The sequence below is a fragment of the Cervus elaphus genome, chromosome 23 (assembly GCF_910594005.1).
Source record: "Cervus elaphus chromosome 23, mCerEla1.1, whole genome shotgun sequence".
Taxonomy (NCBI): domain Eukaryota; kingdom Metazoa; phylum Chordata; class Mammalia; order Artiodactyla; family Cervidae; genus Cervus; species Cervus elaphus.
Window position 1 is genome coordinate 42,359,317 of NC_057837.1, and position 143,702 is coordinate 42,503,018.

Consider the following 143,702-nt stretch of genomic DNA (forward strand, 5'->3'; position numbering starts at 1 on the left):
TCCGAATGAGTTCCTTTGTTCCAGAAAGGAACATTCTTTTCTTGAAAAATGAGTGATAAACTGGGAATCACAAAGATGAAATTGCTTACCTTTGTGGGTTTTCCCCTCCAGTTCCACATCCTGCAAAATTACAGAAGTGATTATTTTTGCCACAGAATTTGCTGTTTTTTTTTTTTTTTTGCAGGAAAAAAGCACAGGCAGCAAAATATATATATATGTATATATATATTCTTGAGCCAAAAATGAGTTTGTAGGCCTTTTAGAAAATGCCAGAAACCATGCTAATAATTAGTGATGCATTTGAGTGCTTAGTTCTCTACCAGCAATGTTTTCGAAGACCCCAACCTCTCAGCTTCTCATTATGTTAGATCAGTACATACAGTTCTTTTGTTCTGCAAGGAAAACACAGTCTTCTTTCATCTGAGTGAAGACGGTGCAGTGTCCACTTTGGTGCATGGATCGAAGTGGATTTATGAAGCCCCATTTTGAGGCTAGTGTTTCTGAACACATTGATGTAAATTCTGGCCTCCCAGTCCATCCCAATAGTGAGGTTTTATAAAGATCAGCTTTTCCTAATTATTTTTCTGTCCAACCATCCTGGAACCAATCCTATTTCCAACTTTCAGCCAGAATACATTTTCTGAAAGATACCGATTATGCTGATACTGTCCTCTGTCATGGTAACAGATGTGGGTTATGGATCATTAACTGGGTCATGGAAATGAGTCCCTAGATGAAGAAGGCACCTGCTGAGGCAGGTCAGGGGGAGCACAGAGGACCAGCCCCACTGGCCACGAAGATGTGATGGGCTGGGTCATCACCTGACACCACGTATCCAGGAGAATGTGAGGCCAGATCTGAGCTCAAGTCAAGTGACAGTCCAGGAAGAAGAACTAAACTGTCAAAATCAGGAGACAGAATGGGTGAGGGTGGGAGACTCTTAGTGGAAAGGGCCCACGATATCTGCCTGGAGAAGAGGCAGGCCCTTGAATTTGACCTCTTTCCCAGTCAGTCTCTCTGCCGGGTGCATATGGGCTGTTTCCTGGGAAAGGTGTAGAATCGACCCCTGCCAGACAGTGTCACCAGGCCTGCCCCTTCATGTCCCCCCATGAGTCCCGTGTGTGTCCGGTGGTCCTAGACTCACAGGGTCATCTCTCCAGGCTCTGGCTTTAAAGTCTGGAGCTGAGTGGAGCAGAAGCCCACAGGCTCACACTCTGATAGGAGAAATGAAGGCTGTCCTGGGAAGAGAGACTGAGACATACGCTAGCGCGAGTCCTGAGCAGCAAGGCCCATGGAGCCAGGGGCCGGCAGAGGGACCTGGGGGATCTGACAGGTGTCGGCCTCACTCAGACTCTGTCCCCTGAAACGAAGAGGCACTTGGATGAAAGAAAACATCAATCGCCCTCTCATGTGGCATCTGAAGGCCTTCCAGCAGCAGCATGCTTTGTGCTGAGAATCTAGATTTTGCCATTCCCCTCGACTTCCTTGAGAAAAGTCCCCAGCAGCCCTGGCAGTCTTGCCAACTGCCGTTAAGAACAATAACCCACCGTCCCTGCCCAGGGGACAGTCGGCGCACTCTGTACATGGCCAGGCAGCAGATACAACAACCACAATCATTAGATGCAAGGAAACCAGGCTCCCTGCCTGAGGACAGGCGGCAGCAGTGGCAGACACTTACTCCCAGGTTCGCTGAGCCCCTCACCATGGTAAACTGTCAGCCCACCCTGAGACACACCCTGGGTGAAGGTTGGCTGTTCACAGAGCCAGAAACAAACCAGACCTGAGCCCCCTCTTCACTCCCTGGCCATGAGACCACCATGCCCATCACTCAGCCTCTTCCTCTCCTGGAGTCAGTCCTGCCACCCCCACCAAGCTCAGATCAGGATTCAGCAGCAGCTGATTGAAAAAATGGCCTGGACGCCTCCCATCCCACGCATCCAATCTCCAGTGGGACCTCAAGGCCCCACCATCAAAGGCTTGAGGCCATCTCTCACCTCTCGACCTTAGGCCATGTGATGACTTTGGTCAGGGAGACCTCACTATACAACGTGAGCTTGGAAGGCCGTGTGCACTGGGCCCGAGGTGCTGGGCACCGCCAGCCTGGACCCATCACCCCAGTCTGCAGTCACCACCCCCAGACACATGAGGAAGGCCTGGCGGGCAGCAGATCACGGATGTCTATGGGAGACCAGGCGACACCATGGGAGCCAGAGGCGCCCAGCAGTTCAGCCGGCACCGCCACCCTCAGATATGTGAGCAAACGGAGGGTTGCCGTTTTCAACCACAAGGTTTGGGCTGGTTTGTTTGCAGCAGTGGGTAACTGATCCACTGGACCACAGAGGTGGGTCACAATGTGTTAGCTTCCTGCCCTCCTTGATTCATTTCCAAATGATACAAGGAAATGGCGTGGATAGATGGATCAATGCAGAGTTCCCTCAAACCTTCAATTTGTAATTTAAAAAAATCTGTGAAGCACAATAAAGCTAAGCCCAATTTTTAAAAAGTGATGCAAGGGATCCAGAGGCCAGACCACAGATCTGAAAGTTGGACCTGGATTTCACACCCCACTCAGGCCGCCTGAGGACCAGAGTAAGCACCAGGAACTCCATCGACTCCCATATTCTGGAGTTCTGGTGCATCTTTTTCTGTTTTAAATTCCCACTTTAACGTTGCCTCAAAATTTTGTCTAGGTTCAGAATCTCTCTCCCTTTACTTCTGATACCAAATTCACCTTTTTCCTAGAGCCTTGCCTATCATTCCTACAATACTTTGGGCACCTGATATGAAAAACCAGCCCACTGGAAAACACAATGGTACTAGGAAAAGATGGAAGGCAAAAGCAGAAGAGGACGGCAGAGGATGAGATGGTTAGATAGCAGCACCGACTCAATGGACACGAATTTGAGCAAACTCTGGGAGATAGTGGAGAACAGGGGAGCCTAGTGTGCTGCAATCCAAGGAGTTGCAAAGAATCAGACATGACTTAGCAACTGAACACCTGACTGGTCATCCTTCTGTCCTTCTGAGTCCACAAGATTCTCCTGGGACAAGACATTTTCAATTCCTGGATGTCATCTATCAAGACAATTTATGTAATAACAGATTGGAGGGCTGGAACAAGATGAATGACACTGCCTTAAAATTGGGCATACCTGCTCTATTGCTCTATCCTTAGTATTACAATCGGCACATAACAAGGCTGAGCACGTCACACGTTTGATCTAAAGGTGGTTTAAAAGGAGCCTGCTGAGTTGCAGGCACCATGCAGGGCACTTTGGAAGCTCTGCCCGGGGTCTGGATGCTTTCAGTTCAAGACGTGCTGAGGAGTATCTCCTATCAGTAGACCTCCAGTCCGTGCATCCTTTCATCCTCCCGCCTGCCTCTGGGCACTAACAGCTTCTCCTGAAAGTCGTGCAGAGTCTGACTGCCGGCTGGTGCCTGAGCGACAGTTCACAGCACAGGAAATGGCCCCCCGACCTCTCTTAGCTCTGCAAGTTCTGTAATCTCTCCTAAGAGATAAGCCTTGTTGAGGTTATTTGACACCCAGGAGATCTGGTGACTTCTGCTGTGTCCCACTGCTCCCTACGTGGCAGTCCCTCTTGTCTTCCTATCTCAACACTCATCATGGCACTAACAGAGATGACGACATTCTGAGCAACACCTCGGGATCCAGGCTCAAGAGAAGCTACCCTGTAGGTGCAGCTGCCTACCATTCCAGACCAGCCAGGTGCACACCTGGCCCCTGGTGCCTTCCCCAAGCGGCCACATCTGCCCGGAGCAGGAGACACCTGTCTCGTCATCTGAGATTCCTGGCCCTGGCAGGTTTTTCATGCAGTTAATGCTGACACCCAATGGAAATGCAGACAGTAAAAGATGTCTGTACACGTGTAGGGGTGGGGTCTAGAAAAGAATATACTTCTGGAATCCTTGAAGCTATGTGAGTGGCGTGGGAGAAGTGAACAATAATAATAACTCACCACATCATGAACTTTCCCCTTTTCCTTCAAATTACCCTCTTTCCTCAGAGACATCTAATTTTACCTACACCACCCCCATCTAGTGCAGTCAATCACTATTTGTTCAGGACCTGGGATGCGCTGGGACCAAGAGCCTTATGAAAATAAAACATAGTGACTGAAGGGGCCCACCGTATTCACCCCACAATAGAAGACCATCAGACTGTTTAAATGCTAAACTGAGTAAAGTGTGTTCTGAAAACGAAGCCTTGGAAAATGCTAGGAAATGCACCACACTGACCCCACGTACCCACTCTCCACACGTCACCTGGAAGAGCTTGGGGACTGAGTTCCAAAGCACCAGCCTGGAATGTTCCAAAGTAACAAGGACACGACACACAGGCAGACCACAGAACTCCACACGGGAGGCCACTGAGAAGAGACTCCCTTCCCTGCTCTCTGCACCCCTCACTTCTGGAGGGAGGACCACGCAGGCAGTCAGCACAGCCAGGGGTCACGTGTTACACCACACTCACGAGGTGCCTGCCTGCTCTATCCAGAAAAGTCCAGTAGAAAAGGCATGTCGTGCCCTAGAGGCACGGGCAGGTGCAGCTGCGCCCCCATGCTGGTGTTCTCTGGAGCAGAAAACAAAACAGGCCCCCAAAGCCAAGGCAAAGCCTGGACAAGTACAAGTGCAATGAGAGGTGAGAACCCGAGTCAGCTGTACTTCGGTGGCTGCAAAACTCCCAGGCGATAAACAGGAGTCATGCTTGTCCACCTCCAATGAGTCTAATAGTATCTGCTCAACCCAGCTGTTCAGATGACAGAATGTTCTAGTCAGGAAAAGATCCAGGGTCAGTGGCAAGTTCACTAGGGTAAGATGGCATCTTCCTCCCATCCGAGCAGTTCTTCTAATCAGGAGGAGTGGACCCTGCCCTTTCCAGAGAGTTCCAGACCACACCCCTTGCAGGGACCTGGAGGAAGAAACCTGGCTGCACTTTGCCACCCGGCAAAGATGGAGAGGGGGTGGCTTTCGGGTGGATAAAGACAGAGCACAGATGGAGCCGGGTCTGCTGACCCATGCCCCACCCCCGTACCCACTAGGAGCCTTCTCTCTGGGCTGCCAGGGACCCAACAGGAGCCAGTCCCTCAAAGGGAACGCGGGGGGAGAGACCTATGTTCTGGCCCAACCTCCCATCCCAGCCCTCCAGAAACTCCACCCTAGGCTCCTGGCAGAGGAAGAGATGCCTTCTTGGGGGCAAAGGGTTGGTGACCAGGCAGGGACAGACAGTGCACCATGGCGGGTCTCCTGGACGAAACAGACCATGACCACCAGCGCGAGGCCAGTGCCTGCCCGCCTGGCACCGCTGTGCCTGGGACAGAAGTGGGTTCACAGATTCTTTCCCTAAATCACTCTTTCTGGTATTTCTTTCTTCTTCTTTCCCTGTGAAATCCCAGCTGAAAACACCACTTCCCCCGCCTCCCCCAACCTTGGAAATGCAGACTATCTTGGGAGGTGCCCTCCCTCGCTCCCTCCCCACTACCCACTCTCCTCATCAGGATTATGCCCACCCACCCCCATCTCCTTTTTCACCCGCCCTAGTTTCCCCTCAATCCCCAATGCCCAGGCAGACGCTGGGTTGGACCCGAGTCTCAGCCCCGCGCAGGGTTTCGCGGGGGCGGGGGGGGGGGGGGGCCTGGCTGGTCAGGACTCGGGCAGATCAGGCCTGTAAAGGGGTCCTTAGGAACCTCAGAAAGAACGAACCAGAGCCTGGGGAGGCCTTTAGGACCGAGGGGAGCCATCGCTCCTCCCAGCCGGGAGGCAAATCGGCCCCACTAGTTTCCAGGGGCCTCCCCCTTCCCCCCCAGCCTCCGTCACCCACATTCCCAGACACTGGCCCGGGCCACCTGCCAGAAGCGATCCCCCACGGGGCCCGGCCGCCCGGGGCAAAGTTGGCGGAGCCTTCACACGGAGACGTTCCCTCCTTCCTCCTCTTCCTCCCTGCCGCCCCCCGCGCCCGTGGCCGCCGCCTCAGGCACGCGTGTCTCCAGGCTCTGCAGCCGAGCCAAGCGGCGCGCCCCGGACGCCCCTCGCCCACCCGCCCGCCGGGCGCGCGCTGCGGGAGTCTCCCCGCATCCTCTTCTCGCAAGGACCGAGGGCCGGGCTCCGCCCCGCCGCCGCCGCCGCCCGCTAGCTCAAGCCGCCCGGGCCGCCGCCGCTGCCCCGCGCCCCGGCGCTCCAGGACGCGCGGGGCAGCCGGGGGCGCGGGCGGCGAGCGCAGGGCCGAGAGGCGCGGAGCGGACGGAGGGGAGGGCCGGGCGGCGGGGGAGGGAGCGGGGAGCAGAGGCGGGCGCAGGATCCCCGGCGCCCCGCGCGCTCGCTCGCTGTCTCCGGAGACGCGCGGGCCGCCGCCGAGCACACTAGCGGGTCACCTTGCCCACCTCGGTAAGTCCCGACCGCCCCGGCCGCGCGGGCAGCGGAGGGGTCGGCGGGAGCGGGGCGGGGGCCGCGGGCGGGCGGGCGGCGGGGAGGCGGGGAGGCGGCCCCAGCGCGGGAGGGAGTCCTGGCTCCGCCTCGGAGCGCGCAGACCGGCGGCGGCGCGGCGCCGGGGTGAGTCCGGGCGGTCCGGGCGGCGGGACCGGGGAGGCGCGGGGTCGCCAGGCGCCCAGGAGAATCGGAGCAAGCGAGGAAGATGAGGAGGAAGGGGCCGGGCGCCGGCAGTCCGGGCTGCAGTCTGGCGCCTCGCCACCCCAGGCGCCCCGGCGGCGCCGAGGGGCCGCTGTGCAAAGTCGGAGGGAGCTGCTGAGATCGAGACCCGGGAGCGAGGTGGAGCAGGGCTTCCCGGGCGGAGGAGGCGCGCGGCAGGCACTGGCTCTACGGGTCCGGGAGACCCCTTCGAGTGACTCATAGGAGACAGACGGGGGCTGGTGAGCGAGGCCGCGGCAGAGGTGGGGACCGAGGTTCATCTGGGACCGGGAAGGGAAGCGGGCTTCGCTTCACCAAGCGGAGGGAAAAAGGAAGGCGAGGGTGAGAGCGCGCTGGGGCCCGGGACGGAGACCGGGACTCCGGGAGCCCCTCGCGGCCGCTACAGCCCGCAGCCCCGGGAACCGCCAGCCACCTCGCGGAGAGGGCAGAGAGTGGATGCGTTTGGGGGTTCAAGTTGTGGTCACGATTTTCCTTGGTGCGATTTCTGTCTCTTCGTGCGCGCTCTCGGAGGTGAGGAGCGAGGGAATTGGGTTACAGGGAAAACTGGGCACTTTTCCTAGGAAAGGGGCTTTGATGGCGATGCGTTTGCAGCGGTTCCAGTGTAGTGGGCGCTTCGACTCCTGCTTTGGGAAGGCTGCCAGTGGGGTCGCTCGGCTTTTCTGAAGGACTAGAGGAAGGGGTCCTCTGGTCGCCTTCGTTCCCTGGGGTGGTCCCCGTGCACGCAGAGCCTTAGGCGCCTGTCACCCAGACTTCAGGTGCGCACAGCCCTTCTGCGGCGTCAGATGCGCTGGCGCCCGCCAGGCTCCTGGCCGGACTCCTGTCTGCGCCTTCTCGGCCGCGTCCTGGGTTCAGGTTCGGTGCGGCAGACTCTGGCCGAGGGTTTGGCCGATTTAGGGGCCGGGAGTAGGTGGCTCCGTGCTTTAGTTAGAACCAGTCTCAGGCGGTGGGGTGAGCCCCCGGGTCTGTGGATCTTGTTGACCCCCCTCCTACTGGCCAGTGTGTTTGGTCAGAGCCCAAAGGGAGCGGCTGCTGCGCTGCGCAGACCTGCAGCCCGTGGGGTGAGCCGCCGGTAACAAAACCGGGAGCCGGCCAACTTTTCCTTGCTGAGGAGAGATCGCTGGGCAGTCAGAGTTGGTGCTGGGATGTGGTCTTCTGAGGGGCTTTGGCTCGCTAAATGCTCCGGGCAACCAGAGTGCAAAGCCTGCCCGGCGGTGGTCTGATGTCCATTCTGGCTAGGACAGGAAGTGGCTGGAGCAGGTTTGGGATGAATTATTGCATGCTGTGTGCCTGGCGGTGGGGTGGAATGTCTTTCTGGAGATCAGACCACAGGTGCTGGCCTGTGAGCCGTTTGAGGGCGAGTCCTCACCTCTCTCCCTCCCTCTCTCTCTCCAACACCCCGGGGTCCCTCTGCGCCCAGCAGAGGTTAGTCTGTTACTCATCCGCTGCCCTCTCCCACCCTGCCCCCACCTACTGCATGAAAATGGAATCGTGGTCATCAAGAAGACCTTGTCAAATACAGAAAACACTGGGGAAATCTATGTCTGAAGTTTTTTATGATGGAGAACATCAGTGGTTCACAGAGGGGCAGTGCCCCTCCTCCAACCCTGTTGCCTTCCCTCCTGTTTATGACTCTCCTGCGAGTTGGAGGCCATGTCTGAGAAAGGGTTTGGAAATCCATTCGCAGCTCCCCTCACTGCTCAACGCGGCCCCATGAATCTCCAGTCGATGACGTTTCATTTCATTTTCACGTAACCAGAGGCAGAAACAACTTCTTCGAATGATTCTATGAGAAATAGGTGATGTTAAAATAGAAACAAAGATGTCCCCATGTCCATTTTGGGGTAGAAAAGAAACCTGCTAACCTCCTGGAGGCCCAAAGAGGGGAATTGAAGGAGGAAAGAGAAAAATTCAGACGCTGAGAAAAGAGACATGGAGAACAATTCCATCTGGCTTGTGCCAGTGGCCGTGCAAGGGGTAAACAGATCCCAGTAAAACGGGATAAGCAAAAGAATATGTTTTCGTTAAAAAAAAAACAAACTTGAATCATTAAGCAATTTCCCCCACATTAGAAGTGCTGCACTGACTTGGCCTGAGATCCTCATTAGCTCTAATGCATATTTTCTCAGGAGTTATTACTATTGTAATAGAATAAAATGCTATTTCTTATGTAAGTTTTCTATGGGAGACACTAGTCGGTGCTATTCTGAGGTTCATGAGAGTGCTGACGTTTCATCTCTCAATTAGAGAGCATGTGCTGGTCACCTGGCCACATCTGGAAACTGCTCGCTCGGATGGGTTCCAAATGTGGGGTCTGTGAACTGGAGAGGGTCACCTGGGGCCAGCCTCCAGAGACCGCGGGAGGGAGCCCCCACACCTGCACGCCCTTCACACTCCCTACGCCTCTGCTGGCTTTAGAGAAAAGCTGCTCCTAAAAATTGCCAATAATGCGCTTGGAGGACTGGGCGGGCTTTCGGACACCTTGATAAGGTGGGCTTTTGAACAGGATCCTCAGCCAACCTGCTGTGATGTGAATAACCAGCCCCTAGGCCAGCACCTTTATGTCCTCTGCCCCTAGCAGACAAAACCAGCATGACCCCCAGCGCCTCCCATTGGCCTTTTCAGGACCCACGCACAATGGGGATCCTCACAGCCACATGGGCTGATTGAAGCACTGCGACCTGTAGTCACAGCAACATCCTCGGACTGGGCAGGCAAAGGTGCAAAGATTGAAGGATGGGGTGTTGGTTTGTAAGCATCAGCACAGCCTTGAGCTAATGAGAAGCAGAAATGCCTGGTCCTTCAGTGGGAAGTCACATGAGGCTGTTTGGGGGGAAAAGGCACTAATCAGGGTCGACATTGGGGCCACAGCTTTGACCCAACATCACTATGCTGGAGGCCTTGTGCCAACACGTCAAAAATAATAAAAATAAAACATGAAAGATATTCAAATATTAAATATTCCAAACATTGACCCAGTTCCTGCTTATGTCACCAGAATTGGAATAACGCAGGTAGCACCCAGTGGTTTAAACAAATGTGATTTTTCTACATTCTCTGTGCAAGATATTAGGACATTTCACATTTTTTTTCAGAGAGCTTATGTTTTAAACAGGAACAGCTGTAACTCTTTCAGGCACTGGACTACAGTTCAGGTCAGACAGCCTGAGGACTTGGGCTGGGAGGGAGGAGGAAGGGGAAGTGGGAGGGGAAGAGGAAGGAGGGAGGAGGAGGAAGGGGAAGGAGGAGGGGGAAAAAGCTGGAGGAGGTGTGGGTCTCCCCCAGGACACCTTCTGGAATTTCTGTGCTGAAACAGGCTCTGCTGCTTGTCCATTGGATGAGCTGAGCTCCCTTAACTTTCCTGAGATTCTGTTTCTTTCCCTCTGTGTTCTTCCCTGGGTCTTGAAAACAAAATATTAATGGTTGCCACCATTTTTAAATGGGAATGACTCTGGTTTAGGAGTAACTTTGGTTAGAGTGTTTGGTTGTCTCTCTGGGTGAAGTTTGCATCCCCATGGTTCTCAGGACACAGTTTGAGCCCTGGCCTATCCTTGCTCCCTCATCCTCCAAATTCTTGTTGGCAGGAGTTAGGATAAGGTTGGGGAGGGGGCCACCGATCCACAGACATGTCCTCAAGTAGGAACTGCCTGAGCACTGTCAACATTGCCGCGTGTGGGTTCAGAGGACGCACATGGAAAAGGCTCATGAAGGATACCTCTAACACAAATGCATTTAGACTCACATCAACTTAGAAAAGTTACCTTAGAAAAGTGAAGCTTGTTCTCTAGATGAAACATTTTAAAGCAGATCATCAACCAACCATAAAGCATTGCTTATCATACACGATGATTTAGTTACAAATGTTTTGGTCAAAAGTCCAAGTCATCTTCAACGATGTTATGACAGATAACCTGTTAGATTGCATGAAATGAAGTAAAATCAAATACTAAAGGAAAACAAAAACAAATAAGCCTTGGGACCCAAGAGAACTGTTAGAACTAAGACTAACACAACCAGGAAACAATATGTGTGCATAGAAAATAATAAACAGAAAAGCTGCTTCTGAAAGACCAGCCCAGGGGACAACTCTGCACATTGGCTTGCTTAAAAAGAACTTACCACCCAGTTCAAGTTACATTATCCCAGAGAGGTAGGAGTTTTGCTCTTGGGGGTCAAGTCAGTGTTCAATGTAAAACATTCTGAGTTTCTAGCTCCCAAGGGCATCTTGTGTTCATCACAGTCATTTTTAAACATTGGTCCTAACAATGCTACAGTGACATTTTGGGGCTGTGACTCTGAGGGAGAAAACGTGGGTGTTAACTGATTGCAATCTGAGTCTTTCATCAAGGGCCTGCTTAGCTTAAATTCACATTTTTGAAACATATTACTTCTCAAACATTTGGCCTGATTGAGTAATTACTTTTCAAACCTGCCTTCTATTCCTTCCTTAATCTTTTTTGTTGGGAGACATCAGTGCCCAAAACTAAACCAAAAAGCAAACAAACATTTCAGACAATTAGAGCCACAAAGGTTTTATTCCATTTCCTCAGTTTTAAACCAAAGATACTCCTGAAAGAGAAAAATACCTTACCTCAAATATATTGAGGCTTCAGCCCTGCTCAGGAAAGCAGAGAAACAAACACATGACATAAACTTAACCTTCCTGCCCTGGTACAACATGTGGTTTTTATGTGACCCTCATGATTCTGGCCTTCTCACCTTGGTGTCATGGGCTCTCAACTCTGCAATGTTTGAAATAAAAGCGTTTGCTTTTGAGGATTCCAGTGTGATTAAGTCCTAGGTCAGGGCTGGGAAGGGCTTCCCAGGTGACGCTAGTGATAAAGACCCCACCTGCCAATGCAAAAAACGTAAGAGATACAGGTTTGATCCCTGGATTGGGAAGATCCCCTGGAAGAGGCCATGGCAACCCACTCCAGTGTTCTTGCCTGGAGAATCCCATGGGCAGAGGAGCCTGGAGGGCTACAGTCTAGGGTCTGAGAGTCAGACATGACTGAAGTGACTTAGCATACATGCATGCAGGGTTGGGAAACCCAGCGCTAAGGGCTGGACTTAAGCTCCCTTTAGCATCAGAAGGGCCCCACAGATGTCCAAGTCATGCCACCAAAGATTGCTACCCGTTCTCTTGTTGGCAATGTCTCAGGTTGCCTTTATTTTTTTTTCCCCAATTATTTTTATTAGTTGGAGGCTAATTACTTTACAATATTGTAGTGGTTTTTGCCATACATTGACATGAATCAGCCATGGATTTACATGTGTTCCCCATCCTGAACCCCCCTCCCACCTCCCTCCCCATCACATCCCTCTGGGTCATCCCAGTGCACCAGCCCCGAGCACTTGTCTCATGCATCCAATCAGGTTGCCTTTAAATAAAATATTCACAGGGACTTGCCTAGTGCTCCAGTGGTTAAGATTCTGTGCTCCCAGTGTCAGGAGCACAGGTTCAATCCCTGGTTAGGAAACTAACATCCCACTTGGCAAGTGATATGGCCAAAATAAATGTTCCCCAAAAAAGAGTGGGGCAGAAATTTTTTAAAGATGTAATAGTAAAGGTAAAGTCTTTGCATTTCTGTAGCCAATCTTAGTATCTGAAATTTCAGCCCCGACCCCTTCCCTCAGGTTTCCTTTACAAGGAACATTTCAGTGCCAGTTGGGGTGAGGCTGTTGTGTCCTGCAGGTCAGCAGGAAAGGTGAGCTGAGGTGGGTCAACAGTGTGCTTTGGGTCTGAGACACCATCTGAGGCTGGCCCGTGCCCACGGCTCAGTCATTGGTAGACTCAAGAGCCAGGCATCTGCTCCAGACTGTGCCCAGTGTGTGCGCAGACAGTGGAGAAGATCCTGCATTGGGCAAGCCCACCCCTCCCAGCCCAGCCTGGAAAGGCCTTCCAAGACCCCTGGGCTGCAAACAATCCCGTCCCATCTTCTCTCCCCCACTCTCTTCCTCTCCCCTCATGTCCTCCCTGCAAGCAGCTGCAAAACACAGGCTCCAAGCGGACGAATTAGCACGCTCACTGCCCACAGCTTTTCTTTTCTACACTGAACCCAGAGACACAGCACGCCTGGCTCAGCTCTCGGCACAGGGCCATACCCCCAATGCCATCACTAAGGGATTCCTGTTAAACGCCACTTTTAACTAAAGGGACGTCATCTCTTTTGTTCTAAGTCCATTCTCTGCCTTTCACCCTTGATAGTCTGTCGGCTGTGGATGGAAGGTCCCACCCAACACGTGGGCACCCTCTTCCTTGCCCCCTTTGCTCAGAATGAGATCTCAGGGCTCTTGCTGGCATCAGCCCTAACGTCCCCTGGACTCAGCACAACACACCTGCCCAGCGGCTCAGAACACGAGGACCACCAATGTGACCGCGTCCCAGACCCTGTCGTCCCCCTTTGACCCCAGTGTTCTTGGCAGGATTGTTGATCTGAGTGTTCGGGGTATAGGGTCCTTAGCTGTGAACAGGGCCACTGAGTTTATTTGAAGCCATCACAATCTGTTCTGAAGCCATGGAGGAAAATGGGCTGTGGCCAAATAATGCGCTGGACTCCAGCGGTGATTTTCCAAGTCCCTTTCTGGGAAGAACACGTACTTCAGGTTCTTGGGTGGTAGACATGAGTTCCTTCCTGGATTCTCTTTGTCTCTGCTTGTATGTAGGACAAACCCACCCCCCAGGGTGAGTGGCTCCAGTGCAGCTGTGACCGCTTGGCTGTGCCCACTGCCCACGGGTGTTTGATCCTGGTCCAAAGTAGAGAGGTTTTCATGTGTTCACATCCCCGGCCCCCACGCTCCATCCACCAGGAGAGTGGATGCTTTGGACACACCACCGTCCCCCCTTCCTGTTCCCTTCTTTGGCCCTTGACTTAGAAGCTCCTTGGTGGGTGCAGCTCGGGGGGCTCTGAACTCGTCCTGCCCGGAGCTCTGTGGACAGACAGCAAGACAGTGGCAGCCAACCTCCCAGATATGTGAGCAAAGGGCTTCCCAGTGACCTTGGTGAGGGTGGGCTCCGGAGCTATGGCCAGTCTAGAGCCACCCACACAGCGCTCCAGCTGCCCCAGGCTCCTGGGCTCCTGCCTGGATGTCCAGTCGCTTTCAGACAGTCATCGCCTAGTCCAGTTTAGAAGTGCAGCCCCATCACACTGTGGACTGGAGAACGCTGCCCACTGGGAGTGCACCCCGTCCGTCTGCCATCAGCTCTTCTGTTCCATTCAGGCCTTGGAACACCTTGGGGGGGTTGCTGGGGGAAGAGGGGAAGGGGGCAAACAGCTGTCTTTTCACTGGAGCTGTGGTCATCCCCTCTCTGCTGTCGGGGAGGCACCACTGATCTGTCCCCAGGACCTTCCCAGGGCACATCTCCCTCCCCCAGGCTCATGGGTCTCTGCTCCATCTGTAGAATGGGAACACCATCTGTAGAGTGGTCTCCACTCTTATAGCCACCCCAGCCTCAGGATCCGTGCTCCTGGCTTGTCCAGCTGGCCCCCAGGATAAAGTGTGTGACCTCCAGGGAACATGAACCCAGCCAGACCTGTGGACGTCTCTCCATCTTCAGATTGAGGGCCTGGGAGCCTGTGGACACGTGTGGGGACTGAAGGCAGTGTGGGCCTGACATAGGGCTGCTCCAGGAGGGGCTGAGCTTGAGAGGAGAGCAGCGATCGGGGTGCCCTGGGGCCTTCTGAACTGTGAACCCTGATCCACAGTGAGTCCCACAGCCCTGCCCTCCTGGCTGCAGTGGATCCAAGACGCAGAGGAGCTGGCAGCCCTTCAGTGGAAATAAGAGCTACCGGGGGAGGGAGGAGGGAGGCGGGGCCCAGGGAGGCCAAGAGCCAGCCGGAAGGGCCCCTCCTCCACTTCCGGTGGCAAAGGCTTGTTGGGGGGAGGAGCTGGAACCACCACCGCAGGGAGTCAGCCCTTGGCTTCCCTCCCCGGTTGGCAGCCCTGCTCTCTGTCTTTTCCCGGGTGGAGCTGCTGTGCCCACCTGAGCTATGGTGGACTGGTTGCACCAAGGGGGCCCCATGGCCCAGTTGCCGAGTGAAGTAAATTGAGTTCACGCGCTTGGAGGAGAAGCATCAGCGCGCGTCTGAAGCGCCAGACGGAAGCTTTCACAGCACAGCAGCTTCTTCGGGGCTTCTTCAGGGAAACCCACCCACAGAAGCTTCTCCTGTTTGTCCCATGTTGTATCTCCCTCCCAGGCCAGGAAGAGAGGGTGACCATGGGAAGTGTGTGTATCACGCGGTTTTATCTAGATCGCCCGTCTCGCACTTGGTGGGGTGAACCCCAGGGGGTTCCCGGCCCGCTCTGTGGCCCTCCAGTTGCCAGAGGTAGGGCCCAGTGCATGAACCCTTCAGGGGTCTGTTCCTTTGCTGTTTGTCTCAAGGTCACGTTTGCCCACCCCCACACTCAGGTTTCTTGGTGCTGCACTTAGTATAAAGCGCAGGACAATTGCCCGTCCTGTGTCATCTTGGACTGACAGACACAGACAATTCCATTTTGTGATAAAAGCCAAGTGGGACAAACATCACTGGGTCATCTGTCCTTCTGTGCTGGGTGGTGGTTGCCTGGGAGGAAAGTGTCCATGCGGGTGAGCAAACAGTGACCAGGAGTGAGGGGAAAGCCAGCTGTGGAGTGGTCAGGGGGTGTGTGCCCACAGACATTCAGGAGAACCGGTGTGCTCTGTACAACACACGACAGTCAGAGGGGAAACTGCGTCCTCTATTGCTGCAGGCTCCAGATGGCGCGGAGAATGTCTAAAGACATTAAAACAGGGCGGGAGGTCACCTGGCAAGACCTGCTTTCTGCTCTGGCACAAGGCTTTTCCCAGAAGTTAGAAATGTCCTTAGACACCGCCCAGAAAGGCTGGTCTTCCTAGAATTTGTATTCAGAGCTTCAGATGTTTCAACAATGCATTTCAGTGAGATGGGACTCTGCTTATTGCTTCCCTTTCTCCTTAAGACCAAGTTGGTCCCTTTCTCGGAGAATGAAACCAAGATGAGCTCAGTTGTTTCTCGGGGGCACAGATCAGAGGGCCATCGACTCTGCTGGAGTTCAGGTCAGCCTTAGAGGACATCTTGGGAACACAGTCCTGATCCACTCCTCTCTTTCCTCTGAATTCTTCTTCCCTACCTTGACCTCCTTAGATTCCCCGACCAGGTCCCCTGGACCAGGACAGGTGAGCCTGGCAGGAGCCCACTGTTCGTACCCTCCTCATACTCTGAGCAGCTGAACTGTCCTGGAAACATCACACATCTTAATTTCAAACTATACTACAAAGCTATAGTAATCAAAGCAGTATTTATTGACATAAAAACAGACACATAGATTGATGGGACAGAAGAGAGAGCCCAGAAATAAGCACATGTGTATATATATGATCAATCAATGTATGACAGAGGAGACAAGAAAATGCAACGGGGAAAAGACAGCCTTTTCAGTAAATGGTGTTGGGAAAACTAAATAGTCACATGCAAAAAATGAAACTGGACCACTATTTTACACCACACACAAAAAGTAACTCAGAATGGGTTGAAGATTTGAATGTAAAACCTGAAACCATAAAACTCCTAGAAGAAAATGTAGGTGCTAAGCTCCATGACGTCACTCTTAGTGATGGTTTTTTTGGATTTGACACTAAAAGCAGAGGCAACAAAAGCAAAAATAAGCAAGTGGGACTCCACCAAAGTTAAAAACTTCTGCACAGCAAAGCAAACCATTCATTGACAATGAAAAGGCAACTGACCTACTGATTGGGGAAAATATTTGCAAATTATGTATCGATAATGGGTCTGTATCTGAAATAGATAAATACTCTACAATTCAATAGCAAATAATAATAATAACCTTATTTAAAATGGGCAGAGAATCTGAGTAAAGATTTTTCCAAAGAAGACCTATAAACAAGCAAGTACCTGAAAAGGTGCTCTACTCACCAGTCATCAAAGAAATGCAAAAGCTGATAGAGATTTGCCAAGATAATGCACTGGTCATAGCAAACACCCTTTTCCAACAACACAAGAGAAGACTTTACACATGTACATCACCAGATGGTGAATACTGAGATCAGATTGATTATATTATTTGCAGCCAAAGATGGAGAAGCACTATACAGTCAGCAAAAACAAGACTGGGAGCTGACTGTGACTCAGATCATGAATTCTTTATTGCCAAATTCAGACTTAAATTGAAGAAAGTAGGGAAAACCACTAGATCATTCAGGTATGACCTAAATCAAATCCCTTACAATTATATGGTGGAAGTGACAAATAGATTCAAGGGATTAGATCTGATAGACAGAGTGCCTGAAGAACTATGGATGGAGGTTCGTGACATTGTACAGGAGGCAGTGATCAAGACTATCCCCAAGAAAAAGAAATGCAAAAAAGCAAAATGGTTGTCTGAGGAGGCCTTACAAATAGCTGTGAAAAGAAGAGAAGTGAAAAGCAGAGGGGAAAAGGAAAGATATACCCATTTGAATGCAGAGTTCCAAAGAATAGCAAGGAGAGATAAGAAAGCCTTCCTCAGTGATCAATGCAAAGGAATAGAGGAAAACAATAGAATGGGAAAGACTAGAGATCTCTTCAAGAAAATTAGAGATACCAAGTGAACATTTCATGCAAAGATGGGCTCAATAAAGGACAGAAATGGTAGGGACATAACAGAAGCAGAAGATATTAAGAAGAGGTGGCAAGAATACATAGAACTATACAAAAAAGATCTTCACAACCCAGATAATCACTATGGTGTGATCACTCACCTAGAGCCAGGCATCCTGGAATGTGAAGTCAAGTGGGCCTTAAGAATCATCACTACAAACAAAGCTAGTGGAGGTGGTGGAATTCCAGTTGAAATATTTCAAATGCTAAAAGATGATGCTGTGAAAGTGCTGCACTCAGTATGCCAGCAAATTTGGAAAACTCAGCAGTGGCCACAGGACTCCCAAAGAAAGGCAGTGCCAAAGGGTGCTCAGACTGCTGCACAATTGTACTCATCTCACATGCTAGTAAAGTAAAGTAATGCTCAAAATTCTCCAAGCCAGACTTCAAGAGTACATGAACCTTCCAGATCTTCAAGCTGGATTTAGAAAAGGCAGAGGAACCGGAGATCAAATTGCCAACGTCCATTGGATCACTGAAAAAGCAAGAGGGTTCCAGAAAACCTTTTTTGCTTTATTAACTATGCAAAAGCCTTTGACTGTGTGAAATACAACAAACTGTGGAAAATTCTTCAAGAGATGGGAATGCCAGACCACGTGACCTGCCTCTCGAGAAATCTGTATGCAGGTCAGGAAGCAACAGCTAGAACTGGACATGGAACAACAGACTGGTTCCAAATAGGAAAAGGAGTATGTCAAGGCTGCATTTTTTCACCCTGCTTACTTAACTTATATGCAGAGTACATCATGAAAAACATTGGGCTGGAGGAAGCACAAGCTGGAATCAAGATTGCCAGGAGAAATATCAATAACCTCAGATAACACCACCCTTATGGCAGAAAGTGAAGAACTAAAGAGCCTCTTGATGCAAGTGAAAGAGGAGAGTGAAAAAGTTGACTTAAAGCTCAACATTCAGAAAACTAAGATCATGGCATCCAGTCCCATCACTTCATGGCAAATAGATGGGAAAACAGTGGAAACAATGGCTGACTTTATTTTGGAGGGCTCCAAAATCACAGCAGGTGGTGACTGCGGCCATGAAATTAAAAGATGCTTGCTCCTTGGAAGGAAAATTATGACCAACCTAGACAGCATATTAAAAAGCAGAGACTTACTTTGCCAACAAAGGTCCATCTAGTCAAAGCTATGGTTTTTCCAGTAGTCATGCATAGATGTGAGAGTTGGACTATAAAGAAAGCTGAGTGCTGAAGAATTGATGCTTTTGAACTGTGGTGTTGGAGGAGACTCTTGAGGGTCCCTTGGACTGCAAGGAGATCCAACCAGTCCATCCTAAAGGAAATCAGTCCTGAATATTCGTCAGAAGGACTGATGCTGAAGCTGAAACTCCAATACTTTGGCCACCTGATTCGAAGAACTGACTCATTTGAAAAGACCCTGATGCTGGGAAAGTTTGAAGACAGGAGGAGAATCGGACAACAGAGGATGAGATTGTTGAATGGCATCACCGACTCTATGGACATGAGTTTGAGTAAGCTCTGGGAGTTGGTGATGGAGAGAGAGGCCTGGCTTGCTGCAGTCCATGGGGTCACAAAGAGTCGGACACGACTGAGTGACTGAACTGACTGACTGATGAAGCATCACCTCACACCTATCAGAATGGCTCTTATCAAAAAGACAGCAAATCAGTTGTTGAAGATGTGGAGAAAAGGGAACTGGTGCACTGATGGTGGAAATGTAAATTGGTACAGTTGCTATGGAAAACAGAATGGAGATTCCTAAAAACATAAAAATAGAACTACCATACAATCCAGCAATTTCACTTCTGGGTTTATCCAGAGAAAATGAACACAGTAGCTCAAAAAGATATATGCACCTCTGTATTCATTACAGCATTATCTACCATAGCCAAGATATGGGAGCAATTGACAGATGGATAAAGAAGATGTGATATATGTATAGCTATAGACACATATATAGCTATAAATATATACACACATATATACAATGAAATATTACTTAGCTATAAAAAGAAGGAAATCCTGCAGCAACTTGGATGGAACTTGAGGGCACTATGCTAAGTGAAATAAGACAGAGAAAGATAAATACCATAGGATCTCACTTGTACATGGAATCTGAAAAAAAACAGAAACAAAAATGAACAAACTCCAAACTCATAGATACAGTACAGACTGGTGGTTGCCACAGGCAGGCAGTGGTGGAGGGGTGGAGAAAATGGGTGAAGGGGGTCAAAAGTTACAAATTCCAGTTATAAGAATAATGTTATGGGATGTAATGTACAGCCTGGTGACTGTGGTTAACAGTACTGCATTGTATATTTGCAAGTTACTAAGAGAGTAGATCTTAAAAGTTCTCATCACAAGAGAAACGTGGCAAGTATGCCTGTGATGGATGTCAGTTAGACCTATTGCGATCATTTCACAATATATGCAAATGTTGATCATATGCTGCTCACTTGAAAGTGACATAATGTTATATGTCAATTATGCTTCAGTAAAACAAAGACACAACTGTGGCAAGGGTTGCTTGGCTGCTTCTTGTGCTCAGGAGAACCCATCTCTGGGCACGAGTGGGGGTGGGTACCAGACGACGCAGAAGCCCAGAGGGTGCGGGTGAGGCCACCTGACTCTACTGCTGCCTTCACAGCTGTAAAATGAAGAAGATGCTTCCCCACTTCCTTCCTGGAATTACTGTGAAAATGCAAATAAAGGATGAAGTGGAGAGAGAACTTAGGTAGGGAACTGGGGAGGTTTGGAACTGAGGAGGTTCGATCCTAAAAGAAAAAAAAAATTTTTTGAGTAATTCTAGAGATCTGTTTGACAACAATGAGAATACCCTTAGCACTACTGAACCGTACACTTGAAAGTAGTCCAGATAGTAAATTTTATGTTGTATATTTTTACCACAATAAAAAAAAGACCTATATTAATTGGAGCTCTAAGGTTCTAATTACTAGCAAATAATTGATGTGGACTCTTCTAATATAGCCTCAGGAGTAACTCCTGCCACATCTCATCAATTATGTGTGAGTCACAAGTCACATTGTTTCTCAAAAGTATCTTCTAGAATGTGATGCTATCTTAGGCCCATAGTCAGAAACTGGGGCAAAGGTTAATAGCACCAATTTTGCACATTATGTGGGTGCATTCGTTATTATGTGATTGCATTCTTGGTCTTGGGAATTTTGTTCAATTCCATCATTCTCCAGAGATAAAAGGGAACAGGTGAGAAAAACAGAAGTTTCATGTCCCTTACAAGCCTAACAGCTTCTCCAAATTTATGCAGAAATCAGTGGCAGTGGCAACGCTGATTTGGATCCAACCTTTTGCCTTTACATGTCTTATTTTCTCCTTTTCCTTATTTGTGTGCAAAATAAAAAGACCTGTTTAAAGAATTGTGTGAGTTCATAGGTTAGAAATGAAGCGGAAACAATAACAGAGAACCAGGGGCATGGGAGCTGAACTATAGGGGTTATTTTTCTGATGTGATATAAGTGAGGTGGGAGGTTGTGACTTGGCAACTTGGTGGGGTAAGGGCTACGTCTTTCCCACTTCTTGGTTCCCAGGTGGCTGCTTCAGCTCCAGACATCACGTCTGAGATCAAGGCAAGAGGTGGGAGAGGTGGACACAGCCCCTCCAGAAGACATTTGCCCACAGCTGTCTTGGGCATGAAGCTGTGTGTGTGACTTCTCTCGGTTATAAGAAAGCCTGGGATAAGGAGGAGGGTTTAACTTTTCCAGCCTCCAGGTGAAGGTGGGCAAAGGTGATATCCTGTGGTGGGTTCTCCACCCAGCCAGTGACTGTCATCCACCTGTCAACAAGAAGAATGCCAAGGGGTATTATGGGATGCAGTGGGATGGGAAGACCAGACCGCGTGTACACTAAGTTCCCTACACGTGAACAAGCTCCATTCCAAGAGTGCATTTGTAAGTCCAATTTCTTCATAAGTTCAACAAACATAGCTTAAGTACCCAACTAACACAATCAGCTGTGCAGTCCTGTACTGTAATAGTTTATGGTGCTTTTCACACAAATAATACATAAAAAAACATTAAATCATGTTAAATCTTATAGTACAGTACCTTGAAAAGTACATCATGCTTTCATGCTTGCTTTCAGACATCCTGGACTTGAAATAAAGATATCGTATTACTGTACTCTGTACAGTAACATACAGTAAAACACACAAAAGCCCAACCACCTCTAGAGGTGGTTGTCACGCACGTGACAATGTACACCAGACAACGTGAAGTAACGTATGTGATTGGACGTACAAATACACATTTGCTTCTTTGAAAGGGAGCAATCTGAAGGTTCATATGTAGGAGACTTACTGTATGTGTGAACACAAGGGACCACAGTGGTTTGCTGGTGACAAATTGCGTGTAGTGTGCAGGGGAGGGATGGCAGGCAGGTGGAGACAAGGGAGATGACAAACCCTGGGCTTGAGCCCAGCAGACAGGACCAAGGCTGAGCAGAGCTGGCTCAGCTCAGTGACCACACGCATCTCCTGGGGGCTGGTAAATGCAGGCTCTGGGGCAGCAGATCGGGGCACGGGACGCCGCGTCCCCACCAGGCACCGAGCTGATGCTGCTGCCTCCCTCTGAGTGGCCCTGTTCCAGGTGGTTCTGAGAGTTGGTGGCACAGTGGATTCACCAGGGGATGCTGAAAACTGTTTTATCCACTAATAATGGACAGAATACAAATTGAGTTCAATAATGTTAAAGGAGTAGCTAAGTCAGCTTTTCTTACCGGAAACACCTGTTAAAGCCACACTCGCCAAACTCTAATGCACACAAAACCCTCAGGGATTTGCAGACAGCCGAGCCGGGCTCAGCAAGTCTGGGTCAGAGCTGGAGATCTGTGTTGCTAGCAAGTGCCCTCTGCTGCTGCTGCTGCTGCTGGTCCCAGGTCACAGTTTGGGCAGGCAGATGAAGGGCTGAGCGGGTGGGAGAGGGTGGGGGCACAGAAGAGGCGGACCATATCCGCTGTGCCTGGTGTGAGCTGAAGAAGGGTCCCAGCTGCGTAGCAGGAGAGGCCAGCGTGCTGATGACCCTTACATGTGGGCTTATTCACCATATGTAAACTTACACGGGGCTTCCCCGGTGGCTCCGTGGTAAAGAATCTGCCTGCCAAGGTAGGAGACGTGGGTTCGATCCTTGGGTCAAAGAAGAAAATGATAACCCACTCTAGTAGTCTTGCCTGGAAAACCCCATGGACAGAGGAGCCTGGTGGGCTACAGTCCATGGGGTCGCAAAAGAATCAGACAAAACTGAACAACTCAACAACAACAACAAACTTGCACAGCCTGGATTTAGGCTTGAGAAGTAACATATATTTAAAATTTATCTTATGTAATTTTTTTTTAAACCAAATGCTAAAGTTGGCAATTGCTGTGCCTCTGGGTTGACCAGGATGAGTATTGCAGGTCGAATGGCTATGGCCCAAGCCCAGGGGGGCTGTCCATACCATCCTACAGTCTCTAACGTCTGTGCTCCGCTTTCTCCATTTCCAAACCAGAGACCCGTGCTGTTAGTGCTAAGAACATGACAGAATATCTCACAAAGGCTCCAGAGCACTCCTTGGCTGGCAGTGGGGCTAAATAAACAGAGAACTGCAAATGTGTAGACACCCACAGTGTGTATGTGTTCATGTGTGCATAATGCACATGAGTGAATCATGCATGTCTCCTTCCTTCCATAATATCTTGACCCGTGGGAGGTACAGTAGCTTGTTTGCAGACATGGGTTACAGCAGGGGTCCCCACCCCCAGTCCTCAGCCTGTTAGGAACTGGGCTGCCCAGCAGAAGGTGAGGGGCTGGCAAGCAAGCAAAGCTTCCCCTATGCCTCCCCATCCCGCGCCCCCCACGTTGCTCCCCATTGCCTGCTTTACTGCCTGAACCATTCCCCTTTCCTGGTTTATAGAAAAACTGTCTTCCACAAAACAGATCCCTGGAGCCAAAATGTTGGAGACCACTGGGCTACCAATTCCTCTCCTCTCCCCACACCCCTCCTTTGCACAGTGACACCTGTCCCTCCCATTGAGAGGAGGAGTCTCTTTCTCCACTCTAGGGTGGGGCCTGCCAGCCTGCCTGAATTTGACCCACACTGTCATGTGGGAGAATGATGTACTAGTTCTGAGAAGCCCTGGCTTCTTCTGCACTCACCCTTCTGGACCTCGCCTGACTGGTGAAGGAGCCCTGGCCAGCTCGAGGTCCAGCCCACGGCCACCAGGAGCCACCAGTTGCCTATGGCTCATTCATGTTGATGTTTGGCAACAAAATTCTGTAAAGCAGCTATCCTTCAATTGAAAGAAAAAGTAATGTTTGGACTTACCAAACAAGGTCTTGTGAACTTCTAGCATGGCCTTTTGTTTCGTGCTGCCATCCTTAATTCATTCTTCCATATCGTTAAACAGACTAGTCAAGTTTTTGCCAAAAACATCTTGAGCTTCTGCATTATGCTGATCAACTGCCTTCTTATGATCCAGTTTAGAATGGAGACCAAATAAACCTTTTGTAGTTTCTTCAACTGTTTTAAGCCACTATATATGATTTTTAAAAATAAGTGTGGATAAGATGGATATGACCAAAGCAATCTAATGAAAATATCTGTGCTTCATTAAAGACTTCTGCAAAGAACTAGTAAATTTTATATATAGTATCAGAAGAAAGCCGGTCCCAGTGGAGTCCCAGCGATCACAGCCTCTTGAGTGACTCCAGGAGAGACCAGCCAAAAACCAAGGAGACCAGCTTAGCCCACCTGGTCACCCAGAGGACTGTGAGCAAATAGAACAGCTGCAAATAGAACAGTTAGCATTTTAACCTGCTAACTTTTGGGGTGTTTGTTACACAGCGAATAATGACTGACACCTGTGGCTAGAAAAACATGGGCTGGAAATATATCTGCATAAAAATATGTGTTTGAACTGCATTCAATACTGCAGCCCTGTTTTTTGTTTTTTAAATTTTGGCCAAGTTGCACAACTTGCAGGATCCTGGTTCCCCGACCAGGAATTGAACCCAGGCCATGGCAGTGAAAAAGCTGAGTCCTAACACTGGACTACCAGGAAACTCCCAATACTGCAGCCCTTGAGCGAATGTCAGATGGGAGTTTAGCATGCCACTCGCTACCCTGCAGAGAGGAAAGGTGGGAAGTGACACAGCCTGCACCCCTGCAGAGGACCTGCCCCAACGTGAGCTGCTGCCTCCTCAGGGCACTGGACCTAGCATCCCGGGCAGACATCACTCCTTCTTCACCCACACAAAGTGCTCAAAACTGCCGTGTGGACTGACCTCCCTGTCAGTGACCTAATTGTGGCTCCACTGCCCCAGGGTGGCTTGAGAACAGGTAGACCAGATGGATGAGCACTAGAGCGAGGTGATGATAATCATCCAGACTCCAGACTGTCCCCTGGGCTCCAGAACCAGCTGAGGAGGGAACCAGCGTCCTCCGTGCTGTGACCCGAGGACGTGGGTGCAGGGAGCCCACCCTGTGGGCACACTGGCTCTGCCTAGCCTAGAGAGCGGCATCCCCCGGGTTGGCCTTCGCTGAGGGCTCTGCATCCTGGCCCCTCATGCCTTACCGATGAGCTGAGATGTTCTGCAGAACAAGAGTTGAATATGGAGACACCCTCTCTGCCGGGATCCTCAGCTAGAAGCACGGCTCCGGGTTGGCCAGGACTGCGCCAGGGCTCTGCTGGCTCTGGGACAAAAGGGGGTGACATGTAAAAAGTCTCCTGTGTTGACATTGTTTCTCTGGCGATGACTCAGCCCTGTCCATGGTCTTGGCAAGTCTGAGCTGCCTGTGGAGGCCGAGATTCCTGCTGGTGCCCTGACCTAGAACTGGATGTCCAGCTTCTCCTAGAAGACAATAGGGTTGGCAGACAAAGGTCACATTCCTTCCCTGTTCCTTTATACACACACAGACTTGCATATGCACACACTGACCTATTCATACACGTGTAGACACACACATAACGTACCAACATAAACATGGGTACATTCACTTGCAGAAACACACACAGTCACATCCTGAACAGTAAACTCCACCATGTAAACATCACTGCTGGACAGAGCTGTTTGGGCGGGGGGCGGGCCAGAGGACAGTTCTGGGGACACAGAGATGCCTCACGGGGCTACTCAATTCCTCATCAGGCAGCGCTCTCTCCAGGGCACCAGAGCCCCTGGCTCGTCCGGCTGGCAGATCTGAACGTGGCCCCCAGGGGTGGATGCCTGCAAACAACAGCAGAGGGGTGGTGGGAGAGGGGGGCAGTGGGAGCCTGAGAGCACATGTCAGGCAAGGATGTGGGCGGATCTGGGGCCCAGGTTTTTAGGTAAACGGATTCTCTGCGTTCTCCCCCCATGATGAGCAGTGGCAGGCAGAGTCTGCAAGGGGGGCTCTTCTGTTGCGCTTGGACCTCCTGGTGGCTGGTCTGTGTTCGCATGGGTTTGGGGTTGGGGCGGAGGGAAGAGTACAGTTCCCAGAGGAGTTTATGTAAGGCTTGTCTTTGCAGCTTCTTGATTTTTATAGAGAGTTATTGCACCTAAAATAGCAGTCATGCTTTGCCTGTGAGCTCCTGGGATGGGGCTTGCTTGGGGTGTTTGGAAACTGGAGAGAGGCTGAGCTGGAGGGGTGGTGATGGGGAGGCGGGGGTGCGCAGGGACTGTGCTGGGGGCTCTGCAGTCCGTTTGCCTGGGGCTGAGCCCTGGCTTATCCCGTGCCCCTTGCAAAGGTATTCAACCTCTCTGTGCCTTGGTCTTCCTATGCATGAAGAGGAGGCCCCAGTTGCCCCGGCTAGGGTTGTTACGTGAGCTGAGATGAGGCAACGCTCAGTGATGTCACCTGAAGCCAGGGCCAGTTTGAGGGGGCATGCACTGCCTCGTATGAGGCCTTGACCAAGAGTGGGGTTTGCGTGGGGGGCCAGGCCATGCTGGGAACCTGGGCAGCCAGGGCCCAGGTGGGCACAGAGGAAGGCGTGGCAGATGCCAAGTCAGCAGCCACTCCGGACACTCTGTAAACTTGAAACGTCCATGTGGGCCAAGCCAGGGAGGAGGCGAATCCCAAGGGATCCTGACCACCTTCCAGGCCTGGTAAGGGGTGCCCAGTCCGGATGGCCCTGGACTTCCTCAGAGCCTGATTGCCATGCAGGTGAGGGTGGCTGTTGAGAGCAAGTGCCAGGAGAGGGCTTTCCAGGTGGCACTAGTGGTAAAGAATCCTCCTGTCAATACAGGAGACAGACCTGGGTTCGATCCCTGGGTCGGGAAGATCCCCTGGAGAAGGGCACAGCAACTCACGCCAGCATTCTCGCCTGGAGAATCCCATGGACAGAGGAGCCTGGCAGGCTATAGTCCATAGGGTCGCAAAAAGTTGGACAGGACTAAAGCAACTTAGCACACACACATGCCAGGAGAGGGCAGGTGAAGTCCTGTGTAACACGAGGCTATGGAAGCATAGTCCTCACAAAAGTTAGGGAAACCCTGTCTATTTTGTAAATATCATTCTCTTTCTAGTTGCTATGAAATCGGTTTTGTTGGAAGAATTAATTACACCAGCAAACCTGACCACACAATCTTCCTTGCTCAGAGAGTCTATACATTCATAATTATCTGTAAACCTTGTTAAAGGTTAAATGAACTCACTTCCTAGGTCGAGTTCCCCTTGGAGCAAGAAGCCCACATGTGTACACACTTCTTGAAGATTGGTTCCTGATTTTAGTGTATTTATTTTAGCTGTATTTTCCTCCAACTCCAAACTATCCTTGAAGTGAAATGAAAGTCGCTCAGTTGTGTCCGACTCTTTGCAACTCCATGGGCTGTACAGTCCATGGAATTCTCCAGGCCAGAATTCTGGAGTGGGTAGCCGTTCCTTCTCCAGGGGATCTTCCCCCAGGGGATCTTCCCAACCCAGGGATCGAACCCAGGTCTCCTGCATTGCAGGCTGATTCTTTACCAGCTGAGCCACATCTCCTGTATTAATATAAGTTCTGGAGGTGTTCAGATGGCGTTTCTCTAGAGTCTCCATGTGGAGCTGTGATTGGTCTGACTTCCTCAGGTCCTCAGACCAAGGACCCAGAGCTGGCGCTATTTCCTGGTCGCTGCTGAGTCTGGGATCGTGGACAGGGTGAAGCCAGAGCCTGGTAGCAGAGGCGAATTGCTCACTCACAACCAGACCAGGTCAGAGCAGGCTGAATGTGACCAGTGCCCTCCTTCAGGCCCAGCAGTGGCTGGTCTGGTGGTGAATCATGAAGAAGCAGATTCAAGCAAATTCTCGGGTGTGAGTGATCATGGACATGAAGCAGGCACCTGGAGCAGTGTGGGCTGGAAGCTTCCAAAAAGACCCCTTCTCCATCCTGTGGACTACTGAGTGTTTTTATGAGCCAGGCTCTGGTGTGAGCGACCAGAGAGTGAGGCTGGCGTCAGTTACTGGGACATGCATTCCTGGGCGGCGTGGGGATGGGTAGGCAGTGTAGACTGTGGAAGAAGTCTGCAGGTTCACATGACAGGTAGACAGGCCACTGTTGTTCAGTCTCAAAGTCATGTCTGACCCTTTGCGACCCCATGTACTACAGCACGCCGGGCTTCCCTGTCCTTCACTATCTCCCAGAGTTTGCTCAATCTCATGTCCATTGAGTCAGTGATGCCATCCAACCATCTTGTCCTCTGTTGCCCTCTTCTCCTCCTGTCCTCAATCTTTGCCAGCATCAGGGTCTTTTCCAGTGAGTCAGCTCTTCACATCATATGGCCAAAGTATTAGGGCTTCAGCTTCAGGATCAGTTTTTCCAATGAGTATTCAAGGTTGATTGCCTTTAGGATAGACTGCTTTGATCTCCTTGCAGTCCAAGAGACTCTCAAGAGTCTTCTCCAGCACCACAAACAGTCCATTGGAATGGTATCTATGTGGTGGCCATGGATGGTATCTATAAGAAAATGACTCTGGAGCTGAGACCCTAAGGACAAGAAGGATCTGGCCAAGACCAGACGTGTGTTGAGGGTGTGGGCACAGCAGCTGAGACCGAGCAGACCTCACAGAGCTAGCCTCACTGATGGAGAGGTGGGATCACGTGGCATCTCCAGGCGGAGGGGCCGGAGCCAGGCTGTGTTCTGAGTCCATCAAGACCCTCAGGGGTGGTTGGAGCAGAAGAGAGAGTCTCTGGTTCCTGAGTGGTCCAACTCTGACCATGAAGGAGAAGCAGGTGGGTGGGGCAGGGCCAAGGATGCCCTGTTGGGATTGGACTGCCAGTGTCACAGCAGGAAGAGGCAAGTGGAGGATGGCTCAGGTCTGGGACCACGTGGCTGAGACTTGGATGCCCTCGAGGCAAGGCTCCTATCCTGTTTGCTCACTACCCAGTGTCCAGGGCCCAAAATTCATCTGAATCCCAGAGGGCGTTCTGTGCTGCGCGGAGGTGGGGGAGTAATGCGGGGAGAGTGGACTGATCCCATGAAGTACCAGGGGGTGTACCCAGCTGGCTGCCAGCTCAGAGGGGACATGGTGCCTGCCAGTGTGGACACCCACCAGCACCACCAGGCTCAGTGGAGAGTACTGAGCCTGAGGACTGGCTGAGCCTACCCAGGGGAGAGGGAAGAAAGGAAAGATGAAGGAAGGAGCTAAAGTTCACCTGGCTTGTAGAGTCTGAATCCTGGAGACCCAGGATCAGCTCAGGAAACAGAAATCAGGAGCCGCAGACTCCTCAGGCTCGGCCCTTCGAGATCTAAGGCCACAGGGGCCCAGGCTGGGGGCTCAATCACCCCCTTCATTTACTGAGTGTGGGGCCAGGGAGGCTGGAGGGGAACAGAGGCTTCTCCAAGAAGGTGAGGGAATTGTGCGTGTGAGTGTGGTTTGTGATGGTGCATCAGAGGGTCACGCTGTGGGTTTGGGGTGTGAGGTGATCAGACAGTGAGAGACCTCGGGTCCCTGGGCTGGAGTTCAGTGCTGGGGGCGATGGTGGAGGCTTGATGCTCTGGGGGAAGAATGCGGAGAGGGGAGGGAACCCCTTGAGAAGCCAGGGAGCTGGGTGAACCCTGAAACCACAGAACAGTGATGTAAGGGGTGGTTGGTGGAGGGTGTGACGTCGCCCACTTGTGAGTGGCTCCTGAAGGTGGGATGAGGGAGCAGGCAGGGCAGGGGCTGCCAGGACCGGCCACCGGGAGGACCCAGGGCTCCCGTCTGGTCACCGTTCCCTCTGCTGTGCAGAAGCCCGGAGTGATTGCCCAGCGGAGCGCCTGCATGCAGGGGAGGGGACCCTGAGGAGGCACCTCAGGGTTCTGGCTCTCAGGACGCCCCTGGGGTGGGAGGCACTTGGGAGCCCTCCTCCCCCTCCAAGGTGGACCCCCATATGCCCTCTCTCCCACGGGTGGGTGTGAGGTCCCTCCCAGCACCCAGAATGTCTGTGTAGGTGTCCCTGCTAGGAACGGTTTACACTGCTCAATTCAAGGTCCCAGAAATGCCAGTTCTCATTTATTACATAGCATCAGTCAGTTAGAAAGAATTTCTATTTGTTGGAACAGTCACTCTCGTACCTGCTATGATTGTGGTCATTGACACTGTACTTATTACACTTACCCTGAGTAAGGTAAGGCACGGATCTTGCCTGGCAAAGAACACGTGTATCCAAGTTCCACTAAGATGGAATGTGCCAGCTCAACTCTATGACCTGAGGCCAGGGAGAGCAGGTCTCTCTAAGCCGCTTCAGGTGACAGGCCTGCCCTCCGTGGGCAGGAAGCATCTTTCACACCCACCTGCCTGCTGCCCCACCTTGCTGGAGGTCAGCTACATGACCACCCTTTGGGGGGTACCCTCCCCACCGCTGCCTTCTAGGGAGATACAAGCACTCATCCTTTGTTGCCCTCACCCCACTTATGTCTTGAGCTTAATCCAGTTTATAATCTGAGCCCATGTCATTCCATTCCCCTGGTTACCTGGTTTACAAAGGCTGATGGCAGGGAGGCTGGGGTGTCACCTGGATTGGGACCGGAAGGCAGCTTGGGTGAGACTCACCTCATTGACAATCCCAGCCTCTGACAGTGTTGGTTAGGTTGGAATAAACACAGTGAAGAACTTTCCTTTATAACAAACCAGTGGGGTTTTACTCAGACCTAAGGTCAAATCCTAAAACTTGGCCTTTACTTTCTTCAGACATAAAATGGGAGTGATTCCCATTTTAACCCCAAACTTTTGAGGGCATTGAACAAGATCACCTGGGGGGAGTATGCGAACCCCTAGACTAAGAGTAGCTGCCCGATAGGTGGGACTGTTACTGTTTTGTGTTCGGTAACCATCAGTTTGCCCTACGTTGCAGGAGCAGCAGGAGAGAAACCCTATGTCTTGCATTTCTGTGTGCATTTTCGTGTCAGTCTGTCACTTTCCGCCCAAAACCCGGCTTCATGCTGACAGGGTTGCCCGGAATCTGCTGGCTGACCTGCGGGCCCTTCCGACCATGCAGTTTGCAGTCCATGAACACACAGTCTCTGTCTTTACTTATTTCTGTAATTGCTTTAATGGTGTCTCGATAGTTTTGGGTACACATTTCAGCTTCTTTTGTTAAATGTATTTTATGCTTGATTCTCAAAGCATGGCGTTGTGTGTGATGGCGTGAGGGTAGGCTTCCAACAAACCTGGGTGTAAGCTCTGCCTCTGTTCCTGACCAGCAGCTTGAGGCAGCTTCTCTCTCGTCTGCTTCCTCCTCCATAAAGTGAGAGTCAGGTCCATTAATAGTGGGGTCGGCAAGGTGATCACCCAGGGTAATGAACGTGAGAGTGCTCAGCACCGAGCAAGTAAATTCTAGCTGTACCCTTCCTTTACTGAGTCTGCAGTAATAATTATGGCTTTTTTCCTACATATGGCATCTTGCCCCCATGCACTAAATTAAAAGCCCCAACAGAGTCGAAGAAAAAAATATCTGCTTTTGTACTTTAGATATTTTTAAATATTCTTTCACTTTTTTCTTTTGAGTGATATAATTTTTATCTTTTTCTAAGGTTCTCTTTTTCTTTATCTCCCACTCCTGAAAAATCCCTTTGAGGGTTTTTTTTTTTTAAACCCTTGATCCAGCTTTTATGGGCTGATTAAAGAGTTTTCTCTCTTCCAAGTAGCACGAATACAATTTCCTCTGTTTACTACCTCCTTGCTGGCTCATGTGTTCTCAGAAGCGTGGAATTTTTACAGGATGTAAAATCCAGGGCAGCACTCGTGTCCAGGCCCCGCAGGGCATTGTGTTTCCCACAGGGCTTCACCGTCTGGCTCCGTGAGGCGCTCGGTTAAGCATGGCTTTAAAGATGCTGACACAGATCAGCATGTCTATCTAACATCAGCGCTGCCCCGGGAGAAGCACAGGACAGAGGATGTGGGATCTGTGCTTGGAAGCTGCTGCTGGGGGAGATCCATTTCCCACAAAGCAGAATAAGCCACACCCTGGCTCTGCCACGCACAGTGGGAACCTGTGCTCAGGACCCCAGGGAGGCCCACGGGAGCGTTTTTTAATTAGTGGGGAAAATTAAAACGGAAGCAGATGGTTTACCAACTCTACCATACAAACACTAAAAACACGGGGAAAAAACGAGATTTCCTCAAGCTAGCAAGCATCTGGAATAATTTGGAGTGGCTTTTAGGAAAAGAAATATGTCTAGGTCTCCTGATCTAGGTACTGAGGGTATTTGCGTATTTCATATATTTAAGTATGTTATTCATTTTATACTTTAAATAGTAGTATCTATGCTTTGCTTTGGATATAGTTTTATACATAATATACTAAAACTCTTGAAAATTCCTACTTAATGGTGGTACAGGCTGAGTGTTTGTATCCCTCCCGAAATTCATGTTCAAAGCCTCAACTTCAGATGTGATAGTATTTGTGGGTGGGGCCTTGGAGAGATGATCCGGGAGGGATAAGGTCTTCCCCGGTGGGTCAGCGGGTAAAGAATCCACCTGCAATGCAGGAGACGCAGGAGACATGGGTTTGATCCCTCACGATGGAATTGTGTGTGCGTACTAAGTTGCTTCAGTAGGGTCCAACTCTGCAACCGTATGGACTGTAGTCTGCCAGGCTCCTCTGTCCATGGGATTCTCCAGGCAAGAATACTGGAATAGATTACCATTACCCTCCTCCAGGGGAATCTTCCAGACCCAGGGATCGAACCCAGGTCTTTTATGTCTCCTGCACTGGCAGGCAGGTTCTTTACCAGTAATGCCACCTGGGAAGCCCTCATGATGAGGTTAGTGGCCTTAAAAGAAGAAGAGGAGGCAGGTCTCACACTCTGTAGTACAGGCACCCAGGAAAGGACATGGGGAGAAAGAAACCATGGCAGACAAGGAAGAGACCCTCGCTGGAAACCCACCACGCTGGCCCCTTGATCTCGGCTTCCAGCCTCCAGAACTGTGTGAGGATGCGTGTCAATCATGTAGGCCGCCCTGCCTCTGGTGCTTTGATGGCAGTTCAGCTGACTTTGTACCGCCCTTGGCACCAGCCCCAGTGACAGCTAAGATGTCATCCAGCCTTCATGTTTGTTCCAGGCCCCAAACAAGTCTTTGCACAGCCCAGCTGGGTCCGTGTCTGTGTCCAGCTGCCTTCCTGACATAATAGCTGCATGGAGAAGAGGATGAAGACAGGCTCTGAGGCCACATGGGCCTCACAGGATGTCCAGGACAGATAGGCTGTGAGGAGCTTGCCCACTTCATCCCCCTGTTATCACCCACCACACTTCAGCTGTACCCATGGAGATAAAGAAGACAACCACTCGAAGTCTCATCCTGGAGTCTCGTGTGCAGGTGCCTTTGAACCTTCCACTCTGGTAGTCCAGGCTCCTTAGAGCAAACACCTGCCACTTCCTAGCTGTCCAGCAATAGAAGCCCTCAGACTGCGGGTTCACAGGGCCAGGGAGCAAGGGCTGGAAGTGACCCTTGACCAGTGGTGGACGAGGGTCAGCGTCCAGAGGCCCCTCAGGTGGCATGGGGTCCAGCCGCCAGCAGCGGGAACAGTTTAACAATGCACACCTTCTTGCCCTCTACCTGCTCCCCTCTACCTGCTCCACATTTCTGGAACCTCCTGCCTGATAAACCCTTTACACGCCAGTCCCTGCCTGCCTGGCAGACTTGGGCATCACTGTGGATGTGGAGTTATAGCCCTACTAAGATGGTGGTACTGCCAAGATTACGCTTCTCCGCTGCTCGGGAGGTGAGCTCTGTCCCGGGCCAGTGAGGGCAGGGCTGGTCTGTCACTGGGAGGCAGTGAGTCTTGGGAAGTGACCTTGCTTGTGCACGATGCTGTTGCTCTGATTCACAGCCTCTCAGGATGAATCATCTCCCAGGCACAGATGAGAGTGGATCTGGAGGAGACAGAACCTCTCCAGATCCCCACAAAGGAGCCTTCTCCTGCAGAGCCAACATGACTGTGAAACAACCATTCCCTGGCCTCTGCAGGCATTTTAGTGACTTTTAAGGGAAAGCATCAATCCATGGATGGCCCAGCCAGAATCCCTTAAGAACACATAGCTTGCGTTTCCAGATCAACACTGCATCCCTACCTGCAGGACCATTTGTCCTCTGGTTAGGAAGGCATGAGGCCTGCCAGGCTGCCCTCAACCATCCAAGGTGACAAAAACCAAAGGTCATAGAAGAAAGAAGAGCGTGCCAGCAACCATGTTACAAAGCGTCAGCAGACACCTGCTTCCGGCGTGTCTGGAAAGCACCTCAGAGAGTTTTATCTGTATCTGTGTTTATTTTGCTTTCCATTCTGACTAGTTAAGGTTGTCTCTGGATATTAACTCTGACAGATCCACTCCACGCTCATTCAGAAGTCATGGCATTGAGCATGACACACTTGTGCTCCAAGTTTTGAGGTTATCCTGGATGTGTGAACCATTCTTTGCCCCAGATTTGTAGCCGGGGTCTCAGAAGCTCTGTGGCCTTGAAGCAAACCTGGTCAGCGAATCACCCTCATCCCTCCCCTGAGTTGCTCTTCCCTGTGGACCATGGAGTGGGGCTGGCTTCCCTGCTGCTGATGACCAGGAATCCCCCAGATGGGTCATGCATGTTATCAATCACCTGGGCATGACAAAGATGCTTGGCAGTTAACAAGACTGGTTAACCAACCATCCAGCTAATCCATAGGTGATACTAATGGGTAAAGAGAAAAGATTAGGGGAAAAAATGAGACAGAGCCAGGACAGAGGTCAACCCCCCACATCCTATCATGGTGTCCAGAGTGACCGGGAGCTCACAGCCACAGTGCAAAGGAGGGAGACACTGTGAGCAGCATGACTCACGGTGTCCAAGTGGTAAAAATAGCCCAGGCTCATGCGAGGCTCATCTATTTCTGCTCCTGCAATGAGAGGCAAAGTTGTCCTGGAAGCAACATCACGCTGCGATGCACAGCATCTCTCAAACACACCTGGGTGCCTCCCCACCCTGCTCCCAGGCCCCCTGCCCTACTCCACCCTGCCCACGGCTCCCAGCCTCATCACTCAAGTCTGCCTCCCACCCTCAGGTAGAGTGTGGGCTTCATAAGGATGGGACTTCCTCACTTGGGCCCCCATGTGGCCTTCAGCACCAAGGACAGCGTCCGCCCATGCATGGGTGCTCGCAGGTGTTACTAACTGGATTGAAGAACTCCCCTTCCATCAGGTCTGACCTCGCAAAGAAGACCCCAGGCTCTATCCGGAGTGCTGTTCCCACAAACCCAAGAAGCCCTAAGCAGGACGGTCAACTAACCGTGGTTCCTCATAAGAGCCCTGGCCTAAAGGGGCTGCTTAGGCATAACTAGAGAGAAGAGTCTGGGTCTCCCGAAGGCACAATGTGGGCTGAAATACAAAGGCCAGAAACAAAGGAAAGAAAACCCACTAAGAAGAGAAAGGGATAAAACACTGCGGGGACCTCCCTAGTGGTCCAGTGGCTAAGACTCTGAGGGGGCCTGGGTTCAATCCCTGGTCAGGAAACCAGATCCCATAAGCCACAACTAAAGAACTCAAGTGCCTCAATGAACATCGAAGATCCCAGATCCCACATACCACAGCTAAGACTCGGCACAGCCAAATAAATAAATATTTTTATAATAAATAAATAAAATCTACCTTTTGGGGAAATTAAAAAAAAAAAACAGACTAAGGAAGGGGGAAGGAGGTTAAGAGGTGACTCAATATTAACAGTGGAGAAATGGAAAGTTAGAATTAGGGATGATATTTAACCATCAGATAACTTAAAGTTCCAAGAAGAAAAAAAAGTCAATGAGTTAAAAAAATATTGAAAATAGATGTGAAAACAAGCAAATATAAAACATACAGGTCACAAAACTAAGAGGAAAACCAAAAGTTAAAGATTAAAATTTTAAATAAAAACAAAAAATAAATGAGCACACAAATGCTAAAGCAAGAATAAAAAGTGAAAGCTAAATAGATACAGTTCTTCAAAACAATAAATTTTTTTTTAAAGGACATGATTTTTCCAGCTCCCAACCCCACCTCCCTGCACCCTGGAATGATTGTGAGAATTGAAGGGAAAAGAAAGTAGAGGTAGAAATAAGGAACCTACAGATTAACTAAAGAGTACTACTACCAGGCCAATAAGAAATAAAAACACAATTGCCAGGACGCCAGGTCCTACAATAGAATGCATTCATTGTGATTTAAGAAAGTAACACAGCATAAAAAGACCATAAATAAAATATATGAAGGACAGCACAGCCTTGAGGAGTAAATCTCTCTCTGGAGTGAATATCAGTTTACTGTATGATGTCACCGGGTCCCTGTAATTTTTGCAGAAACCCCTGGCACAGACACCAGTCACTCAATTTATGACCCACTGGGCTGCAGGCATGTTGTACTCAATCCCAGAGGGATTCAGGGATTTAGCAAGTACATGCACGTGCACACACAGACACGCACAACTTCAATTTGTTGTCATTTTAAAGTAAATCTGGGCCTCTGGATTCTTGTGAACGGTTTATTCTTTTTTTCCCCCCTCAACTTATTTAGAAGGTATACTTTTTATTCACATTGCTAGATGTGATTCTTAAAATTTTATATGTACTCCTTAATTCATTAGTGCTACCATCATCCTGCTCCTTAATGATGTAAGGATCTTAGAATTCTCCTCCCATCTTGCGTGATTGTTCAGGATTTCTGGTCCCTCTCATTCCTCTCAGAATCTGCCATTACTGCCGCATGGTTGTAGTCATCTTCTGGAGTCAATGCTTATTAATGATTGACCACATTTCTCCCTTCCTTACATTTACATTTCATTTCTTGATTCTGTGATCAGTTTTCTTTGGCTGGAGGACATGCTGCAGTAGCCCTTTCAGTAAGGGTCTGTTGTTGGTTCTCAGTGTTTGGCCAAATGCAGTATGTTTTCATTTGTGAAGACTAGTTTAGGTATTGAATTCTAGGTCCAGTGTGTTTTCTCACTTTCTCTGACATCTTGTTGATTTTTTTTTTTTTTATCATTTCTATGACTGTTGTTGAGACATCTCCTCTTGGTTTGCCTTTTTCTTGGGGACAGTCTATATATTTTCCTCTGGTTAGGATCATCTTTCTGTGTAGTTTTTCTCTAAGATGTATAGGTGTGGAATCACCTGCATTATATGCTTCTTTCACTAGTTCTGTGAAAGTGAAAGTCACTCAGTCGTGTCCGACCCTTGCGACCCCATGGACTGTACCCTGCCAGGCTCCTCTTATCCATGGGATTCTCCAGGCAGGAACACTGGAGTGGGTTGCCATTTCCTTCTCCATCACTAGTTCTGAGAAAATCTCAAATCTCTTTAGACATTGCCTCTTCCTTTCTCAATATTCCCTCCTCCTGGAATCCCAATCTCTCCCTGCAGCATTTCTATCAGTTGATTAAAGGACATTCTCATTTCATCTTCCTGCCTTCTCCTTGTGCCTCCCGTTTTCCACCATATGCTGACTGCAGGCAGTGTCAGTACTGCCATGTTCCTGGTCTTTAATTCTCTCATCAGATACATTCAATTTGCTCATTAACTCATCTGTCCTGTTTTAAATTCAGTGCATATTTTTACTTTAGGAAATTCCAATTTGCCTCGTCTCTTTTGAAAGTGTGCTTCCCCCTTCATGATTTATTAATGCTTCCTCCTTGCATGCCTTGAACATCTTGAAAGAGATTTACCGAATCACTTCTTACTGTCCCAAAGTTCTTGGAAGGCAGCTCTGTCCAGAGACACAGGTACATGTTGGGTGGTTTCTTGGTAAATTGTAAATGTTTGTACTGTGATCCTTCTCTGTGGAACTCTGAAAATTCTAGCTGAGGATTTCCTGATGGGAAGGTGTGTCTGGCAGGTGCCTCAGGGATCCCTGACCTGAGACCATGTTGTTGTTTTTTTTAATGTAAATCTCTCAACTTGAGAGGTTTCCTGACCACGTGCATATTAACATTTCAGACCTCAGTTCTACATGACATGGAATTTCCTGCAGAAAACATGCCCCAGTCGCAGGCCCAGAGGATCACCCCCATTGTCCCCTTCCCTGTGCCAATGAACAGTGATTCTAGGCGGCACTTGCACTGGACGTGTCATCCTTTGAGAGTCCCATCTTTATGTGGGGCGTCCGTTCCTACTTCTCCTGGAGGGACCACTACAACCCAAGCCTTGCTTACCAAGACCGACCTCTCCACAGGGAGGCAGCAGCCCCAGCTCGGGTGTCTGGTTCTGTATCTCATGTCTGTCTTTAACATCTCTGCCCTGGAACGTTCCCCTTGCTCTCTCGTGTGCTAGCTCTGCCTTTGGCAGCGTCTGCTGCTACGCAACGTGGTCAGAGGCTCTGTCACAGGAGGTCACACGTCACATGCATGGTCTGTCTCAAAGCAGATTTCTCCCAAGAAAAACAGTGATGTGGTGACACCAGGACTGAAATAGGCAGAAACGGGGTGGGGCAAGTGCCCTGGGTTCAGCCTCTGATTTATCACTCAGAATATTATCCTGGTCCCCGTGCTAGCGTCTGTGGTCCAGCCTCTTGTGGTGCCTGTTTTTCTAACTTTGAGGCTCACTATGTCCGGGTCCACCAGCTAAGGCCAGAAGGAACACAGCCTGGGATCAAATGAAATTGGCCGTATTCAGCCACGGCCACGAGTCAAGGGGGCTGCATAGACTGGTGGGGGCGCGCTCAGAGGAGGAGGCTCCTGAGGACTGGGGTCGGTGCTCAGTGATTCTCAGGAGCAACTGGGGAGGGGGCAGCGATGGATGTGACTTTGCAGAGAAACCCAGACTGTAATCTGTGTCCAGGCAGCCGGGCTGGGTGGTGGGAGAGGGCATCACTCGGAAGCAAAGCTTGAGGCAGGTTTTGGGGGTTTTTTAGATTACATTATTATATTTTTATTTAAGTATAATTGCAATGTTTTGTTAGTTTCAGCTGTACAGTGAAGTGAATCAGCTGTGTGTATACATATATCACCTCCCTCTGAACCTCCCCCCCAACTCCACCCTCCATCCCACCCCCCTAGGTCATCACAGAGCACAGAGCCGGGCTCCCTGTGCTATATAGCAGCTTCCCACGAGCTATCCGTCTTACACATGGTAGTGTATATTTGTCGATGTTTTTAAAATTTATTTAATTGGAGGATAATTACAATATTGTGATGGTTTTTGCCATACATCAACGTGAGTCAGCCATAGGCATACTGTGTCCCTTCCTTTCTGAACTAACCCCCACACCTCCCTCCTCACCCCATCCCTCCAGGTTGTCAGAAGAGCATCAGCTCAGTGTTCCCTGCATCATACATCAAACTCCCACGCTGTGTTTTACATATGATAATGTATATGTTTCAATGTTGTGTCTGCAGTGGATTTCTCATGCAGAAACAAGAATTTTTGTAGGACTTCTCCCTGTCCTAGTGGAAACATTGTTACCACCAACAGGGCTGGTTTTTCCTTTTCGGGCTTCCTGGGATTTAGCTAGCCTTTCAGGGAAATGTTTTCCATAAAGAGAAACTCCTTGTTCTGAAGGAAAGCCCGGCTCTTCTGAAGTTCCCGGCCCTGCCTGTGTCCCTGCCTCTCGTTTTTGCTGCGTTCTGTGTGTGACCCCACTGGGAGCTCTGCGTCTTCACTCCGTATAGTCCCAGCCACCGAACTTTGAAGAATTCCCCTGGGAAATGCCAGTTCTGGTCTGCTGAAAGCTAATGAGATTGACGACGCAGCAGGTGACCTGTGATGAGGATGTCCCCACCCCAGCCTCCTAAGATCTTCACCTTCTGTCATTGGTCCAGACCGGCCCAGCCGGTTCCCAAACTCCAGTTGTGCTTGCCAGGTCTGTGAAGATGCCAGACTGGCAGAGAGACTGAAAATACATGGCAGGGGAAAACCTGAGACATCGCCTGGGAAGGCTGGGCTGAAAAGTGGCTTGCTGTCTCTTAGGCAGCCTCTGGTAGGTGCACTTCAGCTACAGATGAGCTGGTCAGTGCTTCCCCCATGAAGTCCGAGGCAGCATGAATGTTTACTGTGTCCATTAACTAAAAGGCGGGCCAGGGACACAGCGTGAGATGGCGCTTCCGTTTCTGAATCTTTGTAATAAAGTGTGTTTCTGAGTTGAAGAAGCCCTTCCTTATGAGGAAAATGTGAGAGAATATCACTTTTAGTTTTCATGCTCTTAGTGTACTTTAGCAAATCTGAGGTTTAGGAAAACCTCGTACAGGAAAAAGCAAACCTCGTCTGTTTTCGTGGGTCCCTGAGATCGTGTGCTGTCCTATAGGTGTCTTTTAGTAGCTGGTTTACGATGTGAAGGAGGAGCTGGCCGTGTTCTCCTTCTGGATTTATTTCTGAGAACCTGGGAAGGTAAGAAGCATGTCATTGTTGCAGCCTTCTTTTTACCCTTTTCCATGAAATGAATCCTAGCAACAGCCAATCCACAGCCCACTTCAGTGTGTGTCTTTTCTGTGGATACGGATGGGCTGCTATGCTGCTGCTTTGATCCTTTGGTAATTTTATTCCTCGTGAAACTCTGGTCTGCTGGGTGCCCGGTCGAGTTCTTTCTCCGTCTGTCTCTCTCCCTTGCGTGCATGCTCTTACACACACACACACACACACACACACACACACCAACACACCCCTGCCACCCCTCTAAGCACAAGATGTAATTCCTGCAGGTGAAGCCCATTTATTAACCGGCCAATGTGAAAGGATTTTCTGGGAAGATGTTGCAGTCTGAGGTTCTCTTTAATATTTTATTTCTCCAGTTCTACCATGCACAGTCTTCACACTTTAATGTTTTTCTGAAATTCTGAAATAGGGATGCATTTTACAATCAATGGCTACTGAGACCTGCTGAGTTATGACAGGGATCTTCCCTGAGCATGTCTTTATGTATGTGGGCAAATTTAAGTGAATATTGACCTCATGAAATAACAATAAAGTAATTTAGGGTTTAAAATATATGTACTTCATATAATTATATATTTTTAAAATAATATTTTGTATGTATTATATATACATTTTAAAATAAATGCAATAATAGTACTAAATTGGGAGGTCATAATCAGAATTAACATGTTCTAGGGTTCTTGTACTTTCCAGAAAATGATAAAAGAGATAATTTAAACTCAAATAACTTTAAATAAACCATATCTTATTGGTTAGGACGCCAAAGTCACTGCTTCCTGTTTTGAAGAAAGCAATTTTTTAAAGTTTTTTTTTAAATATTCATTTATTTATTTGGGTGCATCGGATCTTCGTTGTAGCACACGGATTCTCTAGTTATGGCCCTCAGGCTCAGCAGTGGGAGGCGAGCGAGACCACGGGCTTCAGTAGTTGTGGCTCGTGGACTCTGCAGTAGCCAGGCTCAGTAGTTGCAGGATAGGGGCTCTCTAGTTGTGGTGCACAGGCTTAGCTGCTCCACAGCTCACGGGATCTTAGTTCCCTGACCGGGGATTGAACCCACGTGCCCCATACTACAAGGACTATTGGGTGACCTAACCACTGGATGACCAGGGAAGTCCCAAAAGTCATTTTTTTTAATATGGTAAAATGCACATTACTTAAGATTTACCATTTTGACCATTTTTAAATATGCAGCTTTGTACTGTTAAGTATTTTCACATTGTTGTGCAATCATCACCTCATCCATCTCCAGAACTTTCTCATCATCCCAAATTGAACTTACATCTATTAAATAATCATTCCTCATCCTTCTCCCCTAGCCCTTGGTAACCACCATCCTACTTTCTGTCTCAATGAGTTTGACCAAGGTATCTCATAGAAGTGGAATCATATGGTGTTTGTCCTCTGGTGTCTGGCTTATTTCACTGGGCATGATGTTCTGAGGTCTCCTCCGTGTTGCTAGAATCTCCTTCCTTTTGAAGGCTGAATAATATTCCGCTGTATGAACATAAAACATTTTGCTGATCCTTCATCTATTGATGGGCGCGTGGGTTGCTTCCTCTTTGTGCCTGTTGTGAATAATGCTGTTATGAACACAGTGTACAAATACCTCCTAGAGACCCTGCTCTCAGTTCTTTTGGGTAAATCCCCCAAGTGGAACTGCTGGATCATCTGCTAGTTCTAGGTTTAATTTTTGAGGAACCACCAAACTGTTTTCCACAGTGGCTGCACCATTGTACACTGCCAGCACCCATGTACAAGGGTTCCAATTCCTCCAAGATAAGTGACTTGGAAATTATCTTTGTGGTTGTTTTGACTCGGATAACAAAGGCACGGCAAGATATTAACTAGTAGACAAAGATAGCGGTGAAAAATTCAGATCTTTCACCTTGAGTCCTAACATATCAGCCATATCCCCAACCTGCTCTCCAGAGGCCCCCTGTCCCTCTCGACAGCCAGCACCACACCTGGACTGCTGGGTGCTTCTGGGTTTTTCTTACTCTGTTGGCTTTATATTCTGTCCAGTAAACCTCTTGTTTTGAAAGGGGAGAGTTTCACTTACTTAAGGCTAGAATGTAGATCACTAACATTACTGCCCATCTCCTTCCCCCAAGCTTTCTGGTGTGTAATTTTGAGTCCTTCCATCCATCACTATTGTATCTATAAAGGGACTGAATTAAACCCCCATCTCCCATCTTCCTACCAGGCAAGAGGAGGCTGTGGGCAGCACACTTGCCCACTCTTCCTCCCTCATACCATGTGCCTTCCCATGAGCTCAACTGTGTCCTGACTTTACACCAGAATGAATGTGTCTCGCTTAATGGCTGTGAGTCAGACCCTGAAATCAGGCTTCCTGGATGTGATTCTGGCTCTGCTCATAGGTGACGGCATGAAGCAAGGTACTCATCCTCTTGGCCCTTGTCAGTGGAATGAAGATAATGGTAATACCTACTTCAAAGGGGTTATTTTGAAAATTAAACAGAATAATTCTTATAAATACTTTAGCACAGTGCCTGGTGTTTAGGAAATGCCCAGCATTTCTTGGCCAAAATGATGATGGTGATAATGCTGATGACAACTTTGTCAGGACTGGTAACCTTTAAAATCTGTTTTTTAGTTATGTAGATTCCAAATGTTGAATTATAAAAGTTATCATCATAATTCTTTAAACATCGTTGGCTGTAAACCCAAGTGGTCATGATAAAATACTATTTCCTCTACACTAGTTGCCAGTATCAGACCTTAGTACTAGGAGAAGAAATATTCTTAGTGTCCAGGTCAAACAGGATTTGCCTTTTTATATTCCATAGCTGCCCCAAATAATGGGAAGTTTAGGGGGAGTGGATTTTTGTATTTAGACTCACAGAACTCTTGCAGTTTTTCTGGTTGTGCATTTCTCCTGGAGTTTCTGAATGACCTTCTTTTAACATTGAGGGAAGAAACCTGTGCCTTCTTCCAGCATCGCTGATGCCTTCCAGGGTCGTGTTTGTTCTCTTTCCTGTTGTTCACGGAAACAACACAACGAGCACAACTTGCCTTTGTGAAGCCCACAGATGTTCATTATAAACTGGACAGAATGCTGCAGGACAGCTGCTAGACAGGGATTTCTTTTTATCATTTCTGGATATTCACTGTTTCTTTTATCTCTGATTACCCACTTCTTTGGTTTTCCACTGTCATTTTTTTTTTTCTGGACTAAATTTGTGAGCTACTTATTTAGAGAGGGTGTGAGTGAGATAAATTTTCTGAGTGCTGAAAATATTTACTGTTGTTGTTTGGCTTCCTTGTTATTTTTGCTCACACTTGAGTGATCACTTGTGAGGTGCATAACTCAAAATTTGTCTCCCAACTTTGAAGGCACGACCCCACTGTTCAACGTGTTCTGTCTTAATGGAAAGTCAGATGTCAGCTTGTGTGCCTGTCCCCCCGGCCGCCACTCACCTCCTCTCAGATTCCAGGTTGGGGCCACCTCGTCCCTTCCAGTACTTTCCTTCCTTGGGAAAGAAAAGGACATTTTGCTGTGGCTTTTCATCCTTTCAGTATTTGCTACTATTTTCTCTTCTAGTAAGGCCTTTCTTTTTTAAATTAAATTTTTATTGGAGTATAGTTAGTTTACAATGTTGTGTTAGTTTCTGCTGCATAGCAAAATTAATCCATTGTACATACACATATATCCTTTTTTAGATTCTGTTCCCATGTAGGTCATTAGAGAGTATGGACTAGAGTTCCCTGTGCTATAGCAACAGGTCCATATTAGTTATCTATTCTATATAAGTGTGTGCATATGTAATCTCAATTTCCCAGTTTATCCCTGCCTAGATCTTTCTCATTCTTTCAGTAGTATTTTAATGAGGTTTTCAAGACACAGAAGACAATCAACATGCCAAATCCTCCTCCCGGAGTCAGAAGCCCGGCTCCATCATAGCCTGTCATCCGGGCCACCAGAGGCTTCTTTTCTAAAGAACAGACTGGCTTTGCTGGTTCCCAGTGTCAAGTCTCCGCTTTCCATTTCACTGTTTTTGCTCTTATCTTTATTACTACCTGTCACATGTATCTTTTCCCTTCATTATTATTATTTTGGCTAATTTACCAATTTGGATGTTGGTTCATTTATGTTCTAACCTTTATGGTCCTCATATGTGCATGTAAAGCTGTTTTGTCTAAGTACATCTTCACCTGCACCCCTAGGTTTTGGTATGTAGTTTGCTTTAATACGTAGGTTTTTCAACAGGATTCAGTTCTAAATAATTTCATTCTTTGGTCCAATGGTTATTAAGAAAGTGTTTGTTTTTTTCTTCACTTCTAACTGAGAGTGACTTTTGCTAAATGTGTTGACTTTTTTTTTTTTTTTTTTTTTTTGGCTGCACTTCATGGCTTGCAGGATCTTAGTTCCCTGACCCGGGCCCTGAGCAGTAAAAACACAGAGTCCTAACCACTGGACCACCGTGCATGCTTGTCCAATTCTTTGCAACCCCCATGGACTGTAGCCCACCAGGCTCCTCTGTCGATGGAATTTTCCAGGCAAGAATACTTGAGTGGGTTGCCATTTCCTCCTCCAGGGTAATCTTCCCGACCTAGAGATCAAACCCGCATCTCCTGTGTCTCCTGCATTAGCAGGTGGATTCTTTACCACCAGGCCATCTGGGAAGTTTCCTAAACGTATTGACTTCTGTATCAACCGTACTGTGGTTCCGAAACACAGTCTGTAAGATACAAAATGATGTGAGATGTGTTGGTGCTTCATGGCTTAGTACTTGATCCACTTATGGAAGGGAGAGAGGACATGAATGGAGAAAGAGAATGAAGGAAAGATTAGGAGAAAGAGAAGAAGACAGCATACAAGTGCCTGGAAGAATCTATTCTATAATTGTTGGATGCAGAATTTTATATGTGCTCATTGCTTAAAATTGCTACTGTTGCTTTTTGAATATTCCACATCTTTCTTATTTTTGGTCTGTTTATTTCTTAACATGGTTTAGAGAGTGTTTTGAAGTTTCTTGTTCTGCTGGTGAAGATATTCCATTATCCCTGTAATTCTACCAGTTTTGCTTTGAGACCATGATATGAATTGATTGTGTGCCGGTAAGTCGAGCATTGAGCCGGTTGGATTAAACCCCTTACTATGTAGCATCTATGTTACTAGGTGGTAGCTTTTTTACTCCTTGATGTCTACTTTGTTTTATTTATCTTTTTAAAGATTTTTTTGGACAGTGGACCATTTTTGAAGACTTTATTGAATTTGCTACAGTATTGCTTCTGTTTTATATTTTGGTCTTTTGGCCTTGAGCCATGTGAGATCTTGGTTCCCTGACTAGGGATAAACCTGTATCCTCTGCATTGGAAGGCGAAATCTTAGCCACTGGACCACCAGGGAAGCCCCTTCTACTTTGTTTTAGATTCATTAAGCTGTTCCAGGTTTATTTTCTGCCTAGGATTTTTCTTATATACATATTTTCCATCCTTCTGTTTTCAGCGCTTCCACTTCCTTATGCTTTAGGTATGTCTCATAAATAACATATGTCAGGATACTGTTTTAAACCCAGAGTGAAAATTAATTTTAACTAGCAATTTCAACTAATTAATGTCTATTACGAGTGCTAATCTATTTTCACTTGTTACCTCAATTTTTATTTTTATTTTTGTCCTGCTCTATTTTTTTTTCAGTCTTACCCCCTTTTTCTCTCTCCTAATTTGAAATGTGTATAGTATTTTTATTCATTTTGTAGTTATCCTTGAAATTTACCCAGGCGTATTTAACCTAAGCCTAAAACTGAATAATTTAGCACATTTCTGGAACATTGAAAAGATGTTAGTATCACCCACCTCCTGATTTACATACTATTGTTTTCCAGTGTTTAACTTTTTTTTTTTGTTTAACTTTTTTAAATGAACCTCACAGTTTAGGGGCAGGGGTCATATAGCCTCATTATTTGTTTGGATTCATGAACAAGGTGTTGGCTTCTCTGTTCACCAGTTCTTGCCCCCTAAGCTGCCCACCAGCATTGTTTCTCTTCCTCCTTTAGAACTGGTTTTGGCTCAAGTCTCTTCATTTCTTAATCTACCTTATCTCACTTTGTTCTTGAAAGACAACTTTCCTGTGTTCAGAGTTGGCAACTCGAGACATGGATGGACCTAGAGACCATCATACAGAGTGGAGTAAGTCAGAGAGAAAAGCAAATACTGTACATTGATGCATATATGTGGAATATGAAAAATAAACTGGGGTAGACAATCTTGTTTACAAAGCAGAAACAGAGACACAGATGTGGAGAACACAGGTGTGGACACCAAGGGGGAGACAGAGGTGGGTGGATTGGGAGGCTGGGGTTGACCTGTATGTACTATTGATACTGTGTGTAACATAACCAATGAGAACTTCCTGTACAGAACTGGGGACTCTACTCAGCTCTCTGTGGTGATCTAAACAGGATGAAAATCCAAAAAAGAGGGAATCTATGTCCACAGATAAACAATTCACTTTGCCATGCAGTAGAAACTAAGATAACACTGTAAAGTAACCTTACTCCAATAAAATTTTTTTAAAGACCCACAAAAAAATAAAGTCGGCAGCTACTTTCTCTTGACACATTGTCATTCTGATGTTTGTTGCTGAGTAAATTATCTGCCTTTTTCCTCTGATTACTTATAAGGTCTCCTTGAAGTTTACATTCATCAGCTTGACTACAGCATGTCCGTGAGGCATTCCTGTGTTTATCTCTCCTTTCTTTCTGGAACTCTTACTAGAAATGGGTTGAACCTTCTTATTCTGTACTCCACACTCTTAACCACCCTTTTATATTTTCTGTCTCTTTTTCTTTTAATAGTGCAGTCTGGATATTTTCCTCAAAAGTATCTTCTAGTTTTTTTTTTTTTTTTTCTTCAGCTGTGTCTATTTTGCTATTTTTAATTCTGTTGAGTTTTTCTAACAACTGAAATGTTTTCACTTTTTAAAATTCAAACTTTTTATTTTTTCTATTTATTTCTAATAGTCTCTTGTTACTTGCTCATCTTTAAATATTTCTATTTCTTTCATAAATATTTCACAAATTATTTCTATCATTTAACTCTGTTAACTTCTATAAATATTTCCATAAATATTTTATTAACAATTGTTCTATATTCCTACTATCTAATATCTGAAGTTCTTGATTGTCCAAACCTATTTTTTTCTATTGATTCTCACTCACAGGAGCATGAAATCTTTGTGTGAGAGGAACCTTAATTGTCAGCTTATTGTGTGGTCTTATTTTTTTAATATTTATATTTTCTGGCTGAGTCAGGTCTTAGTTGTGGCATGCAGGATTTTTGCTGCATCATGCAGGTTCTTCTGGTGCCAGGTGAGGACTTAGTTGCCCCATGAAATCTGGAATCTTAGTTCCCTGACCAGGAATCAAACTTGTGTCCCCTGCACTGCAAGGCAGATTCTTAACCACTGGACCACCAGAGAAGTCCCTGTTTGATACTTTGTTGTTGTTGTCTAGTCACTAAGTCCTGTCCGACTCTTTGCAACCCCATGGACTGCAGCAGGCCAGGCCTCCCTATCCTTCACCATCTCCCTGAGTTTACTCAAACTCATGTGCATTGAGTCAGTGATGCCATCCAACCATCTCATCCTCTGTTGCCCCCTTATCCTCTTGCCCTCAATCTTTCCCAGCATCAGGGTCTTTTCCAGTCCGTTGGCTCTTCACATCAGGTGGTCAAAGTATTCGAGCCTGAGCTTCAGCACCAGTCCTTCCAATGAATATTCGGGTTGATTTCCTTGAGAATTGCCTGGTTTAATCTCCTTGCTGTCCAAGGGACTCTCAAGAGTCTTCTCCAGCACCACAGTTCGAAAGCATCAATTCTTCGACGCTCAACCTTCCTTATAGTCCAACTCTCTTATATACCTAAATTAGGAGAGCTTTCCATCCCAGAGCTTTGATTCTATTTCTGCCTGGAACCAGGGGTCATCACTTACTTGACACTATGTCAGAATTTATAGAACAGTGAGTCTCAAAGTGTGGTCCATGGATCTGCATATCCACGTCCCACTGGATAAGAAACTGCTGGGGGCCTGGGAATCTATGCTTGGTGATGCTAGTCCTTACACTGAGGCCACTTCCATCGAGCCTCAGCTGAGAATTAGGGGTCGGGTATCAACTTCACCATCTTATGTCTCTACCAAAGCTGTGTAACTCACTGTCACTATTATGGTTGGCATCCTACATCAGTGCAACTCTGCCCCTCCCAGTAGTTCTTCATGGAAAGGCAGTGGTCTTTGGTGATTTTCCTCCACAACCAGCATGTCTCCAGGTGTGTCCTAATCCTGGGTCTTGTTTTGCAGTAAGAGAAACCCTTGGAGCATGTTGTCAACTTTAAAGTCAGAAGGGATGGTCTATCTGTTGAGATTTTAATTTCACAAATATTTTTTTTACTTTTAAAGTTCTAAGTCCTTCATTTCTAAACACAGTAAGCATGTTTATCCTGTACCTGTATCTGACATGTGTGGCCCCAGTTCTGCAGTGTTTGCTCACCTCTGCTAAAAGTGAAAGTGAAAGTCACTCAGTCATGTCTGACACTTTGCAACGCCATGGACTATACAGTCCATGGAATTCTCCAGGCAAGAATACTGGAGTGGGTAGCCATCCCCTTCTCCAGGGGATCTTCCCAACTCAGGGATCAAACCCAGGTCTCCTGCACTGCAGGCGGATTCTTTACCAGCTGAGCCACCCACCCCTAATGACTAGGGCTTGTTTCCTCAAGTGCTTAATTCCAGACTTGAGTTCCACAGCATGATCTGTGAACATTTTCTGAGATCTGTCTTTAGCACATTCTTCCAGAGGGGATTTTCATTTGCTCCTGCCAAGAATCGGAGCAGAGGTGAGTGGGATTTCCCAGCCCTGGACACTCCAAACTGAGTGTTCAAGGCACACGAAGGGTGAGGGCTTGGGATTCAAGTGCAGGCTTGTGGCTGCAGGTTCTCTGAGTTGAAGTTGCCCCAAGCTACAGGTCACTCGCAAGATCTAAGGAACAAGAATATTTACTTGCAAGACTGCTGTCTCTATCACTCACTGGTGAGGAGGAAGATTCTTGCTTGAGTCTGTGTCCTCATTCACAGCCCTCTCGAGGAATTCTTTGACCATACAGGTGGCCTCCATACCTCTGAACCACAGAGTTGTGTAGGGAGTGGGGTGTCATTGCTATTGATGGTGACGGTAGTGTCCACATCATCTTGTGCTGTTGGTGGTAGTGATGTTAGTGGTAGTGGTGGTGGTGGTATGGGAGGGGTTATGGTCAGGAATCAGTCAGCTTTTCCTTTGAAGAGCAGATAAAAGCTATTTTAGGCTTTGCAGATCATATGGCTTCTTATTACAGGTGTTTAACTGCTCTTTTAGTGCAGAACAGTTAGAAGCATATGTGAATGAACGGATATGGATGGGGTTCAATAAAACTGTATTTATGGTTGGTGGGAATGCAAACTAGTACAGCCGCTATGGAAAACAGTGTGGAGATTTCTTAAAAAACTGGAAATAGAACTGCCATATGACCCAGCAATCCCACTTCTGGGCATACACACTGAGGAAACCAGATCTGAAAGAGACACATGCACCCCAATGTTCATAGCAGCACTGTTTATAATAGCCAGGACATGGAAGCAACCTAGATGCCCATCAGCAGATGAATGGATAAGGAAGCTGTGGTACATATACACCATGGAATATTACTCAGCCATTAAAAAGAATTCATTTGAACCAGTCCTAATGAGATGGATGAAGCTGGAGCCCCTTATACAGAGTGAAGTAAGCCAGAAAGATAAAGAACATTACAGCATACTAACACATATATATGGAATTTAGAAAGGTGATAACGATAACCCTATATGCAAAACAGAAAAAGAGACACAGAAATACAGAACAGACTTTTGAACTCTGTGGGAGAATGTGAGGGTGGGATATTTCAAAAGAACAGCATGTATACTATCTATGGTGAAACAGATCACCAGCCCAGGTGGGATGCATGAGACAAGTGCTCCGGCCTGGTGCACTGGGAAGACCCAGAGGAATCGGGTGGAGAGGGAGGTGGGAGGGGGGATCGGGATTGGGAATACATGTAAATCCATGGCTGATTCATATCAGTGTATGACAAAACCCACTGGAAAAAAAAAATTCAAAAAGAAAAAAAAAAAAAAACTGTATTTATGGATACTAACAGGCTTCCCTGATGACTCAGGTGGTAAAGAATCTGCCTGCAGTGCAGGATATCTGGGTTCAATCCCTGGGTCAGGAAGATCCCCTGGAGAAGGAAATGGCTACCCACTCTAGAATTCTTGCCTGGAGAATCCCATGGACAGAGGAGTTTCTAATTTCTCAGTTTTCACGTATCATGGAATATACTTCTTATCTTCAGTCATTTAAAGATGTAAAAAAATCTTTCTTGCTTGTGGGTTGAATTTGTCTGATGGGGTATAGTTTGCCAATTCCTGGTGATGGTAGTGGTGGTGGTAATGTGATGATGATGGTGAAAATGGTGATGATAGAGGTGATGGTGGTGGTGGTGGTAATGATGGTAATGATGGTGGAGATGGTGGTAGTGGTGGAGATGGTGGTGATGATGGAGCTGGTGATGATGGTGGAGATGGTGGTGATGGTGATGATGGTGGAGATTGTGATGATGGTGGAGATGGTGGTGATGGTGGAGATGGTGATGATGGTGGAGATGGTGGTGATGGTGGAGATGGTGGTGATGATGGAGCTGGTGATGATGGTGGAGATGGTGGTGATGGTGGAGATGGTGATGATGGTGGAGATGGTGGTGATGGTGGAGATGGTGGTGATGATGGAGCTGGTGATGATGGTGGAGATGGTGGTGATGGTGATGGTGGAGATGGTGGTGATGGTGGAGATGGTGGTGATGATGGAGCTGGTGATGATAGTGGTGATGGTGATGGTGGAGGTGATGGTGGTGATGGTGGAGATGATAATGATGGTAGTAATGGTGATGGTGGAGATGATGGTGATTAAAAGCTAGAGGTGGTGAAGGTAGACATGGAGGTACTATTGGAAAGGAAGACTCTTCCCACAACATCTTCCTTAAGACTGAGATAGAGACCCACAGAGCTAAAGGAAGTTAGCACAACTTTCACAGACAGCAGAGTCCTTGATACACAGGTTTACACACTTCTGATATCACACCCTTGCCTCTCCACAGTCTTGAATCAGGCTCAGATTCCTGTGCTTTTCCCAGAGGTGCTGTGACAGAGCCTGGCTCCCCACAGGAGTCTGAATCAGCTGTGTGATCAGGAAGTCCCCAACCACCCGAAGTGATGAGTTGGGTGATGCAGCATTTTGCAATTGTAATGTGCCATTTAAACGTTAAATAACAATAACCGATCTGGTTCTAATGCTTCATTAACTTTCTCCACTGCCAGATCACAGGCTTTTGTGTGTGTTTATGCTAAAGGCAGATTTTAATTGTTTTAATGAGGATTTGCAAGCAGATCTCTTCTCTCGACACTTGGGCACTGGTGAGAATGCATCTATTATTTGCTTAGCAGGAGGGAAGTATTACTGTTGACACAAGAGGCGTCTGACAGTGTTGGGGTTTAGGGAAGACCCCGTACCTGGTGCCCTCCTAACGCTTTGCTGATTGAGCCGTGTGAGGGCAGATTGTGTGAGGAGCAATCCAGGCCTGTCATAGGGCCCAAGCATCGTGCGAAACGAATCTGCTAATTAGTTTTGTTTTCCCCATCGACTGCCTAGTTAGTTTGCTCTGTTCTCCTTTGATTCAAAGATGCTGCTCTAAAGGTAGTTTTACGTGTTAAATGTGACTCTTGCTGCACAAAATCTGGCACAGATAAGGGTGTTAATCAGCTGCAGAGGCACAGACATCAAGTACTACTCTACAAAATTCCTTGCTCCCCCAATAGACACACATTAACAGTGCAGATGCTCCTGTCTTCCAGGGGATGCGGAGTGAGTGAAAGGAGGTGGGGAGATAGATTTTTTTTCAAAATCTAGAATTGTTTACAGGCTCAGAGAAAAAGACAACTCATAGGAAGAAGGTTTAGTTCTTCACTTGCATTTACTTCATTGCTCATACCTCTGGAAATTATTACACTTACTACTCTGGTTCTCAAAACTTCCTTTAGATTTTTTTTTTTCTGAGTTACTTCCTCAGAGCAACACTTTTATGAAGTATTGGAAACAAGGTTAAGACAAACATAACCTGGAATATGTAATCCCAGTTTCTCCACGGAGAGGTTCATGTATAATTCTGCCATATTCATAATTAAGGGTCCTGGTGGTGCGCGTGTGTGGTGGGGCCAGATTCAGACAGAGCTCAGCATCGCTCAGACCCTTTTTCTGGTGAGGGAGATGGAGGCTTGGGCCGCAGTCCTGGCCGCCTTGTTTGAAGCCCCTGCTGCTCTGGGGTGGGAGCTTTCTGTCCAATGAGGAGGCAGGCTCAGCCCGAGGTGCGCCCTCCGTCAGCAGGTCACATGGCCTGTCTGCTCATGGGCTTTCTTTGGTCCAGCTGAGGTGGGGGAGACCCCGCCTCTGCTCTCCACACTTCTAGGGCATCTGTCACTCCATGTTCTGGGGCCAGACGTGAAATGCCTTTCCCACACACACTCCAGAGGCGCAGCTGAGAGTTCATTTTGCTTTGTTCTGTTTTGAAGACATTTCCATTCTGACTTGGTTTCCCTTGTGGTTCAAACGGTAAAGAATCTGCCTGCAGTGCTTGCAGCCCAGGTTCGATCCCTGGGTCAGGAAGATCCGCTGGAGGAGGAAATGGCAACCCACTCATGTATTCCTGCCTGGAAAACCCCATGGACAGAGGAACCTGGCGGGCTACAGTCCATGGGGCCACAAAGAGTCAGATGCGACTGAGCGACTAATGCAGTCATCTCCATTCTGACTGCGCATTTGCCAGAAAAAGAAAGCTCTATTGTACTAACAACTCAACAGAAGAGGTGCAGTCGTAATTAATCCAGTATTACATAGGATCTCAAGGAGAACAACCACCCCCTCCAACAAAATGCCGTGCAGCCACACAACGGATGACCCCCCCGGCCGTGGAAGGAACGAAACACTGCCACGGACACACCAGTGCACCCTGAACACATGATGCTCAGTGAGAGAAGCCCGTCACAGACATCACATGCATGATTCTTTTTATGTGAAGCACCCAGAATAATCAAACCCATACATGTAGCAGGCAGACTGGCAGCTGCCAGCAGCTGGGGGAGAGAGCAGTGCTTGCTGTGTAACAAGTGATGGAAATATTCTGGAAATGGATGGGGGGAAGACTGCACATCTCTGTGAGTATGCTACAGGCCTGGGAACTGTGCACTTTAAAAGTCAGGTGGGGCCTTCCCTGGTGGTCCAGTGGTTAGGAATCCGCCTTGCGATGCAGCGGGTGCAGGTTCGATCTCTGGTCGGGGAGCTGAGATTCCACGAGCTGCGGAGCAACTAAGCCCATGTGCCACAACTACTGAGTCCGCGCTCCGGAGCCTGTGTGCCACAACTCAAGTCCGTGCACTGTGACGGAAGAGCCCACACGACACTGCCAAGATCCCTTGTGCTGCAACTAAGACCTTGTGCAGCCGAATAAATCAATTAATATTTTAAAACTAGTTTTAAAAATAAAAAAAAGTCAGGTGAACATTATGATGTTGGCACATGTGTGCTGGATCGTGTCCAACTCTCTGCAACCCCATGGGCTCCTCTGTCCATGGGATTTTCTGGGCAAAAATACTGGGGCAGGTTGCCATTTCCTCCTCCAGGGGATCTTCCTAACCCAGGGATCTTCCCGACCCAGGAATTGAACCTGTGTCTCTAGATTATATCCCAATAATGTTGTTATTTTTTTTTTAATGAATGAAGTTACCAACTAAAATGAGAGAACAACAGAACTGGGATCTCCCTGAAACAGCATGCACCCCTCAGCTGTGAGGGCTGACGGTGGGGTCCACAGTCTGACAAGCTTCCCCAATTTTCTGGGTGATGCGTGGGTGTCACTCCAGCTGAGCAAGGAGATGGTACAGCTTGGAGTCAGACATACCTGGTTCAAATCCCACCTGTTTCTCTTCCTTGCTGGAGCATCTTTTCTCTTTTTCTTTGCTTTTTAACACACTGGGTTTGTCATCACTTTCCTGCCAAGAAGCAATCATCTTCCAATTTCATGGCTGCAGTCACCATCCAACAGTGATTTTAGAGCCCAAGAAGAGGAAACCTGTCACTGCTTCCACCTTTTCCCCTCCTATTTGCCATGATGTGATGGGACCAGATGCCATGATCTTAAGTTTTTTTAATATTTAATTTTAGGTCAGTCTCTTCCTTCACCCTCATCAAGAGGTTCTTTAGTTCTCTTTGCTTTCTGCCATTAGAGTGGTATTATCCACATATCTGAGGTTGTTGATATTCCTCCCAGCAATTCACTAGAGAGCATTCCCTAAAAAGTGCAAAATAGCCCTTGTGTTGTTCATTCGGATCTGAGTCAGTAGCTCTAGGAGGTCAAGACTCCACCTTCCTGACTGAATCTCAGGGGGTGCTGATGCTGCAGGCTCTCAGCTGACTCTGGGTGGTGGAGACATAAGCTGTGCCTGCCTCCAAATGCCACGATTTCAACTGATTTCGGGATTGGTACACGGCAAGGAGATCCCTAAGTAGGGTTAGTCCAGTCTTGTAACCCCTGAGACTGTTACTTTTGACAGACATTCACTGAACACTGGCTGTATACCAGAGCAAGAACAGGGAGGGAACTGTGGTCCTTTTGTCTCAGGCTCTGGGCAGGGCAGGGCTGAGGAGGTGGTGATGTTGAGTAGCTGTCACATTGGCAGAGAAGGATACACCAGGAGCTATAAGAGGAACCGGAGCCCATTGGCCGGGAACACACCAGAAAAGGGAGGGTCACACTGGCTACGCTGGAACAAGGGACTCCATCCAAGAAGAGGAATTTAAACAAATGCAACCACATATCATTTGTAAGATACTCACTGCAGATCCTGGCAGAAGGAGCTGAGTCTGAGAAGCCGATCTGAGCTTCAAGGTTTTTCTGGTCTTGGTGGCACATCCAGCCCTGCACGATGGGCCCGTCAGCTTCTCTGTGGAAGGGTGAAGATCAGAGAGGCTGGATGTTTGGACCAGAAACACCTGGAGGAGCTGGGAGGGTGACCAGGTGTGGAGGTGACGCTCACACATAGGACGTGCTTCGCAGGGGCTCAGAATTCCTGGTTTTAGCTCTTGGTTGTTACTGGGCCCCGGGGCTGAGGGCTCAGAGGCCCAGCAGCAGAGCCGGCACTGTGTTCGGACTTCTCAAACGTGTCACGGTGTCAAGTGGTGACACGCACGCCTCTCAGTGCATACCATGCCCTCGACCAGTCATCTGTCGACGTGATTAAACTGCTATTTTCCCATTAATCGCAAGGGTGTCTTCTTTCTCTCCTCCTCTGCTCGGTGTGAAATTGTAGATTCCTGTGCGTGTGCGTGCTCAGTCGCTTCAGTTGTATCCAACTCCTTGTGACCCTGTGGACTGTAGCCCCCCAGGCTCCTCTATCCATGGGATTCTCCAGGCAAGAATACTGGAGTGGGTTGCCATTCCCTTCTCCAGGGGATCTTCCTGACCCAGGGATTGAACCCGAGTCTCTTATGTTTCCTGCATTGGCAGGCGGGTTCTTTACCACTAGTGCCACCTTAGATTCCTGTAGCTACCCCCAAACAAAGCAGTTATAATGTAAGACAATTCTTAAATCTCCCAGAAAACCAGAACAGCAAAAGCCTCAAGATGGAATGGTACTGCATAATAGTTATTAACTTGCAAAGAGGAAAAGCTGTCTCCCCAAAATCGTAACCTTTGGTGTCTTCTTCTTAACATCTGAAACTCTAGAACAGAACGTGATCTAGAGGGAAATAGTTTAGAAGAATTCTTAATTGTATTCCAGATACACAGGTGTTTCTCTAAGCCGAGCACCACTGAGACAGGGAAATTTTCAGTCCACTTCCTGTGACCCTGCTGAAGGCCAGTGTGAGTGTCAGAATAATTCTAACATGTGTGTAGAACATACTAAAATGTGCATGTAAGATTTCCTTAGCTGGGGAGCTTAGTCCATGTACAGCGCTAACATGTAGGTCTTCTTATCACTTACCTTCTAAATCTGTGTGGGGCATTTTTGGTTTTGGTTTTTATCCTACAAAAGCATTTTATGGTAAGTTATATGCAAAAGCAACTTAGTTCTTAAGGAAAAATAAAAGATAAAATAGATCAATATTTAAGATATACTAGACAAAACATCTGAAGATATAAAGATAAAAATACATTACTCAAAAATCTTGAATTTATTAGAATATAGAGCTTTTAAATCCCTCTAGTCAAAATTTCATTCACAAGAGGTTGTAGTTTGGTTGCTTGTTGAAAATCTATTTGAAAAGATCAAAAGCTAAAATAATTCTTTATTCCTTTGTTCCATTAGTACTAAGTCACAAGATCTTTGTAAGTCAGCCCTCTCTTCCTTGGTGCGAGTTTTTCTGCTGGGATGAGGAGCCTGGGAGAGTTGAATGAATGGCCCCACTTGTCCCGTGGTCAAGCCTGGTGTGGGTGGGCTTGCTTGTGGGTTTCAGGAGTCAGCTGAAATCCTGGGGTTCTCTGGGGCGACAGTGGTCCTAATTCCTGCACAGCCTCCTTCATTGGGAAGCAGAGTCTGTCCAAAGATGTACAGGGTCTATCTCTGCCTCCCTCTGGCCACTGCCCCCACCGAACCTGTCTAAACCATGAGGGTAAGTGGGTTCAGATCAGTGACCGTTCACCCCAGCGACCAGGACACCCTGGGACAATCAGGGTCTGACTGATGAGCTTTTCAGGTGTGATTTCCTTGTCTCATGTCCGTTTCTTCCTCCTCCAGGAGAAATGGGCCCCGTGAGGCGGGCGTGACCCTCGAGTCCAGCCCGCCAGCCCGACGACCAGCCGGGAGGACAGCACCATGGCTGGAGTCGTGGAGCAGAAGAGCGGGCTGGTGCACGGCAAGCTGGGCGAGGCTGGCAAGAGGAACGGCCTCATCAACACCAGGAGCCTGGTGGCCGAGAGCCGGGATGGCCTGGTGTCCGTGTACCCTGCTCCCCAGTACCAGAGCTGCCGGGTGGTGGGCAGCGTGGCGCCAGCTGGCCCAGACGGCACCAGGAACGAGCCGCTCCAACAGCTGCTGGACCCCAGCACGCTCCAGCAGTCGATGGAGTCCCGCTACCGGCCCAACCTCATCCTCTACTCGGAGAGCGTGCTGCGCCCCTGGGGGGACGGCGTGGCGGCCGACTGCTGTGAGACCACCTTCATCGAGGATCGCTCGCCCACCAAGGAGAGCCTGGAGTACCCCGATGGCAAGTTCATCGACCTCTCGCCCGAAGACATCAAGATCCACACGCTATCCTACGACGTGGAGGAGGAGGAAGAGTTCCAGGAGCTGGAGGTCAGAGCGTGTGTTTGTCACGGGCTGTCGGGAGTGGGATGTGGGGCTCTGGGGGGACGAGAGCCAGGCCGGTGCAAGTCAGGACATGAAGCCAGTGAGCGAAAGTGCAAGTAAACCGCAGCCTCCTGGGCACCCTTCACTCAGAATCTGTGTGAGAGATACAGGGATGGAGAAGGAGGTGAGGACTGGGACCTAGGGCTTCAGCGGGGATTCTGCTTAGGGGACACAAGGTCGAGGCCATCAGGATGGCACTAAGACGTGTTTAAGGGCTGACCGTGCTGGCAGCTCAAGGGGCTGGGGGTCTCTGCTGACCGCCCGGCCACAGGGGAGAGTGCTGTACTGTGCTAAGTGGCTTCAGCTGTGTGCGATTCTATGGATGGTAGCCCACCAGGTTCCTCTGTCCAAGGGATTCTCCGGGAAAGAATACTGGAGTGGGTTGCCATGCCCTCATCCAGGGACTCTTCCTGGCCCAGGGAACAGTGGCCACTGGCCAAAGCCCCCAGGGGAAGGAGGTTCCGCACGAGCCTGGAAGTGCACACTTTGGGACAAGTTGGGATGTTTTGGTTGCCACATGTGGTTTCTTAATTTGACATTCTGGAGTGTTTACTAAGGATTGTTGGAGCAGCTGAAACCTAAAACCGGCTGGAAGAAATAGTTGAAATTGATAGCATAAGGGGCAGACAAGCTGAATTATTGTAGAGTCCCGTCTTCCGCAGGGCAGGCATGGGCGTGGGATCACACTCTTAAAAACATGCGTGTTGGCCATGCTGTGCCGCACAGCTGCCCCCATGGCGGGGTGAGAGCAATGCCACAGGTTTCTGAGCCCAGGAGACCAGCACCCAGGCTGGGAGGCAGTCGTTTCATGGCTGTGGGGATGGCTGGAAGAAGGCTGCTCCACTGGGCTTGCCGGGTTCCCCTACTGGCCTGAGCCTGAGAATGCGGGCTGGCCACTAGCCCCGGAGACAGGCCCACACACCTGTCATCACATGGCGGCCACATGAGTCCAGCAAGCCAGAGCTCTCCAAGCCTGTGCGTGGAACACACGTTACATCTGACCGTCCCAAGCAAGTCATGTGGCCAAGACCAAAGTCGGTGTGCAAGGGGCTGCTCAGGGTGACGGGACAGGAACATATCAACCGGGGGCCAGGATGGCAGCAGCCCCCAGAGAGCAAGGGTGCAGACCGCTCAGCATCACTGTTTAATCGTCGAACTGAATGGAATGAGAACAGTCGTGCTCCTATTGTGAATGAAACAAAAAACAGCCCACACTGACCTGAGGCTCTTCCTAGGAAGCAGCTCTACTTCAGACAAGAGAGAAAACATGGTTTTGCATCCTTGGGGAATGCCATAGCATCAGTGGGTCTACAGCAGAGCAATTCTGTTTCCAGGAAATCACAGTTTGCAGAGAGCTTTGCCCAGGTAGGAGCAGGGTCTGTCACAGGAGCTTCCCCTCTGCCCTCATCTCCTGCCTGATCGGGCTCGCCCTGCACTTGCAGCAGAGCGGTCCTAGTGCAGATAGGTCTGCTCCCCGGGCACGCATCTGCAGGAGCTCGTGTGGTTGCGTCCTCTGGGGTCTGGGGTCGGCGGTGTTAGCAAGCAGATGTGCAGCTCATTGAAAGCATCTCACGGAGGGGCCTTGGCCACAGCATCTGCCCTGCACTGTCTCACAGCAGAGAGTAGTCCTGGGGGGCTCTGGAGGTGCATAAGGATGGAGGGTGGCCAAGCAGGCCACCTCGGGAGCCCTGGGCATTCTCCAGGTGTGTGATCACCAGGCTGGGGCCCTGCAGCCCTGGGGCCTCCTCCTGGTTCCCGGACACAACAGCTAAACCTCATCTCCAGGACCCCAACTGCTGGAAATCACATTTCCTTGTCACACAGACAAATTTAAACGGAGAGATGCAGGCACACCTAATAAAGCAGTTCTGCAAAATGTCAAATTCGGGTTTAAAGCTGTGAAAAGAAGTGGCTGCAGGTCAGGACTGGAGGGCCTCGCTGCGTGTTGAAAGGCTGATTGCCACCCCTTTGTGACAAAGCCAAGTCTGCACATCCGTCAGAGAGCCCATGGAATGTCATCACTGGGAACCAGTGACGCAGGAGGAAAGGGGAAGGAGATGCATCCTTTGGGAGCATCTTCCCTCCCTCCTCTCACCATCCCGTCTGACCCCAGCAGCCACACCAGGTAGCAGGCTCTGTCCCTGACACTGCACATGAGAGGCAGAAGCTTGCAGGGCTCCCAGGTGCCTCTGCTGGCTCCAGACGCCTGCGTGGTCCCCAAACAGCTGTCTCGGATACAGCTGCCTCCTCACGTCTGAGCCCTCAGCTGGACCTCCCTCCCTTGAAAAACCAGAAGTCCCGGAAACCTGTCGGGAGAGATAGGATTTCACACTACAGGTAGCACCTGCAGAGGCTTCTTCACACACAGAAGAGCTGGGAGAACGCGCAAACACTGGACGAGAACCCCAAAGCGAGAATGAGACAGAACAACAAAAATAGAAGAGGGGACCCAGAGGAAACAGAAATCACTCAGAAAAAAAGCAGGCAGTGTTTTGAACACAATCTCACGTCCTGTGAGGCTGGGAGAGGCTAATCTGGAGTGGGATGAGGAAGCAGGATGTGGTTCGGTTGGTTTGCCTGGCTGTCCCAGGCTGGACCCTCACACGCAGTGATGACAGAGGTGGTGAGTGGGGCTCCTTCCTTCACTCCTGGTTCAGGGGCAGTGCTCAGACCCTCAAATGAATGACCAAGCTCTTTAGGCTCTTTATCAGGTGTAGAAAGTGGCCTTTGTCAAGATGTGGTTGAACAGTTTTTTAATATAAAAAACAGGTGTTTAACTTTGCCAAATGTCCATTTAGATCATCATATGTGTTGGGGGGTTGTCTTTATCCTATTGATATGACCTATTACATTAATTGACTTTCACATGTTGAACTATCCTTTCATATACTAAGCTATCCTTTATATTTGGGGATAAATTGGCCATGGTGTTTGCGCCTCTTTAAATATTGCTGGATTCAACGTGCTAACAACTTGGTAAGGATTTTTATTTCCGTGTCCATGAGGACCCTTGGTCTTTGACAACTGCAGCTTTCTTTTCTTGTGTCTTTCTCTGGTTTTGATGTCAGGGTGACACTGGCCACAAAGGATGAGTTGGGAAGTGTTCCTTCTTCTTCTGTCTGAAAGATGCTGCCCTGCGCTGGGACTTTTTCTTCTCAGATTGTCATTCATATTCACAGTGAAGCCACCTCGGCCCAGGCTCTTCTTTGTGGGAAGATTTTTTTTTTTTTACTACTGATCAGACCTGATTTCCTTATGATTTGAAAGAAAATCTTTAGGTTTTTCTTTCATCTTGACTCAGCTTTAGTAATTTGTGCCACTCCAGGGATTTTTTTCCCCCTTTTATCTTAGTTACCTAACTTGTCACCGTAAGGTTGTCCGGAATAGTCCACTTAAATCTTCCTACTTTCTGCGCAATTGGTGATGTCTCCTCTTTTTCCTGCCTACTTTGGTGATTTTCCATTTTTTCCTTGCTCAGCCTAGCCAAAGGTTTATAAATTCTGATGATCTTTTCATATATCTCTCATCTGGTTCCATTGGTTTGTCCTTCATTTCAGTTTTCCATTTCAGTGATTTTCACTCAGATGTTTATGATATTTTCCTCTCTGTTTCCTATAGTCTAAATTTGCTCTTCTTTATCTAGTTTCTTTAGGCTGGAGCTTAGTTATCGCTTTGAGATTTTTCTTCCTGTATGATATATGTCTTTAAAGCTGTAACTTTCAAACACTATTTCAACTGCCTCCTATAAACTGTGATATGTTGTGTTTTCATTTCCTGTTCAGTTCAAACTGGGATGTGAGGAGAGCTTCCCAGGCACCGCGGTCCTCTCCTTTCCAGGAGCTCCTTGTTAAATTCCTGGGTCACCCAGCTATCTGCCACTTGGCCCAAACAGACTAGAGCCATAAGGTGGGAGAACTGAAAGCTTGGGAAAGGAGCTTCCACCCTATGCTCCCTAGTCCACTCAGCTCCATCTAGCAGCAGAGAATCTGGTCTCCAAGAGGAGCCCCTCCCTAGCAGAAATACTTCATGGCCAAGCTGGTGGTGGGTCTGGATGAGCTCAGGGCAAGAACAACCAGACTCACACTATTCTTTGTTTTTTTTTTTTTTATACTCCATGATTTTGTTTATAATATTCTTTTTTTAATTAATTAATTAATTTTATTTGGAGGCTAATTACTTTACAATATTGTAGTGGTTTTGCCATACATTGACATGAATCAGCCGTGGATGTACATGTGTCCCCCATCCCGAACCCCCCTCCCACCTCCCTCCCCATCCCATCCCTCAGGGTTGTCCCAGTGCCGGCTTTGAGTGCCCAGTTTCATGTATCGAACTTGGACTGGTCATCTATTTCACATATGATAATAAACATGTTTCAATGCTATTCTCTCAAATCATCCCACCTTCGCCTCCTCCCACAGAGTCCATGTTCTTTATATCTGTGTCTCTTTTGCTGTCTCACATACATATACAGACTCACACTACTCTGACTCAGGATTCAGCAGTGGTTGTAAGCAAAACCCCTCCATTTATCACTGACCCGGGGTCATTGCTGAGCCCTCCGAGAAGGCTGTTTTGAAAATTCTCTTCAGTCATTTCTCAGGGACAGGATTTGCCTGCCTCCTGGCTCTGTCATACCAGAAGTCTTACAGGATATTATCTGAAGTGCTGTGCGTGTTTTCCAGCAGGCACTAGATGTGGACAAAGAATATGCCCACAGATGGCTTTTACTTAGGTTAAGAATCTTAATCAAATTAATTATCTTTAAATAATCTGACATATATCCACTTAAAGCATTAGGGAATTTAATTACTCATTTTCCTCCCTTGAGACAGTATGTTCCGTTCAGTTCAGTCGCTCAGTTGTGTCCGACTCTTTGCGACCCCATGGACCGCAGCACGCCACGCCTCCCTGTCCATCACCAACTCCTAGAGTTTACCCAAACTCATGTCCACTGAGTCGGTGATGCCATCCAGCCATCTCATGCTGTCATCCCCTTCTCCTCCCGCCTTCAGTCTTTCCATAAATAAAAAAATATATTTAGACATCCCAGTTTCTTATGGTTGTAAGTGCGGATCATTCACCCTTAGATGAATGATCTGAAAATCACTCAAAATGATCAGAAGATCTGTCTTAACTCTCCTTGTAGTCACATCTGATCTAGTGCTATCCAAACTCCTCTTTCTGTAAACAGGCCTATGTGAATAACTTCCTATCTGGAAATTAAATTTACCTTTATGGAATAAATATTTTGAGGGCATCCTACATACTGACAATCTCCAAAGACAAATTCAAAAATATCATGTGCAATGTAAGCATGATCGGAATAGTAGTGTGCCATTTACTGTTTTCATTTTCTGTGTCAAGGGGAACTCTCATTTAAATGTGGGACTCACAGCATGTTTCTTAAAAAGTAAAAATCAATATCTTTATATTCTCATCTTACATTTGCCAGTAAAAGGCACTGGAGTGTGTAATTATAGCCGTTTGATGAGGGGAGAATCTCTGAGATAATAAATCCATCTGTCATAAGAACACAAGAGGATCGTTCATCATGTTCCTCTGAAATACTTTACGATAAGCAGAAGGATTGGGGCATCAGATTGAATTTGTATGCCAAGGAAATAAAACCTTTTTACTTTTTCAAGCTCACACTGATCAGATCTCTCATCCGTGGCTTCTGAGCCCCTGCTCAGAATCACAGTTGGGAGAAAACTGTTTATCTGTTTTGACAAAGGAAGAATCTTTCATCATTATAAGACTACAGTTACTCTGGGACTTCCCTGGTGGTCCAGTGACTAAGGCTTCACACTCACAATGCAGGGGCCCGGGTTTCATCCCTGGTCAGGGAATTAGATCCCACATGCCGCATCGAAGTTCAAAGATCCCACTTGCTGCAACTACGACCTAGATCAGCCAAATGAATTTTTTTAAAAAGACTACAGCTATTCTAAGATTTCCAGGAGTAATATCAACAACTTCAGATATGCAGATGATACCACTCTAATGGCAGAAAGTGAAGAACTAAAGAACCTCTTGATGAAGGTGAAAGAAGGGAGTGAAAAACTGGTTTAAAACTCAACATTAAAAAAACTAAGATAATGGCATCCAGTCCCATCACTTCCTGGCAAATAGAAGGGGAAAAAGTAGAAGCAGAGACAGATTTTATTTTCTTGGGCTCCAAAATCACTGTGGATGGTGACTGCAGCCATGAAATTAAAAGACACTAGCTCATTGGAAGGAAAGCTATAACAAACTTAGCATGTTAAAAAGCAAAGACATCACTTTGCTGACAAAGGTCCGTATAGTCAAAGCTACAGTTTTTCCAGTTGTCACTTATGAATATGAGAGTTGGGTGACAAAGAAGGCTGAGCACCAAAAAATTGATGCTTTCTAATTGTGGTGTTTGAGAAGACTCCTGAGGATCCCTTGGACAGCCAGAAGATCAAACCAGTCAATCCTAAAGGAAATCAACCCTGAATATTCATTGGAAGGACTGATGCTGAAGGTGAAGCTCCAAAACTTTGACTACCTTATGCAAAGATCCAGCTTATTGGAAAAGACCCTGATGCTGGGAAAGATTGAAGGCAGGCGGAGAAGAGGGTGACAGAGGATGAGATGGTTAGATGGCATCACCGATTCAATGAACATGCATTTGAGCAAATCCCGGGTGATGGTGAAGACAGGGAAGCCTGGCGTGCTGAAGTCCATGGGGTCGCAAAGAGTCAGACACGACTTAGAGACTGAACAATAATCCTAATGAAATCAGCTCTCATAAGATTACAGATAGCTGTGAGTCAAACACTAACACAGTAAATGTGATTTGAATGACAGTGAAAGGAGAGTCCGTGACTTTGGTGAATCTCTTTCATACTCAGCTTGAACAAACACCAGTAAAATTTGATTCTAAACCACCTTGGAGTTTAATAAAATTTCTCCAAGCTTAACCAAAGGTCCACCTATTTTAAGCAATCTTCATGTAACAAAACCCAGTACCAAGGGCATCCTTTGGGGTCCCTGAGAGACAGATTTGCTCAATGCTTCACGAAACGTCTCTCCTCAATGCGTGCCCCTAACGCCCATGTTCAGTGACCACCATGCAAGCAGAAAACACTCGTCACGGCCTGGAGCCCTAGGGAGGCCATTTAACCTTGGCCCATGTTGACAAAAACCTCATCTCCCACTTACTACAGTATAATGTTATCAGAAGAGGAAAGTGATCATAAGCATCCAAGTGTGTTAGAAGAAGCGCATCCTTTGAATTTAAAGTTTTGGTGATGACAACATGCCCCAACCTTTTTTGGCTGGATTGCGAGGCATGCAGAACTTCCCAGATGAGGGATCAAATCCATGCCTCCTGCAGTGTAAGCTCAGAGTGTTAACCCCCGGACCACCAGGGAAGTCTGACAATGCCCTTTTTAAGGGAATCTTGGGAAGCATCACCCCTATATCATGGTCTGTTCAGCTTTTTGTCCATTGTGCTTCTGGGAAACAATGGGAGAATAACCACAGAAATCAAGCATGAGCCCAGCTTCATGATTGCCAATATTTTCCTTTTTTTTTTTCCTTTGGCAAGCCATTTCACAGCATTTCCTAAAAAGATAAGGAAAAGTTCACAGGGCTGACATGCAGATGGTTGTTCACAGACATACTGTGAATCCTGAGATGCAAAAAGAAACCAACGCAGGGGAAATAGTGCAGGTGGCTGACCCTCGTGTGCTGGAGTTATGCTAGATTTCTGTAACAAGAGGCATTTGGCCAGTGCAAGGATCATCAGATCATTCTGACTATTAGCAGGTGAGAGAGACTCCATCCTTATGGACAAAGAGCCCGCGTGTTGTCCTTGTGGTCCTGGGCATTGGGTCCGTGGTGCTCATACTCACCAGGAGGAAACAGACACAGAGAAGGCAAGAGAGAAGCCTCACTGTGCAAAGTGCTGAGGGTTCCTGACCGGTTGGTCTCCAGGGAGGGTGCTGTCCCCATTCGGAATTGGGATGGTCCCACCTTGGCTGTCCTGGATGTCAGCTGAGGGCCCCCAAAGGAAGAATCTTTTCTCCTTGATAATGAAAACCACACCACATATCACACCCCTGTCACCAGAGAAATGTGAAACTGAGATAGGAAAACAATCTCTGTTAAAAAACAAATCCACACAGCAAGAGGTGCGCGCTGTTGACGGCAGTGTTTGTAGGAAAACACAGGAAAATGTCCCCTTTGCATGGTTCACCCGAGGTGCCCATAAATATTCACCTGATACCTGTCAGCAAAACATCCGCCAGCCTGCAGTGGTGCCGAGCGGACGGGTCATCAGAAACCTCAAGCCTGGAAAAGTGAGAACCACCAGGGGGCCTGGGGGATGGCCATGTCCTCCTCAAACAGGTAGAACCTGAGAAGTCGGAGGACACTCCTCAGAGTGGAGAGAAGTATATTTAGAAACAGAACACGTTGCTTGGAACCGTAACCTTACCTCTGCCCACAGAGGTCTACACCGTGACATACGGATTCAAGAAGGATTTAGCAGAGAAAGCAGTGGTGTTTTGGGGAGGCTTGGTGGAGGAGGGTCCGGGTTGTGAAGGGGCAGCAGCTGTAACTTGAGGTCAGATCCCAGAGGACGGTGGTCTTACCAGCACACCATCCAGTGCTCTGCTGGCCCAGGCTGGGTGAAGTCTGCACATGTTTCAGTATGGCATTGGGTGGATTTTCCTCTTGTGTTTCTTCTAGGAAATGGGAGGAAGATCTAGCTTTTGATAGGTTAGCCAATTCCTGAGTCTCCTCTTCTAATCTTTTTGCTTTTATCCCTTTTGAAATGTCAGTAAGCAGCAGATCACCCAAACAGAGTTAAATAAAGTGCAGACACGTGAGGGTCCTGTGAACAGTCCCCTCCCCCGTCACCTCACTTCTCATTCATTCCCCCCACCCCCAGACTCCTGATCCCCTCGACTTCGCAGCCCCCAATATGGCTTTGCAGCCTCTCCTGCACCCAGAATGTTCTCTCCTCCCCATCGCTGAGCTAGTTTCTCGTCAGCATCCAGGTCACAGTGTTCGTGCCCCTGCTGACAAAGTCTCTGTGTTTGGCTTGTTTATTTCCTGTCACACTGGACACCGCCAAGCCATCTTAGGTTGAGTTGCCCAGAAGCGGTCAGTGATGTGAGGACTGACGAGCACCTGATTTGCTGGGAAATGCCCCCTGGAGACCAGCTGGTCAGCAGGGGGAGCAAGATGGGAGGCATCCAGGAGGGACAGGCTTCAAAGCACAGAGGTGCTGGGCCTGGCCGTGGGACCGGGGGTGTGAGTGATGTCCCCATGGACACCGTGGATGGAGGGGCCATGGGTGAGTCGAGTATAGCCTCCGAGGTGAGGACCAGAGGCAGAGTTCCTGGATACATCCCCAATTCAGCGCTGAGTGGGCGCCTGATGACCCATCATGCTGATCGGTCTATCAGTGAATAAACGACTCTGTCCGAGGGCCCTCCAGGTCAGTGTCATCCTTTTTTATAATCAAAATGCAGCCAGACTCTCCCTGTGTGAGCACCCAGGCTCCTGGAGCATTTATGCTTCTGGTGAGCATTTATGTGACCTGGACTTTGTTTAATGGGATGCTTTAAAAAGTCTCCAACATCAAGTCCATGGGGCAGACATGGGAACAGCGCTCCACAGGGCTTCCGGTGGCCCCAGGGCCTCCTGGCAGCAGTCGGCTTGGTGCTGAGACACAAGAGCAAACTGTTTCCAGCAAACCACAAAAACAGAGATTCCAAACAAGGAATAAGGAGAAAGCAGAACATGAAGACTGTTATTGGCATTTCATTAGAGAAGAGAGAAATCCCAAGGTCGTTCTAGCTAATAGACCTTCCCCGTGACTGCGGAGGAAAGAGGAGAGGGTAGGGGGTCCCACCAACCCCACTCAGCCCCCTGCCCATCCTTAGAGTGTCCATGGGATTGAGTAAGATCGAAGCTCCCAGGGACAGCCATGAGATCCCTCTGGAGGGGACGGAGTCAGAGGTGCTTCATGTGGACAAGCTCGGCAGGGCCACTGGGCCGCTGTCCCCTGCGAAAGATTGTGCATCTTGAAACAAGATGAAGAGCCTCGTGGAGGCTGAAGAACCCAGGAGAACTGAGGACAGAGAACAGAATGAGTGACGGTGGGCTTGTCATGGTTGCTGCATATTTGCTGAAGTAGACGTTGGTCCAGAGATAGTTATCAGGGCAGACAACTTGCAACATTCCTGACATGCAACGGTGGAGAGATGCCCCCAAGACAGAATCCCCGTGACTCCCCATCCAAACAGCTCTCTTGAGCCCAGCGGCCTCTGTATAGGTAGGTCCCGGCTCTCCAGGGTGGGGCCCGGATATCTGCATTTCTGACAGCTTCCAGCGAGGCCAATGCTGCTGCCCCTGGACCACACTGTGAACAGGGCGGGCAGAGAGTGTCACTGCTCAGTGGCCTAGGCAGCTTCTAAGCCACTTCACAGAGAAGCTACAAGAAGGTTTCTCTCGCTAAAGAGGGGCTGCCCCCAGTGCCCCCTTGGGATGCCTGAGGACCCCTCTCTCCTTCTAAGGAGGGCCCTTAACCCATCGACATAGCTCACCCCTTGAGCCCTGCCCAAGGACCCCGCTCTTCCCAGTAAGGCATCGCTTGACCCTCCTCATCATCCTGGTCGATCTGGATCCTTCCTGAGATGAGGTGAGAAGTAGATCACCCAGAGGTGATCTGCGCAGTGTGGGGCAGACTGGAGCTCCTGTCCCTCCTTCTAGAACCTTCCTCCCCGAGGCCCGCCGGTACTGCCAGGCCTTTGGCGTCCGGGTGGCACTGGCCTCACTCGCTGCCTCTGCCCAGGCACCTCCTCCCCAGGCTCTTTCCACAAGTCCTCACTGCCTCACACTTAGCCTCAGCGGGTAGTGAGGATGGCTAAGGATCCTTTCCATGTGTCTTCTAGAAACGTAGCAGCGAACTGGTGCAGCCTCACGGAGGAGGCAGGTGAGCTCCTCGCCGGGCGGATGCCAGCGGCTTGGGCAGGGTCCTGGCATCGGGCAGTCTCCACTGGAGGCCAGTGTGCTCCTAAGGGGCTCACGGCTCTGTCCTCTGTTCCAGCTGGAACTGCCCACCCCCCTCCCTGTAACTGCCCACCCCCCATCTGCTGTCCTTAGCATGGGCTGGGGGTCAGGTGTGAGAATGTCAGACTTCTGGCAGACAGGAAAATGTCAGACAGGAGGCTGACCTCTGATCCACCAGTTCTGAGTTCCTTCCCATAACACCCGGGGTCCACCTGGTGGGTAGGACATCTGCGTTTGGGAGGCAAAAGCTAAGGGAAGGATGCCAGGGACTCGGAGGAGAGTGTGGAAGGAGCCAGCTGCCACATCAAAGAGAGAACAGATGCCTCCCCAGATAGGAGATACAAATGGCAAATAAGCACGCAGAGATGTCCACATCACCACCTCGGGAAAAGTGCAAACTAAAGCCAGCACAGGCGAGTGCCGTGAGGATGCAGAAGCCAGACGGCCTCCCCGGAAGACAGTTGATCGTTTTCCTGTAAAGTTAAACACCGTGCAACCCAGCAACCTCATTCCTGGTATTCCATAGACATGAAGTCTATGTTCAAGCAGAAACCTGCACGAGTGCATCACAGCCTTTTTTAGTAAAAATCAAAAACTGAAAATAAAAAGCCTTTGGTAGACAAACAGACGAACACACAGCAGCACTTCCTTATCATAGAAAATTACTCGGGAATAAAATGGAGTGAACTGCTGACACTCCCAGCAGCCTGGGTGACCTTTGGGGCCTGGTGCCGAGGGGACTGGTCAGGGGTCTTGCCCTAGGCAGAGGCTGTGTCCTAGTTTAGGCTCTGGGCCACGCTTATGTAAGAGGTGCGGTCACGGGTGTGGGGCTGCATTCTATCTTTGCAGTCCCTACAGGAACTCTGTTCTAGTTTCAACACTTTTATGTGAGTCTAAAATTGTTTCAAAGGGGGTGTGTGTGTATGTCTGTTTGTGTGTGTATGCATATATACACCTCTGTGACCTAGACTTAGTTGAAGAGTTTTTAGATGCGACCTCACACACAGACACAGTGAGTAAAATAATTTATTCATATACATACATACACATATTGTACGAGGCCATCTTCAATGAATTTTAATACTCTGTAACCTTCAAACTAACTAAAATACAATTTAAATACATGCATTCCTTTCAATAAAATGGAATATTTCAGAACAGTAAAGAAACTTGGGAAATGAGTGACTGATTTTTTTTATTTTATTTTTTAATTGAAGGATAGTGGCTTTACAGAATTTTGTTGGTTTTTGCGAAACATCAACATGAGTCAGCCATTGTTGTTGTTCAGTTGTTCAGTCGTGTCCAACTCTAAGACCCCATGGACTGCAGCCCACCAGGCTTCCCCTTCCTTCACCATCTCCCAGAGTGTGCTCAAACTCACGTCCATTGATTCGATGATGCCATCCAACCATCTCATCCTCTGTCATTCCCTTCTCCTCCTGCCTTCTGTCTTTCCCAGCAAGAGGCTCTGGGGAAGCATACAGATGTCCCCTCCCTCTTGAACCTCTAGTAACTGATGACTTTGAACAGCCCAGCCAGTGCCTTGATATACGGTCATAGGTTTACTGTGATGGGATCTTGCATAGAGGCATCCCTTGGTTTAGAAAATGCTCTCATTTTACAAACTAGGGAGCCCACCTGTGCCACAGGCGCATGCAGACATGTGGGGCGGTGGCCACGCTCAGTGGCAAGGGGTTGAGGGACACCAGGTAGGCAGACCCTGGGGTCCCTGTTCCTAGAGAGATGGCTTTCTTGTTGCTGCAGAGGTGGGGCATGGAGCTCTGAGGACCTCGACCTGCATAGGGGCTGGTGTCCTTGGCCAGTCCCTGATGCTACAGGAGGAGAAAGGAGGCATCGAACAGGCAGGAGGGCCACAGTCAGCCTGCTCCAGAGCACGACAACCATGCCCCCCGCTACAGCCAGAGAGGCTTCTGGAGCCTGGCCAGGTGGGGGGCCCAGGAGGAAGGGGGCAGCTGGGCTCTCAGAGGAAGACCCTGTTGTTCTCACTGGCCCCTCCCAAGGCACAAGTAACTCTTGCACTTCCTTGGGGGGCAGATCCTCTGTGGTGGGTGGGCAGATGGGTGAGGATGGCTGGATGGATGCTGTGTCCCCATAGCTCGTTCCCAGGAGGTGAATGCTTCACCAGGGCCCCCGCTCCCCACCCACCCTCCTCACCTCTCAGCTGAGGACAACATCATCCTCGCGGGCCCAGGTAAGCTGTCCGCCACCAGGTTCCCCTGCGAGCCCTTTGTCACTGGCCCCGGGGGTGGACATGCAGCCACCCATCAGCTCGGTGACCCAGCTTTGTTCCAGGAGCCGCCTTGGGCTCCTCACATCTCCGAACTCCTGAGAGAGCAGGTGTGTGACACCGACACTACTAAATGGCTTCTCTGCAGAAACACGAAAAGGACAAACTTGATGAAATGCCAAATCGCAGTGTAAAATGAATTATTCATGTGTCATAAAAAGAGTGAATTCGATATTTTTCCATTTCCCCCCCCATAACTTTCACAGTGTTCCATTAAAGCGTAATGAAAAAAGAGGGAAAAGTGAATGCAATGCTTAATCCCCAGAAGAAAGAATTCAATTTAAAGTATAATTTTTTTTCCTTCTAAAATGGTACGTGTGAGAGAATTTTTGACTTTTTATTTCCGAAATAATTTCAGACAGAAGAATTGCAAGAGTGGTACGAAGAATCCCTATATGCTTGTCACCCGGTTTCCTTTGGTCTTAACCATTTACTGTTGGGTGCGTTACCGTTCTCTCAATGTGCATATATTTTCCTGAGCTCTTTGCAAGAAAGTGTCAGACAAGATGTCCTTTTATCCCTAAACGGGCCAGGTGTGTTTTCTAAAAACAAGTGCAATTATAAAAGTCAGGAAATTAAAATCATTCCAGTACTATCATCTCATCTATAGACCTTATGTACATTTTTCCAGTTCTTTCAATATTGTCCTTATAGCAAAAGGGAAAAAAATCAGACCCAGTTCAGGACCCAATCTTGCATTTTCTTGCTCTTCTCTTTTTGTTGTTTAGTTGCTAAGTCGTGTCTGACTCTGCAATGCCATGGACTGGCTCCTCTGTCCATGGGATTCTCCAGGCAAGAATACTGGAGTGGGTTGCCATTCCCTTCTCCAGGGCATCTTCCCAACCCAGGGATCCAACCCACATCTCCTCCTTGGCAGGCGGGTTCTTTACCACTGAACCACCAGGGAAGCCCTGAGGCTGTTCTCTGATCATAGTCTTCTATAATCTGGAACCTTTCTTCTGCCATCACCTTCATGTTCTTGACATGTTTTTAGAGTCCAGGTCGATTGTTTCAGGGGAGTCCTCCTTCTGGGTCATCTGGTGATTCCTGCTGGTTGGATTCAGGTAATGGTGCTGTGGGAAGGGCCCCCACAAGGAGACACCTGCCTCCACATATCCTGTCACCAGCGTGGCATGTCTGTGGGACACCTGACAAGCGGTGATTCTATCCCCTTTTGCAAGTGGCATCTGCCAGGTGCCTCCCAGCCAAGCAGCATTTCTCTGGAATTAATAAGCATCTTGCGGGGAAGTGCTGTGTGAGAATGGAGCGTCCCCCTTAGCACTAGTTGTTCACTTACTGGTTTTAAAACTCTTTACAAGCTCCTAACCTCATGGCTCCTTCCGTATTCATTAGCTGGGCATTCATCCATGGGGTAGAGTTTTCCCTTCCCCCATATTTATTTTTTACACATTTATTGCTTCAGACGGGCTGGACCATTGATTGTTACTCTGTGGGTTCCTGTCCATCCTTACAGTATTCACGGTGTGTTTATGCTCACTTTGTTACAGATTAGACAGGCGCCCCTTCTGGTTAGCTCTGTGTCCTTTTGACACAATTCGTCATCTCTTACCCGTTTTATCATCATTTCCTGTGCAGCGATCTGTCCCAGGTCTGTTTTGGATTTGGCAGCCCTGACCCTGAAATTGGTCGTTTCTTCAAAGATCCCTGGTTCCACATATTGGAGAACCATGTTTAGAAACCAATGTCTAGGCACTGGGTCTGCTCATCACCTGGGAGTGGGTGTGTTGTCCCAGCCCCTCTCCGCAGACTGAGCTGGAAGAAACATGTAGCACATACGTACATAAACACATCTGTGTAACCGTGTGTGTACACAGTCCGTGTGTACATGGACATACTTATTTTTTTAATCTAGTTATAGATAGATGGAAACCAACATCCTCAGCCTAATCCAGTCTGCTCACATCACTGCTCACATCAGTATCAGCGGCTTTTTTCAGCGGCTCTTTATCCCATGGGGTGGACACCTCACCATTTATGTAACCACTGTCCTTTGAATGAGCGTTTAGGTCATTCCCAATATTTTGCAATTACATACAAGGCTGCAATGAATAACCCTGAGCATGTGTATTTTTCTATTATCAGAGGTGAATCTTCAGGATAACCTAGAAGTGAGATTATTGGGCCAAAATTCAGCACGTATTTAATTGTGCTGCACATTGACAGTTCTGCTTCCTAAGGTGGCACCAATTTGCATCTAACCAGCCTGTATCCCCACAGCCTAACAGACAGGATGGCTGGTTTAGGTAGAACACGGTATCTTCTTGAGATTTTGCTTCTCCTTTCTTCAAGTGAGGATGGACATCATTCCGCTTGGATGAGACGAGACCATCAGAGCGCCCAAGCCAAGAATTTCAGATGCTGACCCTGTACTCATGTGACTCTGAGAGTCAAGTCCTAGCTCAAACCATTCCCAACCCACGGTGCCAAAGCTACCTTGGACTTTCCACCTGCAAAGAGTAGGGAACCCAGTGGGTAACGTGTTATATTCCTCTGACAGGTGTAACATAAAGGGGAAGAAGATCTAAAGGAATAACCATTGCTTTATACAATTATATGAAGCTCTTAGGTGCAGAAAGTCAGACACAAAGAAAATCACACTGGAAGGGAAGCTATGACAAACCTAGACAGCATATTGTTTTTTACTTACAAAAGTTATATTTACACATCTAGTAGGTAAAGCAAGTTACACCCATTTCAAAATGTGTATTTAAACACACATCTGAGTACCTTTCAAAAGGCAAGAAGTTTTTAAGAGAACTTCAGTTTAATAAAGCTAAATGGGGAGAATTTAAGGTTGCATTTGACATAGTATTTAAACAAAACTAAAGTGCTAAAACTCAGTATTTAGACAAAGAATGCAATTCACTAGTCACTAGGCAAAGAAAATGGCCCATAGCAGATGGCACACAGAATGTCCTCCAAAGAGATAGCACTTTGCCGACAAAGTCATAGCTATGGTTTTTCCAGTAGTCATGTATAGATGTGAGAGTTGAATCATAAAGAAGGCTGAGCACTGAAGAATTGATGCTTTTGAACTGTGGGGCTGGAGAAGACTCTTGAGAGTCCCTTGGACTGCAAGGAGATCAAACCAGTCAATCCTAAAGGAAATTAGTCCTGAATATATATTGGAAGGACTGATGCTGAAGCTGAAACTCCAATCCTTTGGCCACCTGATGTGAAGAACTGACTCATTGGAAAAGACACTGATGCTGGGAAAGATTGAAGGCAGGAGAAAGGGGACAACAGAGGATGAGATGGTTGGATGGCATCACTGACTCAATGGACATGAGTTTGAGCACACACCAGGAGATGGTGAAGGACAGAGAAATCTAGCGTGCTGCAGTCCATGGGGTCACAAAGAGTCAGACACGACTGAGTGACTGGATAACAACAATAGTAGACAATGGGGCAGTGGTGCCATGATGGTCAGTGTAGACATGGGCACCGCAGGCGGTCTTAACCCTCCATGGCCTGGTGGGTCAGACCTGCATCTCAAGGAGCTCCAATGCTGTGCTGAGTTCTGATCTATTCCACTGCCTGCTCCTTGGGCCCCCAATGCAGTGTCTCCAAGTGGACCATATCCCACATGCTCCATGTGAGGATGAAGGACGGGGGAGCCCCTGTCAGCACGTCTTCTCCTTTATAAGTTTCATTGCCAATAACCTTGCTTCTTGTAGGAAAAACTAGAAATGCAAAAAGAAAGAAAACATCACTGATGTGCCCCCTCATCTGGAAGCAGCTTAAAATTTCCGACATTTTGGAGGAAATATGACTTGTTCCACGCTCTACCTCTTTCTTTCCCTGGGTTACTATAAGCATCTTTCCACGGCAGTGAATAAGCACCTACATCACCATTTTCCATGACTGTGTAGAAGTCCACATAGAGTCCTCCGTGATTTTGATTATTTTGAAGCAGTGCTCTTGGGAGCACCATGCAGTCTTCACAGGAATTCCCGATTCCCAGTGTCTCCTGGCCTCTGCCTCCAAACCCAGGCCATGCAGAGATGCTCCCCCCAGCAGAGATGCTGCACCCCCAGCAGAGATGCTGCCCCCCAGCAGAGATGCTTCCCCCTAGCAGAGTTACTTCCCCCCAGCAGAGAAATCCAGGGAATGAGGGGGCAGTGGGGGCCCAGGGAGCTAGTGTGGGGGTGAGGCCTTGAGAGAGATGAGTGACAAGGGGTGCATCCCCCTGCACCCTTGCACCCTCGTGGCCATGCTCACAGGGTTAATACGTGTCCAACTGGGCTCTGTGATTATCCTATGAAATCTTCCCAAGGAAGAAACCTCAGGGGCGGAGAACCAGCTCTCTGCATGGAGGTCACGGCTGAAGGCAGACTGCCTGGCCACAGGGAGGGGGTCCAGACCTGCTCTGCCCACTTAAAGCATCTGTTCCTCCAACCACATGGACGGTGAATGCCTTTGGATGCTTGCCTCCTGCCTTGCAGATATTCTAATCTAATGACCCATGAAGAGGATTTTCAGAAACAGTTGCTGTGTGTGGCTCGTGCCTTGGTGGTGGCAGTTGTGTCTTTTCTCTTCTTGTTTTGTTGGCGTCCCTAGCACCCCCCAAGACCCCTGCCCCCGTCTGATGGCACAATGTCCAGGACCAATTGTATATACAGCACTGCTGTTGATGGGAGGGAGAATGTACCGAGAGCTGGGCTGCTCTTGTCTGCCCTGTAATTTATCTGAATTTTTAAAAATCAATCTTAATCAAAATTGACTTGTTGTTTTGATGCCATGTAGCCACAACTTTGTAGTTTACAGAAGTTGCCCCCTTATACTCTAAATAACACTCTGTGAAGATTTTGAGGGGTGACCCTTTACATGGTTGTGTCATCAGAAGCTGTTTCCAGAGAGGGGGTCAAGGCCCAGGCATCTCTGTGGGGTTTGTGGTCACAGCTCGCACTTCAGTGCTCTTTGATTGGAGGACTTCCCACTGAGGCCTCTGGCCGCCGACCTCCCCTTCACCACCGTGAAACTGAGCAGTCAAGAAGTGGTCATCAGAATCCCAGGTCGGAAGGGTGTGGAGAAGACACCCCAGCTTCAGACAAGAAGCCACTGAGGCCAGTAGGGTTGGCAGATGACCAGACACTGGTGTTCAGACAGTGGGGAGCACAGAGGTCCAGGGTGAACTGGCCAGCTGGCCAGTTCTGTGGTTTGAGGACATTGTAGCCTCCCAGAGGCCAGGGTGTCTTTTGCCAAATAAAAATAACAGGAAAAATAGCCACAGCTGCTATTTCCAGAGGGGCTGTGAGAATCCAGCCAGCCCACATATTTAAACTCTTTGTAAACTAAAGCAAAACCAAAACCTCCACTGAAGCCCAAAGCCTGAACAAGTACCCACAGTCAGAGCTGTCACACAGGCGCCAGGATTCCCACCTGCATAGACTGACCTGTCACGTGACGCATATCCTGTCTGCATCTGGCCTTCGGCTCCATCCTCTGTGTCTCTCCCAGGCCCTCAGGTCCTGCCCTGACTGTGGGGTCCCTTCCCCAGACCCCGTGCAGAGGGCCACTGAGGGCAGCGAGGGCAGCCCAGGGCTAAGGTTCCTGGAGACCCTACCTGGCCTCCCCATCCCGGATCGAGGGTTCTGGCCTCCCTGCAGGGGGGCACATGTGCACCTGCCCACAGCCCGCAGTCCCAGACCCCGCCATGTGAGACGCCTCCCTGGGGCTGCTGGTTCCACCTCTGCAGGAGTGAGGATGGGTGCCCCGCCTTCCCTTTATTCTTTGGGAGGCGATGCTACAGAGGAAAGACAGGAGCTCTGCAAACCTGGCCCAGTGGAGGGGAAAGGGAGGGGTGCTGGGGACCCGAGGAGGGTGTGTGTGTGTGTGCATCTGGATGTGTGTTTGGGTGTGTTTGTGTATGTATGCGTGTGTCTGTGTGTATCCGTGTGTGTCTGTAACTGTGTGTATGTGTTCATGTGTGTGTGTGCATGTATCTGTGTGTGTGTTTGCATGTGCATGTGTCTGTGTCTATATGTGTCTGTGTGTGTCTGTGTGTGTTTATGTGTGTGTGTCTGTGTGTCTCTGTGTGTTCAGATGTGCATGTGTGCATGTGTCTGTGTGTATCTGTGTCTGTATGTTCGTGTGTTTTTATGTGTAACTGTGTGTGTGCATGTGTCTATGTGTATCTGTGTCTGTGTCTACATGTGTGTGTAACTGTGTGTGTGTGTCTCTGTGTGTTTGGATGTGTGTTTGTGTGTGTGCATGTGTCTGTGTGTGTCTGTGTATGTTTGTGTGTCTGTGTGTGTAACTGTGTATCTGTGTGTGTCTCTTTGTGTTTGGATGTGTATTTGTGTGTGCATGTGTCTGTGTGTATCTGTATGTGTCTGTGTGTGTGTCTGTGTGTGTGTGTCTCTGTGTGTAACTGTGTGCATGTGTTTGTGTGTGTTTGGATGTGTGTTTGTGTGTGTGCATGTGTCTGTGTATGTCTGTGTGTATGTGTGTCTGTGTGTGTAACTGTGTCTGTGTGTGTGTAACTGTGTGTTTGTGTGTGTGTGCATGTGTCTGTGTGTATGTTTGTGTGTCTGTGTGTGTAACTGTGTGCATGTGTTTGTGTGTGTTTGGATGTGTGTTTGTGTGTGTTTGTGTCTGTGTATATCTATGTGTCTATGTGTGTGTCTGTGTGTCTGTGTATGTGTTGGTGTGTGCCCATGTGTCTGTGTGTGTCTCTTTGTGTTTGGATGTGTATTTGTGTGTGCGTGTGCTTGTGTGTGTTTGGCTGTGTGTGTATATCTGTGTGTCTATGTGTGTGTCTGTGTGTCTGTGTATGTGTTTGTGTGTGTGCTTGTGTCTGTGTATATCTGTGTGTCTATGTGTGTGTTTGTGTGTCTGTGTGTGTGTCTGTGTGTCTGTGCATGTGTTTTTGTGTGTTTGGCTGTGTGTTTGTGTGTATGCTTGTGCCTATGTATCTCTGTGTGTCTATGTGTGTGTCTGTGTGTCTGTGTATGTGTTGGTGTGTGCCCATGTGTCTGTGTGTGTCTCTTTGTGTTTGGATGTATATTTGTGTGTGTGTGTTTTTGTGTGTGTTTGGCCGTGTGTTTGTGTGTGTGCTTGTGTCTGTGTATATCTGTGTGTCTGTGTGTGTGTTTGTGTGTCTGTGTGTGTGTCTGTGTGTCTGTGCATGTGTTTGTATGTGCCCATGTGTCTGTGTGTATCTGTATGTGTCTGTGTGTGTGTCTGTGTGTGTGTTGGTGTGTGCCCATGTGTCTGGATGCGTGGAGGGCAGCTGGGTCCTGTGTGGACAGAGTGTCACCCGCTCCCACCCTGGGGGCCCAGGAGAAGGTCACTCCTTGCCATCGGGGTGAGCCCCTCCCCGTGTGCCTGTTTTCTCCCCCAGACAAGACACAAACAGGCCAGCAGGAAGCTTCCTACACAGGCGCAGCGGAGGCTCCAATTTGCAGTTTTATGTGCGTTTGATTAACCAAAACAGGAGGGACACCAGGGCTTAAGACCAGGCCCACGACGTCCTTATTTAGGTCACAGTCTAAGGAAAGAAGGGATTCAAGGCAGAGTCCGGGCCCCAACACCAGCCCTGCCTCGACCTGAAACCAGGTTGACATCTTAGAACGAGGAGTGGACTCCACACGCCGCCTGTGTCCTCCCCCCGGCCCCGTTCTCCATCGGACACCCCGCTGTCCGCACCCATCCCAGAGGTCCACTGGGCTGTGGGTTTAATCTCCCTGGAACAGCCCAGAGCCCATCCTTGGGGTCTTTCTCTTCCTATGGGGGACGGCACTTGCCAGGCAGGCTTGCAGGGCCTGACCCCCGCGTCAGTGATGGTGGGAGACCCCTGCTGACCCTTGTCCTCCCATCCGTCTCTCCCGGCAGAGTGACTACTCCAGCGACACGGAGAGCGAGGACAACTTCCTCGTGATGCCCCCGCGGGACCACCTGGGCCTCAGCGTCTTCTCCATGCTCTGCTGCTTCTGGCCGCTGGGCATCGCCGCCTTCTACCTGTCCCACGAGGTAAGGCCTCCCGTCGGCCACACGCACGCGGCCGGCACGCCCAGGCTGGCGAGGACAGGGTGGGAGTGCTGCGGGGGGAAACCTGGTCTCAGGGGCCCAGCCGTACCCCAGCAGACCCAGGCGCATCCTCAGAGGGCGGTCGTGGGGAAAGCGGCAGGTTGGGAGCCGGGCCTCCGAACTGACACTCGTGGGGCACCAGCAGGACAGACCGTGTGTTGGGAGAGTCCGCGGGGGGTGCTGGAACAGAGGCAAAGTGGGTTCTATTTTCTTTGTAAAAGGCTCCCACATAAAATAGGGTCCCATGACATGGCGCCTGTGCCCTCATCACAAACAGCCTGTCTTGGCCAGTAACTGGGCCCTCTGTCCAGTGGCAAGGCTCTAAGAAAGTCAGTTCCTGGCCCTTTTTCATGGCAAACCTCCTCCTTTGCCTTCATGGAGCCCAGGTTTTAAATACTTCCTCTGTGTTCCTGTCACTCAGAAATTACCTATGTTCCCATTCTTATTAATCAAAGGAAGACGTGTACTTGTCAATTAGAGACGGAGTTTCAGCCTCACCCGTTATCCCCACCAGATGGACGGAAAGGCAGCCCCTTCTGTTGCTCCAGAGCCCACAGCATCCTCCGGGCCCCTGGGGCTCCCTCTCCAGTGTCCGGGACCCTGGGGCCATCCGGCCAGGCCTTGTGCTGGAAACGTTCCTTCCTCTTGCTTTGAGAAGGACCCTGGCCTCTCACTGCTTCTTGCCATTGTCTGTCCCGATTCAGTGTGTTGGGTGAGAGTCCCCATGTGTGCTCCTGTGTCCCCTGCCCCCCTTTCCTGATCCTACAAGGAGTGAGGAGGGAGGGGAGAATCCACTAGTGGCCCTCGAGGGCAGCCCCTCTTTGCAAGAAAACCAAGAGTCCCCAGAGGCCCTTCCAGGAGGGTGTGGTGTGGCCGCTTCTCTGAGATCTTGGTCCCAGAGGATGGACGGGTGTGAGGAGGGGTGATGGAACCGTCCTACTTGGCCAGAGTTGTGCCCAGTGGTTATTCCACATCCAGCTTTGGCCTGGAGGGTCTGTCTGAGCGTCTCTTTGGTGAGTTGGTTCTACACACGCCAGAGGCCCCTATTCTGGGGTGCACAAACCCAGGTTGTAGAACTAGACTCTGGGCCACCAGGGGCCTGGGGGTGGTGGGTGGAGAGAGGCTGGGAGCTCCTGGACACAAGCAGTGGCCATGGGTGCTGCGTGCGCCCAGGATTGGGATACACAGTGGGACCTGGTCAAAGGCACGTGGGTAGATGGGGCCCCCAGAAGACCTCAGGCTCAGAGCCTACCGCTCAGTGTCAATAGCACCCTGACCCTGTGTTCCTGCAATGCAAACAGTTAAGAGGGTTCCACCAGGTGAAGGAAGGTCCAGGAGGGTGGAGCCAAGGGAAGCCGGCTGTCCGGGAGCCCGGGTGTGACCTCAGCGCCCCCTGCATCCAGTCCTGACACATCCAGAGTTGAAGGCGGGCGGCCCACCCCCAGCCTCCTATTCTGGCCTGCTGACTCACGCCATCCCCCGCAGAGGGTGCCCTCCACACTAGAGCTGTGTTTTAATTGCCAAATTGTAGAACAGGACCAATATTTTCACTCTGCAAGTGGACATTGGTGTCACCTGCCAGCAGGGGCTGAGTGAGCCCCGGGTAAGCAGAGGTGGGGCCCAGGACAGGTCGCCTACAGACCAGGTTGTTCCTGATCTCAGCTTCTCCCTGACCCTGGGGGAGGCCCATCTCTGGAGCAGGGCAAGGCAGGCATAGCATCTTTGTCTGAAAGATGATAAATACAGCAAAAATCCAGCCACAATTGAGGAGACTGGCATTAGATCCTCCTTCTCGGAGAGTAATGTTATCCTTCACACCTTAAGAACCTCCTAGACTTGGGCCTGACCAGTCAGGATGTTTAATACCTTCAATGGAAAGGATTCTGATCATTTATTAACAGCAAATGAAACGTCATCTCCATGGAAGCTGCTGCCCACATTCTTAGAGTGAAGAGCAAGTGTTTAAAGGCCTGTGGGATTGCCTTCACTCTTGGAATAAGAGGAGGGGTTCTGAGGTCCCCTGCTTTCAGCCCCTCTTCTCTTTGTGCTGTGAGCGTAGATTGCCCCTTGAGGAACATGGGTCCATGGGAGCTTATGGCTGAGACCCGGGCATTGCAGGCCTGGGAGGCAGGCAGCCCCAGGCACCCAGTGCTCCAGCCCAGCTCTGAGGCCCCCGGGCCTTCTGTCCCTGCCTCTAAAGCCTGACTGCAGACACTGGAAATAGGAATTGTCAGCACACACCTGGATCCCCAGGTGAAGGGACAGCTGCATGGAGACGTGGGGTCTTTTCTCCAACAGATTTTATGATTCGAAAAAGGCCTTAAGTAGCAGTAACAGCAGTCAAAGTATCAGTGAGGTGGGCAGCGTCTTTACCTGCCGGGTCCTGGTCCAGGTTAAACACCCTACACCTGCCTTCTGAGGCAGTCCTGGCCAACAGCGTCGACAGCCTCAGAGGGGTTAGAAAGTCGTGTTGTCTGGCCCCACCGACCTGCTCCATCAGAGCCACCAGGGTGGGGCGTGGAGCCTGCATTTGAACAAGCCCTCCCTTTCTCCTGATGCTGCTATAGTCTGAGCTGTTGCACATGCATGTTCTCTTGGGAAGTCCGTGACAGGGCATTGCCCTCACATTGCTTGGTAGCTATGGTATCAGGGAGGGTGATGGTGTCCCAAGGCCAGACCTGACTGGCAGTGAGCCTGGCCCAGAACCACCCCCAGAAGAGGCAGCGAATTGGAACTGACAGTGTGGAGGACTCAGCGTGGAGGCCCAAGTGTAGTATTTGTCCACGACTTCATTTACTCCAATGCTCATCATTTGATCCAGCCCCCAGTGCAGGCATGGTGTATGTACCAAAGAGAGAAGAGAGTGTTTTGTGTAGTTTTGGTGGGTCCACCAAGGAACCGACGCTCTGAGTGATGATGAGGGTGGAGAAGAACCCAAATTTGCTGAGCGATGCTAGGACCTAGTTGATGTGCTCACTTTATCTTATTTCATCTTTGCAATGAGTCTGAAAGCTGGGAATTTATTATCCCCATTTTATAGATGAAAAGACTGAAGTTTCAAGGGATTAAATAATTTCTTGAAATCAGAGATGTAGCAAGTATGGTACATGATGCATATATCAATGTTTCTAACCCTCAAAATCAAATTTCCTGCAATATAACTTTTTTAAGACTTTTTTTATTTTATTTTTTGGCCATGAGGCGTGCGGGTTAACAGCCAGGGATGAAACCCACACCCCTGAAGTAGAAGCGCAGAGTCTTAACCACTGGACCATCAGGGAAGTCCCTTCCTTCCCCTCCTGCAGTATAACTTTGACTTTTTTTTTTTTTTATTAGTTGGAGGCTAATTACTTCACAACATTTCAGTGAGTTTTGTCATACATTGATATGAATCAGCCATAGATTTACACGTATTCCCCATCCCGATCCCCCTCCCACCTCCCTCTCTACCCAATTCCTCTGGGTCTTCCCAGTGCACCAGGCCCGAGCACTTGTCTCATGCATCCCACCTGGGCTGGTGATCTGTTTCACCATAGATAGTATACATGCTGTTCTTTTGAAATATCCCACCCTCACATTCTCCCACAGAGTTCAAAAGTCTGTTCTGTATTTCTGTGTCTCTTTTTCTGTTTTGCATATAGGGTTATCGTTACCATCTTTCTAAATTCCATATATATGTGTTAGTATGCTGTAATGTTCTTTCTCTTTCTGGCTTACTTCACTCTGTATAAGGGGCTCCAGTTTCATCCATCTCATTAGGACTGGTTCAAATGAATTCTTTTTAACGGCTGAGTAATATTCCATGGTGTATATGTACCACAGCTTCCTTATCCATTCATCTGCTGATGGGCATCTAGGTTGCTTCTGTGTCCTGGCTATTATAAACAGTGCTGCGATGAACATTGGGGTGCACGTGTCTCTTTCAGATCTGGTTTCCTCAGTGTGTATGCCCAGAAGTGGGATTGCTGGGTCATATGGCAGTTCTATTTCCAGTTTTTTAAGGAATCTCCACACTGTTTTCCACTGCTATCCAAAAGTCTACAAGCAATAAATGCTGGAGAGGGTGTGGAGAAAAGGGAACCCTCTTACACTGTTGGTGGGAATGCAAACTAGTACAGCCGCTATGGATAACTTTGACTTTTATCTGCAAACAAAAAATAGAAGCACAGTTCTCATGTCTAAATCCACTCTCCCCACTTGCTTGGAGTGTGTTACAGTGAGGAAAAGAACCCTGCTAGAAGGGACTGGGCATTTACCTAGGCGCCTTCACCTGCATGGCAGGTTCAAGCTTGAGACTGGAGCTAGAAGACCCTTCCGTCCCCCCACCGCCCAGAGGCCCTGAGTCTGGAGCCAAGGGAAGCCTGAGGGCTCCATGCGCTGTGTCTGCCTCAGGCATCGTCTACATTTGAGCATCTATCATGTCCTGATTTCATTTCATTTCACAAAATGTTTCTTTCCTTTATTAACTGCACTATTATAACAATAATTAAATGAGAAAAGGGAATTAAGAGCCAGATTATGAATTTTATGAATAGCATCAGTGCTTAAAAGTATTATTTAATATTTCATAGAGAATCTGTAGCTGTCTTCTGCCGAAGACTTGTCGCGTCAGCAGAAGCAGAAATCTGTATTCTCTCTTCCCTTAATTACTTATACAGAGAATGTGTTCCTCTTACAACAGGAATGTTTTTAATTAGCAAACTGAAGGCTTGACTGAGGAACTTAGATGATCTGTCACTTGAGTTCCCATTCCTTCCGGCACCAACTGGAACTCACCCTGGCTCTTTGGGCGAGTGGTCAAGTGCACTGGGACATACAGACCAAAGCCCATCAGAGCCTCGTTCAGACTCAGAAAAGTGGCACCGCCATGTGAATAATGGGTGGAAAGCCCCAGGCCCAGCCCTTCGAGGGGCTCACTGAGTCCTAGCAGCATGTGTGTCTGATGCAAACATCTGCACACCCATTTTCTGTTTGGTCGTTTCCTAAAGATGAACCACGTGGCTTATAAACGTGGCGTCTCCTGAGAGTTTCCAGACACAACCAGGAGGAGTTGCCATGATGAAGATCAAGTCAAGCCACCAAATACTCTGGGCACGCGCCCTACTCAGGGCTGTGGGAGCCAACACGAACCCCCCACCTCGGGCCCCCTGGAGGCAGTGCCATCCTCTGAGCTGCCCACCAAGGAGGGGCTTCCATCGGTCATAGACCGAGGGCTCCCCACTGGAGGAAGCCACAGAGACAGAGGTGATTTGAGGGCCCAGGGAGGGCAGGGCAGGGCCCAAGAGCCCTGAACGCACACTGCAGTCGGTCTGTTAACTGAGGGTTTTAAACCAGAGGATAAGGATGGGAAATAAAACAGGCATCAGAGGGCACCACCCAGAAGCAAAACGCTCTGGAACAGTCAACTCAGAGCAGAAAATCTGTTCACAAGAAAGCGAGCAGATGCATGCATCAGGCACGGCGGGGCCTCCGTGGGTTTCTGCTTTGCTCCCTGGAGGTCGCTGGAGACGGAGGGAGACCGGGCCCTTCACCTCCCTCCGCCCCCGCGTCAGCCAGGAGCTTGGTTCCAGCAGAGTCTTGACTGGCAGATGCCGCAGGCGTTTTGAGGAGCTGTCACCTGTCCATCTCTAGCCATTCATCTCACCGGAGGGACCGGCATTTCCATGCTCTCCCAGCTAAACCCTGTCACAAACAAGGACAGGTTTCTGAAATACTCTTGTTTGTTCAAAGCTGTGTGCTTGGAACAGGTGCATCACATAAAACTGGACCCTTATGTCCTCCCTACACTGAGTGCTGTGGCTTATAATCATCCACAGGTCTGGAGGTAATGTTTTATGTATGTCACCACGTCCCTTTTTTTGTCATCAAGTTCGTTATTCCCAAATGCCTTCTGATTTATAGGAAGTTGGGTACTGCCGGTGACTGCATTGGTAAATTCTAGCAGACTCGGAATTAGCACAAGACCCGGTTTCATATATGAGAGTTCCAGGTCCTCTAACAGAGCTACCATCTGGTTCAGCAAGACAACAAAGTATTGGTAACTAAATACTAAAGCCATGAACCCTCTGGAGTCACAGAGAAGGACCTGGCAGGACCCCCTTCCAGTCTCAGCAGGTGTGGAGAAGCAGGAGTGACCAGACCACCTGGAAAGGAAGGAGGCAGAAGGGGTGGGAAGGATTTGGACAGACCAACCTCTTCCCCCCAACCATCAAAGTTATGGTAAAGAAACTACTGGGGCTGCAAGAGTCCCACCAGGCCCAGGAATGGTGTTGACTTTGCAGAAGTGGAGTGAAAACATGATGAGAAAGATAGCCTAATATATCAGATGGATCAATTTAACCTGTATCTCCTCCTCCACCCCTCCCCCTCTCCCTCCCCTTCCACCCCTCCCCCTCCCCCCTCCACCCCTTTCTCTCTCTTCCTCTCTCCCTCCCTCTCTTCCTCCTTCCTGCCCGAGCTCTTCTCCTCCATCTCTGTCTCTGTATGTATATTTAATATGCTGATTGTAGCTTCTGAGAGCTGTTTTGCAACTTCTGGATCTAAACAATTCTTTATAAATATTAATGATCCGGTGCAGCCAAGACAAACCAGATTTCTGATCTATTTTTCTTCCTTCGGGATGCATGCTGGAGTTGAGTCACTGATCTCAGCTTGTTTTGGTGGATAAATGAACAAACGCATCATGTCTGTTCTGTTCCCTGGAGTAGGTTAGATGAATTTTTTTTTTCAGTTATAGGATATGTATTGTCTCAGTAATTAGTGTCCTGATTTTGTGCTTATTTGTTCGGAGCAGAGAACCCCGTGTTTTGATTGTCCAAGGGCAAAGCCCATGCAGTGCCCGGCAATCTGGAGTGAAAATCACAGCAGGTGTTACATTCTTCCCCTCTGGCCTCATGCTCACCTCCGATTACATTGGCGAATGCGTGATCTTTTTGCTCTGGGACCATGTGTCGAAAGCTCTGAGGACATAGCCTCTAAAAGCAGGGCAGGTCTTTTCTTTCGCCTCTCTTCGGAGGTTGAGGCTCTGCAAGGGTCCTGTGACAACTTGATAATAAACAAACCAAATAACTGTAGTCTCAGGAGCTCTAGCCTCTGTGCAGTGGCCCGTGACCTCCATGGCCTGGCTTGTGAAGGCTGAGTCCAGCCTGGCCACATTCAGCCAAGAAGGCCCTGATCTGTGACAGACACCAGTCTCAGCACAGGCGTCTCTGGGCCCAGCCACAGGGGCGGCCAGGCCACTGAGCCGTCTCACTGTCCATAGCACAAACAGGCTGGACAGTACTTCCTGTGTCTGGACTCATGATACAGTGACGTCAGCAGGACATAGAAATCTGGGGGCCGTTGTGATGACTCACTGCTCAGTGAAGTCCGCCGAGTGTACTCTAGTGGGAATCAGGGCCATTGTTGGTACATCTCTGACGCTGTGATGTTGGCATTAGTGGAACTTAGCCTTTTGCAACCCCTCACTGGGCTGCCTCACCCAGGAGGCCAGCTGTACCTGGACGTTAACGGTCCTGATGACGTTACACGGGTACCTCGGGCCTAGGAATTGGTGCAGCAAGAGGACGGGACCTCGGCCCCTGACTCAGGGTGGGGGTGGGGGGTGCTGCTCTCAGCAGGGCTCCTCTTTTCTTGCTTCCTTGATGAGCTTTGGCATTTCCTGGTGCTTGAGAGTTGCATGAATCCCAGACAGAGAGCTTTAGAGGATGCTGAATTTAGAGCTGGAAAATTACCTTGAGCACAGCATGTACTGTGACCTGCAGAGCATGTGTGGAGCGCTCCTCATTCTTATTTTTCCTTCTCTCCTTTTAGACGGGGGATTCTTCATCCTTAACCTTTAATTTTATTTAAATTACAAATAAATAGGAAGGAGTCCTTGAAACACAGCTGCAGCTTGTGTTTACATGGGTCTAAGCTTTTTGCCTCACAGTCATATCCATGCACATACAAGGGCGGGGTCGAAAAAGCCCTTTGTGCCCAGCCCAAGCTGGTCGGGGAGAGCCGTGGGGGCGGCTGCCTTAAGAGTAAAGCAAAGATAAAAAAGCAGTGAGTTCTTAGGTGATGTGCTGCAGATGGCTTAGGGAATGCAAGATGCAGCAAGATGCATAAGTGGAGAGTGTCCTTTAGAACTGGCCCTGCTCTGGGGGCAGAGAAATGCAGGTGGTGGATGTGGCCCTGGGCCCCTCCCATCCCTGCTCTGGCACAGCTAGGGTTCTCCAGGAATCTTCACAGTCTGGGGACACTTTGACCCACCTCAGTCCCAGGTGGATAGTATCAAAGCCCAAGCAACTGCCCTCTCCATCCAAATTGAGTGAGGTGTTCAAAGCCAGCCTGAACCCCAAAGCTTCCCCACTACCCACATTCTGTCCTCACCCCACCCCCTCCTGCCACTCCCTCCAAGACCTCCGCCCCATCCCAGGCCTGCACTGCCCACCACCACCAGACTGGGTCTCTGGTGGTCCCCTTTTGGTCACTAAGAGCCTCAGAACCTTCCAGGCTGTCCAGGATGGGTTTACGGGCACACAGAGCCGTAAGAACAGGGACTTCCCTGGTGGTCCAGTGGCTAAGACTCTGCGCTCCCAATGCAGGCGACCTGGGTTCCATCCCTGGTTCGATCCCACACGACACAGCTAAGACCCAGTGCAGTGAAACAAATAAAAATAAATAGATAAATATTTTAAAAGGGAAGAGAGTACTGAGAACAGACTGGCAGTACTTTGTGGTCATCTCAGGAATCTAAGCACAGTGAAGCCGTGTTAAGTCCATCCTGAGACCCTGCCCCTGGAGCTCAGTTCTAAAATGAGTCTCTGCCTTCCTGAGATGACTGCATCATCTTGCCTGGTCCTTAGAGGTGTATGAATTGCCTTGCATTCCTCTGGAAATGACAGGCAGCCTTTCAAAACCACAGTGGAGCTTGTAAGCGATGAATTTTCATCCAGCGCCCTCCGTGTCCATGTAAGGCTTCCTGGGCCTCGCCCGTCTGGGGTGCTGGGAGCGCATTTGTGCCCATCACGTCACACAGGAGGTGCATGCTGATCCAACTCAGAGAATACACCTGATTGCTCTGGCCCTTCAGCTGGTTTTCAGATAACTGGCAGGTATCTCACAAGGACTGCTCACTGTGAAAGTCAGTTTATTATACATGAATTTCAGATCAGGAGAGGGGGTGCCAGAGTTCAGCTGACCCGCTGGAGTCTGAAGGAGGCTCGAGCCCCGAGGGCACGTGGCTTCTCTTCCCAAAGCTGTCCTGGGGCTTCCCTGGGGAAGCGGGCGCCCCGGGTGCAGGGAAGTGCCGTCGCAGCCTGGCCTCCCAGAGGCGTGTGTGTCCATCTGCAGCAGCAGGTGCAGGAGCTGGCGGCTTGGTCCCATGGTCCGAGGGCTGTCTCTGCCCCAGGTCGGCTCCCGTCACCAGTCCAGGAGGCGAGTCTGGAATCTGCTCCCGGGCCCAGACCTGGAGGTGCTCAGGGCGCTCTGGATGCAGCGGAGAGTGTTTTCTTTCCTCTGTGGACAGACGCAGCATTGGCCCATGGTCAAGGCTGCAAACAGCACACAGATGCCCAGGCCTCCCCACCCGCCTCCCGCCCACTGCATTCACTGGGCTCTGACTCCTCACACCCTCCGGGTACCAGCCTCATCCTCACCACTCCCCACTTAGCCCCTTCGCCCGACTCCTGATCTCATGGCCCCTTTTCTGAGGCCTCCCAGCTCAGGACCCTGTTTCCAGCACCTCTCCTCCCAGGGCCCCGTGTGCAGATGGGCCCAGGCTGGTCCCCAGCTCACAGGCCTCAGTGACTCCACAGCCCGCAGAACAGCCAGTGACCCCCACCTGGAGCCCAGAGCCCCTTGGGCCCAGACTCAGGTGTCTGCTCCCCAGGACCCCACAACCCACCCCCATAGCATCACCAGGCACCAGCACCTCCCAGGAGGAGGCCCCAGCACCTCCCAGGAGGCCTCTCTTGGCCCGGAGGACCCCTCAGTGTTCAGAGCTCTGAGCAGGCACGCTGTGACCCCAGTACACAAGGGGGACCATCAGGGAAACATGCTGGGCATTTCTGGCTGTTTTGCTCTGTGGCTCCCACCTCGTTGGTGTGGGGACCAGCTCTGAATGCAAGATTCACAGGGAGTCAGGCCAGACCTGCACTTTGTCAGCATCCGAAGAAATACAGTCCAAGAAGAGATGACTGTAACTCCGGAGTTCTGGACTATAACCAGATGTACCCATGGATCCCCCTGCTTTGTCCGAGTCTGTCGCATCTGTGCTGACAGCTGCATGATCACTTGATATCAGTAACAAGGAAATACTGCCCCGTGGATATTATATCTGTTTATCTTCAAGCTGATAAGCACCTGATTGGTTAAATGCAGACAAATTCCACTTGCCTCCATTCTTGGCATAAGAGCCTTTCATGAGAAAGGCCAGTTCTTTCTGAAATTTCCCTGTTATATCATCCCCCTGAGACCAGGGAGACCCAGAGTGTCTGGGTTCATTTCCCGAGAAATGAACAGCAGACAGGAGCTGTCTGGCTCCAGCCAAGAGACTGGGGAGGGCTGCCTTTACTCAGGAGAGAGGACTTAGCCCTTTGGTGCCAGGACAGGATCGGGTGCGCCCTAAACACCCCACCCATCTAATCAGGAAGACTTCAACCCCCACCGGAGCCCACCTGCTGCCCTTGTCTCTCAGCAGAGAAATGGGACATCCCAGGCACAAGGCGGGTGCCCCACAAGCCATAAAACTGAAGAATTGCCTGGGCAGCAGGATGTAAAAGTGCTCTCGGCACAACCTTTATGAACCTGCAAGACGATTAACTTTATTTCCCAGGAACTTAACAGAGTTCAAAAGCCAGGGGAAGGCTTCAAGCAGAATCGGGCTTAGCTATATTTCTAAATTTATCTAAACTCAGAACTCTTCCCCCTTAGCTCCCAGCATAGAATTATAATGATTGTCTGTCATCAGACATCGTGGCTGAAGGTTTTCAGCTCACGGTGGGCTGTGGATGGATGGGGGGCTGCCTCTCTGTCCAGTCAGCTGCATCTCCAGGGTGTGGTATTTGTGGTCTGTGGCCTGAACAGGAGTCTCGTAAACACACTCCAATTGTCTGCCTGGTTGGTGTGAAGACAGAAACAAGGGAGCAAGTCCAGGAACAAGGGGCCTGAAAGAGAGACCTCTTCCCCAAGTCGCCCACTCTCCTTGGCTGAAATGAGTTCCTGAGCTGAGAGGATGCCCTGATGGGGACAGTGAGTTCACTGGGAAACAGCTGGGAAACGGGGTGAGAAGGGGCCCCTGGCCTTCAGAAAACAGTCAGGCTTCCTCAGTCCTTCTTGAAGGCGGTCTGTGAACAGATAAGACAAACACATAGTTCAGGTCCTCGCTGACAAGCTGTTGTCAAAGAGGAGTCCTGCTTCACCCATTTAAATGCTTGCAATAAAGTTATTTATTACAGGCAGATGAGTGTAGCCCAACAGGCATGTCGGGGAAAGAAATGAACAGAAGGTAACAATACCTTAGGAGAAAAATCCTAGAAAGCATGGATGCTCAGACATTTCCACTGCAGCAGTGAAGTGGCTTCTCTGAAGTCGTAGAAGTCAGTGGCTTATTTTTTTAAAGAGTTCTTTCAGTGGCCTCTTTATTGAATTCTTAATGACATTAGTACCTTAAGTAGGTGACGCAGTGTCCTTGTGATATTTTAACATCTGTTTAATCAGATGCTCTGTCCATCATGCTTCCCCACAGTCATGCGATGCTCCTTTAAACACCGACACCCTAACACCGAGGGACGTAGCCCGAGGGGGACACTCCCGAGGAGGCCGAGCACCAGGACCCCCCGGACCCCCCTGAGCCTGCTTGTCCTGTTCACAGACCCGCGGATCGAGGTCCTCCCCTTCAGGGCCTCCCCTCACAGGCGGCTTTGCTGGGGACACAGCACGCTGTCACCCCCACACACCACCCCTGAGGTAGCACCCACTTTCACCCCCACCTCCTCCTTGCCTCAGAGTCCTGGATGTCCTCTTTCAGCTCGGGCAGTGTGGACAGCTGGGTGGTCTTCCCCTCCCCACCCTCCTCCTCTAGCGGAGGGATGTGCGCGTGTGTGTACACGCTATGTCGCTTCAGTCGTGTCTGACCCTTTGTGACCCCATGGACTGTAGCCCTCCAGGCTCCTCTGTCCGTGGGGTTTTTCAAGCAGGAATACTCGAGTGAGTTGCCGTGCCCTCCTCCAGGAGATCTTCCTGACCCAAGAATCGAACCCACGTCCCTGTCGTCTCCTGCATTGAATGGCAGCTTCTTTACCAGCAGTGTCATCTGGCGGGGGCAGGGTTTGGGGGCTGGCAGGTCTTAGATCCCACCAGGGCAGGCAGCAGGCCAGCGGGGGCATCCATGGGCTTGGGTGGGAAATGAATTCATTGTGATGTTCACCAACTTCCAACTGAAAGTTAGCTTTTCTCCCCATTGTGAAAATGGCCCCCAGCCCCAGGGGAGCCAGAGGGATGGTCCTGGTGGAGCCCTGAAGGGGCTCCCAGAGGGGCCAGAAAAGTGGTCCTGCAGCATGGCTGCGGGTCAGAACTGGGACGACAGTACCGAGAGCTCAGCCTGAATGTCCTTTTCTTGCCAGGGTCACTTCTGGCCCACATAGTATGCTCCTTCCAGCCTGTTATTCTGCCAGCCCACAAAGCCCCGAGGAGAGAAAGACATCATCCCATTATCTTCATATTTCACTATCATCTTTGAAGCTGGCAAAAGAAGCTCTGTATGAAAATGTCCCTTCCCGCCGTGCGTAATGCTAATGTCTTCCACATAATAAAGCTAATGGAATATGTTACATGCTGGAAATAGCTCCAGTGACCTTTCTTCTTTGTGGAAGATGCTCTTACTTCTTTTCATCTCACTCCTTCCCCTCCTAATTTGCTTTCCCCGCCCCCTATCCGCCCCCCTACCGACCCCGCCTTTGCATGTCAGCTTTCAGGAGCCTCTTCCAGAAACAACAGCAAAGAGAGTCAGCAAATGACATGGAGGAAACACTCCTTTCCTCCAGTTACTTACGGCCTCTGCAAAGTCCCAGATTCTTCCAGGAGGAGGAACAGACCTTGGGGTGTAGTTGGGGGTGCAGGTCACACCTGAGCCCTGGGGCCCTTGTTTGAAACCCCTGTAACTTAGAACTGCCAGAGGGTCTAGAGGGAGGCTGTGGTCTTGGGTTTATCACTTTTTCCAGCTTTATTGAGGTATAACTGACAAAACTACATATTTAAGGTGTATAATATATCACTTACACTGCAAAAGTGAAAAAGTATGTGTTTAGAGCAGGCATCTGACTTGTTGGAACCCCCAGCTTCCTGGTGGCTGGGAAGGACCTGGACTGGTCGGCCCCCTCTGAGCCGGCACCCCGGGCCCCCCAGGTTCCACGGTCCCTTGTCAGGGTTCAGGCTGTCTGCTTGGTGCAGCTGTCCTTAAGTGAACGGAAGGTGACAGGTCCCTGCATGCACGCCATTCATCGGTGTCCTTTCCTCCTCGGCTTCTAGGAGGTCATGAGAGGAGAAAGACAGAGGTCAGCCAGATTGTACCTGACCGAAAGGTGGGACCCAGCAAAAGAAATTGTCTGGAAGGGGTGGGCAACAGGGAAGAGCAAAATTCAGACTAGTCTGCTATTTCTGATTCCCCAGCCAGAAAGGCACTTTCCTCCAAAAGATGTTGCTTGTTTCTTACAATGGAGAAGAGGATGGCAAGACTATTGAAAAAGACTACTTCCAAAAGGGGCAGACACACCAACGAAAGGAAAAACAGAGGGACTTCTCTGGTGGTCCAGTGGTTAAGACTCTGCCTTCCAGTACAGGGGTTGCAGGTCTGATCCCTGGTTGGGGAGCTAAGATCCCACATGTCTTGGGGCCGAAAAACCAAAACAAAAACCAGAAGCAATATTGAAACAAATTCAATAAAGACTTAAAAAGAAATAAAGTGGAAAAAAAAATTTATTTTTAAAAAAAGGAGGAACCGAGAGAAAGTCTGTGGGCCCAAGACAGCTCTCCCCTCCCTGCTCCATCTGCCTTTCCTGTGCTCGTGTCCACCGACAGTCTCCTAGGAACTGGCCTTTACGTGGCATAAATGGGGCCATACATGCGCACACACACACATGCAATTAAGGACCTTACCCATACATTGTGCTTGCAAGCTTTGTAAAGTCAGAGAGATATCACATTGTCACTATGTGATAGTCTAACCCCTGTTGTCGTTGTATTGTTGTTTAGCCGTGTTCAGCTCTTATGCAACCCCATGGACTGTAACCCGTGTCTCCTGCATTGGCAGGGAGATTCTTTACCACCAACCCACCAGGGAAGCCCCAGTCTAGCCCTTACTGGCTAACTTTTCTTATTTCATGAGCTTATCAGACTACAAACCTCCAGAGATAAAAGGACCATCTCCAGGGTAGTGACCAGAACACGCCTGACGCCGAATCCCTGCAGTGTGACCCAGCTGCACTTTCTTGTCTAAACTCACAGAGGGTGCAGTTTCCAGCGCTGGGGCAGAGGAGAAATGACCCTGAGCCTTCTTCAGGGATTCAGACCCTGCAGGGGACACAGAACACTGGCAAGTTCTGCCCATGAGGAAGCTGAGGCCCCCATGTCTAAGTGGACTCATTGGACATGCACCAAGAAATACGAGGTACAAACCCAGGCCTCTCCAGAGAAATGCCCTGAGACTTCTACAGAAGGGGAGAGTCCTGCTGCCTCAGGCAGGCTGGTATGGTTTCCTCAAACGCTCACAGCCTCCATGCCTCCTGCCTGGTTCTGCGGTGAAAGTGTTTGACACACCATACCTACCTCTGGTTTTCTGAGAAGCCTCTGCCTTTTATTTTGGGTGCCGATCCAGTCATTTCTGCAAAGCCAACCACCCTGCGCCTTGTGGCATAAGACGACTTTTACACCGTGCTTATGGCTGGGATCCAGGACGCACTGTGGGGAAGGCCTGTCTCTGCTCATCGTGTCTGGGGTCACTCAAGGCCGGGACCTCTGTGGCTTCATCACACCCACGTCTGGGCACTGATGTTAGCTGTTGGCTGGGACTTCACATCTGTCCACAGGAGCACCCAGTACACGGCCTTTCCATATATTCCTCCATGTGGACTGATTTGACCTCCCTCACGGCGTGGCAGCTGGGCGCCCAGAGCGAGTGTCCCACAATACCAGGACAGAGCACACCTTGGTAAGACCCAGCCTCCGAAGCCATGCCGCATTACCGCCACCAGACGCTGCCGGCCGAGGCCTTGGTAATGGTCCACCCAGACTCATGGGAGGGAATATAAGAGTCAAAGCTCCAGAAGACTGTGAGGAAGGGAAAACATTGCGGCTACCATCCTGGGGAAAGTACAGCCTGTCATAGCTGCATTGACGGGGATGAAGGAAAATTAGATATATAACATTGATACTCTTAGGAAAGAAACAGCTTTCTTTCCTGAATACTATATTCAGAAAGAATACATCAAATTAGCAAACCCTCTGAAACCTAAAATGCCTTCTAGTTTATGAGGTCATGGCATTCTTATAGTAAAAAGTAAAGGGTATTTTTGCTCCAAAGCAATTAAACTTATCAAATGCAACTTGGCATGCGTGACACTGATGATAAACACATTGCCTAGTGAAGACAGAAGGGCTGAGAATCTTGTGAATTTTCAATTAGCAAGCAGCACTATGGTGGTAAGGCTAAGTGACAGTATTAAATATGCTAAGTGATTTCTTCTGGCTGTGCTGGGTCTTCACTGCTGCTTGCAGCGAGCAGGGGCTACTCTCGAGTTGTGGGGCATGGGCTTCTCGGGGTGGTGGCTTCTCTTGTGTGAAGCACGGTCTCTAGAAGGTGCAGGCTCAGTAGTTGTGATACAAGGGCTTAATTGCTCGGTGGCACATGAAATCTTCCCAGCCCAGGTGTTGAACTCACGTCCCCTGCATTGCCAGGTGGATTTTTAACCACTGGACCACCAGGGAAGTCCCTACATGATTTTTAAAATAAGTTAACATATTTCTTCAGATATCTACAGCCTTCCAGTATGTGTGTGTAGGGAAAGAAATAGAAACTGTCTCAACAAAAGACACTCATCTTAAAGCGTTTATTTATCTTCAACATGCATCTCATTTGTGATTCTAAAAGCAGAGTACTGGGAAAGCTTGTCACATTTACTTTTGCACTTAAGTAAAGAATTTATTGCATCATAAGTGCTTGTGCTTCAAAGGTTTGAGCTTGGCTGGGCATACCGGTAACACTGATTTGGTTCCCTTGTGCTGTTAAGTGGCCGTTTACAAGATGTATCCTCTCAGATTTACTCAAACACTGCATTTCTAAGTCAGCATCCTGCTTATTCATATTTTGAAATAACTCTTTTGTGATTTGGCTTCATTTCCCTTTGTTGGTGAGTCTGCTGGAATCTCATTGCTTCCTTTGTAGTCATAGCTGATGCCAGGTGGTCTCTGGCAGGCTTTTGATGTGGGAAGCGATCCTACTCTAGAGGAGGGACAGAAAGATCATGGAATTCATCCCACTTTGTGGAGTACACCCCTGACCAACTGCATGCTCCAGTTACAAGACTTAGTGGGTCAGAGGGCTTTCCCTCCCCCACACCTTTCCATTTTGTGGATATAAGCTTCCAGTATGATAACCATGGATGTGAGCAGGGGACATGAGACACATACTCTGTTTGAGGATCAGGACATAGGGAAGTCCCAAAGCCAAGAGGAAAGACAAAAATAAGGACATTAGGGTTTCCCTGGTTGTCCAGTAGCTAAGACACTGAGCTGCCAATGCAGGGGGCCTGGGTTTCATCCCTGTTAGGGAAACTAGATCTCCCATGCCACAACTAAGACCCGATACGGTCAAACAAGTTAATCAGAAAATAAATAAAAAATTTTAATATGGACATTAGAAGACTGTGAAGTTTTTGGTACAAGAAACTTTTGAGCTACAACAAACATCAAACACGCTCCACATCTGGCCAGATTAACATAACCACTCACACAAAAGACCTGTTAGCTTTAATATCTGCTTCCCTATAAAGATGTCTTTCAAAAAAATATCACAAGGCATACTGGGTGTCCAGAAAAGTCTGAAGAGACAAAGCAATCATTAGAATCAAACTTGATTATGGCTCAGATGTTGAAATTATCAGAGCATTTGCAATAACTATATCCAATATGTTAAAGGGTTTAAAAGAAAAGGTAGACAACATGCATGAATATCTGGGTAATGTCAGCAGAGAGATAAAAACTAAAAGAAGTGCTAGAAGTAAAAACCAATAACAGAAATGAAGATATTTTGTTGGTAGACTTGACGCAGTTGAGAAAAGAATCAGTGAATTTGAAGATGGGCCAAAAGAAATTACCCAAGCTGAAACATGAAGTGAAAAAAGAACACAACATCCAAGAACTGTGGGCTGTGAGACCACAGGAGATGGTGTAACATGTGTAATTGGAATACCAAAAGAAGAGGAAATAATACCAAGAGTTTTCCAATGTTAGTGACAGATAGCAAATCACCGTTCCAAGAAGCAGAGAGAGAGCATCAAGCAGAATTAAACAAACAAAAAACAACAACAAAACCTACATGTATTATATTTAAAGTGTAAGAAATTGAAAACAATGGGAAATTTTTGAAGATGCCCAAAAAGGAGAATAAAACACCTTACCTACCAAGAAACAAGGATTAAAAATTGTGGCCAAAGGTCTTCCCTAATGGTTAAGACTCCACAGTCCCAGTGCAGGGGGCCCAAGTTCAATCCTTGCTCAGGGAACTAGATCCCATAGCCCGCAACTAAGAGTTCTCATGCTGCAACTAAAAATCCCGCATGCTGCAATGAAAATTGAAGATCCTGCCTGCCACAGCTAAGACCTGGCACAGCCATATAAATAAATAAGTATAAATTGAAAAAAATAAAATCTCTCCTTTAAAAAAAATAAATTGTGGCTGACTTCTCTTCAGAATTCACATAACTAAGAATATGAACTCAATCTTGCAAGTGTTCAGAGAGTAAAACAAATAAACAAAAACCTGCCAACCTGGGTGTATATCCAGGGAGAATAGCCTTCAGAAGTCAAGGATAAATAAAATTGATTTTGAATAAACAACAGGGGGAATTCACCGCCAGCAGACCTGAGGTCTAGAAAAATATTCAAGTTGTTCAGGCATCAGGAAAACAATATGGGTCAGAAAACCAGATCTACATTGATTTAAAAAAGAACAGCAGAAAGTGAATAAATAAAAGTGAGATATAATTTTTCTTTCTCTTTTTCTTAATTTATCTAGAAGATTGCTGCCTGTTTAAAGCAAGAATGGGGGGAGGGGGGGAAATGCAGTAATAGTGACCATGCTCTGGCAATTAGGAAACATGTAAAAGTTGAAAAGTGACAAAGGTTTTGAAGGAGTGACTGGAATGATTTTGGGAATATTCCATCATAAGGTACTGGCACTATACTTGAGACAACATGGTGCTGTTTTTCAAATAGTAAGCTTAGCAGCTGAGATATAAATTTTAAAAGGATGTATAAATGATAAGGCAATAAAGGAGGTAAATGGAATCACAAAATGCTCAGTTAAAACCAGACAGGAATGAAAAAAGAAGTAAAGCAAAGGAAGAATATACAAAGATGGTAAATATTAATTCAATTATATCACGCGCATGTGTGTGTGTGTGTGTATGCTACATCACTTCAGTCATATCCAACTCTTTACAACGCCATGGACTGTAGCCCACCAGGCTCTTCTGTCCATGGGATTCTCCAGGCAAGAATACTGGACTGGCAGCCATGCCCTCCTCCAGGGGAACTTCCCAACCCAGGGACCAAACCCGCGTCACCTGCGGCTCTTGCATTGAGGCAGATTCTTTACCGCTGAGCCACTGGGGAAGTCCTCAATTATATTAATATCATTTATATGTTAAATGATTTGTCTGGTCTAAACACACCAGTTAAAACACAGAGATTGTCAGACTGGTTTTTAAAAAATGAGATCCAATGATATGCTGTCTACTTGTAAACTATATGCGGTCTACATTTAAAAAACTTGTATATAAAGCCCAGACAGATTGAAAGTAAATATTAAAAGCAATGATATGGGAAAAGGTATATACAATGCTAAAACAAATCAAGATAAATCTGGAGTATCTTATGTTAATGCTATACAAATTTGACCTTAGAACAAGGCAGATTATCAAGGATAAACAGGTTATGTTGCATAATGATAAAGAGATTGATTCTCCAAGAAGAAATAACTGTTGTAAACTAAAGTGAATGCACTAACCACAGAGTTGAGATATGAGGCAAAACTACAGAACTGAGAGAAGAAACAGACACAATTATGGTTGGAGACTTCAGTCCCCTCTGTCAGTACTTGCTAGATCAAGTAGACAGAAAATCAGTTAAGATATAGACAGCCTGAACAGTTCTGTCAGTCAGCCAACACCACCAAATCCATATGCTTCTGAAGAGCATATGGGGTGTTCACCAAGTTAAGCTGTGTTCTGGACCAAGAAACAGTCCTTAAAAATTGTTAAATATATGTTAACACATACATGTGGAGTCTAGAAAAATAATACAGATGATCTTATTTGCAAAGCAGAAGTAGAGACACAGATGTAGAGAACAAATGTGTGGGTTCCAAGGGGGAAAGGAGGGGAGGAGTGGGAGGAATTGGGAGATTGGAATTGACACATATACTCTACTATGCATAAAACATAAAACTAATGAGAACCTCCTGTATAGCACAGGGAACTCTTCTCAGTGCTCTGTGGTGACCTAAATGGGGAGGAAATCCAGAAAAGAGAGGTTATATGTATACATATAGTTGATTCACTTTTCTGTACAGTAGAAACTAACATAAAATTGTAAAGCAACTATACTCTGATAAAAATTTATTTCTTAAAAAACCTTAAAGAAAAAAATATAAAGTTCATTCTAGACCACACAGGAATTAAAATAGAAGTCAATAACAGAAAGATAGCTGGGATTTTCTGAATACTTGGCACTTTAAAAATACGCTTCTCAATAACTCGTGGGTCAAAGATATCTCATGAAAAATTTAAAGATATTCTGAACTAAGTGAAAATAAAACATTAAAATTTGTGGGATGTAGTTAAAACAGTACGTAGAGGGAAATTTGTAGCATTAAATGCATATATTAAAAAAAGAGAAAGATCTAAAATCTGTAACCTAAGGGGCCACCTTAAGAAGTTACAGAAACAAGAGTAAATTAAAACAAACAGAATGAAGGAAATAGCTACAATTAGAGGAGAAATCAATTAACACTGAAAATGGGAAAAAAGAGAAAATCAACAAAATCAAAAGCCAGTTCTTTGAAAGAAATCAAAAAGGGAAAAAAATCAATGCAATTTGAAAAGGTCAGTAAAATTCATAAACTGCTAGCCAGGCTAACCAATAGAGAAAGAACAAAATTACCTGTACCAGGAAAGAAAGGGTCATCACTACTGATGCCCTGGACTTTAAGAGAAGAAAAAGAGATTTCAACAGATTGAAGAGTTCTGTGCCCATGAATTCAATAACCCAGATGAAATGGACCAATTCCTTGAAAGCAAGGACACTTGACTCCCCTTGAATTGCCATCTCTCTGTGCAAACAGTGGTTCTCTCCTTGGCTGTATATTGGAATCACCTGGAACCTTGACTAGCTCTCAGTGTCTAGGCCCCATCTTAGGCATTTTTATGTAATTGGGATGGGGTCTACATGCGGCCAGGACACTCAGGTGTCTCCATATCCTGAAGTCCTTTGAGGAAGATGGTGTTTCCCTGCTCTTACAAAGTCTTTCTCTTGGTCGGTCTTCCAACAGCTAAAAAGTGTGACATCTCCCCGATCCCAGTGCCTGGAGCTGACACTGGTTTTCATTTTCACCCTTAGAAATGGGAAAACTTTCAATTCTCAACAGCAAGATACTTTGCTACCAAAGTGGAAGGGACCTTTGTGAGCTTGTGTTTGATATCCAGGTGAAGGAATCTTAAGGAATGGGCCCTCAGGACTCCAGATCTTCCCCAGGAGCGGGACCCGCAGTCGACAGTGTACATGCTTGCGGAGGATAAAGTGCTCACATCACTGGGCACGGAGTTCCTCCAGGCTGAGAGCAGAGGTGGAAAAAAAAAAAAAACGGAAAAACAGCACTCTCCGCTGTGGTGTATCTTTAGATCTTTTATTCATGTCCTGGGTGTACAATGTGGATATTAAGCCATTTTCGATCATTTGTACTTAACTCACTCGGGTGAGAGGGGAGAGGTCCCCACTGGGAACCAGGGAACTGAGGGAAGGCGGTGGATGTGGGCGAATCATGGACACAGCTTCCCTGTTCCAGCTCCCGAGCCATCCTTAGCTGCTCAGCCCCCTTCTGATGGAAAAATCCCTTGGGGAAAAAGGAGAGGAATTCGCCCCAGCTGCCAGGGCTTGTGGGAAGCTTTTGGGGGTGGCCAGGGCTCTTCTGAAGCAAACGCAGGCTGTGAACCTAGAGTCCAGGTGGGTTGGAGCATCTTCCTTGTGGAGCCCCACATGGCCCTTCTTCCCGGCCCGTGTGTTGATAGGGGCCATGAGTGGGGGTCAACCCCCTTGTTCTGAGGCTTCAGGACTAGTTTGGAGCACCACCTACTCCTAGAACCACTCCTAGCGCCACTTGCTTCTAGACCCCCCGAGCTGTGGCATCTCCTGACCAGAACACAGGTGGTTCTGAAGCAATCAACTGCAGTGATTTTACTACTAGACACACTGGATTCAAGGGAAAAGCCATAAAGAGCAACAAAGAATAAGACTCCACAGAGAGAGAGGACAGCAAGATGGAGCAGTGAGCAAGGTCTGGAAGAGTAACGACTGAGGCTCCTGATGAGTGGGGAGAAGGTTTACTGGGGAACGTCACAGTCACCCCCATGTCATCCACGGGGTGAGGCTGAGAATTAAAGGCTGGCCTGGGAGCCTCTGTCTGTGAAGTCAAGGAAGGCTGGAAACCCAGGAAGAGATGTAGTGTGCAATGGACTCAGGCTTTCTGTCATGTCCGACTCTGCAACCCCGTGGACTGTGTAGCCTTCCAGACTCCTCTGTCCATGGGATTCTCCAGGCAAGAATACTGGAATGGGTTGCCATTTCCTCCTCCAGGGGATCTTCCCAACCCAGGGATTGAACTCAAGTCTCCTGCTTTGGCAGGTAGATTCCTAACCACTAAGCCACGTGGGAAGCCCTTGAGATGTAGTGTGGGTAGCTTCAGACTGACATTTGGAGTTACCAGAGAAGAGCAGCAGGACATTGCCCTTTCCTTCGGATGTTTGGAGGAAAGAAGGCAGCAAACAGAAGTGCCTCCAGGAGGAAGCAGGTCTCCTGCAGCTGAGTGAGGATGAGGGTGTGGGAGAGATGCCCGGGCTTCCAGAGACAGGGGCTCTCGACCATCTCCCTCCTTCTGAAATGAATCCATGAGAAGCCATGGCATTTTGGAAGTCCCTGGAGTGTACACCAGGGCTCTTGTGAAGTTTTTTATTTTCTTCTTGGTTGGTAAAGTGGCTATCGGCATCCACAGCTCAGAACAATCTTTCCCATCGTTTCCAGTGGTTCTTCGTATTTCTGCTCTGGTCCTTGTCCCCCCAGGAAATCAGGAGCGAGGGATGGGCTGAGGTTAATGTGAACATGGCGTGCTCGGGGGCCTGCAGCAAGCTCCTTGCCATTGTAAATATTCACTGAGGAGGCAGGCCTGAAAATGGCCCGCCTGGCGAGTTCACCTCCAAACAGACCCAGCACACCTTTCCTTCAGTCTGGACAGATGTCACAGCCCTGCATACAAACATGGGGCCTTGGCCTTCCACTCTGTGTAGCTCCACCAGTGGCTGCCGGCCCCGGGCTCTGCCACCTAACTTGCAGCCCCCACCCCACTGCCACCCTAGTGTTCCTTTGTCTGCAACCCCAAAATACCCTGGCCAGGAGTCAGGCAATTTTATTCATTATAAGGGGAAAAGTGATATTATTTTTTTCTTTGTCATTGAACAGATGTCCTAAGAACCTAAAAAGAGCCGGTGGATTATGGTAAAGGCAGAAATCAATGTTTGGGTCATTAGTGAGACTTTGAACAGGATGGGCTCCTCTGCTATTGAGTTTGAGGATGACAAAGCTGGACTGACTGGGGCAAGGCTGGCCCGAGCCCCTGGCAGCATGCACTGGAGTGCAGTTGAGGCCAGGTTTGCCCACTTATGGTCAGTATCTGGCAGTGTCCTCGGCACCAGCAAGCTTGGGGCCCCTGAGGGCACAGGCATAGATGTCAGGGCTGGCCCTTCCAGAGCGAGTATTTCCAGATACCTTGCTGACTCACTTCTAGTTCATCATCCTAGATGGAGCCCCAAAGCTCAGAAGGACATGCTCACTTTACCAAGCACCACGGTGGGTCTCAAGGTGCTTTTCCCTGGACCAGCAGTGAGGCCATCCCCAGTGCCCTCTGAGAGATGCTGGCCATGCCCTGCAGCAGGGATGGGGCACTGGCCTGCCAAGGGGTCTAGGCCCAGCACCTGCTACACACAGCATAACTGCCACATACGCAGCGAACACACCCGTGGGTACAGAGCAGCCCCAGAACACAGTACATATGTGTGTGTCACATGTTTCTGTTCATCTCTCACTTGCGTCCAACTCTTTGCGACCCCGTGGACTGCAGCCCTCCAGGCTCCTCTGTCCATGGGATTCTCCAGGCAAGAATCCTGGGGTAGACTGCCATTTCCTTCCCAACCCAGGGATCGAACCCAGGTCCCCTGCATTGCAGGCAGATTCTTTACCATCTGAGCCACCAGGGAAGCCCAGTTAAATATAAGGCAACATAAAATCCCTTCTACCCAGAGCAGGATTTTCCTGGGGTCCCCCACGTTCCCTTCCTTTCACTCTAACAATCTCTCCCCTGAGACAAGCAACGATGCTGGCGAGATGGGGAAGGTGAGCCTGCCAGTTCAAAGAGGTCTGTCCTCGGGATCCCATCTGGCCCTTGGATCCTCTTCGTGAACCTTCCCACTGACCTGGAAAACTCGAGCATGATATGGGCTCAGGCCTCGGGGTGAGTCTTCTCCAATGCTTACCTCCTAGATGTGGTACCAAACAAGTCACTAAGTTTCAAATCAAGGGAACGAGAAGCAGGTGTTCCAGAAACAAAACAAACCAACAAAAATCAGAGCACATGTCCCCCCAGCAGGCACTGTCCAGAGATCCAGCAACCAGCAGGGCAGGTCTCACCAGGTGAGCACCTCCAGGACAGGCCAAAAGGAACAGGTTGTGACAGAGAGACTGGGATGCAGTGGGACAAGCCAGCCATTTCACAGGAGGGGAAGGGGCTGCGAGCCCTGCTCCAGGCAGACGGGGAAGGCTGCGGACTGGGCAGAGAGGTGGCCACAGGTCCCTATGAAAAGACTTGGCCAAAGGGCTGGATGTGGAACCAGACTCCCAGTGTGGCCACTCACCGAGAAGAGGGGGCTTTGGGGGACTTGGCTTTCTGAGTGAAAAGACAGAACCTGCCCTCACTTCCCCTCCTGTGAGCGGGGGATAGAAGACATTGCCAGAGTTCATCAAAGGGCTGAGAAACAGACCCTCCTGACCGGCCTTGGGAAGACGGGCTGTAAAAGGGAACAGCAATCCCAGCAGGGTTGCAGAACTGCCCCGCCACCCATGGCTGAGGACTCAGGAGTCTGCTGGTAGCCCTCACCTCCGGCTGTGGATGCAAAAGTGGATTGTTTAAAGGAAGGACAATCACTGCTAAACGTGCAACTATTTAAAGCAGCACTATGGTGGCAGGTAAAAACAGAAGTGTGTGTTTTTCTAATTCACCACTGGATGAATATCTGCAAAAGTGATGGCTGCTGAAAACAAACAAACCGACAGACTAGCCAAGGGAGCTGGAGGGCCAAGGGGCAGCTGTCAAGATAAATGGTGGATTAAGTGTGAATCCAGCACTCCGGGCTCTGATGTTTTTGTTCTGAAGAATTTTTCTTGTCCCCAAGGGGTATTTAAAGAGAAAGGTCTGATTTTCCCCTCTTGGGTTTTAAAGATCTTTAATCTCCTCTGACCGACCTGCCTACCTCTGGGAGGTGATGCTCCCAGGGTCTGGCACTGGACTGAATTTCCCACAAGCTTTTGCCAAAGGAGGGGCTTTCTATGGCATCTGAGGGCCCCTGTCAGCAAGGTCATTTTGTAGGGAACATGACAAAAAGCAACGGCCCCTATGCCGTCTTGTGTGGACGCCTGAGTGGCTTTGTCTCCATCCTCCATCCTTCAGCTGAGCTTTTACCTTTCCTGTGTGTTTGAACATCTCCATAATTCATTGTTGTATTAAAGGTATATTCATGGAAACCAATATTAACAGCAGTCATTCTCTGTGGTGTCAGGAAGGAGGAAGTAAGGCCAGGCAAGTAAATTGCCTGTGTGGCTCTTACCGCAGAGCAGTAAGTCAGGGTATCCTGTGCTGACATCATCACGTACCCACTAGATAGGTGTTATAACTCTGCTTTAGGGAAGAAAGTAGAACCAGACACGCAGAGAAATAGTAACTAGTTCAAGGGCTGAGCAAGGTCCCACCAGGGCTGGATTTGAGCAGGTATGTTCGTCCCAAGTTCCCTCTGTCTCCCCCAGGCTCTCAGGGATGGAGCCCAGGCAACGTGCACCAGTCGGGCCTCTCACCTGCCCCATCCATACCCTGCCTTTTAAATAAATGGCTTATCTTAGGCCAGTTTAGCTCGGCAGGAAATGGACAGAGGTGGTGCAGAACTGACGGCTTCCTCATCAGCATCTCACGTGGGGTTCCTCTGTCCCAGGTGATGACCGGTGTTACCACAGCGTCGTACTCTAAGCACCCTGTCCAGATCGCCTTAGCAGCTGCCTGGGGCCCTCTATCTGCCCCAAGGTCCCATCCAGGATCCACCCAGCACTGGGTGGTCAGACCTCCTTGGGTTCCTCTGGGCTGTGACCGTGTCTTAGGTGTCCCTTGTTTCTGATGACTGACAGCTGCCAGGAGCCCTGGTTGGGTACAGAATGGGATGCTGTTGGATGCTCTCCTCCTGCTCAGACTGGGGTTACGGGTTTGGGGAGGAGGAGCACAGAGGCGAAGGTCAGGGCTGTAACCCCATCAACATGATCTGTCGCTGAAGATGCTGACCTTGGTCGCCTGGCCGGGCTTGTGACTGTCGGATTTCTCCACCCCAGAGTCACTCTTCCTCCCTCTCTGTTTCATCCTCAGCCCTAGGATGTCACTATGCTGTCCACTGTCCACAGGTGGGGCTTGTGCTTCTCTTCCCTGAGGGTGGAGGAACTACCTAGATAATTTGGAATTCGTCTGTAAGGGAGATTTGTCTCTTCTCTCCAGGGAACTGATCCATCCGATCATTTATTTATCAGTATGGATCAAACATCCATACCAAACATCAGTATGGATGTTTATTTTACACTTTGACTTATAATCCAATACTACATTATTGGGTTGGCCAAAAAGTTCATTTGGATTTTCCATGCTGTCTTACAGAAAAACCCAAGCAAACTTTTCAGCCAACCCAAAGTTTTGTCACTTGACCATTGGGAGCACTTCCTATGTCCCCCTGACATGCCCCTCTCCTTTTGATCTTGGAGTATTTTCCCTTTCCTGTACTCTAAAATGCCACCCTAGGCTCGTCTTGTATATTTCCTGCCCAAGTTGTAAAGGCAGCTGCTTCCCCACGGAGGTCTAGTCCTTCCTCTTGGAAAAATGGTTTTAGAAACCGCAGTCTAGGCACTGGGTGTGCTTGTTGCTACTAGGGTGTCATTGGTTCTGGATTTTCTTGGTAACAGAGCCAGGAAATAGGAAATACACATGTGTATACTCACATGTTATTAGTTCTATATGTAGAAATACATGTGTCTACCCCTGGAGAAGGAAATGGCAACCCACTCCATTATTCTTGCCTGGGAAATCCCATGGACAGAGGAGCCTGGCAGGCTGCAGTCTGTGGGGTCACAAAAGAGCTGGACACAACTTATTGACTAAACAATGACAACATCTTTGTATATAGAAGTAGTCTGTTTATAAAATTATTTTTGTTTGTATCCATCTGTGCCTATATTAAGCTAAGCATGAGTTCATAATGATTCGTCCCCAGGGGTAACCAAGGCAGGCTTCTGTGCAGCAGGGCCCTGTGACCAGCATGGGGAGAGGCCTGCAGCGGGGGAGAGGAGCATGGGGAAGGGGGTGCCTCTCAGGAGCCATGAGGTCTGGGACTCCTCTAAGCTCAGCTGAAGGATGGAGGATGGAGACAAGGCCACTCAGGCGTCCACACAAGATGGCACAGGGGCCGTTGCCCCTGCTGATGTTTTTGTCGTGCTCCCTACAAAACAACCTTGCTGACAGGGGCCCACAAACGCCGCCATAGGAAGCCCCTCCTTTGGCAAAAGCTTGTGGGAAATTCAGTCTAGTGCCAGACCTTGGGAGCATCATCTCCCGGGGGTAGGGGGTCAGGGGAGGTATCTCCCAGCAGGGATGGAGCTCTGGGCTTTGCCACATGTCACTGAGACCTGGAGCCCAGCATCAGCCCCTGAGAGGTTCCATCTGGGAGCAAGGCCAGTGGACCCCGGCCAGGACGCCCACTCCACTCCCTGGTCCTAAGGCCTGGGTTCCATCTGTGACCCAAGCCAAGGCCAGGTTGGGGGGTGGCCTTGCGGGGGCCGGGGGGGAGGGGCTGTGTTCCCATCAGGTTTCATTCATGCATGGGGGATACATTTGTTTCATAGCTGATATGTCTGCCATTGAGACCTAACTAACAACGTTTATTTTTCTTAATAAGTTAAAATAGAAAAGTTGCTTTACATGGATATGTGGAGAAAGTAACATGGAAACAGACATCACCCTATGTAAAATAGATAGCCCGTAGGAATCTGCTATATGACTCAGGGAATTCAAACCCGAGCTCTGTGGCAATCTAGGAGGGTGGGATGGGGAGGGAGGTGGGAGGGTCAAGAGGGGGGACATATGTCTACCTATGGCTGATTCGGGTTGATGAATAGCAGAATACCAACACAATAGTGTAAAGCAATTATCCTTCAATTGAAAATAAATAAAATTTTAAAAATAAATAAATAAAAGGGGGAGAGAGGGGTCATAGCAATGCACGTGGAACTGAACACACCTAAGAAATGCATGTGTGGGGCTGAGTGAGACGTGACCGCAGAGGGTCTCCCTCCCCGAAGGAGCCTGTTAAACCGCCACACGGTCACCTCCTCCTCCCACACAGCTCCTAGTGCCCGTCGGCGCACAGCGAGCAGGAGACAATAATAAATAAGGGAAATCAGCTTTGCGATAATGCAAAGAAATGTAATTCAGCCCGACAAATATTGGTGCTAGAGGAAAAATGAGCCATAAAGCACCCAGCGTGCTCTAGATTTCCAGAGAGATGGCTGCGGAGGCAGAGAGTGCGTCCCTCACGCTCCTTGGAGATGGGAGTCTGGCACCAGCTTTGTGTCCTGCCCAGTCCATCCCAGCTGTACCTGGACCCGGCCCCTCAACCCGAGCAGAGAGCCACGTGGATGTGGACTCATCCAACCTTAGCGGTTCCTGCCCCTTAAATAAGATACCGTAGAAATAACATTAATAATAAAAATACAAAATACCCTTAAGAAAAACAAAGCAATGGGAACTTTTGGTGGTCCAGTGCTTAGGACTCCATGCTTTCATTGCTAGGGCCCAGGTTTGATCCCTGGTCGGGGAGCTAAGATCCCCCAACCCATGTGGTCGAAAAAAGAAAAAAGAAAGAAAATCAAAACAGGGATATATTGCAGAGAAAGTCATGTTTTTCCTGAACCTCAAACAACAGTGGGTATTTTGCAGCCAAAGGAAATGAGGACTTTGGCAAAAGCTTGTGGGAAAGTCAGTCCAATGCCAGACCCTGGGAGCATCATCTCCCAGGGGTTGGGGGTCAGGGGAGGTACCCCAGCAGGGATGGAGCTCTGGGCTTTGCCACGTGTCACTGAGACCTGGAGCCCAGCATCAGCCCCTGAGAGGTTCCATCTGGGAGCAAGGCCAGTGGACCCCGGCCAGGACGCCCACTCCACGCCCCAGTCCTAAGGACCCCATCATCTGTGGATTTCACGGGCCTTCCCCCCTCACAGGGTCACCCCAGCCTCCTTTATCTTGCCGCTGTTTCATTATCTCTGCCTGACACTGAGCCACCAAAGTAAATGCACAGGTAAATGCAGAGGCAGATGTGTATGTGAAACTTTCTGATTGCAGGGACACCACCCCCCCACCACCACCAGTTCCCCAGCACTGATGCCTGAACCAACCCTCCGGGGTTTCCACCTCCTTTGGGTTCATCCTGCCCTCTTCCTTTGGGCTTCCTCTCCTCCCTGCTCCCTGTGGGACCCTCTGCTCATTTCTTCTGGGTGTCTGCTACCCAACATGGTGGCCTCCAACATTTAGTTATTTACATTTAAATTAATTTAAATCAGATGATATTAAAAACTCACAGTCGCACTCACCACAACCCCACTGCTCTGTAGCCGCAGGTGGCTCGTGGCCACGAGGCTGGGCAGAGCAGACTTAAGCGCCTCCATTACAACAGAGCTGCCCTGCCTTAGCAGGCAGATTTTCTTTCCACTGAGCCACCTGGGAAACCCACTGCCTCAGGTACCATTGCTGTCTATTCTTCTGCTGTGGTTGAATGTTGGGATGACTTCCAGGTCAGGGCTACGATGTCGGTATGGCTATCCCTGGGGGACCTCCACCCTCATCTGCCATCACTCAGGGGGCCGGCCCTCCATGATGTCACAGTTGAACCATATACGGTCCCCACAACCCAGTGCCCCACTGGTCACGGGGACAAGGAGGACGGGGCTGGCGGTGGGGAGGTGGGCACCACCACAAAGCACCAAATCCAACACAACACCCAAAGCCTCCACGATCCCCTCCAACTCATGACCCCACGGAATGTGAATCTAGTGAAACCAACATGTCGTTGTGCAACTGGGTGACCAGAAATAGAGGCGTTGGTCTCAACCAGAGTCATTTCCCTGGTGGGTGAATTTACCACCCCCTCCATGGCGGGAAGGGAGCGTGGAGCACCCAGATCCCCAGCCACTGGCTGAAGAGTCTCAGTGTCCTCAGCAGACTGGATGATCTTAGATGGCAGGCTCCTCTCCAGGTGTAAGAACTACATTTTCCTTCCCTGTGGGCCCCTATGCTGTAAGGACTAGAGGAGGTGAGTATGAACACACTGTAGAACTATCATTCGAGTGTCTACCAGGCAGAAGAAGGCACCAAGTTATAATGTCCCCACCCTCCATCCTGGTGCCTGAGACCCAGGACTCCAGGGGCTGGGGATCCCTGGAGCTTTGCTCTCTTTCTTTTAAGCTTTGCCTGCCTTGCAGGGCAGGGGCGGGGAGGGGGGGGGCGGGGGGGGAACAGTGGTGAGTGACAGCCCTTCTGCCTCCCCTCCCATAGGCTGGGAGCGTGCATGGCCTCCCATCGGCCAGTACCCTCTCTGTTCCCCTCGCTCATCTTGGCTCCCTTTCTCCTCTCCCTCCTCCCTCTGCAGACGAACAAAGCCGTGGCCAAGGGGGACTTCCACCAGGCCAGCACCAGCTCCCGGCGGGCCCTCTTCCTGGCTGTGCTCTCCATCACCATAGGGACCGGCATCTACGTGGGTGTGGCCGTGGCCCTCATCGCCTACCTCTCCAAGAGCAACCACCTATGAGCTTCCCCGGGCACACGAGGAGCCTGGGCCAGTCGTGTGCGGATGCAGAGGAGCAGGGCTGGCCAGGGTAGACACACAGGTGGAGATACACCTGTGTGAGGCTGTCACAGTGTAAGTCATCGCCAATGACTCCACGAAACCCTGGGATTTATGGATTTCCTTTGTTTTCACCCTTTCATATCATTTTCACAGCACTGTGTAGAGCTTGGGACAGATGGGGCACTGCTGACGCATTCCCAGTGGATGCTCCGAAGATCCTGACCCTCAAGGCCATCTCCTTGCGGAGATGGTGGATTAATGGCCAGTGCCCAGGATGCCAGAGCATTAGCAACAGACAAACAGGAACACGTGTTCATTTATTTATTTATTTATTTTGGAATATGGTGCAACAGGAAGAGGGCAGGGGACACATGCTATCCTGCCGGTGGCCCTGCCTGACAGCACCGCGCCCTCCGTCCATGCATCGTCCCTGCAGGAAGGAAATAGGCCAGGCAAGGGGAGAGATAGAGCAGCTGCTGGAAGGACCCCCAGCTGTCACAGGTCTTCAGACGAGTCCAGCCCTGAGAAAGCAAAACCAGAATCGCCCCCAGGCCCAGAACGTCGCTCCCTCCATGCTGTCCCTGGCCGAGGAATGTCAGGCCTCCTCTGGAACACGCCCACCTCCGCAGCCACCACGCAGCAATATGCAGTCCTGGGGTCCTCGTTGATCTGGGGCCAGGGGCAGGCCGGCCCCTCCCCGGACTATTCCCCGGAGGACCCAGGTTTGCTCCAGGAACTCCAGGCCCAGGAGCCGCGGACACCCCGGGGTATGCTTCTCCCCACCTGCTGACACCTTGGTGACGACAGTGACACTAGTGATCTTACTGAGGACACGACTAAATGAATAGCTATTTTCTTGTCATTTTTTTAAGTGCAACTATTGCTTCCTGCTGCTTCAGTTATCAGATGAATGCTGAGAAATAAGTAATCACAGACATTTTAATACCATTTCATGGCTGTTTCACGAGTGTTCATTATTTAACAAAAATTATCTTCTAGATTTTTTGTTTTTTCTTTTAGCTTAGACTTTCTGATTAATATCAATCCTGGGGTTTCACTGAAGCTTTTTTTCTTGTTGTTTAAGTGGCTGCAGAGCCACAAGGAGCAGTAGCGGGGCGTCCTGGGGTTGGCGGGGGGTCACAGCATCCCCAGGCACTGACATTCCCACGTGAACATGTCCGTAAATATTTTATCCTGATACCTCAGCGCATGCGGAGGACTTCGCTCCAGAGCAGTGGTTCCGCCCATGGCACTTAGGATGGCCCTGCTGCCTGGGTCCCAGCCCCAGAAATCTTAAATGATTGATCAGGGATGCAGCCTGGTGATTTCAGGGTGCAGTGGAAATTAAGAACCACAGTCCTGGGATAAGGACTCAGGTTTGATCCCCTCACCTGCTGCTCTTCTCGCCGACCTTAAACACTTCCTGGTGGCTCAAAGGTAAAGAATCTGCCTGCAATGCAGGAGACACAGGTTCGATCCCTGGGTCAGGAAGATCCCCTGGAGAAGGAAATGGCAACCCATTCTAGTTATTCTTGCCTGGGAAATCCCATGGACAGAAATCCATGCAGGCTACAGTCCATAGCGTCGCAAAGAGTCGGACATGACTGAAGCGACTTAGCACACACCCATTCTGAAAATTATTAGCACTGCCTTCCTCGGTCAAAACTGAGATCCATCAGGTATTTGCATCTATGGATGCTCCAAACACATGCCCTAGGGACTTCCCTGGTGGTCCACCAACCAGCGTGAACCAACGCGTGGAGCACAAGTTCAATCCCCGGTCGGGGAGCTAAGATCCCATAAGCCACACGGCGTGGCCAAAAAAAAAAAAAAAAACCAACAACAAACCAACCACACTCAAAACAGGATATATGGAAGAAGCCCAGAGATTTCTGGAAGAGTTGGAGTAATCTGATGCGAGAGACTGGATTTGGGACCGAACAAACCCAGGTTTTACCTGTGATCCTGGGCAGGTGGGCACACTTCTTGGTCCTCATCTCTCGGGGAAGGTGATGAGAGAGGATGCTGCTGAACGCAGGCTGAAGGCCAGGTTCAGCCACCGGGTGCAGAGATGGGTGATCACAGGCCCCAAGGACCCGTCCCCCAGCTTGGTGCCACCCTCCCATCCTTTCAACTTAGCCTCTCCAGTTCATTCATCATGAGCCATTGTGTGAAGTGCTCTTTGTATTTGTCCTAAAATGCCTATTTTTCACTCAAGCGGTGCCCAGAGTTGCCTATCTTTGGCTTTGATTATGTGCCTCCCACCCGCCCTGCCACCATCGGGGGCTCTATTCCCCTCAGGGCTGCCACCGCACCTCCATCCTCTGTCCCCTCAGCCTCCGTCTGAAACACTCAGGCCTCCCCATGCCCTCAGCCCCTCCAGGCCTTCCCAGGGCCAGCACCATGACCACACACGGTGCCTTGTAGCCTTGAGTGTGTGGGGGTCAGGGCCAAACCATCAGAGGACGACTGATGATCGGCCGCATGTGGCCCTGAAGCTCACTTAAGGATGGCCCCTGTGGCCCCCTCGGCCTTGCCGGGGAGGGGACTGTGTCAGTCGCTGCTGCCCGCATGCCATCTTCTAAGAGTATGAGGCTGCCGTGCTCCCTAGACCCAGGCTGACCCGCAATCACAGGCAGGCCTTGCCCCAGCCCTTGGGCCCTTTCCCCACAGAGTCCTGAGAGAGCCAAGGGTTTGGGAGTCAGAGCTGAGGGTCAGAGAAGGCGATGCGCCCAGCACCACCAACGCAGCAGCTGTGGAGCGGGGACAGGCCCACCCCGGTGGCCCCTGCAGGCCACAAAGTGCCCGGTGGAAGTCGCCTCCTCGGTCTCCCTGAGGGCACAGCCTCCAGTTGGCCAGCTCACTGCATTCTTGTCAAAACCTTTCTGCAATGGAGACCAGAGCCTGTAATCTCCCCAGAGTCACACTCCCCGGAAACAACAAAGTCAGGCTGCCCCTGAACAGCCAGATCCTAATCCGTCACCCCTCTTATGGCACATGGCCTTAGCCGTGGTTCTCAAAGAGTGAAATCACATCTGGGCCCAGATGTTAGTGGGTCAAGACTCTTAGGGATCCGAAAAGACTTGTGTATGTTCTCAGCATGTCTCTAGCAGTGGTGGTGGGGTGAGTGGGGCAGGGTGGGCAAGAGCCTAGGTGACCTCCATGGAAATGTCGTCTTCGCACAAGTGAGGCCCTCCCACATCCTTGCAGATGCCTGTGGCCTGCTGGTCTCCTGCTGCCCCAGACCCCTCTCTCCCCTGCTTCCCTGGGCATCCTGATTCACCAGGTATCCCCACCTCACCAGGTGCCCCCACCTCACCAGGTGTCCCCACCTCACCAGGCATCCCCTCAGTGTCTCAACGTCACCAGGTGTCCCCAACCTCACCAGGTGCCCCCAACCTCACCAGGTGTCCCCCCACTAGGTACCCCTACCTCACCAGGCTTCCCCGCTTGCCCAGTTATTCCAACTCTCTCCAGGGAACAAGGCTGGGTCCTAAGGAGAGCCTTGTAGGGGAAGCCACGCCCCTCAGTCACTGCGCCGTTAGCGCTCGGCAGAGACGCCACAGTGGGGCCACACGGCCGCCTGGGAACAGGGCCCACTGACACCGAGAGCTGGGCAGGTCATCCCTCAGCCCTGCCAGTCGTCCTGCCCCTCTCCAGATGCTAGAGGCCACCTCACATTTGGGGCAGACTCTGGGTTTAAAATCATCCATGGGCCACCTTCTCATCAACCAACAGCTGCTGTCCCTTCCAGACATGAATGCCCAGTGGCCACCGCACTAAGCTGCCTTTCCAGGGCCCCTGAGACTTTGTAGGAGCCCTCAGGGGCCCTGCAGACTGGCTTCAGCACCAGCCCTGAGGACAGTTTTGTTTCATCCCCTCAAAGTCCACCTGCCTTTTTTGCCACGGATGTTGACATCTGTTGACCCACTTTGTCAATAAACCATTAAGTATGGATTCAGACCCTGAGCTAAGGTTGACCTCTCCAAAAGGCAGCTGTCCCATCTCTGACCAACTAGAGACCACGCTCACGTCGGTGCTCTGCTGTCGATGACCTTGGCGCCAGAAGAGGCGTGAGGCCTGGGCTGTGATGACTCCCCCTGGCCTCTTGAGAGCCCCTCCCTGGTCTTCAGAATCAGCTGAGCTTCCCCTCAATGATCAAGGGCCTCACCCCCTGAGATTCTTACCCCCTGAAGATTCTGCTCCTGGTAGCAAAGCAAAGGCAGATGCCAAACCCACAGACACCTGGGCCTGCGGACAGCCAGCTCCCCACTAGACAAGGGTTCAACTCAAGTAAAGAATTTGTCATCTCGCTGACCCACGGGAAGGGGCCGGAGTTCCACGTGGGTGAGGATGCACAGGGCATTTGAGGAACGACAGGTGGGGTCTGCCTGCCGCAGCCTCAACACAGGTTCCAAGGTGGATGACAAGGGCAAGTACAGCTGTCCCGCTCAGCAGGGTGTGGTGACCCCTGGGATTGGGGCTCCCTGCCAGTGTCCTGAGTGAGTCACAGGGCAGGGAAATCCCTCGGGCTCTGAAGATCTGACCGAATCTGCTGGATGGAGAAGACAGCACGGGCATCAGGATGTGTGGTTGGGGTGACGGGAGCAGAATGTGGGGACCTTCAAGGAGCAGCCCCAGGTGGACACCCTCAGAGGTTGGGTTGGGGGGCAGCCCGGGCTCTCCAGGGGGCGGGTATACTGGTCTGAAATGGCTCTGGCTTCCCGCCCCCACCCAGCCCAGCAGCAAGCAGCCTCCAGATTACTCCAGCCTTGGGCCGCGGTTCCTCTTTGCCTCTCTGCACCAGCCCCTGACCACCTAGATGACTGTCCCTTTAGCTGAGCACAGCCCAGCATCCTCGTCACCCAGGGGTGCACATCCCACCAGCAGGCAGCAAGGGGGGCTGCGCGTCCCTGCCAGAGAGAGAGAGGTTCATGTGTCTGAATTCAGCCTCCGCCAGCCACTCTACTGACCAGCAGAGACTGATTGAATTCAAGGTGCTCGGTGGGGGCCATGTAAATGCCAGGGAGGGTATTCACTGCCCCGTGGCCTCTAGGGGACCTGAGTTTTCACTGGAATCAGGTCATTTGGGGCCAGTTTAATGATAGGTAGATAGACGATAGATAAAATACCTGCAAGTCTTTGGTAGGGGGGTCCCACAAAATCCTAGCATGACATGCAGCTCTCCATTCCCTCAGGCCTTCAGTTGTGACTCCTCAGGTGGCCAAAGTTCAGCTCATGACTCAGCTGAACAGCGTACAGTGACCTGGGCTGCCGTCTGTCTGCCTCCACCAGAGAATCCATATTTGGGCTCCAGCTCCTCGAAGGTCGAACAAGTTGGGGAAGACTGAGCACCTTCTCAGTCACCTAGTGTGATGTTTTTGTTCCCCGGATGTGGCCTCAGCACATTCTATAAAGTGTGTGTTTTCTGGCCTTGGGAGCAGAGCTTCCTAGTGCATGGAGCTCTTGCTCCAGGAATGAGGTGAGCGAAGGGCTATAAAATCTCCCAGCTCAGCCACATTTTCTCACTCAAGAGGCCCTGTGAAAGAGGAGCTGGAAATGACCAGTGTCCAACAACAGCATCAGATTTAGAAACAGATTCAGGCCACTTCCGCCTCCCTAGCCCTCACATTGGCCCATATGGGCGAAATGTAGGACCCCATGACGGAGATCCTCAGGCCCAAAGAGAAGCCCAGCTGGTCCCATTCCCAAACCAGCCCTCCATCTGGCATTCTGGGGGCTCTCAGATCCCAGGTCTTTTAAAAATTACACGAGCCTTATATTTGAAGAGGGCATGGCAAGTAGAGTCAGCTTTGTACCCACAGCAGTCCTGTGCCAGGCCCATCGGATCCACAGTTTCAGATGGAAATGGAGATCACAGAGGCTGTTGCCTCAATGTCACCTGCGAGGAGGGGACAGACCTGACCTCGGGCTCAGGGAGGTGGCCTGGGGCCACACGCCTCCACCCCCAGCTCATAGCTGGGATGTCAGATCCCATGACCAGAGCTGGCCCAGGTAGGGTGTCATCCCTTCCCCCTCTCCAGGAAGAGTGGGGAGGGGGTTTGAAAACCAAGTTGGATGCAGGTCAGCAGGTCAGCAAAGGACATATCTATTCTGGGTCCTTCCGCGTCGCTTCGGCACCGAACCCAAGGTGCAGCATCTCAGGGCTGCCGGACAGGAGTTTGTCGAGCGCCTACCAAGTACAAGGACAGCAAGGGGTCCTCGGGGGACCGAGGCAGAAGGAGATCAGATCTGGGGATGTGCTCAGTCTAGCTTGACCAGGCCCACTGTAGTTTTCGTCCATCTGTATCTGGTGGACATGCATCCTGGAAAGGTCTTGGATGGGAAAAGGCCAAGGACCTGGACACGACCCAGGCCAAGCAGAGAACCAGACAAGCCCACCTAGAAATGCCCTGATCCTGAGACATGGAGCTCACTGGGGGGCCTGGGCGTGGGCAATTCAGCCCTCACTCCGGGCGGAGGCCTCCTCTGAGGGTGAGAGGTTGGGGGGGCAGCTGTGTGCTCAGGGACTGATTCCGGCCTCGGCCCCAGGAGGCCTGTCCTCACCTCTGCCCTTTCTGATACCCCAGCATCCTGCACCCATCTGGTCGGGGCCCCCAGCTTCCACACACCCCAGCCCCACCCACACAGGCATCCGGCTGAGACAGGCGCGCCCTCCAGGGTCCAGGCGGTGCAGCTGTCGCCAAGCCTGGCCTTCAGGCTCCCACAGGCTCCCAACTCTCTCCTCCTCGGCTGGGCACACAGGGTCTTTGCCCCCACACCCCTTGCCTGCACTCAGCGGAGTTGACTGCACCCGCCACCATCAGTCCTGCCCCGGAGGGAACGTTAACTAACTGAGTCTCAAGATGGCGGAGAGCAGAAACACACATCCCAGAAGATGCCTGTCAATGTCCATTCAGACCTGGTTCAAAGGAGGAAAAGCTAAACAGTAGTAACGCTTCCTTAGGTGATGAAGAAGATGGGAAGCAAGTGGAGGCGTGGGGCGGGGGCTGTGGTTCTCAAACTGTTATACTGGTCACTAAGCGTCTAGTTTGTTTCATGGTTAAAAAAAGCTCAGAGGTTGAGCTTGTGCCAGGTACTCTGCTGAGCTTGAGGCACCAGGAGGTTCAGAAGACATAGCCCCTGAGCCCAGGGGTCACCGTCTCCACTTCCAACAGGAGGGGCTGGGTTCTCCCCTTTGCGGGTATGTGATGGACCCTCATCACTTGGGGGCAGGGTGGGCACAGGCCAGGAAGGGCACAGCCTGCTATGGAGACAGGAGTCCTGGGGCCGTGGTTGCCTCACTATCACTAATTCAGCCCTGCATCCTGCTCGCTGATATAATGTGCCTTCCTCTGCATTTTCCATTTCTTCTGAGAACAACATCTCATTTTATGCGCACGTGTATTCCCTCAGCACCAGTCATTTGGGAAGCAGTTTAAGTGTTGTATTAATACACAGCTTGTTGAATCTGATTAAATTTGATCCTCTTGAGAAAGCCCTGTGATGCAGTTGCAGGTGCGATTAGTTCTCTGTTTCACAAACAGGGAAACTAAGGCTCGGAGGCTGAACGGAGCTCATCTCAGAAGACAAGGCCCTTCCTCTTCCTACAAGGGACACAGGACAGCCACTGAACCAAGATGTGGGTTTTCTCTGCATCTGAGAACCCACCCACCCACTTAAAAAGAAACATTCAAGGTGTTCTGTAAGGGAAGCCCTAGTCGCTCCCCCACCCCTCACTCCCATGTGCTCTGGCCCGCCAGCATCCTCTGAGAGCTCAGAGCTGCAATGGTTGGGGGAAAGTTGCCTTTAAAATTAGAGAAACCTCGGTAGAGGCGTTCGGGTTTGTGGCGCTGAGCTGAGAGGGTCCACCTGGAATCTTTGAGAAGGAGAAAGTATGCTCCTGGCGCTGCTGCAGGAAGGAGTGGCGGTCTCCGCAGCGCCGGTCCTCAGGGCAGCAAGGACACGGGGGCAGCCAGATGGGGCATTCAGCTGTGCATCTGACAGTTTCTGTGCCAAGAGCCCTGACCACAGGGGGGTCACCTCCAGGGACAGCAGGCCAGGCAAGTGGCGGCGTCTGCTCTCTCCCCGCAGATGCTGATAACGCGAAACAAAACAATTAGCAGCTTTCGCCTCCAGACAGGGGCATCACGTCTCCTAGCTCCTGTCTCCCCAAGGCGGGCACGTCCTCACCACTCTGCCCTGAGACCCTCATAGATCCTTTGGGAGCCAGGCAGGGAGTGAACCCACAACGCTGTCTTCATGTGGGCCGCGAAGGACTCTCCTTGGACCTGGGGCAGAACTGGGGCCAAGCATAGGGACTAGGACGGCTAGACCTGCAGGACTTGTTACATCTGCAGGTGCCCAGGTCCCACGTTGGGGTTGTGAAGCAGCACAGTGGAACCTGGGGCCAGGCGTCCATGTCTCCAGAGAACTGTGGTGATTCTGACGCACAACCAGCTTGGAAATGGCCAGACATCTGGGGAGATGGCCAAGTCTGGGACGAGCTCCTAGAGGGTCACAAAGAAGGAGGATATGCAAGGAAGGTGCTGAAGACAGGCCTGTCCCGGGGCCCGGGAGCCCCCCTCTTCACTCACACCTGCACCCAAGGCCCCCCCAAGGCTGTGTCCCCTCTTCCTCCCGGCTCCCAGAGCACCACCTGCCACCTCCCTGCAGGCAGCAGTGACGGCTGCGTCCTCACCGCAGGGACGTGGGCCAGCGAGGCCAGCCAGCACCTGGTCCAGGATTTGGGAAGTGGCTCTGCCTTCCCCACGCTCCTCACCACCTGCAACTGGATCCAGGGACAGGCCACGAGGCCTGGGGTGAAGGACACAGAGAACACACCCCCGGGAGGAGCCTCCCGATGGAGGCAGCCGCCTGCCAAACTGCTCAGTAAATGAGCACCAACGTCCGTGCTTTAGAGTCTGGACATTGGTCTTTCTGCTGCAGCAGCCCACAGCCCCCCACGGAGACAGACCTGGGTGACCTACAGAATGTCTCACAAGGAGAAGGTTGTCACGAGACCCACCCGTGTGAACAAAGCCAGTTGTTCAAAAGAGGAGAGAGGACTGCACACCTATTACCAGGTTGAGTCCAGGAAGGCACATGCCTAGGGTGGGAGAAGCAGCCCGCCAGGGTCCTGGAGCCTCCTTAAGTCTCGCTGGTTAGGAGCCTCCAGAACACGGACAAGGGGGAGAGGCGACAGTCCCACACTCTGAAGACTCAACTTCCCAGAATAAACATCTGACCACGCGTGACCCATGATCATCTACCGTGATGAGGACTAACAGCCCTGCCTCTGCTCAGCTGGGTGAAAAACAGTCCGGAAAAGCTGCAGGGGATACAGATAACCACATCTCGCTCTAATTAGGAGACTGGGAACAGCAGGGCAGGCGACATTCATGACATTCATGACGAGGACGGGGACCCAGCTGTCAGCGCCCCTCTGGAGGGCATCGGGCGCTTGCTGCCCCACCCCCCGCGTGCCCTTGGCATGTCCGCAGCTGGCATGGGATGCGTCACATATCTGGCCTGGCCCCCAGACCATCATGTGTGCTGACAGGAGCCAGGAAGACTCAGCCCTCTTTGAAGGAGACTGTGGGAGCTGCTGGGCTGAGGCTGGGGACAGTCTCCATAGGGCCTCGAACAGCGAAACCCGCCCTGGGTTGCGGGTGCCCATGTATGGAGCACCCTGTCACCCCCACTTTCCCTGCCTCATGCCAAGGGGCCATGGCCCTCGGGGCCACCACAGGGCCAGTGGAGGGGGCAGAAGGGATAACTTCCATGCTCCAGGAAGGCCCAGGAACTGCAGCAAACCCTGGGCCCTGCCTCTGCTCCCGAGAGCGGGCACTGGCAGCCCCGGAAGCCCACCTCGCCCTCTCACTTGCTCCGTGACCTGGGGCAAGTTACTCAGCCTCTCTGAGCTGCTCACCTCACCTATAAATCAGGGATGGCTACCTGCACGTATTTCACAGGCTGCTGGTATTCGGGCCACGAGCCCACACCTGATGCCATGGAAGTGCCATCACGTCCTCACCCGGCACAGGGAGTGGACAGTCATCACTGGGCTTGGGTACATCACTGGTCCTCTGTGAACCTCTGTTTCCTCTTCTACCACCCCCGGTGGTACTACTGGGAGGGCCCAGAGGACACACCACATGGTAGCCTGTGGTGATAGGTTCCTACCAGGAGCACCCAGGGACCCTCGGATGTCACAGAAGGAGAAGCTGCCAGGAGCTCCTGGAGGTGCCCGAGGCTCGGAGCAGAGCTGCCCGAGCTCCACATGGGTGAGGTGACTGATGTGAAAGTGCGGAGGGCCCTTCACTCTCCAGAGCCCTGTGGCCATGGCAACCCTCATCAGGAGCTCCATCCAAGGATGATTAAGGAACATTCACACTAATTAAGAGTCCAAACATCCCTGAGCCATGTCCAGGGAGGGCTGTGGCTCACACAGGCTCCTTTCCAGCCTCTTGGGCTCAGCTCGAGGCTCGGGTGCTGGGTGGAGGCTGACCCTGAGGGTGGAGTTCTGACTCTCCTCCCAGCCTCCTGAGCGCTGGGGGTGTGGGGTGCACCCAGAAACCCTCTTGTATTAACATGCCTCCATTTTCCTCCCTCCTCCCGCCAGCATCCTTGCCCCTACCTCTGCCTCCAAACTGCCGCCTCAAGGTCATGCTGGTGCCCCTATCTCTCCATCACGAACAAGAGTCACGTTCTGTTTGAGCAAAAAATGCGCCAAGATAGAGTCCCTTCTAGTCACCTGAGGACACGTGACAAGTGGAAAGAGAAGCCAAGTCCCAGAAACTCCCCTCAAACAACAGCAGTGAGCCTGGGTGTGTGGGCCTCCAGGAGGAGGTGACCAGGGACCCAGGGGATGTGGGTGGGGGTTCCAGGGGGTCCCTGTGTCTATAGTGGGGTCACCTGGACCCCAGATTCTACCTGGGAAGCCGAAGCCACACCCATGGCCCCGGCAGGGCAGCTCTTTGTGGAGATAGTGGGTGCGAGGGCAAGAGCCAGGCAGGTTGGCACCCCTGTAAGTCGCAGTGGCTGGTCCAGGAATGGGGCTCCCCCGGGAGGGAACAGCCCAGCCCTTCCTCCGAACCCAGGCTGCAGTTTCTCCCCACCAGGGTCCGCCCTACTCAGGGTACAAGTTACGTAAGCTTGGGTAACAGCCGCCAAGCCTGCAGTCCCGTTGTCCCGGGGTGGACGCGGGTGAGCGTGTTCCTGCCCACAGGACCAGAGCCAGGGGCCAAGGGCTCAGACAGGCTCCCAACACGTGCCGTTACCCCTTCCCTTGGGGTGTGCAGGACATAACACCCTTCACGCCCAGCACCCCGCCCCCTGCATGGTAACCACGGTCTTGCACCCTCCGCCCACCAAGGCCTGCAAGGGAGTCTGGGCTCCGCTGTGCCCCAGACAGCACCTAGTGCCTGGAGGACTTGACCACATGCTCACCTTGAAACAGTGGGTGCTCAGGTCAGAGGCCGGAACCCTGTTTGCAGGAAGTCACGGAGGGCTTCCTGAAGGAAGGGGGAAATGGGGGGAAGAATCCTGGGGCATTTTTTAGCCCAGCTTCAGGGCAAACCACTGAACCCTGGCTTTGGGAGCCACATCTGTGCGGGGAAGGTTGTAGTCTTGGAAGCCCTGCCTCCACCCAAGTTTCATCTGAGAGATGACCATCTCCTTGGACACGGGACAAGGCGAGCCTCAGCCTTCCCCACCCAGCAGGGCTGCTGGAGGCCCCAGCCTGTCCTCCCAGCAGAAAGGCCTCTGGCTCGCTGTTGGATGGCTCTTGGGGTAGGGAGGCTCCCTGGGCTAAGAGATGGAGCTGTTGGAAACCTTGCCTCTTGCCTGCGTCCCGATAGAGAGCTTGGCTCCAATCTTGATGGTGTGGTTCCCTCCCTACCCACTCCCTTTCTTCATCCTCTGCCACTAGCTGGCCTCCTGGTCAGAAGGAACTGATGATCCACAAGCAACAGGGGGCGCTTCATCGCCAAGATCCACTTCCTCCCCTGCCTGGAGCCTCCAGTCATCCCCCTCCACCTGGGGTATCACCAGGGCCTGGGTGGGTCGAGGACCCTCCAAAACACCCTGGGTCCTCCCTGGGGCAGTGCCCGGCCCCAGCCTGTTGCATCCCAACCCAGCAACATGGTCCCTGAGTGTCCAGTTTGCACAGCTGCCGGGGTCACCTCTGTGAAACGGCAGCCTGGACGATAATTTCTAAAGGCAGCCGTGAAATGCGTCCGACCCTGGTGCCCCTCACAGGAGGTGATGCTGACGTCCGAGGCTAACCCGCCTCTCTCTCCTGGGGCGTAGCCTCCACGTGGGGGCCGGCCCCCTCCACCTTGGAGCTGGAGACCACGTGGAGAGCACTGTGCTTGTCCACATTCCTCACCCACATGCTCAAGGTCAACAAATACTGTTGTTTAAAGCTGCTGAGGCCTGGGCTGGTTTGTTGTGAAGCCATAGCAACTGAAACAAAGGGTGTGTCTCCAAGGATGACTTTGCTTAGGCTGAAGCCTGTGGGGACACAGTGAGTGAGGAAAGCATTACAGGCCGGGGGCAGCAGCTCATCCTTCAGCCTCTGCTGGCCCCCCTTACATCACATCTCTTGGTCCAAACATCGCGGGGGCTTTTCTCAGGTTCAGCCACCTGAGATGGGTGTCTGGAATGGAGCCCAGAGTCCCTGATGGCCGACAACAGCCAAACAGCCAATGTGCCAAACAGAACAAAAGGGCAGAGCACCCCTTTCAGGGCTGGTAATGGGGTACAGAGAGCTCTTTGCAACCCTATGGACTGCAGCCCGCCAGGCTCCTCTGTCCATGGAATTTCCCAGGCAGGAATACTGCAGTGGGGTGCCATTTCCCTTCTCCAGGAGATCTTCCTGACCCAGGGATGGAACCCACATCTCCCATGTGTCCTCCATCACAGGCAGATTCTTTTCCACTGAGCCACTGGGGAACCTTATATAATATATGAATATGTTGCATATTAATGTTACAATAAATATATATGGGAATTTGGGATTTGGAGAAGATATTAAAAGGTTTGTAGAAAGCAGAACTTTCCTGTTTTGGTCACTTTCCTAACCCTGGGCTCTCGGGATGATCAGGGCTATTGCTGCCCAGCTCTTGGATTTCATCCTGCCTGAGGCGGGTCAGGCTGCAGGACGGGGTGCTCAGGCTCGGATGTCCAGCCAGGGCAGGGACACTGGACCCTACGCCCCACGTCACCACCAGGAAAGGGAGAGGCAGCACAGGGGGACGAGCGGGGACCAGGACAGGGTTCAATTTCTGTCCCTGTAAAGCAGAGCCTGGGACAACAGCCTCACTCTGATACGTTCCCTGGAAATGTGCCTGTAGGACGCAGCAGTGAGGCAGGGGGGCCCAAAGCTGGGCAGGGGGCACAGGCCTCCTGGGACTTCTTTGGGACCCTCTCCCACTGATCCAAGCTCACCCAGGACATGCCCAGGTGGCACCGTCTGGATCCCAGATGCACCCAGACGTGGGGGCCCTGCCGCCAGGTGGCGCTGGAGCTCCGGGAAAAGATGCACCAGGGATCTTCCCCAGGCCAGCGGCCACCAGGGCCCTGGGCTCCATTCCAGACACCCATCCTGGGCCTGGGCGGGAGTTTAGCCTTGGCTCCCTTCATCCCATCTGCCCAGCAGCTGTGGTCAGGAGGGGTGGGCCAGCCCCCCGACACCCCCCACCCCCCACCCACCCCTTTGCCCCTGTGAACATCTGACCAGGGTTCCCAGGCTCCGCCAGGCTCGGTTTAAGGAGCTGGTGGTTAAGCTGTTGGTGGCTTGGAGTCTGAGCTGGTCAGAGTGTTCACACGGGAGACATTAGGGGACACTGCACGGCGGCAGGGTTGTGGGTTGTTGCCATCTCGCCTTGTCAATTCACAGCACACTCCTGCCTTACTGCTCAGGTTTAATTAGGAAGGATGGTCCCAGAACTGCCTGTCGAGACTGCAGGCCCCATCTCAGGTCCACCCCAGCCCCTGGGGCAAGGTCTGCACCAGGGGCAGGACCTGGCCTCTGGGTTCTGACCAGAGATGAGACTTCCAGGGGCCACTGGGCCAGCCTTTCCATTGCATGACCTGCATCTCAGAGACGTGGAACCCTCGCCACCAACGCCCCTCCCCAGGGCCCCTCGCAGGCATCACCTTCCCGGCCGACACAGTGCCTCTGCATTGGCAGTGAACAAAGACCCCTCTTACTGATCTTTTCTGAGGACGGCCACATACCTAGAAACGTGTTCTCCTGGTTGGGAACATGAAGGCTGATTGTTCAGGGGGTGTGGGGAAGGGTTGGGGGGGCAGGGTGTTGTGAGACCTTCAGCAGATGAATCACTCCTTCGCAAAGGTCTCCAGGGAGATGGACATCTCGAAATCCATCTGCATACAGATGGTCATGACCTGCTCACTGCCCAGAGTGTGGCAACCCCGGGGCTCACAAACCAGAACCCAGGCCTCTGAGACATGAACCTCCTCATGGAGTGCCTAGACATCATGTGTAGAGCTAGGTTTCTGGGCCAGGTCCCCAGGTTTGGGGTTTTCTAAGAAATGAACACGCTCCCAGAGCATGTCAGCACTGCGGTGTGGGGACCACACTTGAGTCGTGTGGATCTTGGTTATGCTGTCACCCAGAGAGTCCTTGTGAGGCAGTCGGAGTTCTGATGGCCTTACGATGACAGGATCATCACTCTCTGCATTTATTTCCTGCACCTGCTCCCTTTCCTCCAGGTACATCTCACCTCCGACCCTAGCCCTTGTCTAAGCTTCACAAGATGCTTCAAAACTTAGCAGCTTGAGCAACAGTAAAAATTTGAACCTGGGCTCAGCTGGGCAGTCCTTCAATCAAATTAACGCACACTTGGGCCACAGGGCTTCAGCCAGACCAGCTGACCCAGCCAAGAGCTGATGGCACAGAGCTCTTTCCATGTGACTTTCCACTGGCCAGCTTGGGCTTCCTGATAGCAGGTGGTCTCAGGCCACTGGCCTTGGCACATGGCAGCTGGCTTCCACAAAGCAGTGTCCCAGGAACACAGACCCCAACACATAGGCACTTAGCAAGTTCACTGTTGTTAATACCTCACCCTGAACAACCACATGGCCAACCTCCAGGTCAGCAGGGAGTGAGGTCACCTTGGGGGCCACAGAGACAGCAGCATGCCATGGTCTCTGACTTTTTCACCCATGTTCATTAGTCTCCAGATCAATTCCCTTGGAGAGTATCTCACCAAACAGCCCCTTTAGGGGAGTCTTGTTGTTTTTCGTTGTTCAGTCGCCAAGTCGTGTCCAACTCTTTGCAACCCCATGGACTGCGGCACAACAGGCTTCCCTGTCCCTCACCATCTCCTGGAATTTGCCCAAGTTCACGTCCATTGAATTGGCAATGCCATCCAACTGGGGAGTCTTGGATCTTAGCAATTACTATCAGAGAACCAAATTCAGCTCAAACACTTTAAACAGTTCATTAGAAGTTCAGAAACCCTCATTGTTATGCAAGATCTGCTTGCTTAAGTCACTACCTTGAAAATGAATTAATTCTTTTTGTCATACTTTTAATGGAGGATGGATTTAATTCTGTGTATAATATGACAAATTTCTGCTAAAGACTGACAGCTGTGGGCATTCATCACCGTTCTTATTTCAGAAACCGCTCTGCCAACCCAATTTTATCATTTTGCTGTGAAGGGATGGGTTAGAACTGCTACTGGCCAAGAGACCTTGGCCACAAGCCCAGAGTATTACCACTGCCAACAGAGTACTTGGCCAGTGGGACACATGGGGTCATTACAGGAGACCAACATCTACACTCCAGTCAGGACACTCTGCACCCTCAGCTGACGTCCCAAGCTCCCCTGAGGCTTGTATCTGAGGGTGTTTATCAGAAAAAGGTATGGTGAGATCTCTTTGGCATTTTTCCATGGAACTTCCCTCCCCCTGCCCTTTTTTTTGCATTAGGAAATGACAAGACGTGGTAAAAATCAGCCAGCCGGATCAAAAGGATGTGCAGTGGAAATCAATTTCTTCCCACCTGCACACCCGAGCGCCCCAACTCAATATGCCAGGGCTGCTCCTTGGGTGCCCAGAAAACAATGGTGCCCAGCGTGCCCCTGTACTCAGGTTACAGCCGGCCACACACACTACATGTGGGCGTTCACTAATGTGCCGTGTTACTGCAGCTCGCAGGGCACCTTGGAGATATTTCCTGGCCACGGCCACCCCTCTCACAGCCCCTCTCTTGAAGGTCATCTGAAGGACCGCTCAGCTTCGGACGTGGCCACTGACCCTTTAGTTTCCTGGGTCTTTTGGCATCAATCATCTAATCCACAGAGTTAAGCAAAATATCCTTTTCCATTTGAATCTGACTGTTTTTTTCTGCATCTGTGGTTTCTTCCACTTTCTCACCCTGAATTGTCCTTTGAGGCTGAGTTTACTGAGCATCTGTACGTGTGCATATGTGTGTGTGACAGACACAGAGCTTGTGAGTGCCACACATGTGTATCTTCAACTTAAGATTATTTTTTATTTCTCATTTTCTGTTTTCAGATTCACCAATTCCTGCTTTTACTGTTCTTAATTTCCTGTCTTGCCTGGTGTTCTTTTCCCCTCTTTGCCTAAAATGAATGCTCACTCTGTTTATTTTTCTTCAGACTTGTCAACAATTCACCAGGGGAGCCATCTGGTTCTGGGGTTTGTATGTGTGTGTGTGAAGCTTTTTTATTACCAGTTCAGTCTCCAGTTATAAATTTATTGATTTTCTATCTCTTCTTGAGTCACTTGTGGCTGTCTGTGTCTTTCTAGGAATGTGTCCATTTCCTATAAATCACCTAATGTGTTGTCACACAGTTATTCACAGTTCCCCTTACGATCTTTTTATTCTGTGTGTTGTCACACTGGTATTCACAGTGTCCCCTTACAGTCCTTTTTATTCTCTGTGGCACATAACAATGTCCCTTTTCATTCCTGATCTAGTATATGAATCTCTCTTCCTTTCTTGGTTAGTCCAGCTACACAGGTTTGTCAATTTCGTTCTTCTTTACAAAGAACTGGTTTGAGGGTTTGTGCGTCATTTTCTCCATTGTTTTTCTGTCCTCTATTTCATGCGTTCCCATCTGCTTGATTTACTTCCTACTGTGGCTTTGCTTATTCTAGTTTCTTAAGTTGAATGGTGAGGTTATTGACTTCAGATATTTCTTCTTTTTTAAAGTAAGCATTTACGGGTATAATTTTCCTTCTGGCACTACTTTCAGCATATCTATAAATCCTGGTACGTTGTGTTTTCATTTTCATTCATCTCAAAATATTTGCTAGTTCCTTGTGGTTCTTTTTGACCTATTGATCATTTAGAAGTATACTGTTTATTTTCCACATTTTTGTGAAGTTCTCAAATTTCCTTCTCGTATAGATTCCTAATTTCATTCTATTGTGATCAGAGAACACACTTTGTATGATTATAGTCCTTTTAAACATACAAAGACTTGTTTTGTGGCCTGATAAACTGTCTGTTCTGGGAAATGTGCTTGGAAAGGATGTGTCTTCTATGATTGTTGGGTTGGGTGTTGTACAGACAATTGTGAGGAGTCATTGTTTCATGATGTTGGAAGTCTATTTGCTAATGTCTGTATAGCTATTCTATACATTATTGATAATGAGCTATTGAGGTCTCCAGCTATTATTTTGAATTGCCTACTTCTTCTTTAAATCCGCCTGTTTGGCTTCATATATCTGGGACTCTGTTGTTATCATTGCTATGTCATTTTGATGGATTTTCTATTTCATCATTATAAAATGTACTTAATTTTCTCTAGCAGCAAGTGTTGCCTGAAACTCTTTTTTGTCTTCTTTTAGTACAGTTACTCAAGCTCTCTTTGGGTGGCTGTTTCCAGGAAATCTCTTTTCTCATTCTTTCCCATTCAATTGATTTGTGTCTTGAAATCTCCAGTGTGTCTTTTCTTCGTTATCATATCACTGGATCATGGTTTTTGTCCTGTTCTTCTGATCTCAGCCTTTTAATCGGAACGTTTGGCCCATTTACAAACCTGCCTCCAACTGGAGATACGGGAAGAGGGGCCTTATTTACCCTCTACCCATGAAGCATAAACGATTGCTTGTTCTACTCCTTGCCAAGGCATCTTCAAGAAAACTGCCACCCACCTACTTGGTCACCTTGCCCGGCACTTTACCCCTCTAGCTCAGCTCCCTCCTTTGTAAAATAAGAAGTTGCCATGGATGTTTGCTATTCTTTTGACAAGCCCTCCTGCAAATGAGACCTGCATCCCTGCCCAGGGAGGGACCTGTCCAGCCCTCTCCTCCCACTTCCATCACTGAGAGTAGAGTTCAGAGACCAAAAGGAACGTTTGTATACATGCAGCAAAATGCTGGTGGCTGTGATGAGACCTCATCTTTCTTTAGGCCCAAGAGAGCTGCAGGTGTCACCTGAGGACTCCGGTTGTGCTACCATCCCCCTGCACCATCTGTGCTCAGAGATGAGTCACGAGCCTGAGGCTGGACCCGCCCCACCCACACCTCTTCCTTGTGAGTCACAAGCACCTGTCAGTTCTACCTGCCAAACACGCGGGCTGCCACCTCCCTCCTGCTGCTGCCTCCCCGGCCTGAGTGCTCCTGCCTCCCTCAGCCCCTGGGGCCTGATCCGCCGTCCTCCCCACATGCGGTCGGTCACTGCCTGCATGGCCTCCACCATCACTAGCCTGCCACCCAGACACTCCCGTGGCTCCTCACTGAGAACTTCAGAGACTCACCCCTCCCCCCAGGGCTCCCCGTTCCCCTCCTCACCTGGGCACCCCGCTGTCTACACCCAGGCCATGCTGCAGCTTCCATGATGGTAATGCATCTACCGCTGTGCTGGCTCCTCAACTGTTTTGACAAAACTGTGATGCTCCCCTCATATACATTTAAGATTACATGTGCTTTTTTACCCTAGTGTATATTTATAAATATTTATATATTTTATATTTTTAAATATTAAATATATTATAATTATAAATATTTAAATAAAATATATGAATATACTATATAAATATATAAATATAAATAAAATTTATAATATATTATAAATTATTTTAATGTAAAACTCTCAGACCTCTTTAGAATGTACACTGTAGAAAACAAGTTTCACATCAATGTAAGACCCACCACGATTGGTAAAACATAAATGAGGACTTCCCTGGATATGAATCCACCTGCCAGTGCAGGGGACACAGATTCGATCCCTGGTCTGGGAGGATTCCTCATGCCAAGGAGCAACTAAGCCCATGTGCCACAACTACTGAAGCCCACCCTCCAGAGTGCACAAGTTACAACTCCTAAGCCCTCAAGCCTGGAGCCTGGGCTCTGCAGCAAGAGAAGCAAATGCAATGAGAAGCTTCACAACAAAAGAGTAGCCCCCACTCTACATAACTAGAGAAAGCCCCCGCACAGCAACAAAGACCCAAAAAATTAGTTCAGTTCAGTCGCTCAGTCGTGTTCGACTCTTCTTGATCCCATGGACTGCAGCACACCAGGCCTCCCTGTCCATTACCAACTCCCGGAGCTTGCTCAAACTCATGTCTATCGCGTCAGTAATGCCAAAAAATAAAGCAAAATAAAAGATAAAGCATACATGAGCAGGATTTCCCAGGTGGTCTGGTGACTACAACTCTGCCCTGTTGATGCAGGGGGCTCCAGTTCAATCCCGGTTTGCAAACTAAGATCCCGCATGGCCAAAATATAAAAGTAAATAAAATAACAGTGAGAATGATTAAATAATTTTTTAAAAGAAGATTATACATAAGAATAAATACACTAAGTATTAAAAAACATACATGAGCAAAAATAATACTACACAGGCAATTTCTACTCCAGTAGTTAGAAATTTTACCCCTTCCTCTTTTCTTCTTAAATATAGTTTCATTACATTCCCCTCACAGAATTTTGTCTTAATATTATAGAATTTTATGCCTGAACATGCTTTATTATCATTCTCATAAAATCCTGCAACAGAAACACATGTATAAATGGAAATTATTTTGGTTTCTTATGATCAAAAAGGTCTAGGTGTTTTAAATGTTTTCCTTGAGTTTCATTATGATTATTATTGATATTACTGAGCAAGTCAAGACAGTAGAGATTTTGTAAGTGATTACATGTAGAAAGTGAGGCTGTGCTGGTGGTTCTATAGTTGCTCTGTTTCCTGAGGCGGTGCCCGCTGTCTACACCCTGTAATGAGGCCAGTAGTGGCAGCAGATGGGTACAGAAGCCCCTTGAGCATCTTCTCCTGTGTCTCATGTCAACGCAAATCCACTTTGCTGGGGGTCCTGTCGTTGTCTTTTCAGCTGGGGCCTCACTATAGGCGGATATTGCTTCATTCTGGAATTAGCAGAGCAGGCTTGGTGTTCCCTTTATCCTCACTTTTTGTTTTCAGGGTTCTATGTTACACCTGTAAGCACCAAGAACTGTACTCACCACGCCTCCTTCCGCCACCAGCATCACCCAGTTGGAACCCCTTCTGAGCTCCAGCAGTTATGTCTCCTTTTGACTTTGTTGGAAGCCGAGAATTAGAAATCACCTGCCTTAGCGAGGGATTTGTTAGCCTGACAGTAAAATCATTTTTATACCTTCTCTGGAAAGTCTGCCCCAAAGTCCCATTATAAGATTCCCAGGGGACCATCAGTTCTGCCCGCTTGGTCCAAGCCACCAAGAGAGAGTTAGACTTTGTTTTATCATAGGCTTAAATCTCTCAGCCAACCCAAATATGAGTATGCCACCCACAGGTGCTTAGAAAGCCAGGCACTGTGGCTTCAAACAGCTCAACGAACTGCCAGCCAGGACTTCTCCCAGTGATGGCGTAAGACATTTCGCAACTCAAATGAACATGTGAATGTGTGTTTCAAGAAACAGTATGAAAATCATTGAGAAATAAATTGTGAAATGTATCTTACAAAAAAGATTATTAACAGCCGTCAAGATTAAAATGATAATATCTGGTAAGGGATTAATATCTGAAATATAGAGAGGACTAAAACTCAACAACAAAAACAACCAAAAAAAACCCTGATTCAAAAATGGGAAAATGGGCAAAGGACTTGAATAGACATTTCTCCAAAGAATCCATATTAATGTCCATATAAAAAATAATGCTTATTTTAGGTATAATTTATAATATTTTGAAAGTATATCTAAAAACCATGCAAAAACTAATACAATTAATTCATATTTATGATAGATTGTGAAAATAAGTCTAAAGGCTGTTTCTCATAACTGGATTTGTCATATGCAATATCATAATGTCAGATGTAGGAAAAATTACTATTTATGAAATAAAATATATGATAAAAGCCTTGAGAATAATTTAACATAATCTATTAAAATCATAAATAGCCTTATCTACCTTATGCAACATAGTAACCAAAGTTTCCTTTTATATTTAAGAAAAAGAGAAGGTGAAAATGCTAAAAATCTAAGGGTCTATTGGTTGCTTACAATTTTTTTTAATGAAAATAAGAATTTATAAATTTAGTTAATATTTATTTTGCTAAAGATGAGGATTGACTATAATTCAAATAAATATTTCACTCTATGATTTGAAAAAATGGATTTTAGCTTCCTTTAGAATAATGCACACAAAACTTTAATCAGCAAATTTCAGCCTGTGTTTATATTGAAAGCATTGGTTATTCCTCCCTAAACTCAAAATACACTTAAAACCATAATCTTATTAAGCTACAAGCATCCCTGCTCCGCTGCTCAAAGATACTTGTCTTTCAGCCAAATGACATATCCAGATGACAAGCACTGCCAAAGTCAGGCAGAAAGCTGATATTTTTAAATTCATGAAAGAAGTTGACTTCGGTGTTTCTCACCTATAATCTCTCTGCCTCCCTCCCACGTGACTGTCCCCTGAAAGCGATGTTGACTTTGGCTATACATGCACAGCCCCACTGCTCCACTGACTGCATCTCTGGGTGCAGACCCTTCCAGCACTTCTCCCGACAGAGCAGGTTTCATGTGGGAAGGGTACCCACACTCACCTGCCGTCTTCCAGCAGCCCTGATTTCCAGAACAGGAGAGATGAGGCATCAGTGGGCACTGTGAGTAGGGAATGGGATAGGGGCCCTGCATGCCCCCCGTCATCTTAAGAGGCCGGCATGTGGATGCTAAGGATCTGGGAATCTCTCCTCTGTGTCTACGTGCCCCAGGCTGCAAGTGCCCAGATGAGAATTCACATCTGCTGCTTATCCCCAAATTAACGTTGAGTCCGCATTGCCCTCTGGGCCATGACTTCCTCAGTATCTTATTCAAGGCCCAGCCAGCATCCAGGGACTGTGTGCAGAGTCACTGAGTATTGAAAACAAGCCCCACTTGCTAAGAGGCCAGAAAGCCCTGCCCACCCCTGGGGAGATCTGGGCTTGGGACCAGGGCACCCCAGCTCTAGCTAAGACAGACACCCTCCCTGGCAAGGCAGACTCTGAGCCCACAAACAGCCTGGGTTTCCAGGCCTCAAATCTCCGTCTCCAGGGAGGCCAGGTGAGCACCCTTCCCTCCCCTTGAAGGCCACTCAGAGCCCCAGAAATCCTCTCTCTTGCCGCTAAGCAGCTCATAGCCTGTCAAACTGGAGTCGTCTCATTAATCATTCACAAACTTTCATCTCCACTGGTATTTGCTATTCGTTAATTGAATAATTAGGTATAATTAATAACCTCACGTATTAGCATCATCACAATATTATGGGTGTCAGGAGGATAGAAGTTAATTAGAGGTTAATGGTGTTGGCTCCAAATCAGATGCTTAAGCTGTGCATTAGGCTCCTGCCAGCTGGGGAAACATGAACTGTGCCCCTTTAATTAATTTTTCAATGTTTCTAGGGTCTAGAAAAGCCGATTTAAAAAAATCTACTGATGTCTTTGGACTTGGTGGTTTAAGAGAAGTTCCCAGAAAACCACACCAACATTGTATATCAATACTTTCACCAAAAACCTGCCTTTTAGGGGACTACATGTAAGCCAGCATGGGGGACACAAAAATCACTCAGATGCAGACCCCAGTGTAATGCCTGCAGCCAGGAAGGTAAAATCGGCCGGCATATGGGTCCCTGCAGGGGGAGGTAGAGAGAGCGATGTCTGTGGCTGAGGGGTGCTGAGCGGCTCTGGGTTTGCAATGAGTGTAACCCTCAGGGAACAGTGGTTCTTTCATAAAGGTGACTCTCTAATAAACCACTAATTTCCTGTAATGAAGCATTCAGGTCAGGAAAAGAAACTCTGTGTCAAGGCATTGATCATGATTTCAGACTTAGAAAATCCAGTCTTTCAAGGGATATATGACAGACATAGGCTGTGGGAATTGTAGGGAAGATGAGGCTGTCTCTGCCTGAACATGTTTAGAATTCTTGGTTGTAAGTGAAGGGACCCAATTCAGGTTAGCTATATCACCTGGGCTCCCCAGGTGTCGCTAGTGGTAAAGAACCCGCCTGCCAATGCAGGAGATGGAAGAGATGCGGGTTCCATCCCTGGGTTGGGAAGATCCCGTGGAGAAGGGAATGGCAACCCACTCCAGGATTCTTGCCTGGAGAATTCCATGAACAGAGGAGCCTGGTGGGCTACAGTCCATAGGGTCGCAAAAAGTCAGACATGACTGAGTAAGGCATGACATGCAGTGGCCCACAGCACTGAAAGCTCCAGGAGTGGATATCAGGCATGGCTGCCTCTAGGAACTCAGTAAGCATCATCAGGAAGCTCTTTTTGTCTTTTCATTTTTTGAATGGGTGAGGCTTATGAGGAGGCTTCCCTGGTGGCTTAGATGGTAAAGAATCTACCTGTAATGCGGGAGACCTGGGTTCAATACCTAGGTCGGGAAGATACCCCAGAGAAGGGAATGGCAACCCACTCTAATATTCTTGCCTGGAGAATTCCGTGTACCTCTGTGTTGGCATTTTCTCAGCCAGGCTCTCCCTTCCTGTGGCAAAATGCCCCGGTTTAACTCTCCGCCCCCTCAGTTACTCCAGAAACAGCGATGGTGACAGCAATGCGGAAACAGCAGGCACTTGTCCACTGTGCTATGAAACGCAGCACCTAGGGGGTTTATGTGGACTGATTCCTTTAATCTTCGACTCTTGGAAGGAAAGGGGTCATGTAAAGGGATGATAAGAATCTGGGTTTAGAGCCAGACACTTGGGTTAAATTCCAGGTCTTCCTCTCACATCTGGTTGAACTTGAACCATGACTTCACATCCAAGCCTCAGCTTCATCGCCTACACAGTAAACGCCTCATTCAGATGAGGCCACTTCAGCCAGGCCTGTGATCCAGGCTGGCCTGTGTGTACTCAACAAACATTGGCTATTTGCTTTACCAATTATTTGTAGCAATGATGACAGGGGTCATGTGTACATAGCAGCCGTCAGCTCGGACTTTTAAAAATAGGCCCCGGGTCAAATCTTCCATCTTCCCAGAAATTTTAACCAATATTTTGAAGTCCAAACAGCATCCTTCGGACAGACCTTTGAACTGGGGAAGCCACACAAACTCCTTTGTAAGATGTGATACAGGCCGGGGTCAGGACCACAACAGAAGAGTCACATTCCTTTGGGGCCACCACCACTGTAAGCTGACCACCCATTGTACAGAAGGTACCGGACAAGCCACGTGGCAAGGGCAGCAGTCTCTCTGAGCAGGTGAGGAATGAGCTTGGCCCAAGGTCCCCACAGGCAAGGACGCTGAGCCAAGGCTGAGCCTGCATCCTGATGCTGCGAGGCCAGCCTTGGTGGCACCTCCTGAAGGCTCCAGCAACGGTGCTGGTCCCCCAGCAGTGGCCTCCCTGTGCCGCCCCAGCCTCATCTCGCGAGTGATGAGCGAGCTTGATGCTGCCTATCTTCTCTGCTGGTTTTCCTGGGAGAGTGCCTGCTTGCCACAAAATGGCCATCTAATGGCCACATCTAAAGGAGAGAGGCACCATCAGAGCCAGATGCGGGCGGGTCACGGGCTTCCTGCAGATTCCACCTGGCTTTGCGAGGTAATCACCTCATAATGTGCAGACTGGGATCTACAAAGACTGGAATGTTGCTGTCACAGAAAGAGAGGTGTTGATAACACGTGTCTGGCTGCACGTGGAAGCAAGCGCCTGTGTCCACATTAGTGCCCTGAAATGTACACCTGCCAGGACAGTGAGCTGGGCTCTGTCTAGACCGCCCTCCCCAAACAGTCCCTGCCTGGGCCAGCAGCCGGCTGTTCCAAAAGGCCGCAGAGCCACAGGCAGACAGTCCTTAGGCCCCATCTCGAAAGATAATTGGACATTTGCTTAATGGCCTCAACTTCTATTTCTGGCTCATGGATGCTTTTTCTGGTTTTTCCTTGGCTAAGAGACAATAAGAGCTCCCCTAAGAGACAGCAGCCCAGGCTCCTGACGGCCACACAGACACCAGCCACCTGGAGCGCTGCTGCAAAGGGATCCCAGGCTACCTGGGCAGCAAGAAAATAGAGTGAAAAATTAGCAGCCTCCGGGCTGGGGCCTGGCAAGGTGTAGGGGAGGCACCCTCCGCCAGCCCGGGGCCAGAAGGTGACATCACCCAGCTCTAGCTCGCCATCAGAGGCCCTGCTCAGCCCCAGACTTCTCCCAGTGCACCCTCTGCCAGTCAGTTCAGCAGTAACCCTAGACCCTCTGAGAACCACTACTTGGGGGTTCCTGTAGCCTCCCTAGGGGGCTGGTCCACAGGGAGCACCACACCCTTTCTCCCCTCAGCCCCCAAGTCCCTGAAAAAATGTCATGCCCTTAGCTGATTAAATAAGGACCCTGACCCAAGCCTTCCATGAGCACGGGTGCAGGGTTGAGCCTTCTGGGTGCGGAGGGTGCTCCCCCATTGGGACACAGCCTCAGCCATGCTTCCCTGAAATGAAGGGAATACAGGGCCTTGCCCACCCCCGCCCTGTGGCTCCATGTGCAGGTTCACAGCATCCATGTCAACCTCACCTGTGGGCCACACCAGGAGATGCTGATTCACAGGAGTTCCTTCCATCCTAAGGGTTGACTGTTTCCTAACGAGTCCTTCTAAGGCCGCGTGTCAGCAGCCTCACGCCCCCAGACTGTGTGCTTCTGGCCAGGCAGACCTGGACCAGCCCCCTAGGCTGCCATGGGGCCTCTGTTCCTCCTTGGCCGGAGCTCTGGGGCAGCACTTGCACCCACACATGCCCCCTCCCCAGCTGCCGGGTGAGGAGGCTTGGGGTTGGAGATGCGGGGTGGTTAAGGTAAGGGGTATTGATGACCAAGCTCACAAGGCTCCCTGAAGACACAGAACAGTGACTAGACCCAAGGGCCGTGGGAAATGGGGTACACACCCCTCCCCGCAGTTTCTAAGGCCTCTCTGAAGGTGTCCACCCACCCAGTGGTCCATTTGCTTGCTCCCCGCCTTCCCTCCTCACCCCCACTGCCTCACTCCCCCGGGATCACACTCCCCAGCCCCCCACACCACCCCTCTCTAATCCCCTCCCTGTAAAAGGGGAATACGGGCTCTGTGTGTCTCAGGCTCTGCTTTCTGGGGAGCCGAAACCAGGATGGGCCCCACCGAGAAGTGACCCCACACTGGGAGTCACTTTCCTCCAGGAGCAGGGCTATGATTGCCCCCCACCCGTGCTTCCTCCGTGCTGGACACAAAGGCTAGGCTGGTACAAAGGCAAACCGCTCTGGTCAGGATAACCCACAGACAGCCCCCTACCCCAGCTCTCCAGAGCATGTGGTTCCCCCCTCCCCAGAAATTCCGGCCCATATCAATTCAGAGTCCAGCAGAGAAGCCGCCCCAAAACCCCTGGAAAGAGGGGACAGGTTTGAAAAGCAGTTGATGAAATGGAATTTAAATCATTCATTTGAATGTTAAATCATGAAATTGGTTATTTTTATCACATACCTTGGGAGCTGAATATTTTGACATATTAATCAGTTCTCCAAAATGGCATTTACATCAAAATTCTGGTTGCTTTTGCTGAGCTTCTGTCCTGGCTGTTACAGTTTCTCTCCGCCCCAGCTGAGTGAGAGGTGGATGCCAGTGGTGTCTTGAAACCCATCCCTCAGCTTCCTAGGACATCTCCACCCCATGAACGGGGGAAGTGGTCCACTCCCTGGAGTTCCTTGGAGAAGTTTCCCAAATTTATGTTCAGAACTGGGGGAGGGGATGGAGTGGGGGGCACCTGCACCTGCTGCTGCCCGGCCTGGACCACACCCTTCACCCTTGTCCCTCCCCCATCCTCCCTCCCTCCCTCATCAGTTCTCATCTCCTTCCTCATTCTCCTTCCTAGAACTCACCAACTCCCAGCAACCTGTGCCATGTTCTTATCTGTCTTGTCTACAGCCTTCCTCTTTCCTCACTGGGATGAAATTCTGAATGGACAAGGAATTTTGGCCCTTTATCTCGCCACTTTCTCCCCAGGCACCCAGAAAATTTCCTAGCCACTAGGAACTACCCAATATATATTTGAACAAACAGATAAACTAGGTACCAACAAAAAAAGACAGCTGAATTTGCACATTATCAAAGGCCAACCCTTCATCCCAGAGGAGGAGACTGTAAGGATGTGAGTCCACGCCAGTTTCCGCCCAGCGAGGGCTTGTCATGTCCCAGCCTCTGACTGACTCTCTACTCACAGTTCGGGATGAACAAGCCCTTGTTCAGAAACACCTGAAACCTCAGTCTCCAGCCCTGCGCTGGGGCCAGTCCCTCACCTCTGTGCTCCAGCTGCCACCCTCATCTACAAGGGAGTCGGGCAGAGCCTTCTTTCCCAAACTGCTCCCAGGGGCCCAGGGCCGATGGCGCTGCCTCTGCAGGGAGTGTCTGGAAATCACAACCCGTCATCACTGAAGGAGCAGAAACGTAATGACCAGTGAGGACGGCCACATCCATCACCCACACAGTGCACCGGAGGACTTGTCTCTCAGTGGAAGCCCCCATAGCAACCCTGTGGCTTGGGGACAATTATTAACCCACTTGTTCATGAGAAACTAGGTCGTCAGGGTCTTTCTTTCTCAACATCCTAAATGCACAGAGAACTGGCATCGCGTTCACTCCTGTGGATGCCTTGGGGTGGCTTTTGGCCACTTCCCACCGTGGGCTTCCACTCCGTCCCATGTCCCCTCAGCCTTGGCTCATCCTGGGGTGAACCAGGGGTGCCCTCCATGCTCCCAGCTCCCATCCCTTTGCCCTCGTTCCAGAAGCCAATGCAGCCCAGCAGTCAGCCTGAAATTAATGGTCGAAGCACCACTCCATCGTGCTTCACTCCATTAATTTCAAGATGGCTGCTGTGGTGCCTTAGTACCCAGACTTCAGAAAGGGCACCGCGGGGCTGGCTGTCTCTGCCCTACATCATCTGAGGTGCCTGGGAGCGGGGCGACCGAGAGATGCAGATGCTAGCCATGGAGTCTGGTTGGCATGAGCTGCAGGGGTAAGGGCAGGCCCCCGGCAGCTTCTGGCACAACATGAGTCCTCAAAACTAAGTCACAGACGGTGCATACTTTGTTGACGAGATGTGAGGAGGAAGGAAGGACCGTCACAGCACGAGTTAAAGAGCAGCTGGTGGCGGGGAAGTGTATCAGCTAGAATGCTGTCCTTGTAAGAACTGCTCCAACCCAGAGAATTCATCAGAATGTGTAGGAAGCCCATAGGTCCAGGGGCAAGACTGGGGACAGGTCCCCCGGAGACCAGGAGAGAAATGAAAACTCACTGCAGTGGGCAGTCTCTCCCGGAAGCCACAGTTGACACGAGATGCGAACACCATAAGGGGAATACCTGGTGGTTTGGCCTGAACTGTCTGCTACGCCAGCCCTTTGGAGACAACATAGTTCCTGAAAAGGAAACCAGGCTGCAGAAAGGACGGAAAGAGGGACACGAGTGCACACAGTGATATAAGACGGAAAGAATTCTCACTGGATTCCAGCTCTGTTCTTTTCCTCCAGGCATGCGCTGGACCCAGAACTGCCTCTCAGTGGAGAGATTTCAGGTTCTCCCCCCCACAAAGCAACTAAACACTTGTAGGCAAACACCCGAATACCAAACAGTGCTGCGTGTCTCTCCTCTGAAACAAACAAGCAGTTCCTTGCAATTTTTGTGCCTACAAAGTGCCGCACAGTCTTTGTTTACCGAGGCACTTAAAGATGGTTGATTTCCTCCAAGCTCCTAATAGTGTGAATTCTTTTACCACTTTAAATAGAGTTTATAACGTATTATTTTAGATTTTCAGCAACTATATTTATTTAGCAATTAAGGGTATTAGTGCTGCCAAGTGATTTTGAAAAATGAACGTGGTGGCTGGAATAATGCAGTGCAAAGGCTTGTTCTATTAAACAGGAATCCAGATCACATGGTTTTATCCCAGTCCTCTAGTCCCTGAGTCCCCCAGTTAACTAGAAATACAGACAATAAACTTCTTCCCATCCTAAATAGATTCTCCTCTCTATTAACTCCAAAAAGTTTTACACTGGTCACTATATTCCCAAACTGTCCAATGCAAACCATGGTACCTTGGGCGCCCTGGCCACAGACCCCAGCTCTCAGGGCTCAGGGCATAGCCACAGAGTCCCCTGTGTGGCCTGGAGACTCTGCCTAGTGGTTTTCCTGCTGTGGGGTCCAGCAGGAAGGGACAGAGGGTGGATCCCCAGAAGCAGACCTTAGCCAACAAGAAATGGGGGTTGGGAGGAGATAGCCCAGTTTCCTGGCCCCTCCGCCCCTTGGCTGGGACAGCGCTGGAAGAAGGGAAGATATTCTGAATCAGGAAGCCAGTGGCTCCCGTGGGAATCCACAGATAAATCTTAGCCTGGGTCTTAGGTATTTCCCAGGGAAAGCTAAAGGTCAGAGGGTACAGGAAAGAGCTGCCAGTCCCATCAGAGGTGAGGAGTGGGCACCTGCAGGGCCCTCCCTCACTTTCCACCCCTCCATCCCCCACCCACCTCGAGTGGTCCGGGTGGCAGGACCCACCATCCTCCCCTGGCCTTTGTTCTTGAGGCTCTGGGAAGGGGAAAAAAAAAAGCAAATTCCGTTCAATCACCATAACCTGTCCTTGCAGGAGCATAAAAGTAACTGATTGCTTATTTTAAACACCTAACCTATCTATTGCAGCAGCAACTCAGAAAATCTGATAAGGTGCTAATGGAAAACGTGTCACGCATGAATATCCATTTTAAAAACATGCTTATGTCACACTTCACATAAAGGTCAAAATTAATGTTATGTTGGAAACATTTTTCAAAGTACAATTATCTGGACTCGTGAAGTGAACCAAATTCCTGTTTGGTTTACCGTCTTGGATTTCAGCCACACACATTTCACCAGAAGGGCCTCGCCATAAGACTGTAGGTTGAGCTGATGTGCTACTACAGGACCTCAGGTCCCCCAGCCTCTGTCCAGGGCCCTGCTTAGCCACCCCACCCTCCATGAGAAGCAAGCACCCTTCCTCTGCCTGGCCAGATGTACCCCTTCCCCGCTGGTGCCATCAGCTCTGAAGCCCCTGACCTGGGAGCCACCGGCCTCACGTCCTGCAGCGGCGAGGAGCCCCGTGGCATCCCAGGCGCACAGATGAGCGCTCAGCTGCTGACGGGTGTCCAGCTGGGGGACCATCTTCCAGAGACAGATGGGACTCACTTCCCCCTGAAACAGTGTTGCCATGTTACCTGGGGTCTGCAACGGGGGAGCTGGTGAAGAAAGCAAGAGCTGTTTTACCCGCTCTGATTTCTAAAATTCAAATAAAACAGACAGGCAATGAGGCCAAAAGCATAAGAAACTATAGATACCCATCTTGAGAGACAAGTTGCCCCGGAGACCTTCCTGAGCAAGGTAAGTAGAATAGAAAAGACGGCAGGACATCCCAGGGCCTCAGATTTGGTGGTTAAATGCAGGTGGGTACCCACACAGGCAACCCAGGGATTCTGATGATCAGACGCCCCCACCGCGCCCCTCGCTTCCACATCCAGACCCTTGGGTGCATCCAGACCCTTGGGCTCGGGGGCTCTGTCCTCTGCTGCCCCCTAGTGTCTGGAAGATTGCCAACATAGACACGCCAGAGATACTTGCTGAATTTGGAGCCAAAGAGAACAGCCAGCCCTACAGGAGCAAGTCTTCCACCTGCCGTGGATCGAGCAGGGGACAATTCCAGGGCACATGCCCACCCCCTCCACCCCAGCAGCCCCCACCACTGACAGGTGGAGAAAAGTTAAACAAGTCACCTTGCATTCCACCTCCTTCTGTAGCGGCCCTAACAACCTGCACCGTGGAGCTGTTATCCCCAGCATGGGTCATCCCTGCAAGAGCTGTTCCAAACCCTAAGGTGTTGTGCAAACGAGCTGGTGATGATGATGGAAAAGACACAGCAGGTGTTTCAAGTTCATTTCAAACAAATAAAGGCTAAAGTCCAAAAAGACAGGACAGATTTCTGTTTATGGAAGGTTCAGAGGACAGAAAAGACCCTGTTGTCAGAAATGGCTGGGTTCCAAACCAGCCCTGACCCTAACCCCCGCTTCTGGACGGTATGTCTTTGGGGGGTCCAATGTCCCATTTCAAGTGAGCATGCTGAGTTTTAATCAGACAATCAATTGGCAGAGTAACAGCCAGACCAGCATGGATGAGGCCGATGTCTGTCGCCGTCTCTCCGGCCGGCAGGTGATGTGCTTAGCTAAGCCTCTTCTGCCTTTGGTTCCTTGGTGTGAAGAGAGAGGAGGACATGACCTCAGTGTTTTTCAAGCGTTACAGATGCAGAACTGTGTTTTCAAGCAAAGCCCTGCACGCGCTGAAGTCAACGTGGCTTATCCACGGCAGGCACCACTTGAACGTTGTAAATGGACACCTCTGCTACAGTGAATGCTTTCCCCCACCCACCCCAGCCCATCCCCTTCAGTGTCACCCTGAACACGTCTGAAACGCCCGAGCAACACGACCCCTGGCACTGCTGTCCTGTTGCAGAAAGTCTGGGCACACGAGACCCCAACCAGCAGGTTTCCCATCTGCCAGTCTGTCCTCCCCGCCAGACACAGTCCTCAATTTCTTTGGAAATGTCTTCCCGCCCTTGTTTGAACGAGATGACCTGAATGTATGTGCAAAATCAAAAGATCATAAAAAAAAAACCTCTCCAGAAACTGCTTGAACAGCCACGAGCCCCATCTCCCATGACCACAGAGATTCTTGTTGGATTTTCCTTTTGAAATCACACCTGGCACAACCACAGGAGTCCAGAGCCAGCCGCCTCCCAGCTCAGAAACCATTCCAACCATCTGCTGACGCCACCTGGCTGCAGGGCTTCCAGAACCATGTGCTCTGGGTCGTGACCAACATGCGATAAAGTCCTGCTTATGTTGGGAAGATCCTGTGGAGAAAGAAAAGGCTACCCACTCCAGTATTCTGTCCTGGAGAATTCGATGGACTGCATAGTCCATGGGGTCACAAAGAGTCGGACACAACTGAGCGACTTGTACTTTCTACACAAACGCCCACCAGTGGTTGTAGAGCAGGTGAGTATGTCAGTTTGGGGCACCTTAGAGGGAGTTGAAGGACCCCTGCTCTTTAATGTTATTATTAAGGTGCCTCAGACGGTAAAGAATCTGCTGACCATGCAGGAGACCCGGGTTTGATCCCTGGGCCAGGAAGATCCCCTGGAGGAGGGCATGGCTACCCACTCCAGTATTCTTGCCTGGAGAATCCCATGGACAGAGGAGCCTGGTGGACTATCTTGCATGATGTCACAAAGAGTCAGAAACGACTGAGAGACTAATGCTAAGGTGCCATTGACCTAAGTCTTTGTGTCTGCTATTGGTTGATCTTCCCTAAGAATCAAGCATGAGCATCAGTCAACTTAGGGCCATCCTCACAGTTGTCCACTTGCAGTGTCACTATGGCAGGTGAGGGCAGTGGGCAATAATTAAATAAGAGATGACCAGCTTCTCCCTAGAGAAGACCAAGATCACCTCCTTACTCTACTCTTATGACCAAAGACAGGGGGGACCCAGGCCAGACAGAGTTCCACATATAGTCAGCCCACACCAGCAGCCTCTCCCCTCCCACCCACCTCCCCAACTCCCTGCAGCCTCACCTGGGAGCACTTCCTTAGAAACTACCTGCCCGTGAACCATCTACAGGGTCTGGTTCCAGGGCCTCCTCTCTCCTCAACCATGGAGGATCATCCTGGGCTGACGAAGCTTCTGGAGACTTTCAGAGACTGTGTCTGCATTAGGGGCACTGCACCCCTGGACAGACACAGGCATAAATCCTCTCTCCCTACATTTTGCCCTGCTGGCTGTGGGGACAAGCTTTTCTGTCCAAAGAGCAGTAGGAGCTGTCTTATCATCTTTAGCAGCCCCGGGAAATCCCAGTGCCTTCCCTCCAGTGAGTATCCCGTGGGACAGAGGCAGAGTGGGGAACAGAGTCTCCAGGTCAGCCTGAGAGATGTGGCTAGTCAACGGCCATCCCAAGAGTAAGCGTGGAGATCTGGGTGGGTGCCGGGCAGGAACACTCGTTTTACTGGGGAAGCGAGCCTCATCTCATCTTATCTGGTCCTTAGGGCAGGATGCTGCGTTGTCCTGCCCACCAGGGTCCTCTAGGTCACCAGAACCCCTGGCACGCATGCGTGCCAAGTTGCTTCAGTTTGTCCGACTCTTTGTGACCCCATGGACTGTAGCCCACCAGGCTCCTCTGTCCATGGGATTCTCCAGGCAAGAATACTGGAGTGGGTTGAGCGACTTTCACTTTTGGGTCCGGCGGGGAGGAGCAGGGGTGATGGAGGCAGGCCCTGGCCCTGGAGGAGCCCCACTGTGACAAGGCACCTTGTTCTAAGGGCAGTCAGCCATGGCAGGGTTTCCCACATGGAGGCAGGATGAAGCACCACCTTCTGGATGCCCTCAGCCTGAAGCCTCTAAAAAGAGACTCTGAGTCAAAGACTCGTGGAGCTGTGGTCCCAGGAGCAGGGGGGCGGGACAGGGGTGAGCAAGGCAAGAGGAAAGTCCACCTCCCCAGCTCAGGCCCA

At 49.8% G+C, this 143,702-nt stretch overlaps 1 protein-coding gene across 5 annotated transcripts; it reads left to right on the forward strand.

The window, feature by feature from the left end:
• Positions 1-6,220: 6,220 nt before the first annotated feature.
• Positions 6,221-110,674, forward strand: SYNDIG1 (synapse differentiation inducing 1). 5 transcript variants are annotated; one of them, XM_043884782.1, is made up of 4 exons: positions 6,221-6,402; positions 56,976-57,533; positions 78,805-78,942; positions 109,524-110,674. In XM_043884782.1, the coding sequence occupies exons 2-4, from the start codon at positions 57,054-57,056 to the stop codon at positions 109,680-109,682; spliced, it is 777 nt and encodes a 258-aa protein (XP_043740717.1). In that variant the 5' UTR covers positions 6,221-6,402; positions 56,976-57,053; the 3' UTR covers positions 109,683-110,674. The 5 variants fall into 5 exon arrangements, with proteins under 5 accessions (XP_043740717.1, XP_043740722.1, XP_043740718.1 ...); XM_043884787.1 differs by lacking the exon at positions 6,221-6,402 and adding an exon at positions 6,528-6,567; XM_043884783.1 differs by lacking the exon at positions 6,221-6,402 and adding an exon at positions 6,574-6,884.
• Positions 110,675-143,702: the final 33,028 nt, after the last annotated feature.

Coding starts and splice junctions, on each gene's coding strand:
- SYNDIG1 (XM_043884782.1), top strand. CDS start 57,054: ATGGCTGGAGTCGTGGAGCAGAAGAGCGGGCTGGTGCACGGCAAGCTG. Junction 57,534..78,804: donor AAGAGTTCCAGGAGCTGGAG/GTCAGAGCGTGT, acceptor CTCTCCCGGCAG/AGTGACTACTCCAGCGACAC. Junction 78,943..109,523: donor CCTTCTACCTGTCCCACGAG/GTAAGGCCTCCC, acceptor CTCCCTCTGCAG/ACGAACAAAGCCGTGGCCAA.